At 41.1% G+C, this 107,824-nt stretch overlaps 3 protein-coding genes across 9 annotated transcripts; 1 reads left to right on the plus strand and 2 right to left on the minus strand.

Annotated features, from left to right (window-relative positions):
* Positions 1 to 26,541: 26,541 nt before the first annotated feature.
* Positions 26,542 to 42,311, minus strand: LOC121958229 (homeobox protein MOX-2-like). Its single transcript, XM_042507100.1, has 3 exons — positions 41,769 to 42,311; positions 32,527 to 32,699; positions 26,542 to 27,162 (listed from the first exon to the last, which is right to left on the minus strand). Exons 1-3 carry the CDS (start codon positions 42,256 to 42,258, stop codon positions 26,935 to 26,937), a joined length of 891 nt encoding a protein of 296 aa, XP_042363034.1. The 5' UTR covers positions 42,259 to 42,311; the 3' UTR covers positions 26,542 to 26,934.
* An 18,400-nt stretch (positions 42,312 to 60,711) lies between these two features.
* c18h6orf136 (chromosome 18 C6orf136 homolog) lies at positions 60,712 to 76,252 on the plus strand. Its single transcript, XM_042506615.1, has 7 exons — positions 60,712 to 60,879; positions 63,475 to 63,693; positions 70,726 to 71,403; positions 72,979 to 73,067; positions 73,205 to 73,405; positions 73,590 to 73,659; positions 75,167 to 76,252. Exons 2-7 carry the CDS (start codon positions 63,595 to 63,597, stop codon positions 75,308 to 75,310), a joined length of 1,281 nt encoding a protein of 426 aa, XP_042362549.1. The 5' UTR covers positions 60,712 to 60,879; positions 63,475 to 63,594; the 3' UTR covers positions 75,311 to 76,252.
* Positions 76,253 to 87,632: 11,380 nt separating this feature from the next.
* Positions 87,633 to 105,266, minus strand: LOC121957611 (NACHT, LRR and PYD domains-containing protein 12-like). 7 transcript variants are annotated; one of them, XM_042506282.1, is made up of 12 exons: positions 105,182 to 105,266; positions 103,728 to 103,860; positions 101,156 to 101,260; positions 100,461 to 100,669; positions 98,427 to 100,299; positions 95,940 to 96,113; positions 95,233 to 95,409; positions 92,687 to 92,860; positions 91,582 to 91,755; positions 91,074 to 91,247; positions 89,647 to 89,820; positions 87,633 to 88,785 (listed from the first exon to the last, which is right to left on the minus strand). In XM_042506282.1, exons 2-12 carry the CDS (start codon positions 103,853 to 103,855, stop codon positions 88,776 to 88,778), a joined length of 3,372 nt encoding a protein of 1,123 aa, XP_042362216.1. In that variant the 5' UTR covers positions 103,856 to 103,860; positions 105,182 to 105,266; the 3' UTR covers positions 87,633 to 88,775. The 7 variants fall into 7 exon arrangements, with proteins under 7 accessions (XP_042362216.1, XP_042362215.1, XP_042362219.1 ...); XM_042506281.1 differs by having other exon boundaries at positions 98,427 to 100,302; XM_042506285.1 differs by lacking the exon at positions 91,582 to 91,755.
* Positions 105,267 to 107,824: the final 2,558 nt, after the last annotated feature.

Genomic DNA, 107,824 nt, shown 5'->3' on the forward strand with positions numbered 1-107,824 from the left:
ATATTGCTGCGCTGGAGCGGGCTCTGATAGTCAGATAATGAACGCAGAGAGGTTTGACCCTGGAGTGAGCTATTTCACATGGTGTAGTACTTTCAGCGGCAATTAGGTGGCAGTGGAGGGGACAGAAATTCCATGTCATCTTGGTGTCCATAATTTGTAGACCAAACCAAATATCATGCAAATCCAATAATAATTTTCCCTCGAGGCTTACTTGCTCTTGCCAGTAGGTGCCGTTATTACAACTAGTGAATATTGTCATAGAGATGTGTTCAGGGCGGGACCCTTATCAAGCCTATGAAGTTTCAGGCTGATCGGACAGTGTACACCAAAGTTACAACAATGTCCTGTTTAATGGAAAAACATCCAAATGTGACACAGCACCACGGGAAAATGGTAAAAGTTTTATGCCGAGCTTTGATAACTTTCACTCATGAAGGGGTTAGGTTTGGACACACCCAATTTGAAGTCGATTGGATTATGAAACGGGCGTGTTGTGGACCCAAATGCAGTACTCGGATGCTCAATAACGGTTGGTAATAAACTTTATTTAAACCAACACAGTCAAAGTCAATTCTGCTCAAAGTCTGTGGTGTGAAAAGTCCGTTCTTCGGGCAGAAAGCCCAAACACAGTCTCTGGGGATCCCACGAGGAGAAGACACGAGCCTTGTAGCTACCGCAGCTGGTGAGCAGGAAGCCTCGAGGCCCGTCGAGCCGACAACACGTGGAGAGGGGATGTCGTCGGTAGAGCACAGGGAACGTCGAGGGCAGGCGGGAGGTCCGGAACCAGGAAAGCAGTCCGTGGTGGCAACAGTACCGATAAGGAGTGAGCAGAAGGATCGTCGAAGCCAGGCAGAGGAGACATTACCAGGAGAGCAGTCAGGATTCCAAAACGCCGAAACAGAGCACGTGGTCCGGGACGGAAGGCAGGTAGGTACACAAGGAGTCAGGCGAGGAGAGTTGGTCGGGGACAGGCAGAGTCGGCGTTGGAAGGTCTGGCAGAGGAACGCTCGCATGGGTGCTGAAGAACAATCTGGCAGAGAGTGAGTGTGCTGGAGTGGCTTATATGCAGGGTTGATTGGTGATCAGTTGCAGCTGTGAGGTGAGCAGGCTGTGGAGGTGGGCGTGGTTTGCAGGTGGAGTGAGCAGAGGGAGGGTGAGTGGAAAAGTACTGGCAGCAGGGGAGGAGGAGGAGGCAGGCAGGCAGGTATACACCATGACAGATTAACTCTGTAGGAGAAGCTTGCATAAGTACAAGGCCTGATATTGCCAAAACTCAGCACAAAATTCAAAATGGCCGACTTCCTGTTAGGTTTTGGGGGGTGGGTCAAAGAGGCTTTTTTGTGCATCTGGACACTTTACTGTACTGATTTAAGTAAATGCAGGTTAAAGTGGGCATTGGGGCTAGACGTTAGGGCTGGGTGTGGCTTCCTGGTTCTGGAGCTCTGCATGCACCCCTGCTGCTCATTCCACTCATCTTCTGCAGCTTAAAAACCCTGGACTCACTTCCATGCTGCCAGGTTGTTGCGCTCCTTACCGTGGTATTAAATTCTTTTGTGTCGTTTTTAGTGAACTGGACAGAAGAAGGCTTGGTAGAGGAACAGTTTCCACCCCGAGTCAGGCAAGCCTCACCGTGATACCGACTCTTCTTCCTCTTTTTGTCCAGCACTTTCAAGTTTTGTTTCTCCCCTCCAGTCTGACCGGCTTGTTGGTGTATGCCGTCGGTGGGGGCCCTTTCGCAGTTCTGCTGCATTCAGTCCAAGCCCCACACAGCTTTTCCCGATGCTGATAAGTGCCACTCTATCGTAAAAAAGTGGCGCTTCAGCAGAAGGGGCCATGGTGTTGAAAAAATATTGCTGAATGAGCCTTAATCACATCTCATCCACTTTTTTCTCCGGCGAGCGGACATTAGACAAAGGAAGGTTTGAAAGAGGAACAGCTCTTGGTCCAAGTCAGGTCAGCCTTGCCCTGATACGAGCGCTCCTCTTTCTCTTTGTGTAATGCCTTCGATTCTGTTTCTCCCCTTTGGTCTGAATCGCCATTCGGCACAGGCCACCGGTGGAGATCCTCTCATGGTCTGCTGCATTCAGTCCAAACCCCACACAACTTCTCCCGATGTTGATAAGTGCCACACTATTGTATACATTGTATATATTAGGACTGTCAACAGTGATGTGTTAATCTTGATGTTACTAAGGTCCTCAATTAACATGTTATTATTATAACATTAATGAACATGATTGATAAAATAATAATAATTATTTTTTAATTCATGTTAATTGCAGGCTGACATTCCTGTGTTTAAAAGGCTGTAACATACTGCGTTTTAAAGCTTCGGTGATGGACTTCGGTGAAATTAATTGTTTGACAGACCTAATATATACACATTTAAAGGTTGAAACACTGCTGGTAAAAACATAATATACAGAGCATGAAGGTGTAGGCAGGAGAGAGAAACCAGCTCATTTTCATTCTGATCTTGTAAAATAGCGCGCCTTTGTCAGTGCTTTTGGTGTAAGAGCACAATGATAAAATTACACAGTGTGTATGTGTTGACATCACGGTGTGGCATGCCAGAATATCAACAACAGACGCAGAAGGATACCTAGAGCATAATATGTAGATGCAGAAGTCTATTGCCAAGCGGCAACGTGATGACAGTGTTTTGTGGATGACGCAAAAAAAAAAAACAATGGACTTTCATGTTGGACTCTGATGTTTCGCTTCCCATCTGAATGTGATAGGAGTTTTTTCTACAACTTACCATGTCCCTCCTTCCTCTAATACTAACCATCAGTGCCAGCATGTTAGTTTATTGATGTCCTGCCATTGGTTGCCATGTCCTTTTGTTGCCTAAACATAGCCACATGCGGCATCATCCCACATGTGCTTGTGTTGACATCACGGTAGCAGCATCCCATCAACAGCAGACACAGAAGGGTACCTAGAGTGTGATATGTAGACACTGAAGTCCACTGCAAAGGGGCAACATGTGATGACTTTGGATGAGAACTTGCTGCAACCAGCCTCAGCCTCTAGTTTTATCTAGATTTTAGTTTTGTCTTTTTTAAATACCAGTGGTACAATTCTACCTATATCAGTAAAATATTTTAAATATGTATTGAAAATATGTAATAAGAAAATACACCCGTTACTTAACTTTATATTGTGTTTCAGTCTCAGCAACCTTCTCCATTTTACTTGTGATTGATGCAAATAGAATTTTAAACATCTGCCATCTCATCCCTTAGTGAACCAGTAATGTTTAATTGTGAACTGGAGGTTATTGGTAGTTGGTAATACCCACCTCCCAGTTGTACATATTTTCATCATCTTAGTTAGTCTTCTGTTTCATTCACCTATCTTGTATAGCCCCCCTGATCACCACCACCACCACACCACAAAGAGGGAATCCACGGCTTGTGCCTGACTGACAGCCACTTGAGCACGAACAATAAAGTTTAGTACTCCTACAGAGATATAATTTGTGGTGTCTGAATTTTATGCAGACAGCTTTGTGTGTGAATAGGAGGTGATTGACTCATCTTCTGAAAGGGGGCTTTGGGAGGCACAGAGTCATTGTGGGATTGTAAATGTTTGCTGTCCCAAACTCCCAATTCAGGCAGACAGTACTCTTCCCACACATTATCATTCATGGCAAGGTTTAAGATCATATTTCATTTAGCAGTTTAATTTCCCCTTTATCGAAAAAAAAAAACAGCTGGATCAGAGCTGACTGGGCCCTAGAGCCCCAGTAAAGACAGTGTGCTTGTGTCTCTCCTTTTCAAAAGATGTGGGACGCACAAAAATAAAAACTATCTCTGTGACTACTTGAGCTCTGTAACAATATGTATATTGCCTCCTCCTCAGAAGAATAGATAATAATTATCACCTTCTATTAAATAACTTGTCATTACCATTTACTGTAGCCCACAGTAATTTATCAGCCCCAACTGGATCTTCTTGTTTTTCTACAGTATGATCAGGCTAGGGGAGTGAAAAGACATGTAAGGACAATATGTTGTTAAGCAATTAGACAATTGACTCCATTCCCAGAGAATGAGAACAGGTAAACAGCAGACAGCATCAGGAATAGAGGTCTGTAAAAACTTGTCAGTGGTTTCTTCAATTTCTATATCTTTACTTATTCAGTCTCTTTCAAACTCAGTGCAGACTAACTTAGAGTAATGTTTTAGCTGCTTAGGAGGAGATGGACAGTAATTTGTGACAGTGCATCATAGCATCTTGCCGGTTAAGGAGCTGAAATTAGCGAGGTCACCCGCGTGTTGTGTTCCCATCAATGCAGATAGGAGCCAAAGGTGAAAAAAACCCATGTCTACTGCAAAGTCATTTGACCCGGGTGTGAATGCCGATTAAAGTCATTCATATTTAGATATTTATTTTGAAATATTCATTTTGAGTTTTTTTTTCATTTCCTTGATCTGTAGATATCCCACACTGCTTAGCAGAGTTACTATCCTTGAAAATGCAAGGTCCAAAAGGGGTTAAAACAACCCAGTCTAGAGCTTTTGAAGCAACTGCATTCGTGACAGAAATCTAAATATTCTGGAACTGGAGCCTGTCAGGCCTCTGATGTACGACTTGTAATGGGATGTTTCCAAAGCCCTCCGCCCATGTGGCTGCTGACACGTTCAGCAACACCCTGCCTTCAGAGAGGGACTCTCACTGCTGCACATCTGGTACACACACACACACACACACACACACACACACACACACACACACACACACACACACACACACACACACACACACTCTCTCTCTCTCTCTCTCTCTCTCTGTCTCTGCTCTCCATGCTGAAATGATGAGGATGGTTGTGTCTCCACTTACTGGAGACACAACCGTCCTCATCACTGACATTACAAAGAGAGCTTACCTGGATGTGAGAAGTGCGAGTGGCAGAAAGTTTTTCGTAAGGGGAGGTCACCCTGGAAAAGAGCAGGAAGCCCCAGTCATAACACGTCCAAATCTCTGCTGCTCCAGAGAGGCATAAATCAACACACGCAGCTATCCATGACCACATCCTCTCAGCTTAATGGGCCCTCACAACATGGGATGGCCCCCCACTACTGCTGTTACCACTCCTGGAGAGCCAGCAGGATCAGCGACTGAATATTATATCCCAGAGAGAGTGATGTGAGAGCAATGGTGCAGTCAAAATATTGCATTTATTGCATCAGTCCCTAAAATTCAAGCTGTTTCAAAGTTCTGTAATATCCAGGAGGAAGATGATGCTCACTGATGTGATGATTCCATAAACATCTAGAACTTTCCAAAATCCTACTCTCTTTCTCTCACTCAGACCTGCTTTCTTCAGTCTTTACACAACTGTTTGCTACTTCATGTTTGGAGTATATTTGAATGGTAATTGCCTCTCACCCCTCGCTATGACAGTAGGGTTTTTCACCTCCCACTCCAGCGTGGTTATTTATGACAGATATGAACACTTTTCCATAGGACGTGCCATACAAATGAGCTGGTTTTGAGCACACCCATGGCTTTACCCATCATAGATGCATTTTTTGCCAATTGGAGAATAATTTTGGACTGGTGATGATGTGATGACACACTGAGAAATCACGGAGGAGTTTGTTTGCAATGTATATCAATGAAAAGGGGATTAACCCTTTCACACCTAACACAATTGTGCTTGATTTCTTTCAAAAACATGGAAGGAAAGGAAATGAGCAACTTGAGAAGAAACTACCTAAAAGAAACTAATGTCACACTTGTAATAAGAGCACCTTGTTGTTGTTGGTATTTTGGTACCAGTGCACAGCCTAATGTCAGTGGCTGGTAGGTCACTTATGCAGAAATATATGATTTATTCCATCATGAATCAAAATGGGTGCAACTAAATAACCCCCAAAAAAGCTTCTCAGTTGCAGGTGGAGACCACGACATAATGTAGAAATTATTTAATTATTTAATAATCCTAACTTTACAACCAGACTTAGTTTGTTTCTGAACAGACAGCATACATTTTAACCTCTATACTTTCTCAACCTCACAGTTATAATTCGTATTATGAGGGTGGTTAGGATTAACCACACATGATAAAGCTCAGGTGGTACAGCCTAACCAGCCTTCCTGGGCCAAGTAACAAAGTGTAAAAACAGATACAGTAGAAACACCTCCATACAGGAAAGAGTATACTCCAACTCTCTGTGCAACAACAAAGGCCTTATTGTGCTCATGTTAGAGGCACTGGTCTCAGCACAGCCCAGTGGCCATCCAGACTCCCACCAGATCCACCCAGCGGTGTTCACCTACAGAACTCTGCTTCCCAACCATACACACAGGAAATGCCTGCAACTTCAGCTGTGGCCTTTATACATGCCTAATGATATCTGGACTATAGTTCTTAAATAAAAGCCGTAGTAGTTCACGTCACCTCTTTATTCTGTGAAGCCTACTTCCTGTTATGCCACACTGGTTTTGTGGCAGCGTGATTCATGATCTTAGAATTGATATAGAGCTGATATAGACTTCAGTATCTATTTGTCAGAATATGGAGATGATATTGGCCTTTCATTCTTGTTAGGCATGTAAAAGCTTGTGAATGGAGTGTATTTTTTGTAACATGCTTTTCACTTTACTCTGCGTATTTTTTGGAACTAATTTAACTTTTTGTTTGTTATTTTGTTTTTGTTTTATTTTCACACGTCTGAAATAAAATTTAATTTACTCATTCATTCATCAAAGATCACATGCATATATTATATATATATATATATATATATATATATATATATATATATATATATATATATATATATATTGTATTGTTGTTTGAATCAGAAGTTTGAGGGGTTTTTTTTGCACTGACAAGAATAAAGTAATATTTTAACCTAATTGCTTAACAGAAACAGAAGTCAAAGCCTGTAAACTGCCAAACTGTCACACTCATTTGTATGGTGATGATACTATTATCTACACTTCCAGCTCTGATATATTGCAAATACAAAATTATTTACAGTATAATGCATCCCCAATCCCCCCTGTAGTGAAGTTGATGTGTCCTTGCAATAAGGTACAAAGTAAAGCCATGCCACCAAATACCAACTCTGTATCCATTCTGCCTTCATAATATCCATGACTTGGTTGACTGAACTTTTATCATGTGATGTGAAACAAAGCTTGTAGCTTCTAGATAGCTACTAGCAGAGCTTCAGATTTTCTCTGTAGATTTTAGTAGTCAAATCATTCCTAAACTAGACATCTTAAAGTGATGTAGCATTGTTGCAATGCATGCTAGCAGGTTTGCTGCACCCTGAGGATGGCACAAGAACTGAAGAAAATGATGAATGCAGACCACCCAACCACCCCTCTGGCAGCTGCACATCCTGCAGCACTGAGGCTTTTTGCTAACACACAGAGCAACAACAACAGGCTGAACTGTGTTTAAAGTCATCTGCGATGCCAACTTGTGTTATAATCAAAATAAAGCAGAAAAAGGATAGAATTTAGACTATGTCATTACTGTTGTAATTGTTTTACTCGTATGACAGGCTGTTTCAGTTGGAGAAGGATGGAGGGTCGTGTGCCAAGTGAAACACACAGTGGAGCGCCTGCCAACCAAACGGAGCAGCAGAATGTGAATTTGAAATGTTTTCACTGAGTGTTGTGCTAGTCAGCTGCCTTAAGTGTTTTATGGGGCAGGGAACCCTGAAACCTGCAGGGAGAGCTTTGTTTTCAGCAGTTAGACTGATATTGCTCCTCTATCAGATGGGATCTTGAGCTTCCACTACATCTGTAACACTTTTTGTTTTACAATCATTCCACTATTTGGAAGTCCTCACCCAAGTTGAAGTGTAATAGCATTTTGTTAAGGCCAAATCCTGCATTGATTTCTGAATTCTTCTGAATCCTCACTGATGTTTAATCCTTTTATTTAGCAAGTGAATAGATAACTAAAGCTGAAATATGTACAATCACTCTAAAATGTAGCCCCTGTGTAGTCACCGGCAGCCTGAAATAAGTCTGGGCAATAACTGGATGCCCTGTCAGTCAAGTGATCAATGGGGTGTGAGAGGTTTTGTATTTGACACATGAGGTCATCTCACTGGATGCCAAGTCAAACAGCAGCTTCAGCCCCAGGACAGAGGGCAAGCCGCTCTCTGTCATCACAGTGCTTGGCACCTGCTCTCCATGGTTCCCAGCCAGCGTGGTGTGTATTCTGTAGAAGTCACAAGCTCTCATCACAAAAAGCCAGCAGGCTGCTCATCGATTCCAAATAGAAGGAGAATTTATGTTATAATCAGTGTGATGGATCACTCTAAACCAGGGGTCTCCAACCTTTTCACCTCTGAGAGCTACTTTTACAAAATGAAAATGGCCGAGAGCTACTCATTTTTGTAACATTTATTCTCATATCTTATTTCAGCCCAAACAAACTGAATAAGCTTATTTGCCTGGACTAAATGCTGATGTCCAGAACTCATATTTTGCATTAAAACATCACACAAAATATTTAGTTCACCTGCATTTTGTATTTATATGCCTTTCTTTGTCGTGTATCTCACATTATTAACTGAAAACTTGAATGCTGTTAAAAAAACAATGCAATTACAAAGACACACTGTATCACTTCACAAGAGTATTCACATGTCTAGTTGTGTGTGTGACATGTATTCAGTCCTTTTTAGTTAGTTAGATGACTGGCACTGCATGGAGTCAACAACAGAGGTGTATGGTGGAGTGTAGCCACTTAGGTTCACTCTTATGGAGTCATTTAAATGTTCATCTGTCAGTCTTGTTTCGAACTTTGATTTCATGACATTCATGACAGAAAAGGCTGACTCACAGAGGTATGTAGACCCAAACAAAGCAGACATTTTCAGAGCTGGTTGGTGAAGATTCTTATAGTTATCTGGCTCTACAAAGCTCCAGAAATGCTGAGAATACTGTTGAGACTTAAGTTGCACATTATTTTGAAGGTTTATAACCTCAATTTCCATTTCTACAGGATCAACACAGAAAAGTTCAGCCATCTGTCCTGAAATCTCACTTATGTCCACATCGATGAAGGGGTTGGCCAGAAATGTCACACAGGGCTCAAGTTTCTCAAAGTCACTGAATCTGTCTGCGAACTCCTGTCCAAGCCTTGACAAGAGGTCACAGTACTTGGAAACATTTAACATGCTGGCTGCAACTGTGTGACTTTCCAACATCTTTGAGACAGAGGGGAAGTGCTGAAACCTTTTGTTTTTCACTTGCTGAATGTACAATGACAGTTTTGCACTGAACGCCTTAACAGCACTGATCATGTCAGATATGTTTTTATCTTTGCCTTGTAACTGTAGGTTCATGTGGTTTATTTCCTCAGGTACATCTGTCAGAAAAGCAAAATCAAGTAGCCACTCTGCATCCGAAAATAGGCTGGTGTCCTCCTCCCTTGTTTCCATAAAAGCCTTGATTTCACCCAGCAAGGAAAGAAAGCGCTGTAGTTTCTTACCCGGACAGAGCCATCTGACTTCAGTGTGGAGGAGGAGATCCCCATACTCTGCAGAACATTCCTCCAGGAACAGCTTGAAGCTCCGGTGTTGCTTTGCCTTTGCTCGAATGGAGCTGATTATCTTAACAACAGGCGCCATGACATGGTCAAATCCCATAACTTTTGCGCATATAGCCAGTTGATGAATGATGCAATGATAGTTCAGAAACTAGTTCAGAAAGAAATTCTCCTCTGGTGGGAAACTCACCAAACACCATCCAAATGAACACAGCTAGCTGGGCTGTATCACTGGAGTCAACAGACTCATCACACTGACTTGAAAACCATTTGCGCCTGTTCATGTCCGAGTCCAGCTGTTTTACCGCATCCGCAGACAGCACAGATACTCTCCTTGCCACAGTATTTGCACCAAGTTGTACATCGGCAATAGCAGACAAAATCTCTGTCTTACTTTTATGGTCCCTGAATAATGTTTCAGCCACCGCAGTCATAGCCTCCTTTACAATCCCGCCATCGGTAAAAGTCTTTTTATGCTTCGTTAAGATGCACGCCACTTTAAACGAGGCCTCTGTTGCTGCATTTGCCTTCATCGTAGGTTTGGTGAAAAGAGACTGTTGTCTTTGAAGCGTTGCTTTCAGCTCCTTTATCTTCTCCTTTCGTAGACTGCTGCCCTCAGGAAAGTCCCGTGAAAAGTTACTGTGGACTTTGGCTCCACGTTACATCTTTTACTGACTGACACGCTTGCACCGCAGATCAGACATACACATTTGTCGTTTACATTTGTGAAACAAAACTCTTTTCCCCACTTTTCATGAAAATAATAAGTTTTCAGCCTCTTATTGGTATGACTACCTGCCGCGGTCATGGTTGCTGCTCATCTCACATCAACCCTGACTCATCAAGCTTGATAGCAGCGCAACTGTTTGACAACTAATGGGCAAACAATTATTTAGTGTAAGAAGGGGGTGGGACACTTATTTGATTGGATATAAATGCAAGTTGGTTCCAAGTGACTAATCAAATTTGACTGGTCAAGTGTTCAAATGTATGTAGATTTGTTAACCCCTTTCACAAGCTACTTGGAGCAGAGTTGCGAACTACTGGTAGCTTGCGAGCAACGTGTTGGAGACCCTAGCTCTAAACTAAAAATAAAACATAGGCTTTTGATTCCCTTGATGATTTATTCATACAAAATGAGAGCAAAATGTCAGGTCTCAGTGAAGATATACTGGGCTGAATCAGGTTTAACCCTTTGAGACCTGAACAAATTGGTTTAATGTAATTAAAAAAAACACCTTAAGAAGGCAAAGAGTAACCTGAGACGAAATAAGCCAAAATTTACAAAAAAAAAGTCTTCTGTTTTGATGATGCATTTACATGCATTTTTGGTGTGTGTGTGTGTGTGTGTGTGTGTGTGTGTGTGTGTGTGTGTGTGTGCCACATTTGTCTGCTAGACTCTGCTTTGATTCCCATCAGTTCCTTGTTATCTGGTGACAAGAGGAGACTTGTTTGCTGCCCGTCTGTTTTCAGCCAAAATCTCAGGACTAACAATCAATAAATTCACAGTTTTATCACTAATCATCTTGCTTCTGTCTCTGGGTCTCAGCTTTTGGGTACCATCTGTCCTGGTAAATTGCAACAGATGGATTAACTGTTGGTTATCAAGTAATATTTCTAAGAAGCAACAACCACTAAAACTAGAAATGATTACTTTTACATTTCTGCTTGTGTAAGATTTTATCAAAGGAGATTTGGGTTAATTTTGTGTGTTTTTGAACTTTGAAATGAGCCAGGCCAGCTGGGTTAATACTACGCTAGTAGCTTAGCATAAAGACGTAACACACTAATATAACTGATATGTTTCTGTGTTATATATCTGTTTATAGTGATCTTCTCATCTCAAAGTGAATCAGTGTATTTCCCAACAAGCTGATGTAAGATTGCTCAAACAGCAGTGCTGGTCTGAAATAACTACTGTAACTCTTTCCTGTTACTTTTCAGTGTAACATTACTTACAAAACTTCGCTATTCTTGTCGCCCGGGAATCAGATGAGTCTGCAAAATCATGTTTTATTTATTCTGGTGGATGCATCTGGTCCCCCTCAACTTCTGATACATTTTAGCAACTTGAGATCTATTGGCCAATCAAAGCCATTTGTCTGCCATGGTGTTTAGAATGACGAGCTCGGAGAGGAGTGCCATTGAGGTGGACATGGTAACTGATCACTTAGCAATACATTACATGTTTTGTTATCTTATTGATTGGAGGTCTGTCCAATAGCTTCTAGAGGTATTTTATAACATCATCCAACGCCATCATGTTGCCGCTTTGCAGTGGACTTCTGCATCCACACTCTACGCTCTAGGAATTCTTATGTGTCTGCTGTTTTGGCTCTGGGATGCTGCTACCGTGATGTAAACATAAGCACATGGTGGGATGTTGCTGCACTTAGTTATGTTTAGGCAACAAAAACAACCAACCAATAGTGGGATGTCAACAAACGTAAATGCTGGCACTGATGGTTAGTTTTTCATTAAAACACAGCGCTCTGTCACGATCCCTGCTCCTCTCCCCCTTCTCAGTACTTTTCCATTCACTCTCTCTCTGCTCCCTCTACCTGCTGACCACGCCCACTCTGCCTGCTCTGCTCACTCACCTCCAGCTGCAGCTCATCAGTAATCAACCCAGTATATAAGCCTCCCACACACACAGACACACTCGTTGCCAGATTGTTCCTTCGCATTATGCAAGACTCTCCAGCATTCTCCTGCCAGATCTTTGAAAGCCGACCCTGCCTGTTCCCGACCTGCTCTCTTCGCCTGATCCCCGGTAAACCTACCTGCCTTCTGTCCCCGACCACGAGTTCTGTTTTGGCGTTCCTGATCTGCTCTGCTGGTAAAGACTTCTCCGCCTGGCCCCGATCCTCCTGGTCCATCCCCATCGGTACCGCTGCATCATCGGACTGCTCACTCGGTTTCGGAACCTCCGCCTGTCCCCGACCACGCTTCCGCCTTCTCCTCGACGGTATCTCCACACGTGCTGCCGAGCTGTTGGGCTACGGGGTTTCCTCCGCATCCACGCCGAGTGACGTAAGCTTCGGTTCGTTGCTTCGATCTCCCTCCAGAGACTTTGTTGTGGGTTCCGACCCGAAGAACGAACTGTGTGCAGAATTACTTCATCTTGTTTCGTGTTTGATTTGTGCTGGGCTGAAAAAAAGTCATTACCAACTATTCCTGTTAATCAAAGTTGGTTAATTAAAAACCCCTTGTAAAATGGTAAAACAGATTTTAAAAAGAGTAAAATTTGATATTTGAAAGACAAAAAGATGTGAGATTTGAATGACAGAGGTGAGGCAGCAGGAGTTTCAGTTGTTATTAAAGTTCTAAAAGCTCAACGGTCTCTCACCTGGCTCTGGTGAGCATTAATATGACAATCTATGAAAAATAATTTAAGTAATAAATAATGAATAACAGTTAATAATACAAAGGATTTATATTTAAAGGGAAGAATCTTAGGATGAGTGAATTGAATTGAATAGGCCTGACAGAATGAAAAAAATACATACATAAATATAAAAAGTGCTAAATATATAATATGTGATAAGAGTTTTTAAAAAAGACACACAAGATACACGTGAGATCTAGAATGAAAGTACTATTAAGAGAATATATAAGTATTAAGAAAACACAATTATGAAATAAACATATATAAAAACACCATAAATAATATCAAATAAATAGAAAGGGTAAAATTAACTCCAGGGAAACTGTAAATAAATAATAAACTAATAAATAAATAAACAAATAAGTAAATTCATTTAAAAGGTATCATCTCTGCAGATGTATCCCTAAATTATGGGAATTATGTAGAGAATGTGTAGAAAAAAACTTCACATTTAGATGGGAAGCAAACACCGGACTCCCACGTGAAAGTCTGCCTCCCTCCTGCCCGCCTTAAAGGGACCTTTGTGTATCTTATATTATGTCATTACTGGTGCCATCCAGCTGTCTGGCGGCATATTACAACACAGCGAACGGTTCTGTACGGCCGTGTTATCAGTTGACACTGTCTAGTATTATGTGTACACAAAAGGTGATGTTTGGTGGAGGGATCTTAAGCTGAAAGCTCTGCAAATGTGTCAATATTTGATGCCGTTAAACAAGAAGGGGCTGGTATTTTAGTCTCTGGCTATTGGAAAACGACAAATGAACTGATAGGTTCCAGACTAATTTCCCCCGTGACTATTATCTCTGAGACCTGTTACTAGGCCTGAAGGTTCAGGCTGCTGTGTGCCAGCAGCACTCCCAGTGCACTCAATTCTTACACTGTCCCATCAATGTCATCGGCACATCATACCATTCCTCCTGACCCTGCAGCCCCTCTGGCTGGGGCCAGTGTTGAGCTTATTTTTCGGCTGCAATGCAGTTTCCTGAGTAATTTGATGCTTTTGTCCGCCATCCACAGCTAAGAACTTCCAGTCACAGTGAAGATTTATGAAACTCTCGCTGTCAGAGGCCAGCCTCCTCTGAAGCAGGAAAAGGGTTTGTTCTTTAAACAATAACATCCAGAGACAGAGCATTAGATGCACTGCTCTGCATTTCCTATAGAAACTATAATCACATTCACAAAGGCATATTCTTCTGCTGCAAAATTCAGAACGTATTTTGAATTTCTTTCAAATATTTCTTAGCTTTTATTCTGTGGGGCACATAGATTATTCGGGTTTGAATTCCTTCTAAAACATGGAAAAATTGGTAGACAGTGACAAGGAAATTATCTGGAAATTAGCTACATAGTAGGAGTAGTACTATTTTGCCAATATAAAGAGATTACTCAAATAAAATTGTCTCTGCAGTAGAAAAATGCAAAAACTTTTGAAACTGGTGCTACCTGAGGAGAGAAAACAGTGGAAAAGGTCACTTTTGCTCAAAGTTAGAAAATCTACAATTACCAGAATGCACTGCACTGCACCTCACCTACAAATGCTCCTGCTGATAGCTGACATAATGCAAACCCTCTAGTTTGACACAATGCAGGCTGGCTGGATGCAAATGATTTAGTATTACAGTTGAGCTAAAACAAAGGGACATCCCAGAATGTAAAGAGACCTAAAGAGACCCTAAAGACCTTAAGGGCTTAATTTGTAAACGTTGACTATTAAGCTATTATATGTGACGACCTGGGATGAGAAAATTTTGGTATTTAAGATAAATATGGGCTCATTAGTTAACAACAACATGGCTAATATTTGACTCATCTTGAATATTCCTCCAGCCTGAATGGATCTTTATTAAAGACCTAACAGATAACATGGCTTTACAGTAATGTCCTTGGCAAAGAGCTCTGATGAACATCCTCAGTGAACCAGCTGTGATCACAGCACACTGACGGAGCAGAGTGGCACCCTGCAACTACACCTCCGAGGCCCAAGCCCTGACACTCTTTGTACTTTATTATCCTCTGTTGACCATGGCTTTTGAATACAGGCTTCAAACTGAGTGCAATACTTCCACTAACACTGAGAAGATTTTGTTAACGCCATTAATCCTAAAGTGCTTTCTTTACCTCCTATTTCTTCTTTCCTATCCAGCCTCCCACCCACCTTGGCCCACACTCCCTCTCTCCTTCTCAAGTTTTGTCTCCCTCCTTTTTTCTCCCCGCCTTGTATTGTGGACAGCCTAACACATGCCAGACCTCTTCTGAAATGTGTATGGGAGGAAAAAGGAGAGTGATGAAAGACTGGTTTAAACATGTGCAAAAAACAGCTGTTGGCACATGTGGTTCTTGCATATATAAATTTTCTGTTTGGGTTTTTGATATTAAGATTTGAAAGGAATGGCCTCAGTTTATTTAACTGTCAGCTGCGGTGGTGGACCATTGTGGGGAAACAGGTTTGTTTTGGACTGCTTTAGAATTAATGTCTGGTCACAGTTTGTTTGGAAATGCTAAAAGGAACAATTGTTTTATATTTTCTAGGTTTATCTACGAAGAGAGCCTCAGCTCTGCAAGATTATGATATCAGATTAATATTACCATGCACATGGGCAAAGACTTCAACCAGAGCTGTATTTAAGACCACTTTAGTCCGAGACAAGTCTGCAAGGGTTTGAGATCAAGTGAAAAGGGTCCCAAATCAAGTTCAAATAGGCTTGAGAAAGTCAAGACAGAGACCAATAATGTCCATTTAATATTCTTCACACTGTTATCTGAAAAAAAAAAAAGCTGGACTCGGATGCGAAAGGCACAAGTCCAAGTTAAAACACTCACAGGACCAAGACAAGTCAAAACATCCAGGAGACTCAGACAGGCCCAAATTAAAATATGCACCAGACCGAGACAGGTACACAGAGTTTGGATCATGGAAACTACCCTCAAAACAACAACATTTGTAGTTTGTTGGAATACCTTATACAAGCTGTGTTTACATTTTACCAACCAACCTCTCCATTGATTGTGGTCTGTGTGAAACAAAGGCAGAGGTACCGTGACATTGGCAGCAATGCCATAATACCTCATTGGGAGGATGTCCTAGTGGATGGATGGATTAACAAAACATGGGAGACACAGGAGACAATGGTTTTTGTCCTATCTTTAACTAACAGTCAACGTAGTGCTCCTCTGGTGATCTTTTCCCTAAATTTACCAAGTTATTTGGGAAGTCTTTGTCAGTCCCTCCAGGATTTTGCTATGTTGCAACTGCATCAGTTAACACAAATTCAGCCAGCTCCTCTGAAATCTTTGCGCCCTTAGAATTTTGTCCAATCACTGTAACTTTACCACAAATTTTGACCTTTCAAAACAGTTAAAATCTTCTGTAATTGCAGAGGTGTGAGGAATGTGTTGATCGGCTAAGCTCTTCTCTTTGTTTGTCATGACACTACATGTGACTGGGACAGAGGCACACACAGTGACAGGGAGAACTGTACATCACATGACTACCAATGACTGAGTCAAACCATTTTGTTGTTGGTGTGAGCAGCATTGTAACATAAACACATGAGCACTCCCACAACTCACCTGGATTGGAGCTTTTTCCTGCAACACAGAGCAGGCCAATTTTAACATCTCTCATATTGAAGACATGTAGTATTTCAGAGGCACAACCAAAAACAGACCACTTTAGGACACTGGACACAGATTATTGTGTTGAGTAACTGTTGGAGCTTTTTTACTTTACAAACTATAAAGTGTCACAATTGCTGTCAAACAGTGGGAGGCTCACCGGGCTCTCTCTCACCTGACGCTGAAGCTTCAAGCCGCACAGTGGCTCTCTCTCACCTGACTCTGAAGCTTTAAGCCGCATAGTGTCTCTCTCCAACCTGACACTGAAGCTTCAAGCTGCACAAGGTCTCTCTATCACTTGACGCTGAAGCTATGTGGCACATGGTGGTTTCCCTCTCATCTGATGCTAACACTATGTGGTATATCTGTGATGTATTATTTTCTTTCTGTAGATCCTCATGCCTTCTAAATCGTCCTGACTGGCTCTGACTGGCTCTAACAATGCCTAAAGGCCTTGACACACTAAGCCAGCAGTCGGCCGTCTGCTCACACTAGACTGGCGCCAAGTGCCCACGGCCCTTGTTGCTATGGTGTGTCTCGCACTGTTGGCTCTGGTCAACCCTCGTCATTTTTTTCCCCCCACCGATTCACGCAGTTGTAGTACATACGTGCTAGGTGACTGTCAGTTTGGTGTGTTCATTTGCAACTTTTTGGCTGAGACATGGCAATGTGAGGTGTCGGCTTGGTGTGTCACAGCCTTAAGATATCACAACATGCATTGCAATTGTTTTTTTTAAAGTTGCCATGAAATCAGGCAATTCATGCCGCAATTATCAGAAAAACAACCTGGAGGAACTGCTTTGTGCTATCAGTTCCACTTTAAGCACGCTTCTCTCCTTGAAATCACAAACTGTCAAATATAAATGTTTGTTTGTTTAAGGATAAATAGGCTTTATTGTTGAATTTTAGACAAATCCAGGTTAGCTATTTCCCCTGCTTCTAGACTTCATTAGCATCAACACACAGACACAAGGTTGATCCATTTTCTCCTCTCGTTTTCTGAAAGAAAGCAAATAAGCCTTTTTCCTAGCATTTTATACAACTTCCTTGTAGAAAGTTATCTGTTTCTTTCTTTCTTTGGAGGAAATAGATACTGTGTCAGTACTCTGAATCCAAAAAATCTCCACACAACAGGCGGGCTCAGCCTGGTAGACTCCCCAAGATGGTTATGGCCAGAGTGGGGGCTCATCTGTCAACAACCGCTTCACCAAAAGCCTTTCGTTGAGCCTTTCTATAGTCCCTTCTGTCTGCAGCTCATGTTGCTTTTCCTTTTCTCTGCTGTTGCAGTCCATTTCCTGAACGTTCTGCTGAGATCAGTCTTATTAATTAGGTGCACCTTCATCATAAGAAGGGAAAGGGACAGGGGAAAAGGAGGAAATGTCCTCTTCCATGCAGTCTGGTTATTTGTGGTTGAGTGGAACGTAGACTGAAGCTCCAGAGCAGGAGATTTAATGAAGGACTGGTGCAATGTCAAGAGCCAGCGGTTGGAAAAAGCCAGCAGGGCAATGACAGCATGTGGCACTTTGGCAGTCGAGGAGACTGGATCAGGAGCAGTAAAACGTCCTGATGGGTGGAAAACAAAACCCTGGAAAATTGCAGAGTGACTGAGGAACACACTGAGCTGAATAAAGGATGGTGGAGCAATTAGATCTCTGGAAGAGGGAAGACCCTGGAAATCCCCAGGAAAACAAAAACAACAGAGACCAATCTGAAGGAAAATGTGGTTGACATAGTTGTCTGTAACTATTTCATAGTTCATTGAAATAACACTCAATTTAGACTCAGCTGCAACATATTTCATACTAAAGACAATAAAACTGCATTCTTTTTTATTTGAAAAATAAATGCTGGCTAATAACATCTCAATGCTTCAGCTCCTGTCTCTAAGGAGGAGCAGCAGAGCGACCTGGCCAGAGCAAACACCCACACCAACCCATCTGGAGCTTCTAAATGCTCTGCTTAAGAGCTGTAAATCTGTTTCCTTTAGTAAATTTACCAAAATGTTTAAGTGTGTTTTCCTCTTTACTCAATGAGGCTCTCTGCCAAAGCTCAGCTAGACATGCGCAGCTATCAGCCTGTGTTGATCAAGGTTAGCCTGCAGCGATGAAGGTCTAACAAACGTAAGTCAGTTTTCACTGCCTGTTCAAGGCAGGAATGTTGCCTCGCGATTCTGTATATAATGTTCATTCACAGAAAGAGGGAACACAGTGGTCTCAGAGCTGAGACTGGATGTTTTAACAGGCCTGAAACGAGGTCTGTGTAAAATGTAAAGCCGGACAGACATGACCAGGCAGCTGTCAGCAGTTAGCAGCTAAGTCAAAGAAGAACAGCAGCCATAAATGTCCACAAATTGAGGAAATAAGTGCAATTTGGAAGTGCCTGACCCTCCTAGCAGAGCATGAGATCAGCAGCCATATAACAGAGAAGGTTAATGATGGTTGTTGACATGGTCAACACATTTTCATCCCAACTTGTCACATGGTGCCGCTCTGTCAGTGACCTTCCCTGTCTACTCATGGTGTTTTAGGTATCCTTTTGTATCAGCTGTACGCTTCAGGATACCAAGATGGTGATGTCAACAAATGAACATGGTGGGATGAAGCAGCACAGTCCTTATGTTTACACAACAGTGTGGACTTGCAATAGTTGGTATAAGGCAAAAAATTCACGGATGATTAGGTTAAGAGAGTAAAAATGTAAAGGATGAATTTAGAAGGGACTTCTAAGAAGCTCTATAACGCCATCTTTGTGTAAAAAGGGTTATACTCAGATTGCAGGCGAAATATTTAAGAACCTGCTCCATCTGCCACATGCAGCTCATAAGATTATTGGTTTCCAGTGTACTGCACAGACACACTGCATCTTTGACAAGAAAAATCACTGTCTCATATCACAGTGCTATTGTGGTACGAATGTGATACACTGTTAAAGGACAAAGCAAACTGAACTCTTACTCTTACTTGTAGCTGATGAATAACCAATTAACCATTTTCAGGATGATCTGAGTGTTGGACTGAACTTACTTACTGAAACTTTGTTGTTAGTCCCTCAATTGGATCAAACTGTGTGATTGTAGTGAGCTTTGACACAAGCAGCCTTGTGTGTGATATTAATGAAGACTTGTGTGAATGCTCTGCCACACACATTAAGACATGCTAACTAAGGATTTATGACCCTTTTATATGATAAAAATGTGTCTTTCCTCACAGGAAGGATAAAAATTGTCTCTGTGGGTAAATGCAATATGTATCGTGATGAAACAAGTGATTTACACCCCTATTAATAGGTGACTTATGATCAGTGGGATTCATCATTGAACACATCTAGCCAGGGCAGATTTGGATAGAAAAGAACATTTTTTGCGTATGGAGTTGACTTCAGGGGTGGCTGTCGCTCAGAAGTAGAGTGCCTCTTCTGGGCAACATGTCGAAGTACCCTTCGGCAAGACCCTTACGCTTGTCCTCGTAAGGGTCGTGGGGGGGCTGTAGCCAATTCCAGCTGTCATCGGGCGGAAGGCGGGGTACACCCTGGATAGGTCACCAGACTATCGCAGGGCCGACACATATAGACAGACAACCATACACGCTCACAGTCACACCTAAGGGCAATTTAGAGTCACCAATTAACCTGAGCTGCATGTCTTTGGACTGTGGGAGGAAGCCGGAGACCCTGGAGAGAACCCACGCAGACACGGGGAGAACATGCAAACTCCGCACAGAAGGGCCCCCGCCCACAGACTGAACCCCGTTCCAACCGGGTTTTGAACCAGGAACCCTTTTGCTGTGAGGCAACAGTGCTAACCACGACGCCACCATGGGCAAGATACTGAACCCCAAATTACCCCATGCCGTGTCATTAGAGTGTGAGTTCGTGTGAATGATTACTGAGTAGCAGGTGGCACCTTGTACGGTAGCTTTGGACACCAGTGTGTGAATGTGTGTGAATGGGTGAATGTGACAATGTGAAAGCACTTTGAGTGGTCAATAAGACTAGAAAAGCGCTATACAAGTTCAGTCCTGGCAAACACCAAAGAAATTTAGGAAAATGTTGCCACATGAGGTCCGGTGTCTCAGTGCCTGAGTGTTCTGGTATGAAGTCACTTTGTGTTTGTGTGCCTTCATTTTTGGTCCATGCAGCCAACTCCATCGTAGTCAAAGTGGATCTCAATCCAACAACTGAAGCTCTAAATGGGTAAAACAGCTGTCAGTCAGGGTTCCCTGCCAGTTTATTGGAGGACTTGCGGTTTCCTGTTTCGTCATTCAGTCTCTTTCAGCCATGATCTGCAGAATCTGAACAACTTCCTGAGCACTATTCCTTGGCCCCTGATCCCACTTTCCACTGTCACGCTGTGGTATTAGACTTACAAAGGTTACCATCACATCATTACACACATTTAACCAGCACTGAACAAATAAAGCGCTGAATTACTTTCGACTGCTCTCTCTCAGTTTCTATGGTGAATTATATGTGGGTCCATTTCTCTCTCCCACAAAAAGACAATGTGATCCACAACCTGCCTCAAAAGATCTTAACATCACTGATCTTCCAGTTCTGATAATTATTTGAATAAACATGTAGCAGTTGTAGATTTTTCACAGATGGCTGGTTTTAATATTTCCCAGATGAAAAGCCTGGAAACGTCCCAAAGTGTCTGTAAGATGTGTGAGAAATCCATTGCAGGAACATCCATGGTCAGAGCTTTTCCCAAAAGTGACTGAGTCACTGAGGAAAAACTGAGACTCTGCTTCAAAACATCTTTTTCAATATCTCTTTTCAGCTTCTGCTCTCATGGAAGATCACATTCCTCTCTCCAGCAGCTCAGATTCACCAGATTTGTTGAAGCATTCACAAAAGTTAGAAGAATCCTGCCTCAGAGTGCAGCACCTATCAACACCGCTGCTGTGCTGTAAATCTCACTAAATGGTTTAGTTGGGAAAGCGCAGCAGGCCCTGCAGTCCAATGTGGAAAAGTCTTCAGCTGGCGGTGTTGATCTTGGCATGGCACGCTGTAATGACAACATGACCCTTCCTGCTGAGGGAAAGCTGCTCCCTCGGGGGTCAAGGTAGGAGGTTCATCCAAGATCAGGCGTGACACTGGCCAGATGCATTCCACAACAGCTCGCTTTTTATCCTCCTCTCAGTAAAAAACACAAACCTGGATCATCACTCAGAGATAGAAATATAACAGGATCAAAAGTAATTTGGAGGATCTAACCAGTGTTTCTCACCGTCTAGTTTCAGATAATATAGTGAAGTTCAGGATGTTGTGTGATGGCAAATGAAGGGAATCACCTTTTTGCAACACACTCAGACCCCATTTACACATTTGAAACACTTTGATTTATACTTAGCCTCATTAGTCCATGGGTACTTGGTGTAGAAACCAGAGGGTCCTGTGGACTGGAAGCTGCAAGGGTGCCAGAAACCACATTAGCTTTTTAGCTAATGTTTTGTCCTCTAAAATACTGCAGCTTCACTTACTGAATGATCTAGCATTTAGAAAAGAGGAAAAGGTGCTGCAGCAGGTACAACCAGTGTAAGTCTGTAGCTCCCTGACAAGCTTCAAACCTTGCCTTCAAATATTGCCATCAGTCAGTTTAAATAGTGAACGATTTGGTCCCTATTTTTTTAATACTCCTTGCACCAAAACATTGTCAGTAAGTTACAGTTACCAGGGCAGGTTCCCCAGCTGGCTCAGTTGTGCATGAACAGCTCTTGTTCATTTCCCTCTCATTCACACACAGAGAGGGTGTCATGTATTGCTTCTATCAGACAGTAATGAAACACATGCACACAGAGAAAACACTGATACAACACTTGACCACAAGTCACATCTGAGACGCGTCTGAGGGAAGTAAAAGCCACAGAGAAGCTGAAGGCCTGAGTCCAATCAACTGAGCCAATCACCAGCTGCTTTTACAAGTTAGAGGTTCCAGCTTTGATGGCAAAGACGCAGCAGCACCAATGAGAATGAACACTCACACACTGTATTCAGGGGCCGATGCAGTGATTTGGGGATTCAGGCACGGGGGCTCCACTGTACCTTATTTTCAACTAATATCTTGAACTATTCTAATCTATTACTTAAAACTCTCTGAGACTCCTGGCCTGGAACTTTAAAATCATACCTGCATACCTTGTCTGTCATTTATGTGCTTAAGTGCACTGCAATGCACATGTCTTGTTTTGCTGCTTTCTGTTTTGTGAGTTGTTGTTTCTTGACATTTCTGCTCATGTTTGTACGGTGAGATCATATCTTATGTTAATGTCTTGCCTGATAAACTGGAAAATCTCTAATATAAAGTGTTCATAAAAATATCTGAGACTGACGTTGATGTGCATAGTTTATAAATTATTTCATTGTTTTTGAACATAAATTATAGCTCCTTGTTTTTTTTCCTGCTGGAATCTAGTGACTGTGCCCTTCCAACGCCTCTCTTGTTCAGTAGTAGCCCTTACAGAAGCTTTTCCTATTCAGCTTGAAACTCATTCTTCATAAATCCATATTGTACATTTGAATATCAGATCACTCAAGAGCAAATCCTTTTTATGCACTGATTTTATCTCACAGAACCATGTAGATCTTGTTATTTAAACAGAAACCTGGCTGACCCCAGAAGATTGCACCCCTCTCATTGAAGCAACTCCCCCAGATTGTCACTGCCTCCATCAACCCCAGCTGTCAGGTCGGGGGGGGGGGGTTGCTGTAATCTACAGAAAAAAGTTTAAATGTACTCCTGTCACACACAATAGCTTTTCATCATTCGAACACCTTGTTTTTATAGTTAAATCTGACATTCCTGTATTAATTTTAGTTATCTACAGACCACCTAGACCGAATAATGTTTAACCCAGAGTTTTCAGAGTTTCTATACCATTTTATTTCTAAGTTTGACAGAATCCTGATTTTAGGTGACTTTAATGTACACATCTGTTGTCCCTCACAATCTCTCACTGTTGATTTTATAGAAACTCTGGAATCTCTTAACCTCACCCAGGCGATACGGGAACCCACACTCAAAGGGCCACACTCTGGACTGAGTTTTATATAGTGGCCACAGCCCTGATAACTTTGAGATGAAGGACATCTGTGTGTCAGATCACAAATTGTTTTTTTTTAATATGGTTTTATCCCTGCCCGTTTTTACTAACAATGCTTCAGTTTGCAGAAGGGTTTTTAATTCATTGTCTGCTAGCAAGCTTTCAGAGCTTTTTATCACTGCGTCATTAACTGCCTCTAATCAAAATTTTAACACAGAAGAGTCTGTCTCTCTTTTTAATTACACGTGTCAGACTGTCCTGGACTCTGTTGCACCTTACAAAAATAAGAATTCAAGCAGAACACCACAGCCATGGTTAAATGATTCTATAAATGACTTCAAAAGAGATTGCAGAAGAAAAGAACGTAAATGGAAGAAGACAGGCTTACAAGTATTCCATGACATTTGGAAAGATGCATTAAGAAAATTTCAAGAGGCAGTTTAAGACGCAAGGGCAGCATTTTATTCTAATCTGATTTTAGCTAATCACTAAAACCCCAGGATTTTATTTAAGATTTTAGATTCCCCCACCACCCCCTCCCCCTCTCCCCTCACTGACCCCTCCCAGGAACTATGCCAGAAGTTTCTAATTTCTTTCACCACTGAGGTTAGGGACATTAGGCAGAGTATCATATTTTAAACACAAGCAGGGAGATTCAAAGTTATTTTAGCAGTTTTGAGCCAGTGTCTTTAGTGCCTTTTTAGTAAAGCTTTTATCCCACATGAAACCAACTACGTGCAGCCTGAATTTTATTCCAGTTGAATTTTTCAAAGAGGTTTTTAACACGGTTGGGCCCAGCATTTTATCCATTGTTAATAGTTCTTTAGCAGAGGGTGTAGTACCCTCTGTTTTTAAACATGCTGTGGTCCAACCTCTTTTAAAGAAACCCAACTTTGATCACTCTGATTTTAATAATTTTAGATCAATTTCAAACCTTCCATTTTTATCCAAAGTTTTAGAGAAGGTGGCTTTTATGTCTGAGAATAAGCTCTTTGAGAAATTTCAGTCTGGTTTTAGAGCTGGTCAGAGCACTGAGACGGCCCTCCTCAAGATAACCAATGACCTACTTTTAGCAGCAGATTTTTTTTTTTTAGATTATTTTAATCAAACATCTTAAAAATAGATTCTTATCTTTTAGAGCGAACCTTTGCGGTCACCATGGGTAACTACTCATTTTCAACCTCTTCTATTACCTGTGGTATCCCACAAGGTTCGGTTTTAGGTCCAATTTTATTTTCTATTTATATGCTACCCCTTGGCCGAGTAATTTAGTGCCACAAAGTCTCCTTTCACGGCTGCTTACACAGTTAACACACAGTTATACCTTCCCCTGAGACCTGAGGACCCTAGAAGCCTAGCTGCTGTCAAAGACTGTCTATTCGATATTAGCTGCTGGATGGCAAAACATTTTCTTCAACTCACCAACTCAAAATCTGAAATAACACTGTTTAACCTTCAAGACAACTCCCATATCATTGAAATGACCTTGGTAAATTGTCAGTTAATGTCAAACCCACTGCCAGAAAATTAGTAGTAATTTTTGACTTAAATCTGTCATTTACAAAACACATAAATGAAGTCATACAGTCATGTTACATTCAAATACGCACAATAGCCAAAATAAAATCAGTACTTTCTCAGTCAGATCTGGAAAAAGACATACATGTCCTCGTTTTCTCCAGATTAGACTACAGAAACGGTCTGGCAGAAGGCCAGACCAGGCAAAGGGGCGAGGTTTTAATGATAGTGAGTAATCTCTGTGGTGCACACATGAAGATGGTGTATGTGGCCACATGGTGAATCACTTCACAGCCAGCTCGATCTTAGTCTGAACCTGTCAAATACGTCCGTTCTGTCAGTGCTTTCAGCGTACGAGTGTGGCACCAAAATCCACCTTCCACGTCCAACCAGAAGGCAGTAGGACATTATCAGATGAGAACATACTCAAACAGAACCGGTGGTGTTGTTATTATACCCCAGGGGACGGCCAGACGGCACCAGGTGTGTCCAAATGCAACGCACATGGGTGGCGTCACTCGAGAATGTGTCCGGACGGACGGCATGAAACACTGAAGGACGCTGCCAGTATCCACGTAATATAAGGAGCGCTGTGTGTATGTGTGTGTTTTTTATTTGCTACACCTTACCATGTGCCTCCTTTAGCTGAACCTAAGCATCCATGATTTTGTTGTTGTCTAATCCTATCCATTGTGACAGTCCACATTGGTTGCCATGTGCTGTTTTGTAAACATAGGGACCATGCTGCTTCATCCCACCATGTGCATTTGTTGACATTATGGTAATGGCATCCCAGAGCATAAACAGCTGACGCAAAAGGAAGCCTAAAACGTTGTACGTAGATGCAGAGGGGCACTGACAGAGAGGACAGAGTGGGATGAGAATGTGTTGCCACAGAACAGGCAGCACAGGCAGATGAACAGGCAAACAGATAGCAGGAATGGAGAAGCAGAGCTCAAGGTCGGCGACAGAAGGCCGAGGAGTTTACCAGGAGGTGAGGTGGACATAGACAGGGTCAGATACAGTCTGATTGAATAAGGCTGGAAAGTCTTGCATTGAAATGGCAAATAACAGTGTGGCAAAGAGTGACTGTGAGGCTGTGGTATATACTATACTGGTTGTGTGTAATTATGAACAGGTGATCTGAGTTGCCTTGATGAAGTGGGCATGACTGATGCTGAATAACAGCAAAGCAGGGTTAATGGAAAATTACTGAATGGGAGCTGGGTGACTGGGCATGCAGAGGAGAATAAGTGACCAGTAATGCTGAAGTGACAATACCATCATTTCATGTTCTTCATATCTAAAAATCAGAATAAATCTATAGCTTTGAGTGGCTCCAATTGCCTTAGCTTAATGGTAGTCTGCTCCTGAATGTATTCATATTAAGCAATCGTCACCAAGACATTATTTTGATTTTTCTGATTTATTTGCATTGGAAGTTTAGCAGAGCAAGAGGATAAAGACATGTTTACCAGCTACATTATTTTAGGATGAGAAAATAACTTGAGAAGTTTGTGGTAATGGTTGCTACAGTTTCTGACCTCTGTGATTTGGATAAATTATTGAAATTCAAAAGCATGAGCAAGAGTTCCTTCAGTTCCATTTGTTGTACACACAACATAAACCTATTGTATTGATTGCTAAAAGAAGTACAGTAGAATTTGACTGACACATGTTATTAACAGTGCAAAATAAAAGCCTTTCATCAATGCAAAGCATCTCTGGAATGTTCTCTGAATCTCATTAAATGTCTGTTGGCTTTGCTCACAGCAAGCTGCATACATTTATTCTTTTAATGTCTCACCAATTTTTCCTTATTTCTGTCCATGGAAAGGTCATAGGTGAGGATTCTCTGAGCTCTGGTCACTGTCGTGGCTGTCCTCCTCAGGCGTCGGTCTCGGTGAGCCAGCAGAGCACTTCAGTCCTACTATCTCTGAAAACTCAGACGGCAGTAACGTCCCTTTTTTCACATTCACCAGCTCCTTTTCTCGTGCTGCTGCCCCCTGCTGGCCTCCCTTCACACGCTTCCACTTCATCCTCCTGTTCTGGAACCATACCTTCACCTGAGAGGAAACACAGAGCAGGAGCACATGATTGTTATGGTTCTTCACCTTCTACAGTGCAAAGCAGGTTGAAAGGAGCTTTGAACATGTCAGTGCAGCTCAAGAATTTCAACCTGTCTAAGGAGCTGCTGATACAGTCCTACACTGCAATAATCCAGCCTGTTCTCTGAACATTCATCACTGTGTGATTTGGATCAGTCACCAGACAGGACAGGAAGAGACTACAAGAGACAGTAAGGACTGCAGAGAGAATAAGTGGTGCAAACCTGCCCTCTACGGAGAACTTTTACACCGTCCGAGTCAGGAAACAGGCAGGTAACGCTGCAAAGCGTCACACCCTGAACACAACCTGTTCCAACTTTTCCCCCTCAGTAGGCACTACAGAATACTGTACGCTAAAACAACCACACAAAAATCCAAAAGGATACTTTAAGATGCAGGCTGGAGGAGCCGGGGATCAAATCCTCGACCTTCCAATTAATTGATGACCTGCTCTACCTGCTCAGTACAGCCTCCTCCTAGACCAGCTCCTTTCCAGTTAACATCAGTTAAATAAATAAATATAAATAAATCTATTATATTTTATTGTTTAAATTCACACTTTTTTTGTTTAAAAACTAAAAAAATATTTGTCATTTATCAATTACCAATGAGTTGCTAACTTTATCTTTTAGCTGCTAGGTGTTCGCAAATAGTGTTCAGTGGGTTTATCCGAGCCTTTTGCTACAAACAGCTGTTTGTTGTTGCTGAAAACAGTTTAGTGGTGAGACTGGACCAAAACAGTAAAACTGTGAGCTGAAAGACACTAACATGTTTTTATTAAAATGCTTTTAATAAAGTTAGTATATTGAATTGATCATTGTTACTGATTTTCTCAGCTTTAATGTTTGGCTGTGGAGAGGCCATGTGTATTTTGATACTGCTATTAAAGAAAGAACCAAATCTGCCATGAGTTATAAATCTGTACAGTAGGTGGGAAGCAGGAGGTTTAACATAACAGTTAAGATGTTAAGGATCCAGAAATAACCCTCTCATGCACAGATTTATTGGAATACTACTGGGGACATTTGCAGCAGCAGCCAATGTGAGGGGGAGTGTTGAGGGACCTGGCTCCAGACAGGAAGACCTAAATCCTGGGTGAGTTGTCCTGGCTGTGGCGTGAGCCAAAACACTGATTGGTTTGAGCCAACAGACCTCCAAATGCTCTGTGCTCATGGGAGTGCTGAGACTGCAGGGTTGTTGTTGGAAAGAGGTGCTGGACTATCTTTAGACCCATACAAAGACATTCACAGGATAATGTAAAGCTAGAGTATAAAGATTTACACACAAAGCAAACATTTTTCAGGCATTTTATTCCTCCAAGACAGTAGAAGCCAATTGTTCCCACTCATAGGAAGTGACTGATCTTAGGTTTAAGCTTCTCTTAAAAAGATTCTTCTGTACAAATCCAGCCGGCTGAATACTAAAGTGACTAAAACTTCAGATAATCTGTCACTGAGAACTAAAGTTTGACTTCATTTCTGCATTTCATTTAAACAATCATTGCAGCATGAGATCCTAACACCAAAAGCCACCTTTTGGGTCTGCATGATACGCCACTGGACAGAGTCAGCTGAGAGCACAGTTGGACACAACAATTCGCGGCAGCATGATACGCGGACTATGGCATCAGTTAAGAAGGCAGCTGGACAGAACCTGTTGCATCCATGTGACGTTGCTGGACGGCAGAAGTCCACTGACAAATATGTGACAATTTGGGATGAAAACTGTTGGTGCTGCCAGTTCCTTTATGTTTTAAAATAAGAGCCAAAAATGACATAGATAGACCACACTTTAATTTTAGTATCGCACATAAATGAATGGAAACCATGGTTTCCTTTCAGATAAAAAATATTAAACTACCTGGCTTTGAAAAATGTTTAGTGTTGTTTTGTGTGTTTAGTCGACAAGTTACCTCCTGTTAACCACCTTGTTAATGAGTAAAGTAGCATCAGGACCGTCTCAGCACAATGACTGACCAAAAGACTGGTATGGCCCTTTCAGTTCTATTGTTTTAAATACAGTGAACAGATGGTCTATTTACAGAAAACCAGAAATACCAACACATTCTCATCCCAACTCATCACATGGCTCTTCGCTTTGTCATCCGTGTCTGCTTATGACATTTTAAGTATCATTCTGCATCAGCTGTTTATGCTCCAAGATGATGCTACCATGATGTCAGCAAATGCACATGGTGGGATGAAGCTGCATGTGGTTATGTTTAGACAACAACAGCACATGACAACCAGCAATGGAACGTCAATAAATGCACACACTGGGACGGATGGTTGTGATTGGGCAACAAAGTCACGGATGGGTATGTTTAGGCATAAGAGGCACATGGTAAGGTGTAGAAACCCCCCCCCCCCCCCCCCCATCAAATTCAAATGTGAAGCGAAGACCAAACTCACACATGAAAGTCTGTTGTTTGTTGGACCCATGCTGCCCCTCCTTCCTGCTCTATAGGCACACTCAGGCTCCTTATATTATGTTGTAATATAAGTGACGCCGCCTGTGCAGGCATCACGTAGATCACCTTGTGCTGTCCGACCATCCCTTAATGGATATCAGCAATGCCATTGGTTCTGTCTGGCCGCGTTCTTAGCTGATGCCATCCAGCAGCATTCCATGTCGTCAGCGTTCCAAGGTGCCTTTTTAACCCTAACCCTAACCTGCAAGCACTGACAAAGTGAAGGTATTTAAGGCTGAAAATAGTCCAAAGCAGACTTTTTTCACAATGACTGCTCATATAGCTGCTTCCAAACACTTTTAACCCTCAAAATGAACCAGCAGCAGGCTGTGTCGGTGTCCACATTAGTTAGTACTGCTAATTTCATACAAATTGTCTTTGTGAGCATTAAGAAAACCATTTGGACTGTGACACATAGAATCAGAGCATTAGGATGACAAACCTTAGTATAAATGTTTATAAGGTTTTATTTATGCTTGTCACATCTGCAAGGGTCGCAAGTGTCCAAGGGCCCAAATGGCATCACGCCCAGTGTGGGTCATGTATGATGGCTTTTTGCCTGTCTGTACAAATCCACCATGTCTAAAGATGCTGATGTGGATGGGCCATAAGGAGAACCCTGCATGAATCCTGTGTTAAAGATCCAAACATTTCCTCATTACCATTCTGCAGTTCAGGTCTGTGCAACCATCCCTGCAGAGAGCACAGCTGAGGCATAAACAGTCTCACACCCAAAACAGTCGTACACCTGGGTAAGCATTTGAACTCTGCTAAACTGAATGCACAAGCACAATTTACCACTGCTATGCATTAATGGTTTAAACACTGAAGTTTTAGCGGGGTCCCACCTTAAAACCTAGTATAGGACTGGACCATTTATGAAATGCTAGTAAACTTTTACTTTGTAACAAGGACTTGTAATTTGAAACAGAGGTGACCAACCATTCACAGACTTACAGTGCTGCACTACCCTGTTGTTGCAGCCCAGCCCAAAAATTATGTAGGCCTAAATACATGTTAAAGAACATGTTGCAAAACAGTACGCCAAGACATGGTCACACAGCAGAAAGGACCATCTTTCTCTGAAGCTTTACTCACTGATCAGCTCCTTTTGGATCTATTCAGCACAACCTTCCTCTCCCCTCCTCAGCTCCAGTCGGGATGTACGTCTAAACAGGACTGTTGAAGACTGCGCTGCAGTCAAGGACAATTTTGTCATTGTGGCAGCGCGCAGTCTGACACTGTAACACGTAATATTCAATTCGGTTTCAATCAGTGTGCCATTTCCTTATTCTTTTAGTGGCAACACCCGTTCTGACACTGTCCTTTGACTTTGTGCTAAGCTAAATACATCCCAGACCATGTCTATACTGAACACACACAGATGAAATGATTATTTGTTATTTCATCTGACCTTGGATAACACAGCAATTTTCCAAAATGTAGGACTTCTCTTTGACACAACTGATGCATTTAAGTCATTGAGTGCCACTGACGTATATATACCTCAAAGTGTGTTTTTGGCGGCTGGCACAAGGGGGCGCTCTCAAGCTCCCTGTGTGTAATTTTGGGGCAGCTGGGATTCGTAGTTGTAGTACAAAAGATGGTAGATCAAAAAATGAACTGGAGTAGTTGGGATTGGAGAGCAGAGTGATCTGTACGGAGGTGATTCGAAACCACAGCAATGAAGCTACATCAATTCAATATTGGCCCCCCAAAAAACGGAGAGGGTCAAGTGGCCAGTTGAATGAAACTGGCCTGTATTCAACTTCAGATAAATCAAGAATGGAACAAGGTGCAAACAAACATTTTTTTTTCCATGATGAAAAAGGGAGTTTCTTCTTTCATTTGAGCTGTTTGGTGTTTTCAGAGTCTTTGTACAAAATATTATGGGTCATGACTCAAACTGGCCACACAAGCCACTTTCCATTATATAATAGGGCTGACACTCAATGAGTTAACAGCACTCAAATTAAAAAAAAAAAAAAGTTTACGACTTTACCTTGTATCAGAGTCAAAGTACTGCTCCCTTTTTCACCACTAAGGAGCATCATAACACATTTTCTTAGACTAAAAGTCCCAAACCCTTTCCAGCTAGCAAGTTGTGGTTCTAAAAAAAATCTGAGAATGGTACAATGCAAGCAATGAAATGTTTTAGTAACGTTTTAAATGGCACTTAAAGTTAAGGTAACTTACTTGATGAACATTAAAAAATGTTAAATGTGTTTTCTTTTTGTTGTTGTTGTTGTTAACATATTACATTCCATTACATTTTCATAAAAAAAAGTTCTGTAATCTCAATCCTTAATAACATGTTTTGAATGTTGCTTTGAAAATGTTCCTCCTTTGTTCTCATATAACATTGTGGGAACGTTTTATAAAAAGAACATTCTATGATCTGTTACCTCTCAACACCATCAAAACATCCTCAGAATGTTGAAGATTAGATTAAAATGTTTTTTTAAACATTATTGTAACTTGTAGGTAACGTTAGCCAATGTTGTGGGAACATTCTCTGCTAGCTGGGATGTCTTTAAAGACAAAACATGACGACAGCATTACAGTGATGATTAATGACCTTCCTGGATGTTTCTGTTGGATCTCTACTCAAATAAGTAGGGTCAAACTATGACTCAAGTGACTATCAGTGAAACCTGCTGATTTTGTTGCAATAGCTAATGGCTGCCGCAGGATGTTAATAAAAGTCATGGCCCATTTAATCCCTCTTTAATTGTATTCCATGACTTGGAGCACAATAGCTGGGAAAGCTTTGATGACAATTTATCACTCTGCTCCTGTTCCCTCGTTCTCTGCCCTCACAATGAATCACCGTCAGTCAGCAGGTACCGTACTTGTCGTTCCGTGAGGTCGAGGTTGACAGCTATTTCGTAGCGTCTCAGTCTGGTCAAATAGTTGTGGTGTGCAAACTCGGACTCCAGTTCCCGGATCTGTTCTTTGGTGAAGGCTGTGCGCTCCTTCCTGGGCTTGCTGTTCATGTCTGACTTACAGCTCCCGTCTTGGGACTCTGAAATGAAAAACAGAACATTTTCCAACCACAGCTGAGTCTCCAAAAGAGAGAGGAGGAAGAACAAAAAGGGGGTTGAAAAAAAATTAGAGGGGTTTGACAAACTGCAGGGGCCTGTCTGAAACAAAAATAAAATGAAAGCGAGATGATTAGGAGTGCCAATCAGCTTTTATTGTGGAGATCTTTGTGTTGCATCATGTTATATTCCACCCAAGCAGGAAGTTTGTGTTGTATCGTCAGTGAAAACTAAAACTCTTTCGTCACACTATTGTTTTGGATTAATGTTCTCATTTTAGCACAGTTCAAATGATACAAAAATCAGGAGATGCAAAGCTTTTTCAGAGAAAATAAATATACAGCAAAATCCAAGTTTATCATAACTAGGCTCTATTTTTGTACTTTTGAGCATTATTTTGATTGGCTACAATAACTGAAGTCACTGCTTCAGCCAACATTTGGATGAGGGGCCCATGTGGGTAATAAATGGGCTGAAAAATGGGCCCTACATGTGATTGTCCATGGGTTCCATAATGGCCCCATGACAATTATTCACATGGTTGGGTTTATCCAATTAGGCCCCAGATAAGATGCCCATTTTGGATCCTTACCCACACAGGTACACAGGTAGCATGAGCATAACCCATGTGAGGCCCACATGGGTAAACCCAGCCGTGTGGGCATGTGGGCAATTGGCATGGGGCCAGTATGGAACCCAAGGACTCTCTCCCCCAGGATGTGTGCCAGGCTCTGATGCAAATTTTACACAGTGGCAGAAAGTGGAATTGCATTGTCCAGGTCAGTCATGTGATGCCCACAGGCCCAGAGAGGCTTTCCCCCACTGACTTATATTGGGAAAGGGATGTCTGTAAATCAGTGGAATTTTTTTGTGAGCATCAAAAGTCCCACAAAACGATTCATTTCAACATCTAGATTTAAGCCACCCAGGTTCTATAACATTTGGAAAATCTAAAAGAGCCACAAGAGAAAATTTTTCAGACCACCATTCAAGCTAGTGAAGCGCTAAACTGGAAATCAGTCGCTCTGCTGGCAGAAGTTACCCTGTGAGGTACACTTGACCACACTCGGCTAATGTAAGTCTCTAGTAGGCATACCTCACTGGCCAATAGATACAGGTATTGTGTAGGCTACTGTTATGCATCCATGAGCAGCTCTCATAGTAATGCATGAGGCTCCACCTTCATGGATATCTTTAATGCATTCATGTATAGGGCCCATTTTCCAGCCCAATTAATACCCATATGGGCCCCACATTCAAATGCTAAACCACTATGTGCAGGGCTTGACATTTTTTTGAAGTTTTTTGCTCAGCAGCCACTATGGCTTGTGGTTTTACAACATTATTAGCCATTCAGCATTTTCACCAGCCACAATTTGTTGTTAGGAAAATATTCTTTATATGATCAAAGTTGATTATGGTATGCTACAATGTACTTGCAGACCTACATTTAAAACCATTTTTAGTGTAAATGACCTCTGTAAATACCCAAATCAAGACTACAGAAAATATAGAACAATATCATCTCTTAACCTACAACAACAATGCGTGCAAAGCTTCTTTTGTATGAAATGCATTTTTCTAGGTAAGTGTCAAAATCTGTGCATCTGTATCCTATGGGATAGACTGATTATCATCATCCTGGCCAACAATCAGCTAGGCCAATTATCAGCTGCTGGCATTTTACCATTATTGGAATCTTTTTATTTTTTTATTTTTAATCTGACAGCCTCTAAAATAATGTAATTGAACAGTGTGTTACTTTGGCTTGATGCTGCCAACTGTCCAATCTGTAGCTTCATGCAGTGTCCTGCCCACAGCACCACTTGATTAGCTACACATCACAGGTAACAGCCTATCAGCACTGAAGGCTGCTGTCCACTGAAGGGCAAAGATGAACATAAACTGGACGCAGAGCTGTTTGTCAAATGTAAAGCAGAAGATATTACCAACGATGTAGCAAACATTAAATCCTCTATGGTGAAGTTGCAAAAACACAAATTGTTTGCTGGTAATGTTTTGATGTTCCTTTTAGTATATTAACTGAAAGGAGAAGAAGAAGAAGTGAGATGCTTCCTGGATGGGACCAAGAGATGTTTGTGTATATTCAGCCTTACTTCTCACTCGGAACTCGTCAAATAGTAATGCTCTCTCAGTGCTTTCAGCATACCAACATGATGCCTTAAGCCAACAGATGAGAACGTGCTCAGACAGAACAGGTGGTGTTATTATCATATGCTGATGGAAAACCGGAGGGCACTGGGTGAAACACTGAAGGACAGCATCATGTAATAATGCTGCTGGTTGCTACATAATATAAGGAGTGCAAGTGCTCTTATAGGGCGGATGGGGAGGAGGATGATCCCACAAATGGGAGTCAGGAGCCTGCTTCCTGTGAGGATGTGTGTTTGTTTTTATTTCTACACCTTACCATGTGCCTCTTTTGCCTAAAACTTACCATCTGTGACTTTGTTGCCCACACCTAACCATCGTGACAGTCCGCGTTGTTGTGTAAACAGAAGGATCGTGCTGCTTCATCCCACCATGTGCAGTTGTTAACATCACGGTAACGGCATCCTGAAGTGTAAAAATCTGATGCAGAAGGATACCTAAAATATCAGAAGTAGATACAACAGGTCCTGACAGAGCGGCACAATGTGAGGAGTTGGGATGAGAATGTGTTGGTATATCCAGCATACAGATACCACCTACCAAAGCAACACATTCTCACTTTCATCTAGTCACATATCGCCACATACGCAGTGGACATATACTGTCTACATATGAGGCGCTAGGTATCCTCCTGCATCTGTTGTTGAAGTTTTTGGACAACGTGTCAATTAACACCAGTCAAATCCAATGTGTCTTTTCAAAATACACTTACACAGGAAATGTACAGTTTCTGCTGGTTAGATGCATACAGTCATTTTCAAAATAAACCAAAAAAGTCACTAAAACACCTCATATTTACATTTATTTCCTTGTGCAACAAAAGTAGATGGTTAGGTTTGGAAAAAAAAAAACCCCAAAAAAACATGTTTTTTCTCCACATTCATACAGGAAACAAACAGCTACCTACAGGCTGAAAGTCTAGTGTTTGTGGGACCCATCCACTATCCTTCCCTCCCACGCTATTAGGACTTTCCAGCTCCTTAAGTCGTGTTGTGTCTTATGTTGTTGTTCAGCAGCGTTAGACAATGATGGTGCCTGTATGACATGAAAATCACTGACCAAGTGGTGGAATTTGACGACTTCAGAATGAGACCGGGCTGACCAAAGTGATTAGTAAGCGCCACTGTGTTACTTGCCGCTATCATATTCTACCCACATTTGGCAATTTGGCTTGCGCTGATGTCAAGCCCTGCCCACGTGTATGCATCAAAAATCAATTACTGAACATGAAAACTGAGCCTCCAGCTACATGAAGTGTGCTAAATAAAATCGAAACAGGTCTGCAAGTGGGTCTGTAAACTGTAACTTGTGTCTCCAACAGACACCGATAACTCAGTAATTTTACTGTTGCACTTTATAAGTTAACTTCAAATTTGTTAAACTTGCAGTTATTTAACCATTTGTCTGATTATTGTACTGCTTTTTTGCCTTGTCTAACAACTTTGTAGAAATGTCCCAAGATCCAGCCCAATATCTATAAGATTTAGCCATCCACAACCTCGCACCTCCATATCTTTCAGATCTCCTCCACATTGCCACTCCTGCCCGCCACTCAGATCCTCCTCTTCCATCCACATCACAGTCCCTTCTGCCCGTCTTTTCACAATGGGGAGCAGAGCATTCAGCAGCTCCGCTCCCCGACTCTGGAACTCACTCCCTCCTGACCTCCACAACACTGACTCCCTCCCACACTTCAAATCCAAACTAAAAACTCAACCTGTTCACACTCACATATTCCCACTGACCACATTGCACTGTTTAATTTTATTGTTTTAACATCAATTTTATTGCTGTGTTTGTTTTGTCATTGAATAAGAGGTGACCTTGAGTGTCGAGAAAGGTGCCTATAAATAAAATGTATTATTATTATTATATTATTATTTACACCGACGCCGGACACATATGCAACACAGATTTACATCCAGTGCCACAATTTATTGTCAGTGTAGGTCAGGTTTACGCAGGAGGCATTTACATTCACGTCACAGTCTGATAGTCAACCCTCTGAAACCAGGAATTACGTCAGTTTTTTTGTGCTGCGTTCAGACTGCTTTCACATGCATTTAAACCTTTTTATACCTGAGCAAATAGTTGTGATTTCTTTCGAAAACATGGCTAAAAATGACCAACTTGGCATGAGATGTCTCACACATTGCAAGGAATTAGGAAAATAAAACAACCTGAAAATTACTTTTTCAAAAGGGGGAGAGAGAGGGAAAAAATTGTAGAAAATAATAACTAAGTAAGGGGAAATCTGCAGAAAGCTAAACTTATAATTACCATTATTTATTATTATTAACTATTTTATCTATATTTATTTATTATTTTGTTTTGGGTTATTTGTTTGCTTGTTGATGTTTTTACTTTTTTAAAAAAAAAGATTTTTCTTTTCTTTTTTATTCTTTTTCTTTTTTTTTCAGGACGTTTTGTTTGCATTCAGTGTTTCTGACCAAAAAGCATTGTGTTTATCCTCAAACAAACCTGCTGTGAATGTATTTACTTCCCAGGAAAAAATTGCAATTTTAAAATTTAAACCTGCATTGCTTAGATCTGTGATTTCACCTCTTCCTGCCTTTTGTTGATGCATACTTTTCTTAGTGTGTTACCACCATGTATTAACAGTGGAAACCATTTACAGGAATATGCATGTGTTTCTTTGTGCATATGCACAAGATACAAACAAATGGCTCATCAACATCAAAACATGGCTCCATGGCCCTTTTAGTGGTCAAAATTCCACAGGCTACCTTAAATATTTGCTTTTCTTTTAACTGTAATCACAATTTTTTCCAGTGCTTAAGTGTTTAACCACACCTTAGCCATCTGTATTTGCCTCAGCCACAATCTTTCCTTAAATCTAATCCATGCTGTAGGAATTTCATTTCATTACATTTCACTTATTAGGATCCCCATTAGCAACAGCTATTCCTCCTGCAGTCAACACCAAGCACATTACTGTACATACTCACAAAAAAAAAACATCCCGTGACCCCACCTCCAGTTGCATTCCTGGTATGATAATTATGCACATTTGAGCTCAGACATAGTTATCTATATAGTACTCTTGACAATATGAAACAGAAATGTTTCTTATAAAGTTCAGCAAAGAGGCAATAAATTGCTATTTTACCTTCAGCCAGGGTAACCAGTCTTTCTGTTAACATTAGTTCTGTATGTGCATCGAAGGGCACAATGTGCTGCTTTAATCTGTGCGATCTGCAATTTCTTAATCTGGTTTACAGAAGCACTGGACAAAATCACTGAGTAATAGTCCAGATGAGCTAAAACAAGTGCTCTGATGATTTGTAGACAAGATATGATTTTCTGGGGTAAAAATTTAAAATATTTCCTACTAACTGAGAGGCCTCTTTTCATCTTATTCATACTTTAAGACCTGAGCAAATTGGCTTGGTTTCTTTCAACAACATGAGAAGAGAGCAATGAGCAACTTAACAAGAAATGGTCCACAAATTAGTGATATGTTACTAAAAAGGTGGAAAAATAATTGTAAAAAAACAGAAACAGGAATTAAATAAAATGTAAAATAAAAAGATAGACAAATAGACTTTTTAAAATATTTTATCCTAGTTATTTCATATGTTCTAATGATTCTCTGTTCCCTCTTTAAAGCTATTTTTTCAGGCCATTTTCTTATCATCTTTTACTCTTTTTTTTTATATTTTAATTATATTTCTACCCAAGTTGCTGATTGCCTTTTTACCATGTTTTTGAAAGATATCAAACGAATACATTTGCCCATGTTTCAAAGGTTTTATTGCTAATAAAGGGCATCTGAACACAGCACATGAAAATTGTTATCTTGGTATCCATGTTTCAAAGGGTTTACCAATTTATTAATATGCATAGACCAAGATAATTTACTATCTAATGTTATACCTATTAGTTTGGTCTCATGAATTTATAGGAAAGACAAAAATGTCATTCATGTTTGGCTGAATCATCCAATACTACTTCTAATAGAGCTGTAAAATTTTTGCAATTAAGTTGATGAGTACAGTCTAATAATATTTACTGATTGAAGTGATAGCCAATAGCTGTTGGAATAAAACTATATTATATCTGAACATAAATGTGGAATATGGTCCTAGTTATTGGGATCTTTCAGAATAAAGGGAAAAGCCACATGTTAATATGAGTTTTAAGAGGCACTTTTTACTCCTCCTCGACAATACTCATGCATATAAACACTAAGCTTTCCCCCAATTGTTCGTGCTTTAATGGTGAAATCATATTTTCCCTGCTCATATTGTCTGTCACTAAAGGCATATTTCAAGTAGCCCTTTTATGTATTTGTGGTCAGTGAATGGTGAAAATGAATGGAGCGTTTTGAAAGTAATCCTTCATCGAGAAAAAACACTGAATAATAATTTCTACTGTGTTCTCCAGTCCTCAGTGCATAAATCCAGCTGACATTTCATTAGCTGTGTAAATGTGGGATGTGCTGACAAACCACAATGTGCCAGGAAAGAGACGCTGTCTGAGCAGTAATGTGACACTACAGACACCCAATGAATTCAACAAAGACACTGGCCACTGGCATGTTTCTAGCCTTTTGTCATATTATTTTTGATTCAGTGTCATTAATGACTTAAGATCACATTCTACTAAGTTTCTTTTTTTTTCATTTAAAAGGATGTGTGTTTTTAGTCATTCCGACAGTTGAACTCAGCGCAGTTGATAAATATGAAAAGTATTTTTCCAGCTTCACCAGCCACACAGCCTGATCTCTGCAGGTCAATAACTATGTATATTTCATCATCACTAGTTCCTTTTTTAAACATCAAGTCCAGAAAAAACTAATAAAAGTGCTGTGGCTTCTCTGAGTGCCAATGAAGTTAGAGCTAGGAAATTGGATTTGGGTTAGGCCGCTGGCAGCTTCACTGTATCCTTTCGAAGTGTTCAATCTGTCAGTCAAAGCTCCTTTTCTCCTGGCCGGGACGTTAACTCGGGGGAATCGGAAAGTTCTCAACTTGGCAACAGTTCAGCGCTGCTCGTCAGCAGGGCTAAATGATACACATACAGTGCCTGCTAAATCTTCTGGATATATCCTGGACATGATGTGCTCTTTTGTGTCCTTTAACCATTCATGGGAAGCACATGTGTGCAGATCTTTAAATTTGATGTCAGGAGGTTAGGTTTTATGCTGCTGATGCATCACCTACACTTTCACACACTAACTATTTCACCAGGGAATCCCACCAACAACATGGATGAATTTGTTCAGGGCCGCAGTTGAAGACAGTCAGGTCATGACCTCTGTGTTTTGTCTGGGATTTTGGGGATTTTAACAATCTGGAGGAAGTTTACATTAAGCCTTTGACTCTTAGGCCAGCATTGCTTTTCTTGTGCTGCATTCAGACGCCTTTTATTAGCGAGCAAACCGCTAAATCCTCAGAAAATTGGTTAGATTTCTCTCAAACCACAGGAAAAAAACATAATAAGCAACTTGTCCTGTTAAAAAAAGGTGACAAAGAAAATAATCTGGGGGGATGATTAGACATCATCAAAAAGTCAAAAAATGTCCAGAGAACTGTATTTATAATTGTCTTAATTATATATTTAAAATTATGTCAAAGGGAAAAGAAAAATACATATTTTTAGTACTTTCTTGGGGTCATTTTCTCTGTTTTTGTTTTGTCCTTCTCTTTCTTTTTTTCAGTTTTTTACTAATTTTGGCTCATTTTTGGGCCATTTCTTGTTCAGTTACTCTTTGCCTATTTGCTCAGCTTTTAAAGTGAAAACTACTCAGAATTCTAGCTCATACTGACTAATAAGCAGTATATTAACATGTATTATATGCTACATAAATTCCACTGTTGCCTATTATACATTAGATCCAAAATAACATATTTGCTATTCACTTAAACATGGAGAAAAAATATATGGAAAATGAGCATTGGCTCTCACTGTTTATTAATGTTGAAAAATTCTTCAGCATATATAGTTTAGCTGATGTTAACGTTGGGATGTAAATAAAGGTTTAAGTGCTCAGTAACATTTATAGTTTCAAGTGAATTGAGAATTATAACCAAAAGTGGCACTACATTTTCATACATTTTTGTTTGTTTATTATTTTCCAATGACATTTAAATTGACTAAAAACAATTTTCAGTCTTCATCATCACTTTTACAATTAATAACTCTAATGTCATCAGACAAGACACTTGTCTATTTAATCTTAATATTTAATCCTATACTTGAAAAGATTTACAATAGATTTATACTTTATACTTTAAAAGAACCCAACAACAAATTCAGCAACAATATAAAGTACAACAACAAGAACAGGACTGAGATCATTTAGTTGCTTCTGTCTCAGGAATATTTAAAAATGAAGAATGACTAACGGGATATCAGTTCTTGAAAAATATTTATGCAATTTTTTGGCTGTCTTTTTGTCTTGTTATTGGTACATAATTATTTAGGACTCAATAATAAGCTGGATAACTTGTTAAGATGAATATTTGTTCCTCTTAAGACCATTAAGCATAAAGTTGTGGTGCTTGTACTTTACTTGAATGTGTTCCTTTAATGCTACTCTACACTTTACTTCACCATGTTTCTTTTAATTTCACTACATTTTTCTGAAAGCTTTGCTTACTAGTAAACCAAGAACTTTGCATAAAAAACAGGAAGTGTTTATATATACTCAATAATAAGCTGGATAACTTGTTAAGATGATATATATATATATACATATATATAAGGATGTAAAATTGGAAATCTTACTTCATTCAGGAAGCAGGTTATGTAAGGAGACTCATATTTTTGCACAGTAGTGAAAATTGATCTGTATATAAAAATACATTTTTTGGGGTAACTGTTCAAAGTTAAATACATAATGGACTTCCTGATCTTACCTGAGCTATCATTCTTGCCTTTACTCCTTCTGTGCGAGTCATCTGAAGACAGACTCTGCCGGCCATATTCCTCAGACACGCACGACGCCCCCATGGGGTCACCGCTGCCGCAGCCGGGGCTGGTACCACACAGGTTGGGGCCCCCCGAGTACAGTTCTGGGGCTGTGGCCTCGAGCGGTGGTAGGCAGACTCCATGCCGAGTGTTAGGTGAGAGCATCTGCGTTGGTGCAGGCCAGCCAGGCGGGTGCTGAGGGTGGAGGGGGTGCTGCTGCTGTGGCAGGTGGTCTTGGTGGGCTGTACTGCTGAACACTCCGTTGTCCTCTCCTCCAGAGTAGCCGCAGGGGGGCGAGGAGCTGGGTACATCCAGGTAGGAGACGTGGTCGTGGTCGCTGCGGCCGTGCAGGGTCAGCGGTGACTGGGTGATGACAGGGTGCAGGCCCTGGGCTGGGGCGTGAGGGCTGCGCAGACAACCAAACAAAGAGTGATCCATGGTGGGAGTCCTCTGAACCCCAACTCCTGCCTCACAGACTCAAGCAAAACTCCCAAAACAGCTAAAAGAAGAAAGGAGAAAGGAGTCAGGGATGTCGGCCGTCTAAATCCCAGCTCCTCTCTGCAGCCTCTCTCAGTTTAGACCTCCAGACCCCCAAACTTCCCAAAGAAAGCCTGTTGTAGGAAGGCAGAGATGGTGGCATTGAAAAAAAGGTCTCTGGTAATCCTGAGCATGCAGACGGCTGACAGGCGGATGGTGGGTAAACAGTGAGAGGCGGAGGAGGATCTCAGATGACAGCAGAGAACGCCAGGACCAGTGTAGAAGGACAGGGAGCTTCCAGGGAAGTTGTGCTGGAGAGGGAGGAGGGAGGGCTGGGGGTGTTATATATAGTCTGTAACCTGAGAGGTGGGCTGGGTCACTGGCTCACTGCTACTGACCACATGCATGTGATCATCCTCCAAAATGCAACGCACAATAAATCTGAACCATTCCTATAGCACTGCCTCAGAAAAGTGGGCAATTTATTTTGGAGCTGAGCTATTTGACCCTGCTGGAACTTTTCTAGGGACTGCGTTTTATCAGCTTTTGTTTTTTAGGCTGTGGAGCTGCAGAACTTAGAAACTGTGCTTTCACAGTCTGTTGATCGTTAGATGGAAATCCAATGAGCTTTACTCTGAAATTATTTGGTAAATTTGCTGAAATATTGCAAGTGATTAAATACTAATAGATGGTTTTCTGAAGTTCTACTCAAATATCTTAGATCAGTGCTGTGGATGGATTTTCCACTGAATAGCAACATTAGGAATTCATGGTAACATTTCACGGCAGATCCACTGAAGACATAACTTTGCCTCATCAGACTTAAGTCTCAGACTTAAAGTATTAATACTTGACTTGAACTTGACTGCTGTGGACCTGACCTCCAAAAGACTTTAACTGTGACTTCTTCTCAAAAGGACCAAGGTCTGCAAATCAGATCGAACAGCAAATCCAACATGTTCTCATCCCAGGTCATCACATGTTGCCACTTTGCAGTGGACTTCTAAGTCTACATATTATACTCTAAGTATCCTTCTGCGTCTGTATTTACGTTCTGCGATGCTGCTACCATGATGTCAACAAATGCACATGGTGGGATTACGCTGAATATGGTTATGTTTAGGCAATAAATGCACATGGCAACAAACGCCAGGACATCAATAAATGCACATGTTAGGACAGATTAACCATCTGTCTGGATTAAAGAAGGAGGTGCATGATAAACCAAAGATAGAGGATTCATTTTGATAGAAACTGCTGTTACAAATCACCATAAAGCCAGAATTGAACCCAATGCTGGTCATAATAATAGAAAACAACCAACACTGTGTCTTGTATGCTTTGTGATGTCCTGAGAGAAGGTCTCATATGGGGCTGTGTTAGCACCCATAGCATCATGGGTAACTTTTGAAACAACACCATTAATACTGAAAGGTACATACAGGTTTTGGAGCAACATACAAAGCCATTCAGAGGTCTCTGTCAGGGACCTCACTGCTTATTCCAGTAGGATGATGCCAGGTCATGTTTTGCATGTGTTACAACAGCATGGCTTTGGTCATCAGTTTAAACATTAATATAAATATAAACATAAATATATATATTATCTTTGGTTTGTAAACATAGATCCAAAAGCATTTGCCAATTATTCAGGTAGTAAATGGTTACTTAATAAATACAAATTTATTGCAGCCTGTGACACACGCTTTTCTTTGTCCTTTAAGTGGAAGCTGTTAATGTGTTAGTATGACTATGTACGTAACTTGTATGTACTGGTGGTTGGCTAGTTTTTTGTCATCCTATAGCCAGAAACACTTACACTTACTATAGTTAGAAATTTTAACCCTTTGTGACCCGGATCAACGTCACTTTTCTTTTTTTCAGATCTCAGATGAAGTACCTTTGAACCTTTGAAATCTGAGCATATTGGTTTTGGTTGTGTAGAAAACACAGGGAAAAGGACAATGAGCAACTTGGCAAGAACATATCTGCAAATTGGTATATTTGGAAAATAATTTTTAGAAAAGATCAGGGAAAATGCAAAAATTAAAAAAAAAGACTAGATTTATCATTATCATAATTATATATTTTACAGAATTATCATTATTTCTAATTACTTTTTCAGGTCATTTTCTTTATTGCTATTGTTGTTGTTGTTGTTTTTTTACTTTTTACAATCATTTTTCTTTGTTTCCCCCCTATTTTTTTGGGACAAATTTCTTGTATTTTTTACTCTTTCTTTTTAGTTAGTATTTTGGTCAAATCCTCTTAACCTGCATTTGAATATTTTTTCCAGTGTTTTTAAAAGAAATCAGTTGAAATTCCTCAGGTTTCAAAGGGTTAAATATAAAAGCAGTTGTACTTATGTACACAATATGGTCTAAATGTGACTGAATGTTCACATTTAGACCATATTTGACAGGATTTGGATTTGCAATACAGGCTTTCAACCAAGAAATTTAGACGTGGTTTCTCAATTAGGCTCTAAAATGATCGGCTATAATTAGCACATTGTAAAGGATGAAAGATCTCACCAGTAAATCCCAGTTAAATTATTATGGGATACAATCAATATCAGCTGGTGAAAAGTGCTCACTTCTGATCCCATTTGAGTGTCTTTTATTGGTGACCACACAGTCATTCTTTAAACATCTTTTCAGCAGAAAAATGCTTGCAGGGATAGTCCAAGCACATGCACCACATCCGGTGGTCACGTTAAAAGTTCTGCAGCAAAAATACTGTGTTTACCTAACAAATTAGGATAATTAGTAGCTCTGTAAAGTAATCCTTCAGCGTGGGCCCACAGTGCATATTAATACTGCTCATATGGTTTTATTTGTGCCTTAGCCACAACTGGACTGGCCCTTCAGAGGTGTGTGTTTCTCCTCGCTGTGTGTCAGCTGCCCGAGGCGCGACTAATACCCAGCCTCTAATTTGACAACTCCCAAAGGGGAGGAAGTTTTTCACAGTTGAGTTCACTTCATACTCTACTACTCAGTAATCATTAGGGTGTGTGTGTGTGTGTGTGTGTGTGTGTGTGTGTGTGTGTGCTGAAACATTAGATGGTGTACCTTTCAGATTTTTTTTTTTTTTAACTGCAGACGACATCCCTTCACCTGGCTGTGTCAGCTTTACAGTGTAGTTTGATTTAATCCATATGGAGTGATGATGAAAGTTAATACCACACCAGTATTTTTTGATTAAAACAGAAAATAACCAGCAGTGTTTCATTTTATTTTTCATGCCAAACAATTCCACATATTTATTGTTTGTTCAGACTCTACTGATTAATGCTGACACAGTACCATGTAGGCAGTTAACAGGCACATCGCTACACCTGGGCTGGGGGAGCTACAGCCATGTCACAAATCTGTGAAGCCCCAGTTAACCCTTTAACACTGATCAAAATCAGTTTTCTAGTGTCGAATTCAGATGCCTTTCATCAGCTTTTAAACCTCTGAAACCTGAGAAAAATGGTTTGATTTCTGTCAAATAAAAAGCAAAAAAGATAATGAGCAACTTGTGAAGCAATGTCCTGAATTGCAAATAATTCATAAAAGGTGACAATAGAATGATCTGAAAATGAGTTTGAGGGAATTATTTGATATTATGAAAAAAATAACAACAAAAAAACAGGGGGAAATGACCAAAAGAATATAGATATTATTAATTATATATTTACAATTGTGTTGCAGAAAAAAATTATACATACATACATACATATATATATATATATATATATATATATATATATATATATATATATATATATATATATATATCTTAGGGCTGTGTCAAACGATTACAAATTTTAATCAGATTAATCACAGTTTAAAAATGAATTAATCATGATTAATCACCATTCGAACTATGTCCAAAATATGCCATGTTACACAATATATTGTTGTGGGAATGTAAAAATAAATGACAGAAAGCAGATATATACATTTAACATACGTATGTTTATTTATTTATAACTAATCCAATGTGGTAGGATGGTGTTATTATTATTAACACATAAGTAAAACCACAGGAGGAACAGAACAGAGCTTGAACTGTTTGCAATAGTTTGAAAGGGTTTAAAACAGTACTCAACTGAACAGTCACTTAATGTAGTTTTTAATCATCTGAATCTAGCCTACACTAGGCACTATGGTTCATCCATATACATTTTTCAGTTCACAGAACACACTTTAGATTCATCAATCAGCTTAAAGAAACTATATGCTCTCAGGCAAAGACAAATAAGAGCTCCATTAATTTTTGACGCAGAGCATCAATGTAAATAAGATTAAGACAAACATTCTTTCTGTAACAGACAATACAGTTTTCTTTTTTATCAGACCAAAAGAACATGGCTAACACAACATGGCCTACACATACATGTGGTCCTCTTTTGTATTCATACTTCAGCCAGTTGCTGAGGCAAACCAACTTGTCCACATTTTCTGAGAGCAAGGCTGACCTCTTCTTGTTCACAATGTGACCTGCAACAGAGAACAGCCTCTCACATGGGACTGAGGATGCAGGAGTGGTCAGATATTTGCGAGCCAGCAGGGCCAGCTTGCCATGGGCTCCTGCATGAGATGCCCACCACTGCAAGGGACAGTCCTCCATGCTAGTGGTGGGCTCTGCCCTGTACCTTTGTATGGCTCTGTCAGGCTGTACCACTTCCTCTGATTCAGAATCTGAGTCCATCTGCAGGAGAAGGCTCATTTTCTTCTTGGGTGGCCCATCTTCAGAAGTGTGTGGAGGTCTTCTGGGTGATTCTTCACGCAGCATGCCAGCAATCTTGCACTCCAACCATTCTTGTATATAACTTTAATTCCATGGTTCTGTTTCTTGCACTGTTACACTGTTACTTGTGTTACTTGTTTTGTTTTGCACTGCTAGACTCGTACTTTTTATATTTTATATTTTATATTTGTATCTTCTATTTTATCTGTTTTTTTTCTATATTTATGTTGCACCAACCCACCAGAACAAATTCCTCGTATTGTGTTAACTATACCTGGCAATAAATCTTTTTCTGATTCTGATTCTGATTCTGATTCTCTCTCTTGGGCACACTCTTTAAGTCTTTAAAATGTGGATCCAGGGCTGTTGCAATCTTGAGCAATGCATTGTTGGTGTGTTCCTGGCGAGAGGCTAGGTCTAAATCTCTAAATCTCACCACATATGCAGGGTCCTCATCAGAGACTTCCATACACAACGCAAGTGGCAGAGGGCAGGTAGTACCACAGAGCAGGAGACATAGGCCTCCCCACCCAGAATCCCTGTTAAATATCTGCAGTGGAATAAACACACACACACACACACACACACACACACACACACACAAGGAGGGACAGAGAGAGAGAGAGAGAGAGAGAGAGAGAGAGAGAGAGAGAGAAAAAAGGAAAGACAAGTAAATTACTTGAACACAAGTTGTTACATTTAATAATAGATTAACCATTAATAGTCATTTGATAAATTTAATTTCAGCCTACAATGAATGGTCACACTATGATGACGGGCTTACCGGCAGGGCTCTAGAAGGGTCTCCAGTCACTGGAGTTTGTCCCATTCAGGTGGCGTCAGCATAACAAGTTTCTGCTTTTGTTTATCCAGGGTGGCTGTTATTGCTGCTTGATTGCGGATCAAGCACTTGACCATTTCCAACGTGGAATTCCACCGCGTTGGAACGTCCTGTGTAAGTGGCTCCTGCTTCGGTCCAAGTGACAGTTGCTCTGCATTCAGCTCCGCTACGTTTGCTGGGCTTTGCTTGAAATGGCCCACAATTTTGCAACACTTGGCCAACGGACTGACAAATCCGCTGTCAGCGAGACTCTCACAGTGATGCTTCTCTGTAAGATGTGAGCGATACAGGGCATGTGATCGAATGGTAGAATACGAGCCGCAGCGATCATAATGCGTGCACTGTCAGTCCCTACTGTTGTAACCTTTTCTTCAATTCCCCACGTACGTGCTACAGTTTGGAACTGTTCTGCACATGCCTCCGCAAAGTGACGTTCTTCTGTTTTCATTATAGTTAGTGCAAAGGACGTCAGTTCCCATGCTTCAGTGATTTGATGTGCAGTTACTCCCAGGTAATTGTCATTATTCACTGACGTCCAGTGGTCTCCGGTCAGGGCGACATATTCCGCTTGAGCTAAAACCGCTTCTTTTTTCTTTTTTTCAGTTTCATACAGTTTGTGGATTCTAGTCATTATCGTGCCTCTTGTTGGTGGCTTGGAGGACGTGTCAAGGGACAAAACTTTCAAAACAATGGCGAAGCCCTTGTCTTCAACGATGCTAAATGGTCGACAGTCCTTTGCAACCCATTTGGCAATTGTGTTGGTTAATCTGTCCGAGGAGGACTTGCTTAATGGCCTGCGTTCATTCAGGGTGGTCTGACGCAAGCCAGGCGTTGCACTGGAAGCCCCAACAAATGCATACTTAGCACTGAGATGATACTTTAAGCTTGAACAGCTTCGGTGAAACTGATACTCCTTATTGCAGTGTGTGCAAATTACTATTTGTTTATTTATAGTTCCATCTTTGTTCTTTTGAAAATTTAAAATTCCCCATTCAGACGGCCAGCCTGTTCTTGCTCCATTGTAGAAGGATGCGGTGAGTTGAGTGAGTGGAAGTATGGGATTCATGGAGCGGGTCATCTGCGCATGCGTTAAATGCGTCAAATATTTTATGCCACTCCTGTCTCTCGTTCAGGAGTGGCTTGACATTAAGAATGTGACTGTTGTAGCCCCTTTCCCAAAGACGTCTTTGTGTGGTGGCTCTTTATGCACCGACACCAGCCTCAGTCCACTCATTGTGAAGCTCTCCTAAGTTCTTGAATCAACTTTCTTGATAATCCTCTCAAGCCTCATCTCTGTTGCTTGTACACCTTTTCCTGCCGCACTTTTCCCTTCCAGTAACTTTCCATTAATATGCTTTGATACTGCACTCTGCGAACAGCCAGCCTTTTCAGCAATGACCTTCTGTGGCTTATGTGGTCATTTTGGATTTAGTTTTATGTTTGTTGTTTACTTTTTACACTTATTTTCTGGTAATTTTTGGTATTTTTTAAACTTATTTCTTGTTCATTGTCTGAAATTATATTCTAAGAAAACTGCATAACTTTCCCAGAGAATTGGGGAATGTTATCTAAGATCAGTTCATTTGGGCAGTTTCATCTGGCAAAGATGTTTTTCAATTTAGCTCTTGTGGTCTCATCTGACATATTTTTGAGGAAGACTATCTCGATATAACGTGAAAAATAGTCCACAACTACCAACCAGTTCTGTTTGTTCAGTTTGCATACGTCAGCCGCTACTCTTTCCCACGTGCAACTGGGTAATGGAGTACTGATCAGGGGTTCTCCTTTCTGAGTGGGTTTGGACTTGGCAGTGTTTACAGGTGTTTCCTATTTCCTGAATGTCGCTGCTTATTCTGGGCCATCGCACTCTACACTCAGCTCTTTCTCTGCACTTCATAATACCTCGGTGTCCATCATAAATGAGTAACAAAATCTCAGGCGTTATCTGTTGTGGCACCACTATTCAATCACTGTACACCAGGGGTCTGGTAATGTGAGAGAATGTCTGGAGGTGTAGGAGGCTTTTACCTTGTCTGGTACCCTCACTGCATATTTGGGCCATCCTGTCTGCACAAACTGCTGGACCATCTGCAGTTCCGCATCCTATAGAGTCTGTCACTTGTAAGTTCTGCAGTTTCTATTATCACACCCTTGTTATGTCCAGAAAGGGTATCTGCTCAGCACTTTTCCTGCCACATGCACAGCTGTGGGGTTGGAACGCATCACATGTAGAAATACTGTCTGACACCTCACAGGAACTGTGTGCAGATCTTTATAGTTTATCAGGGGGATCAGGGGTTTATGATTAAATGAAGTTGCATGAAATTTAAATTAGCAGAAAATGCAAATACTCAATTAAGTGCCAGTGCCTCACATTGCACTAAAGACTGTACTTGACTAAATGTACTTTGTTAGACTCCATCACTGGATGTTGCTCATTCATCAGTCTGAGCCTGCGTTGTCCAGTGTTGTGGCTCCTCAGAAGAGAGAACTGTTTTTTCAAAGAGCTGATTAGAGCTCTGTGTGTGTGTGTGTGTGTGTGTGTGTGTGTGTGTGTATATGTATATACATACATATATCCATGGAATACTACAAAATCAGTGGCACATTTGCGAGTGATGTGCGTAGATTAGATGATACTTCTGCATCATAATCTTTAAAGCCTCTAGAAACCCAAATCACCAACAACTTTCTTAATATGTAATTTAGGGTCTTACATGCATAATAAAAAGCATAACATTAGCCTCAATCCAAGTTTTTCACAGTTTCTTGAAGCTGGGTTGATTTGGATTTTGGTTTGAATTTGATTAAATTGATTAAAGTCAATCAAAAATTCAGCTGTCAGTTGATAGTAATTTAACATGCCAAACTGAAATCCCTCAACTCTCCTTTCAACAGGGTGCGTTCAGAAACACTCACTCACTTATAGCGTTAGAGCGCACTCTGGCACAAACTGGTCGGAGCGCTGTTGGAACGTACCATTCAGTTATCCAAAGCAGTGCACTCTGGGAGTGTCAGAGCGACTCTGAAATGTGATTAATTCATGGAGAAACAGAATGCTCCCTGGCTTCTAACAGCAGCTCTCTCATTTTAGTGCAGAGCGTCAGATTGGATTTAGGAATGCAGCCAGAGTCAGATGGCTGGAACAGATAGAGCTGTACCACGCAGACTCTGCTCTGCCCCATGGCTGTCGTCATGGAGACAACAGACAGTTGACAAAGGTGGGATCTGAGGAGGTGTCAATCAAAACCTGATCTGTGTCAGCCACATATTCTGTAGAAATGCTCTTATCCTCAAAATGAGCTGTTTTCAACTTGCTTTTCTAATAGTTTGGGGACATTCTAATTCAAAATTTTGTTGATATTTACTGAGACACTCAGTTTTAATATAATATGTGCATTCTTACTATTTCAAGAGAACATTTCTATAGGCTTTTTTAAAATCTCATTACTTTCTCATTATTCTGGGGAGGGGAATTTTAAGTGAAGCTTATAGCAGAGTTTCAGGAATAGGACCACACCTCTACCGCACCTCAACCGCACCTCTTCCGGCTTAAATACCCTCCTAACCCGATCTCCCCCTTTCGTTCTCGTTATTCTGCACGAGCGCGTACCGACACACCACGTAGCGTTTCGCTCTCAGTCGGCTGCGGTTCGCTCACTCGCCCCTATTATGGATTCTGTCTCTCTGTCCCCATCGGATGATAACCTTCGGTCGAAGCCGTGACGATGGCCCTCGCCGTCTCCATCTGGCCGTGCAGGCGTCCTCAGGGTCCGACGCCGACAACTTCTCTGCCGCATCCGTGCCGGAGACGCCGACTTCGGCAGCGCAACCGGCCGCCGGCCCCTCGGTTGCCTCCATGGTCCATGTTCCACCCGGCCTCTCTCTGCTCACCATCCAGATGTACGGCTCGGCCGATGGTTCCTCTGCATCTCCTGGTCCGCCACCTCAGCGGAAAGACGAGGACGCGGTCGCCCCCGTGCAGCCCTGCGCCGCTGCGGTTCTCCTACTCCATCGCAGCGGAGGATGGTGGCGGCTTCCCGCCGTTGTCTCGACTCTGCCGGCTCGGCGGCCCGATGTCGAGCGACGAGCGCTGGAGCGCCGTGTGGAGCGCGGCGTCACCACGCTCCAGCGAGGTCTCCCGATTGCCAGCCGCCTTTGCAGACCGGGGAATACCGTTTCGCAGAACTGACAACAAGCTTATTGACATCCTGACATCCGAGCGCTGCTCTGTCAACATCGGCGCTCTTCCGGGTGACGTCATCGCGGCGGCTCCCGTCGTGCGCCATGACGTCAGCACCTCTGTTAAAGGGCCGGTTCGTCTTCAACCACTTCCGGCGGCCGTGCTGAATAGGAAGCGGGGACATGCTGCCACGGGCGTCTCGAGTCAAGTCTAGTCAAGTCAATTTTATTCGTTGAGCCCATTATCACAAAACATGGTTCGCCTCAGTGGGCTGTACAGTTTACAACATCCCTCGGCCCTTAGACCCTCACATCACCCAAGGAAAAACTCCCAAAAAAAAAAAAAAAAAGTTGTTTTGCCTCGGTCCCACTGGCCGCGGAGGTCAGGTTTGCCTGAGGCGTCTGATGTGTCGTGGCGCCCTCCCACTCCCGCCAGCTCACCTGACCTGGGATTCTCGACGCTGTGTTGCCTTGACTGTTCTCCCTCCTCAATTTGAGCAGCCCACTCATGTTGGACCGCCTGGCACCGGGATGCCAGCGCCACTTCCTGGCCATCCACAGCAGATCTGTCCCCTTAGGGCACCTGGCACCGGGCTGCCGGTGCCCTCTACTGCTCAACCTCAGCAATTGCGGCATTTGTTTCTTGATGGAATTTCTGGCACCAGGGTATCGGTGCCCTCGGCCGCGTATGCTCGACAATCGCACCACTTCGCTCTCGCTGGGGCACCCTGCACCGGGATGCTGTTGTCGCCAGTCGTACACCCACAGCTTCCTGGTCTGTTGGGTTGTCGGCGCCCCCAGCCGTGCAATCCCAGCCACTGCACCAGTTCGCTCTCGCTGGGGCATCTGGCACCGGGTTGTCAGTGCCCCTCACCGTGCATCCGCACGACCCGCAGCAGCCGGCCTTGGTTGAGACTCCCGCCTACGCCTCCCAACCCGTGTGGGCCGGGGTTGTTGGCACCGGGGCTGCCACCGAATTTTCCCTCTCATCCTGTGCACCATGTCGTTTCGTCCACGGTTCTGGTCTCCTTTCCGATCATTTTTCGTCGCGGCGGCCTTTGCCTACTTTCACCCTGGCCACGGCCGATCCTCTTTTCCGCCCTCCTGGCGCTTTCGTCTCTTGCCCTCGACCGCTCTCTCACCTCCATTTGAGTGGCCCACTCGTGTTTGGCTCATCTGGCACCGTGATGCTGGCCCTGTAGTAGAGGGCACTGGCACCGGGCCGCCAGTGCCCTCTACTGCTTAACATCGATGCCTGCAGCGGTTCGCTTTGTTGGGGATTCCGGCATTGGGATGCCATTGCCCCCAGCCGTACATGCTCAGCAGCCGCACCACTTTCACTCTCGCTGGGGCATCTGGCACCGGGGTGCCGCTACCCCCAGTTGTACGTTCACAGTGACTTCGACAGTTCGCTCTCGTTGGAGCTTCTGGCACCAGATGCCATGCCCCCGGCCGTACGACCTCACCTGCTGCGCCGTTTCTCTCTTCTTGAGGCATCTGGTACCGGGCTACCAGTGCCCTTTACTGCTTGACATCGACGCCTGCAGCAGTTCGCTTTTGCTGGGATGTCTGGCTTTGGGATGCCATGGCCCCCGGCTGTGCACGCTCGGCAACCACACCACTTCGCTCTCGCTGGGGCATCTGGCACCGGGGTGCCGCTGCCCCCAGTCGTACATCCACAGTGACTTCGACGGTTCGCTCTTGTTGGAGCTCTGGCACCGAGGGGCTGTGTGCCCCTGGCCGTCCGACCTCGCCTACTGCACCTTTTCTCTCTTCTTGAGGCATCTGGCACCGGGCTGCCGGTGCAGCGGTTCGCTTTTGCTGGGGAGTCTGGCATTGGGATACCATTGCCCCCAGCTGTGCACGCTCGGCAACCAAACCACTTCGCTCTCGCTGGGGCATCTGGCACCGGGGTGCCGCTGCCCCCAGTTGACATTCACAGTGACTTCGACAGTTCGCTCTCGTTGGAGCTCTGGCACCGAGAGGCCGTGCCCCCGGCCATGTGACCTCGCCTTCTGCGCCGTTTGTTTCTTCTTGAGGCATCTGGCACCAGGCTGCCAGTGCCCTCTACTGCTTAACATGGACGCCTGCAGCGGTTCGCTTTTGCTTGGGAGTCTGGCTTTGGGATGCCATTGCCCCCAGCTGTGCACGCCCGGCAACCAATCCACTTCGCTCTCGCTGGGGCTTCTGGCACCGGGTGCCGCTGCCCCCAGTTGTACGTTCACAGTGACTTTGACAGTTCGCTCTCGTTGGAGCTTCTGGCACCGAGATGCCGCGTCCCTGGCCGTACGACCTCGCTCACTGCACCGTTTCCCTCTTCTTGAGGCATCTGGCACCAGGCTGCCAGTGCCCTCCATTGCTTAACATTGATGCCTGCAGCGGTTCGCTTTTGCTGGGGAGTCTGGCATTGGGACTATTGCCCCCGCTGTGCACACGCTCGGCAACCAAACCACTTCGCTCTCGCTGGGGCATCTGGCACCGGGGTGCCGCTGCCCCCAGTCGTACGTTCACAGTGACTTCGACAGTTCGCTCTCGTTGGAGCTTCTGGCACCGAGATGCTGTGCCCCCGGCCGTATGACCTCTCCTACTGCGCCGTTTCACTCTTCTTGAGGCATCTGGCACCTGGCTGCCGGTGCCCTCTACTGCTTAACATCGACGCCTGCAGCGGTTCGCTTTTGCTGGGGAGTCTGGCATTGGGATGCCATCGCCCCTGGCCGTGCACGCCCGGCAACCGTACCACTTAACTCTCGCTGGGGCATTTGGCACCAGGGTGCTGCTGCCCCCAGTTCTATGTCCAGTGACTTCGACAGTTCGCTCTCCTTGGGGCATCTGGCGCCGAGATGTCGGGGGGCCCCAGACGTACGACATCAGCTACTGCAACGGTTCACTCTCCTTGGGGCTTTTGGCACTGGGCTGCCAGTGCCCTCTACTGCTTACCCTCGAAGCCTGCATCCGCATTGTTCCCCGGGGGGCGCTTCCTTTCTCATCCGTTGCCTGTCGCTTCTTCCGTCCCGTCGCTCATGGCCTCCGTCTCTCTCGTTGCGCCCAGCCGCGCCGAGCTCTGGTTCTGGCTCCGTCTGCTCGGCGATTGGAACGATTCTCCTTCTTTATGACGATCACCTGTCTCATCCTCAGGACGTCAACTTTTTCGATGACGCGGCTCCGTCTGCCGGTTTTGGGGTTTTTTTACGATGAAAGTTGGTTCGTAGGCAAATGGCCCCAAGAGTTGGAAGGAGACTGCCAGGTCACTTTATCTGCTCTCCCAAGCTTATCACCGTTACGTCCGTTCCGACCTAAGAGATCTCAAATCGGCTTTTTCCTCTCTCATATAATGCACGCTTTTGGGGATCTGTCGTGCCCGGGAGCCACGGCGGATTCCCACCGAAGCTTCCCCACACCGCACTCAACCATCCATTCCAATAATCCAACATCAATGTTTATACCAAATCTACATTCACGTCAATAAATTGTTAAAATTAATTCCGATTGATGTGTGGTCCTTGCTAGTGAAAGCATCTTTATAATATGGATTACTGAGTGGACACACTGCCCTCTCTGCTGTGCTCCACACATGGCAGCAGTCTTAATATGACCCACAGTGCAGTAACATAAACAGCATATTTCCATATAATACAATAACTGATCATCGTTATCAAAGGCTAAAGGTTTGATTCCCACGACTTCGTTTTCCTCTCACAGTCAACTGTACTGAGACTGTCAGATAATAGCCTGTAGATGTTAAGGGGATGTTATCCCTGTGGCTGGCCAGTCCTGACTGGCTGTATGCTGGCAAAGCTCAGAGAACGCAGCACACCAGTAAAGATAATGATGATAACACACCATCAGATTAACTACTACAGCCGGACATTTTTATTAATAGTTTTCTGACCTTCACGTGGTAAAAGTGATCAGGAGAAGGGCCTTGTTGCAACCATTGTGTTCACCATCACCCCACAGTATTCACACAGTGGGCGTGTGTGCAATCCATTGTAAGATCTTTTTTGCAATGATTAAGTTTGAATCACACATAAAATTATACATAGACTATAACATAGGCAATACACAGGGAACAGAAAAATGGGTTTGTCCATTTTGGGCTACTGTGGACCATGGCAGAAACATGATACATTCCCAGTCCAGAATTTTTACGAATTGGTAAGACCAGAGGTATCAAATTTTGTATATTGAAAAGTCTGTAGCTCTAGATAATCAAAGCTTAGTCACAGTCATCAGCCTTTAGAGACACCAATCGTTGATCCACAGAATAACATAAAAAAAAATCTACCTCTTTCATTTAAAGTATTAAAACTGATCATCATCATAACAAATATTAAACTGTCATATCACTATCCATTCTCAAGTATTTATTTATTTATTTATTTATTTTATAATTATTTTATTTTGATTTTCAAACAACAAAAAACGATTGATACACGATACATAATTATAATAAAAATATCCAAAACAAGAAGACAAACAAAAGAAAGAACAAACAAAAACCCAGACACACAAACAAAACCAAACAAAAACAATTACACAAAAACAATAAATAAATAAATACACAACACAAAATTATAACAGACTCACCGTGAAAACTAACAAGCTCAACCTCCTAATTTCATGTCCTTTATCATTACATTAATCTCTATCTTTCAGCGAATTAAATTAACTCCTATTGAACAGTTTAATAAATGTCCCTTATTTTAAGCCATGCTATTTATTTATCCTACTGGATAAATTAAATATAACAACAGCACAAATAATTCATATCCAAACCGTGGGAGGAGCAAAATTACTATGTTAGATCAACACCTTTGTTAAACATATAACTTTATGAACTCAACACTTGTAATACATTTCCCCATATGTTTTCGAATTGAATTGTTTTTTTCAGTGGCTATAAGCTTTTCCATGTTCAAATAAGAGAGGGAGGACATATAAATTTCCAATGTTGTAGAATAAGTTTCTTTAATATCAAAGATGAGAAAAGAATGATCCATTTTTGTGGAAAATGCATATTATTATTAGAAACATCTTGCAAAATACACAGTGATGGGTTGAAATGAAGCTTCGTACTAAGAGCCTCAGATAGCCAATTCTCTATTTCCAACCAAATCTTCTGAATTTTATAACATTCCCAGAACGCATGAACCAGAGAATCTGGGGTTCCACATTTTAAGCAGTTATTTGAGACTTTTCCATCATACTTATGCATTTTATCCCTGGTACAATATATTCTATGCATTATTTTATACTGAATCAGGCGTAAATTTTCATTGACTGTAATATCTCTTGTTATATTCCAACATTGTTCCCACTTGGAATTTATATCCTCCCTTCCTAAATCCTGGTTCCATAAACAAGTTCTAGATTTCAACAAATTATCAACCAAATATGACTTCTGCAAAATTTTATAGACTTTGCCTGTTAAGCTGTGACATGTTTCAGAATTGAATATAAGTTTTTCTAGTTCACTATATGTTGTCCTGAAAATTCTAAGTCAAAACTATGGAATAGGCTCCTCAACTGCATGTACCTGAAAAATTCCCCATTAGAATGATCATATCTGCTTTTAAAGTCAGTCCAGGAAATGAATTTGTTACCATTCATTAAATTTTCAACTGTTTCAATACCTCTTTCTCGCCATGTAGACCAATTTAACACTTTATTCTGGTGAGTTATCCAAGGGTTATTCCACAATAAAGTTTGCTTCGGCAGTGTTATAGATTCACTTAAAAGACTCTTCATTTTTCTCCATGATGCTGCTAGATTTCTAACCATAAAATTGGCAGAGCTATTTTTTTTAATTTTGGAAAACAAATATGAAAACAGGTTTTGAGGGCTGACCTGAGCATTTTCAACCTGAATCCATTGTTCTTCATCCGTATGTTTAACAATATGGTGTAGGTATAGTGCCTGATTTGCAAAGTAATACAATTCTAAATCTGGGAGGTTAAATCCTCCCATACTTTTTGATATATGTAAAACTTTTCTCTTTATTCTTGGAGTTTTCTTTTCCCAGATGAATTCTGAAATAAAAGAATATGCTTTTTTAAAGAAAATTTTTGGTGGGGTTACAGGGACTGTAGAAAAAAGAAAAAGAAATTTTGGAAGCCACATCATTTTAAATAAATTAATTTTCCAGTGATATTTAACGGTAGATTTGACCATTTATTCATTTCAGATTGCATGCTGTTAAGTAGTGGAATATAATTATCGTTGTAAATCTGTTTCTTACTAGTATTAATATTACATCCCAAGTACTTAATTTAAATGCCTCTCTTAGCGTATTTACTGTATTTTTGGATTTTCCTATTACTATTACTTCTGTTTTTCCTAAATTAATTTTATACCCTGAAACCATTGAATATTCATTAAATATTGTAAGCAAAGGTTGAATAGATTCATCGAAATTATTTAAGTACATCAAAAGATCATCAGCAAATAAATTCAGTTTGTATTGTTCTTCTCCTATAGTGATACCGTGATTTGCTGATCTTGTCTAATTCTCTCTGCCAGAGGTTCCATTGCTAAAGCAAAGAGAAGTGGGGACAGAGGACAACCTTGTCTTGCACCTCTCTCCAAAGTAAATTCCTCTGAAAGAACACTGTTGGTAAAAATTCTAGCTTTAGGGAATTTATACACAAGTCTCACAAAATTAAGGAATTCCCCTGGGAAATTAAATTTTTTCCAAAACTCTAAAAAGAAAAGGCCACTCGAGGCGGTCAAACGCTTTTTCAGCGTCCACTGCCATAACAGTCAAATTTAAATTGTGTTTTTTAGCATGCTGAATGATACCAAAACAAGTTCTTGTATTTGTCTGCAGACGCCTGTTTTTAATGAAACCTGTTTGGTTTTTATGTATCAAGTCTGGTAGAATCTTTGAAAGTCTATTGCTCATGAGTTTAGTTAATATCTTATTATCACAGTTGATTAAACTAATGGGTCTGTAGTCAGCAGGTGATTCCCCAGATTTTCCTGGTTTCAGTATAACAGAGATAATTGCTTGATACATAGATTTAGGCAGTGCCTGATTTTCTAACATATGTCTGGTCATTTGAATAAATATTGGAGCCAGTTTACTCCAGAATGTCGAATAAAATTCAATTGGAAAACCATCCATGCCTGGTGCTTTTTTTTAGTAAAAATGTTTTTTAATTGTTTGTAATATTTCAGCTTCGGTAATCTCTGAACTTAAAATTTCCCTTTTATCCTCTGAGAGTTGTTTTAAATGGATTCTATCTAAGAAGGAATTTGGATCGCTTAAATTGCCTTGTTCAGATTTGTGCAGCATTTCATAGAACGATTTAAAAGTACTATTGATAAGTTTATTGTTTCTAATAAGTGCATCTGACTCGTTGTCTCTGAGAATTATTGTTGGTCTAGACTGTATTGTCTTTACAAGTGATGCTAAATGTTTACCCGATTTATTTGCCATTAAATAAAATGCTTTATTTGAATTAAATCTATAGTTATTGGCTCTTTTTGAAAGTAAAAGTTCATACTCTTGTTTTGCTTTGGTCAATTTGTCCCCCAGTCCTAAAGACTTTTTATGACATGATTCCAGTGTCTTAATTTCTCTTTCTTTGTCTTTAATTTGGGAGTCTAAATCATTTTTCTTCTTTGACGAAAATGAAATTATCATTCCTCTCATGTAGGCTTTAAACGTGTCCCAGATTATATCAGGGGATGGTGTATCCTGTTGTCCATTATTTACATTTGTGTTGATAAAGCTATCAATGTTTTCATTAACATATTTCACAAACTCTGCATCGAGTAAATGTGCTCTGTTCATTCTCCATATGTGATTACTCTTTTTATTTTCCATCGGCACAATTAGACAGGATACAGGGGAATGGTCTGAGATAACAATTTCATGAATCTTTGAACTCAATACATTTTCTAAAGCCGTTTTTGAAATAAAAATATAATTAATCCTTGAATAACTGTTTTTACACTTGGAATAGTATGTGTAATCCTTTGTTGTTGGAAATAATATTCTCCATGTATCTTCCAATCTATTTGTCAATAAAAAATCTTTCAATTTTTTTGGAGGGTCTCTGAAGCCCCCTTTTTTATTCTCAAGTATTTATAATCTGTTTACTTGTCATCACGTCATTACAGTCACAACAGCTTCTACATCCTCCTTGTTTGCTCCAAGTTATTTCTACATACACAAAGACATTGATTTGATTTCAATTTCACAGGAACTTTGATGGATAAACCAGGTAGAGTGACCATAACAAGCTGGTATGACCAGATAAATCATCAAAAATTAAACAAAAACACAACTTAAGCCACCCAAACAAGCTGCTCAATCAGTTTAACCATCGTCAACAGGTAAAGCTGGACTTTTTCAGAGGGGTGATGTATTTGGTCCGAGTCTGATTTTGAATGGCTGAAACTATGTTTAGTAAGGAATTGTTCATAAACGTATACACTTACACTATCATCCATTAAGGTAGCTGTAGACCATGTTTATTTCTCATGCAAACTGTCCAAAAATAAGGATTTATTTTGTTGAAGTGTAAGTGTTGTGCTATTCCTGAGGGTTAGTTCGTGTGGTACACAGAGGCAGCGCTTGGATTTCCAACAGCAGTGCCTGGATTTCCAACATTAGTGAAGGCATCATTACGCCAGGCTGCGTGAGGCGTGTGTGGCCGGGCAAGGACACATAGGACTAGAATGACATTTGTGTAAGTTAGCTATGTAATGTCTACTAGCTTGTTACGAGCGTTAACTCACCGGTGACTACTGTGCAGAACCTCACCTGCAAAACCTCTGCATCTCCACTGACTCCAGCGGGGTTTTTCGTGTAAAAGGTAACATTAAAGGGACGTTTGCTAAGCCGGTAGCTAGCTCGCTGCTAGCTGCTAGCTAGTTAGCCTAGCAAGTTAGCGGCTATCGTTGGCTGTCAAGTTAGGCAGTGAGCGCTAGCTAACAGCATGGAAATGTCAACGTTCAAGGGAGAGGAGGAAGGGGAGATATCTTCAGTCTCATGTTATTTGTAGAGAAAACAGTCTGCCACAAATGTGACTAATTAAAGTCATCAGTAGCTGATGCTGTTTCCAGTATGACATAGATGGTGATTGGCATTAACGTTACAAAACTGATCATGCTAATGTAATAAATAGTGGTGTCAGTCTATCCATATTTGTGCAATATATTCAAACAATATAGTAGCCTGATGGTAATGATTTAGCCTTGTTCTTGCCTCAAATAATTATTTTTCACGCTGTTACCATTTGTAATTGTTGCCATGTCTAGAAATCACCAGCACTGTGTCATTGTCAGGGAGGACTCAGTAATGTCACATGTTACATGTTAGGACTGCGACTTTATTTTATTATATGAATTATTGCTTAAATGGGTTATGTCTGATCAATCCTCTTGTTGTCAAATGTCAAAAAACACGACATGTCCTTCTCAATTTTCAAAGTTATGTCTTCAAACTACTCTGCAGAAGTAGCTGTTATTGGTAACGTTACAGCCTGTTCACTGAAAACACTTAGACTTGTGTACATTAGATGCATTGTAAGGATAGAGGCCTGTGAGACATGTCATGTGTGGCATGTTGATGTCCGATTCCTTCAGCCTCAGCTGTCACTGTGGAGTCTCTGATTGTTAACTTGAGGTCTGCTGCAGGTCATGTGCTCCTGGCATAGTCTGTGAAAACCTTAGTAGAAAGACCAGATCAGGGGAAATCCATCAACTACAACTGGCTTGACTTTTCATTTCCCATATTCACACCATAATAATAAAATGAAACATATATATCCATAAACAGTAAATAAAATAGATGTCAGTTGGCACACCCCAGGTTGAAGAAGCAGCCTGAAGTTCAGTATGTAAGCTAAGCAATGTACTGATGTAGAGGGGTCAGCAACTAAACATATTTTAGCCCACTAAAAAAAATCCCACCCAAAAAACAATTAATATCAGATTAATTATACGTAGGGCTGGACAATATAAAGATATTATATTGTATCTAGAGTATATTTTCTCTTAGATTTTGGATATTGTTATATTGTGATATGAAATAAATGGTGTTTTTTTTCTTGATTTTAAAGGTTGCATTACAGTAAACTGATGTACTTTTTTTCAACTTAGCACACAGTTATACTTTCAAAAAATGGAATTGCGTTAGTATCTTGTGTAAGTACCACAGTCATTTCTACAATATTGTGTTATCGAAGAGGGAATTTGGTAAAAAAAATAATAAATAATAAATAATATAATATATATATATATATATATATATATATATATATATATATATATTATTATTGCTCTCTTCAAAGCCAGACTCCACTGAGAAAAACAGCAATTTAACATTAAGCTGCTGGTCTACCGCTGCCTCAAGCAGTTGTTTTATTTCTGTTATTCTGTGAATGTGGCATTTAAAAGAGTTAGTTTGGACTTGTAAAAGTCACACAATAACAAAAATAAAATAACTGCTTGAAGCAGCAGCAGATCAGAAGTTCCTGTGTTCAGTGTGCTAAAATTATGATTTTTGACAATGGAGTCAAGTAGTTTTAATGAGAGCATAGCTGGGAAACTGGAGAGGTTAAGGGCTTGCATGTCAGAGGGGAATGTCTGATTGGAAGGTAAACCAGTGAAAACACTCTCTATATAGTGTACACTTAAACTAATATTGATTTTTTTGTTGTTGTTGTTGTTATTGCTAAAATACCTTCTGTTGCTGATTCCTATCTAAATCAAAACATTGCTTAACTTCAGTGTCAGACTTCAGCCTGCTTCTCCTAACTGGGCATGTGCTAACTGACATTTACTGTAGGTAATACACTGAATATGCTTAAGTCCCCAGTACAACCTCACTTCAAATAATCCAAACTGTCCAAGTATCTGCTAATGTGATACCAATCCGGTATTAACTGTCAATCTTTGAAAGCTGACACAATTATTTTCATGGATCGAATGACCGTGTATAATGTGAGAGGTGTTCAATGTCGAGAGAAACCCACAGAGAATTCACACCAACCCTGCAGCTCCCCTCAGCTTTACAGAGCAGCTGTGGGTGTGTGTATCCTATCCTGTATCCTATGAAATACGATCCAGGAAAAGCTGGTCAAAAATAGCTGAATAAAAGCACAGACCTCAGAGTGATTGATAATTAATTATCCAATTGTTGCAGCGCAATGATTGCCCTGTAAACAAATCCTCTCATCTCATAAATTGGTAACAGCAATTATTTTGCCTTTTAGCTTGATAAATGACTCAGTATGCGTTCAAAATCAACTCATTAGTTGAGCAATACAATTTCAGTTAACCCATGAATTTGATAACTAATGATTATATACAGCAGATATCAATATCTTTTTAGGCTGCACCACTTGAGCACCCCTGAGTTAGAAACTCAGTTACCAACACCGCCCTCTCTTTTTTTGTTATCTCAGGTTGGAGGTGGAGAGCCTGCTCCTGTAGTTGGGAATCGTCCAGAGTCAGGGTCTGTGTGTCTTTGCGCTGTCCTCCGTGCTGTGGGAGTAAGCTGGTACCTGGGTTTGCCCCTGTGGTGGATGGCTGTGAGCAGAGGGGGCGTCGCCTTCTGGGTGGGTTGTGTCCGCAGCCATGGCAGAAGGCAAGCCATCAGAAAACAGAGCTGGAGTCTAAGTCAGGTAAGCTGCTTTATTCTGATATCATCTCTTCCATTTTCCATTTGAGTCGTGTTTAAAGGGATGATTTTGATTTTGTGAAGTGGGGTTGTATGGGATACTTCTCCGTAGTTAGTGTATTACCCACAGTAGATGTCAGTCAGCACACCCCCACTTTGGAGAAGTAGGCTGGAGTACCACTATAGAAGCTAACAGTGTACTGCTGTGGGCTGCGCAATATGACGAAATATATCATCTGACGACAGAAAGACTTCTACCATTTCATATTATGCTATATCGTCTATTTTGTTTACCCCATCTGGTAACGCTTTATGTCCATCCGTGTGGCCGAGGGGGCGTAACCACAATTAAATGCAAATCTACCAGCATGGATACTAGGCAAAATACTACTGTGGACGGGGCAGCGGCAAAACATATTTAATTAATTTTAATTTACAACCACTTAAGGCCATTAAGGACAAAATTGTCCACTTCCAAAACCTTTCAGAAAAATAATATATATAAATATGTTTTTCCCAAATATTTTGGCTTGAATCTTTTAATCAACTTCAGTCCTAATCAAAGCTATCAAATGATTAAACATTTTTGGGATTTTAACCCTTTAAATGCCGGTTTGAATACATGATGTCACTGCTGTTTTTGATGAAAAAAAACCAAAAAAATGAATTATTTTCAATATAATAAATGAGGAGGGGCTTTTTTTTTTAAATCACAGTCTTGAATATGTCAAAGATTAGCAACAATATTGATTTTGATGCATTCATAGTTTTTGTGCAGAGTCAGATTTAAAATTTAGGACCCGATAAAGCCACTAAGGACAAAAATGTCCACTCTCAGAAACTGCTATAAAAATACTACAAATTATTATTTTTTTCACTTTTTGGCATTAAGTCTTTTGATCAACTTCAGGCCTGATCAAAATTACCAAACATTTATCTATTTTCAGGATTTTATTCTTTTAAATACCAGTCTGATTACCTGATGTCACTGCTTTTCATGAAAAATACACACAAAAAATGAGTTATTTTTTCAATATAATAAATGAGGGGAGGCTGTGGGATTTTTTTTATCACAGTCTTGGATATGTCAAAGATTAGCAACGATCAGCAGAGTCAGATTTATAGTTTAGGATGCGTTAAAGCCATTAAGGACAAACATTTCCACTTCCAAAAACTGCTATAAAAATATTACAGATTAATATTTTTTCCCAATTTTGGGGTTAAATCTTTCAATCAACTTCAGTCCTGATCAAAATTACCATTTATTTTCAGGATTTTAAACCTTTAAATGCCAGTTTGAATATATGATGTCACTGTTTTTCATGAAGAAAAACATCACGAGTTAATCTCACAGCCATTCCAGAATATTACAATGCATCCTGTAATGTCAGTGTTTTTATCTTGGAGGAAAGTAGTAAAATTTGTCATTTTTACCGTATACTAGCAGATGGCAATGTTTTCCCATCATAACCCTAAAGCATGACATGCTTGTTATTTCGTAGTTTCTGTGCCTGTTGAAATTTGGAGCCCTGCCAGGCACTGAAATAAATCTACTCAAATAATATGATGTAGGTGTGTTGGTACAGAAGGTCCCAACAGAGTGGCACCATGTGACGAGTTAGGAGTTAGAACATGTTGGGTATATTGAATAATACCTTATGAATGTATGAATGTGTGTATAAGGGGGTGAATGAGTGAAAGAGTGTGTGTGTGTGCGCGCAAGAGAGAGAGAGAGATGAGGTGAAAATTGGGAGGAGGTGAAAATTATGAAAATATTTCTGTCTCTTTACATGTACACTAGACACACACACATACACACACACACACACACACACACACACACACACACACATTTCTCAGCTGAAACCACTCTTACCATCTGTAGCAACACACCTACATCATATTAGTTGCTATATATTAGTTGTTTATTGTAGTGCCTGGCAGGGCTCCAAAATGCAACTGAAACGGAGATTAAAAGCATTTCATGCATAGGGTTATGATGGGAAAATGTTTCCATTTGGTAGTGTACAGTAAAAATTACCAATTTTACTACTTTCCTCCAAAATAAAACCCTGACATTACAGAATGAATCATTATATAAAGGACATTTTTGTCCATAATGGATTTAACATGTTTTTAATTATAAATCTGACTCTGCACAAAAAAACATGAATGCATCAAAGTCAATGTTGTTGCTAATCTTAGACGTAACCAAGAGTGTGATTTAAAAAAAAAAAAAAAACAGCTTCCTCTCATTTATTATATTGAAAATAACTCATTTTTTGTGTGTTTTTTTCGTGAAAAGCAGTGACATCATGTAATCAGACTGGCATTTAAAGGGTTAAAATCCCTAAAATGTATAATTATTTAGTATTTGTGATTAGGACTGAAGTTGATTAAGAGATTTAACCCTAAAAAGTGGGGGGAAATATTTATATATAATATCTTTATGAACATTTTTGGAAGTGGAAATGTTTGTCCTTAATGGCCTTAAAGGGTAGTACATTTGTACACAGTGTATTGTAGACCCATTACAAAAGTTGAAATTGGAATTTTAAAATTTATCAAGGAAAACACCTTCTTACAAAAAATCATGTCATATGCACCAACACAGCCAAAATGATTGCAAAAAAATCAATATCAGTGTAAGTGAACACTATATTTGAATATTTGTTCTGCTTTACCTTACACCAGGCAGGTCCAAAGTCTGGCCCGGGGGCTTCACTATAGCAGGGTTATAGACATGCATAAGGTAGGAACAACACAGGCAGATCTAAGGTGTTTTCATAAGCAGATAGTAAACAAGCAAAGAAATGGTCAGCAACAGATATTTCTTGCTGGTAGCAGTGGCAGGGCTAGGTAGCACTCTCTGGAGCAGATAATATTTTTCCCTGAAAGAGGAAACAGTTGTGTTTGTTTCATTTGTATGTGATTTTTAATTTTTAAAATAACCCATATGATACGAGAAACAGTTGGAGCCCAGGAGGAGTGTAGTGGCTGAGGTAATGGTTTCAACTCAGCAAGGTAAATCAGTAAACATATTCTAAATCTAGCATTCACTTAGACTGATATTGATTTTCTTATAATCATTTTAGATGGCTAAAAATTTATTGACACAACCTCTGCTCAGCACCATCTGACTATATGTAGGTAATGCAAGGATTTCCCCCCAATAACTTTAATTAAAGCCCTTCAAAGTCTTCACTACATATTTTAGATGCATCTCAATAGACATGATTGTTAACTGCGACTTGACTGGTTGGCCGAGGCTTTAGGCGGTAACTCTGGTTACTGAATGTAATAAAATACAACATATTGGGCATAGGCGGTATGTAATGTATGTACCTGCATACTAGGGATTACACGGTTTCTGGTTATCATGATAACCGCGGTGAAATTCCCTGACGGTTAGTAATATTTAATTATCATGATGACTGTGCGTGATCACCTTGCTTTGAAATCAAGGTAAAAACTGATGGGCGGAGTCCCAAATGAACATCCGCCAAGCACCAAATGTAATAAAATCTCTGGAGGTTATTCACCACACTGGTGGGTAAACTTTTGTGCCAAAATAGGCACGTATTAAACTCTGATGAGAGTCTCCGGTGCGTTTTTAGGGGTGTGTGGCTCTGTTTCTCTGTGCAGCTGTTCCTGTGCTCCCTGTGTCACTCACACACCTGCGTGCTGCTGCGAACTCATCTCGAGCGCTAGTAGTTCCGCGGCTCTATATACAGCAGGAGACATCAGCTGATCACTAAACTATCACCAGCAGCTGGTCTGCTGGGAGCTAACGCTGCGTGCATACTGATGAAGGTTATGACATATTAAGACGGAAGCCCCGTAGTTTGAACCAACACAGCAAACTCTTTCTGCATCTCACATTGACAGCATCCATGCAGTAGCTGCATTTCTTCCGTTCTTACCTTTCACAATAAAAGTCCTAGATGGACACACAGCATCACAGCTTGCCAGAGGGAACTCATTTACACACCAAGGCTGTGGTGATGAGATGTTAAATATATGCATTACTTTTACTTCAGATTTTGCTGTGGCCTATTCTTTACGTTTGCATATTATCTCAATTAAATTTACTGTGTTTTTATGAGAAAAAAAGGCAAGTTATTATTTTGGCTGGTAAAAAATATGCTTGGCTGCTAGATTTTTTTCTAACAGCCAAATTGGCTGATGAATCAAAAAGCTAATTATGGCCACTGTCAGATTGTAATGCCTCCAGCGAAGTTGGCAGAAACAATCCACTACAGACGCAGAAACTTTGAAGAGTTAACACCCCCCCACCCCATTAGCTTTTCAGACTTATGGGGTGGCTGTGGCTCAGGGGTAGAGCGGCTCGTCTTCTAATCAGAAGGTCAGTGTGTTGATCCCCGGCTCCTCCAGGCAACATGTCGAAGAATCCTTGGGCAAGATACTGAACCCCAAAATCACGACGCTGCGTTATTAGAGTGTGCTTGCGTATGAATGGTTGCTGTACCTTGTACGGTAGCTTTGGCCGCCAGTGTGTGTATGTGTGTGTGAATGGGTGAATGTTGACATGTAGTGTGAAAGCACTTTGACTGGTCAATAGACTTGAAAAGTGCTATACAAGTACAGTCCATTTACCATTTACTAATCAATTTAGAAAAGTGATTTTATCTTCCTATTTTCCTTATTAAACAGAGAAATACCTTTTGAATTAACTTTATCTCGGTTACTGAAGACTGACGAGACTTGATTAAGCTGTTTTTGGTCTGAAATGTTGACTCCATATAGGTTGGGAGGGGCTCTTCTGACTGTTCCAAAGTCCAGGCTTGAAACTAAAGATGGCCGTGCCTTTGCCATCAGGGCCCCTCAGTTTTGGAATGAGGTGCCTGAGGAGATAAGGCTGACAAAGTGACTTATTTTAAATCAGTTCTTCAAAACACATTTATATAGCCTTGCTTTTGTGTGTTGTCATCTAGTTTAGTTTGTCTTTTAGTTTATCTTTTAATTTATTCTTTTATTCTGTGTTGATTGTGGTAATTGTATTATAAGTGGCCTTAGTTCAGCATTATGTTTGGCTGTTATGTTGATATTGCCACTGTAAGAAATCCTCCTTGATTCTGCTGTGTTTGTCAAAGCACTTTGAAAACTCTGTTTTTATAGGTGCTATAATAATAAAGTTATTATTAATTAGGGCTGGAGCAATGCATCGACGTAATCGACGTAACTTGCGAGAAAAATTTTTTTGTTTTGGCGCTCATGTTATCAAGTTAGAGCTGCACACTGCTCACCTGAGCAGCACCTGTCAGGCGCGTCTGAGCTGCGTGTCAGCTGCAGCACATCTAGAGAAACAGTGCCTCGCCGTTTTTTTATGCGACGCTCTCGTTTGTTGACTCTATAAGATTTTATACTGCAGTTTAAAGTCTCTCTCTGTCACAGAGATGAGGAAATACAAAGATGTTTGTTTTACCTCAACTTCCTTGTTTCCCTTTCAAAACAAAAGCTATCTGATTGTGTCTCTGTGGACTGAATGCCATCAGTTGCTGATGCAATGCAGGACGGGGTTGTAAGCTGTGCTGGAGCTTGTATAACTTCATAAATGAGTGGAATATGTGCTTATTAATATGAAACTACAGCACTCATATCAGCAGGCAGCGGTGTGCCTTAAGGCCCAGTTAAGGCTGGACTATTCTGATGCAGAAAGAATGTACTAGTTATAATTATTTCTGTCAGAGAAAAGTTAAAGTGTTATTTAAATAGCACTAATTTTATTGTAAGATGTTTTGTTGGACTGCTAGATTTGAGGTTTGTTACTGTAACAAAGAGTAACTGTTTTTTTACTCCTCTGAAAAGTAACTTGAATTTTACATTGTTTTATTCATTTTGATTTTTGTTTGCTTAATGTAGATTGCACTACATTCCTTTTACTTGAGTGGAACAAGCTCTTGCATTGATGTTATTTTGGAGGGACTTTGTATCAGACTGTAAAACACAGATTACCAGTTAAGACTGGGCTATTTTTTGTTGGGGAATAACACCCTGCAGTGTATGACAAGTTTTAAAATGTTATTTTTGGTAAATTTGGTGTTATATTAATCGAGTAATAAAAGAATAATAGTTAGATCAAAAGAAAAATAATCAATAGATAGATAGATAGATAGATAGATAGATAGATAGAATCGATAGAATAGAATCGATAAAAAAATAATCGTTAGGTGCAGCCCTATTATTAATTGCTCCATTCACTCATCAGAAAACACACAGAGTAAGTCATCTTGGTTACTCTTGTTAGTAATCTAGTTAGTAGGTCTACTGTTCCAGCAATCACCAGCTCTGGTTTGGTCCAAATAAATCCTTAATTTACCAAGTTGGATGTAAGACACATGCCGTTCTTCCCCATGCTCTCTCTGCCTGCTGCCTGCTGGCTGTTTTCAGTCCTGTAACTTCTCCCTCTAGCACTAGGTGTTGCTGTGTCTTTCAGCTCAGCTGCCTGTTCACCAGTAGAGACCGAAGACTGAGCTCTGGTGGTGCGTGCTGTGCGCAACATACAATGAGTTCAACAGAAAGAGGAGGGCCTGTATTTATGACAGTATTACAAAAAATACATTCAGAATTTCTAAATGCCCTGGTACACTGTAATACTATGATACTGCCCAAGCCTATAACACATCAGTCAATTTATAGCTGCATATAGGTGTATTTTCCTGTATTTGACAGAGATTGGGTCGCTGTTTCCTGCCAGTTTCCTCCAAGTCTTTGTGCTGAGATAGCCTAATCATTATCCTTGACCTCTCTCTGTGCTGGATGCACAGGGATGAAACAAACAAATCAAAAATAAATCCCTTATTTTCTAATTTGACTATATAATAGCCAAGAATAATTGCTGATAACTTTTTTTTATTTATTCTTTCAGAATAAATCTTTTGATATTTTGAAAATATGTTCACCCTGAGTCTGCTGTGATTCTTGGGTGCAACAAACACAGTATGTATTAACAAGTGTTGTTCTTTTAGCATTGTATGTAGAGGATATTCTTATCATGTCCTTTTCCCTCTTTCAGGCAGTCGACTGGCAGTGGATCCGTCAGACACGCCCCCTGAGCAGTGCATCATGGGCCCTGGTGCCCCCCAACAGCCTGAGATATCAGAACATTAAGCAGCCGCTGCTGTCCCACCCGTTCCACCATGCTAGCCAGCCTCACGCAGGAGGTTACAGCGAGGAAGACTGGGAGGAGTCTCTCAGTGTGTGTGTGCTGGTGCGGCAGGGCGAGTCAGACGCCCTTCATACCCTGCTGGAGATCCCTCTCTTCAATCACAGAAAACTGGGAGATCTCCTTGCTCCTGGGGCTCACAAGTCCTCTGAGTTCTCCTTCCCGCTGACCACGGTGGATGGTAGCAGAGAGGATGACATCAGCGTTGACAGCCTAAAAGGGAACAGTGTTGATGCTGTAAAGAGAGAACATGGCTGCTTTAGAAGCCTGTTTGAAGCAGAGAGGTGTCCGGCACCCTTCATGTATGGCTCTCAGTTTTATTGTTTTCATTGCCCCGGCACGGAGCCGCTATCAGGCAGCGGGCTGAAATCTAGGCAGGATATTGGACATGACGACAAGCTTGTAGAGCTGCCTCTGCTGCCTTTCACCTCTCTATGTAGCCCTGTAGAGAGAGCAGAGGGGGAGACTCAAGGAGACAGTGAAGGAGAGGAGAAAGTGGCCCACATGTATGAAAGACTGCGGATAGAGGTAAGAATACACACTGTGTGCACACACATGAATTAGAGTTGCACATGGCACTGTGACTTCGAAACCCAAACATCCTGTGACATAAAATGAATGACGTGCATACAGAAAAGCTATGGTTATTTAAATTTTAGTGTAGCTTCACAGGTGTCATTAATTAAAGGACTTTATCATTGCTAATCAATGTTAGTCTGATATTCGCAGTGTTACAGTTTTTTTCCCCTGTATGTGTTTTTCAGATTTATAACTGTCAGTGCCTTACATTGTATGTAACAGTAAGGGAAAAATCTGAAAATTGAGGATAAACATTGAAATATTTGGAGAATTAGTGACTTTAGAAAAAATATTTGCAAAAATAATAGTTATTGCAAAGATGTATTGTCTTGCCTCCACGCTGGCAATAGCATAAAGTCATTATGCTTTTGGGTTGTTTGTCCTTCCGGCCCATTTTTGTGAATGCAGTATCTCGAAAATGTCTTGAGCGATTTTTTTTTTTTTTTTTAAATAAGCAAATATGTCCACTTGGAGGTAAGGATGAACTCATTAGATTTTGGGGTTCATAGGTCATTATGACCTCATCTGTCTCATTCTCCTTGAGGGATTTGTTTTCAAATTTGGCACAGATGTTCAAGTGAATTCAAGGATAAACTAAATAGAGTTTGGTGTTTAAAGGTCAAAGTCACTGTGACCTTGCATTTATTTCGTTTTTTGTGAACACAATACCTGAAGATGGTAATTTCCTCAAATTTAGCACAAACGTCCACTTGGACTCGAGGATGATTGATAACAATCCCATAGTCAAAGGTCAAGGTCACAGTAACCTCATAAAACATGTTTTTAGCCATAACTTTTACCCTCAAAGTTCACACAAATGTCTCCCAGGATATAAAGATGAAGTTCTGGCATTGTATATCCAAGACGTCAAAGGTCAACTGTGACATCATAATGTTCTGCAAAATCACTTTTCTGCTCATGACTCAGCATCATAACTCAGGAACAGACAGGGAGACAGCGTCTGAGGCATTCAGCATCTGAGGGATTCGGACACTGAATGCTGACACTAATCTTGGGTGCCCACCTTGAAACTGTGCTGATTGTAGAGATCTTCTGTGCTGTTTGGGGAAACATTTGTGTGAAGCATCCATGTTTTCACAGACATGGATGTAAACTGTAAGTGTGACTTGACTGGTGTATGGAGGCATACGACTGCATGGTGGTAATTCTAGTTTTAATGCACATTGTCTGTTTCTGATTTTCTTTTTATTAAGATGATAAAAAGTTGTCTTCTGCAGCATTTAACAACTAATGCTTAAATGCATTCTAAGACAGGTATGTGAGGGTGTTTTTGTTATTCTAAATTTCGACACTAGGATTTTCTCTTTACTGCAAATGATCTGTATCTGTAATTACTCTACTTGAATACTAATAATTGGTATAGGTATAAGCCCTGACAAAAACATATTGTTGGACCCCAAGTAGAATTCATAGGCAAGCTCTTGTGTTGAATTACTTTAAATGCAGTTGTGCTAAAAGCACTAACCACTTACAGTAAAACTGTACCTCAATATTGTTTTGCAGCTTCCAAATTTCTTTTTGAAGAACCATGATTACAGCATGTACTCAAACGATATGGAATTCATCAACGGCCTCATAAATACCAAGACCAGGTAATGCTGCTTGTTCAGTTTGGGCTGATAATGATACATCACAGAAACACTCTGACCAAATACTGTATATAAGTTTTCACTGTGATGTTTTAATCACTTCCTGTGTGGCCTGACCTTTGCGGTGTGTGTTATTGCAGGGGCCGTAAGGTGTACCAGCTGACCCTCACCCTGTGGCGCATCCTGTGTCTATGTTACTACGCCAAAGCTCAGCTGGAGGTGCTGAAGCTCACCAAGCACATGGAGGACGGGACCATTAAGGCTCGCTGGAGGATCAGGGGCCTTCCCTTCCACACTCTGATGCTACGCTTCTATCGCAAAGACAAATCTCGTCTGTACAGGTAACACACAGCAGACTGGAACTGGTGCTGTTACACAACGGGGGGACTTTAAATTCACTGTTTTTGTCTTTTCTGTATTAAATATGCAGTATACATAATGATTGATTTCAGGTATTAATGTTATTTTTTTACTTTTGTCACAATGGTATATAATCTAACCTAGTTCAATTGTCATCTGTTATAGGTCATATGATGCATTCTCTACTTTTTACATTGGACAAGATGGACTCATACACTGTCATAAAGTTGAAAAGGTAAGTAGCAAACTTAAGTACTCGCAAACATACAAACCCAATTCCAAAAAAGTTGTAACACTGTGCAAAAGCTAAATAAAAACAGAATGCAGTAATTTTAAATCCTGTATGGTGTATATTCAATTGAACGCAGTAGAAAAAAAAAATTTAATACTAAAACTGGTAAAACTTTACTGGAATAAACTCCAGGCCGACAATAGCTGTGGCCAGAGGCAACATGTTTTCATGTTCATCCATCTGTCCCATTTTCATGAAAACAATCTCAAGAACCCCTTGATGGAATTTCTTCAAATTTGGCATTAACGTCCACTTATACTGAAGGATGAACCGATCAGCTTTTGGCGGTCAAAGGTCAAGGTCATTGTGTCCTGGTCCGTCCCATTCTCATGAATAGAAAACCCCAAGAACACATTGAGGGAATTTCTTCAAATTAGACAAAAACCTTTACTTGGATTTCAAAATGAACTGGGGCTGGGACAATTCATCAGCGCAATTGACATCCCCCTTTATGGAAATTCAACAATTTGCAAATGTGCATTGACGCATTGCAATGTAGTAGGCTGCACCAGGATTTCACCGGAGAGCCAGCAGCAGCCCCCGGCTGCAGCTGAAATGACTTCTCACAGGAGTACACCACCTCTGCACAGACACATGAAGTCAGAGCAGCCGGAGTGCTTTGACAAGACGGCAGCAGACAGCACCGTCCTGTTTACTTTTTGTCCCCAATCAGGCATGATATATTAGGATTATCAACACATGGAACATGTTTCTGTGTCACTTTCTGCACTGCCACTAATGTTATACCATGCGTTACTAAAGGTTATTTAAAATAATAAGAACAGGACATAATGACACAAATGACAGTTTGCGTAAATCATCTGGTTTAAGCTAGTACACCGGACCGGACCAGCAAAGCAGGATGCCCAAGTATAATTCAACATTTTGACTGTAGGAGCCGAGGATTAAGCTGCTGCGACAGGCTGTACCTTTGAGCCGCAGCTGCAAATTAAAAAATCTCATTGTCATCCTGTCAGCATCTCTTGTTTTATTGACCCCTTGAAACCTGGAGCGAGATAACTTTTCTTGTGCAGCTTTCAAATGCCTTTCACAAGTCTTTAAACCTTTGAACCCTGAGAAAAGTGATGTGAGTTTTTTAAAAGGACCCTATTATGTTCATATTCAGGATCATATTTTTATTTTAGGGGTCTACTAGAATAGGTATACATGCTTTAATGTTTCAAAAACAAATCATGTGTCTCATACTCTACTTATTGTACTTACACTTTTTACTAATTTCTTGCTAATTTTTGTGCTATTTTTCCTCCCATGGCTTGGTGCCTTCATCCCATGTTTTTGAAATGAATTAAGCCAATTTGCTCAGGTTTCAAGGGGATAACCTGTAATATCCCAGTTATAGATGAAACTTCAGTGTTTGTTCAGTGAAGATGTCTTAGCTGTACAGCTGTTTATGCTTCCTGTGTGACTGTCGTCTGTCTGTGTTTTGCAGGTGATGCCGGTTCAGCCCCCTGTCCTGCCCAGAGTAACATCTCTGTTGGCGGGGGCTCTGGTGGCGCTGGGAGTGCAGGAGCACCGACCTGCTCTCAACCTGCTGCCCCTCCTCCTGTCTTCGCTGCGACAGAGCAGAGACTGAGCTCAAGATGATGATTAGAGGAACAATTGCCAGTGGAATCCGCACTGTGTCCAAGGTCCATGTGACTCTGAAAAGTTTCATTCATTCTCAACATAGGAACACATTAAAATGGAGGGTTAGGCTCTCTATCCTAAAGTCCCATAATGTTTCCCCCGAATTAAATGCTAAGTCAAGACGTCACATTGCTTTTCCCTGGTCTCATTTTCATATAGCCTCTGTTTGAAATAATGACAGCGGTTAAAAAAAACCCAGAATTGGGTTTGCAGGTATGAGTCACATGACAGTCATCCTGCCACTGCTTTTCAAAGTTTCAAACTGAAAGTACCAAACAAAAACCAGACCTTTTTCAAAGACTGTTTTTTGTCAGATCTGCCACTTTGAAATTTGAGGATGAAACTCACCCTTTCCATTCTTAGTTGTGAATACGATGTTAAACTCAACATTGCAGATGTTGACAAACATCAGAACATGATGACAGAAATCTCAGATGTAGGTCTGAGGGGGAACATGTGCAAAAATTTAAAAAATGTTTAGGTGTGGTCCAAATAAATCCTTAATTTACCAAGTTAGATGTTAAAAACTTGCTTGTTGCTGGCTGTCAGTTGTTTACAGTCCTGTAACTTCTCCCTGCACCACTAGGTGTCATTGAGTTTTTCAGCTCAGCTGCCTGTTCCATCAGTAGAGACCAGAGAGTGAGCTCTGGTGGTGCATGCTGTGCCCTACATACAGTGACTTTAAAAGTAACAGGAGCACCTGTATTTATGACAGTATTGCAAAAACATACCTTTGGGATTTCCAAGTTCCCTGGTATACCATAATACTGCCCAAGCCTCCTGACGACCTGTATGTTGGTTATTTGCACATGCTGATTGTTGATTTTTGTGACAAATTGCCACTGGCACTTAAATTGGCAAACCAACACTCTAAATTGTGCTCACTATTTAACACGCTGTGTCTTGTTTGTTTGAACTTTATACAAACAGAACTGTTACAAGAAGATTTGTGGTTTTAGTTAAAGTTACATTCTTGGACTTTTTTTTGACAAACAATTACTGTTAAAGTATTGGACAAATTGATAAATTACTTATCAATTTGTCCAATACTCTAATGTTTGTGTGTTGGTGAGTAAAGTTTCTGGTGTTGATCTCTGATGTTACCATACTTGGCAATCTCAATATGATAACAAGACTTGAGGATGCTTCACCCTACTGTTGTTGGTCAGGAAATAGTTCCAGCTCGTAACTTCTCCTAAAACTACACTTTGTAAATTGAAATTTCTGTTTGTGTATAGTATAAACTACAGCGTGTTAATCAGTGAGATTTTGAGGTGTTGGTTGTTCTACCAATGACCTGCGGACAGGGCTAGGGTGGCTGCTTTTTTCCTGATTCCAGTCTTTATACTAAGCTAGGCTAACCATGTCCTGACTCCATCTCTCTGGTTAACACACAGACATGAGATATCAGTTTTTTAAACCAACTCTGGATGAGTGAATTTTCCAAAATGTCGAGTTATTTCTTTAAAAACTCTGTTTCATTGTGACAGTTGCTGCATGCAGATGGCTGATTCCCAACCTGAGGCTGGGCCTGAACCAGCAACTCAAGAGGGAATGAGCTGTTTCTGTCACACTAACTAGCCTGTTGTTTGGTGGAGTGAGAAAGAAATTTGCCAAAGTAAGGTTTGCAGTCATTTGCAGTGCAGCAGTGGATTCTGCCTGTTCCCTCCCTCCATGTAGCAGTCCTAGAACATGTAGAATACACTTAAATAAAAGAACATCACCTCTTCATAGACTGAAATTATGACAGAGTCTATTAACTCTTCTTAGTATCATTAGGGAAACTACCACAAACATGTCTCAGTGCAATAATGGGAGGTTTATGTTTTGGAAGGGTGTTGTGGATATAGTTCGGTTGATTAAAGATGTTATAATGGTTGAATCCACAAGGCCTATTAATGTGAACCCGTGCAGCTTTCATGGATGATGCACATAATGACTGAAATGTGTTTGTGCTTTTCCTCGAATGCTGGGTTCACACTGGATGCAGAAGCGGTACGATATGTTAATTACTGGGCAATCGCCTGGCCGTTCACACCAGGAGCGCTGGTCAGCAGTGACTTGCCTTCTCCTCTCCTTTCTAATCACACAGAGAGCTCTGTCACTGTCTCTCTGTTCCTGCTGGCTTGTGTGTCTGTAAATGTGTGTGCGTCGCTGTGTGCCTATCTGTCTCTGTGTCTGCACGTCTCCCTCTCTGTTTAGACACTACTGATAAGCATTGTGGATGCACTGGATGCATATTTTATCATTTATTATGATCAGATCATGTCTATCATATCTTAAATATCCTTTATATAGTTTAAATAAAATGTAATAGACTATTCTTTGTGCTTTCCTGCTTAATTTGTGGCACGCAGAGAAAATAGACCAGACAACAAAATTTTAGCTGTGTCCAGTGTGACCTTTCTGACCTCTCAACACAGGCGCGGAAAGAAAGCAGCCAGCATTTGTGGAAAATGGGCACACTTTACGGACGTTCAGCGTCCAGTGTGAACATAGCATAAATGCTGTCACACACTTTAACACTGATTTGACTGCTGCAGAGCTTTCTGTAGATTCTCTGTTGGAGCTCTTTTGGCTCAGCTGAGATTACAGTGTGTCAAAAAGCCTTTCTCGCCCTCCCCCCAGTTGATTTGTCTCGTTCTTTTCCAAAGCAGCAACGTTCACGATTCTCACAAATATCAAAGAGGTTTAAATTCCTGAGGTGTCCATGATCCTGTGTGTTTGTGAAAATATAATCTATACAGGTCCCCAGAAATGCAATGATTCTCTGGAAGGGCATATTAGCACTAACAGAAGGAACATCTTCTTATCAAAGTCTGTCTTAAAGTCACAGACTTGTTGAATGGAAGCCATGGAGAGTGTGTGACTGTGTATGAGTGCGGAGTTTGATCTGTCATGTTTGGAGAGGTGAAAGCAACTTAGTTGCTATTTGAAGGCATTAGTGGTGTATGTTGTGGCTGTTGAGAAGTATTTTTCAAATCATATTTTTTTAGGACACGTTAAAGCACCTTTGCCACGTTCAGGCCCACCGCAGGCCTCCCCTGCAGCCTGCAAGTAACAGCCAACAAAGCACTGGACATCTGTTCATTTCCAACACAGCTCAACAACCAGAACTCTAGTGGTCAGATTAACCCTTCAAAACCTGGATCAGTATTAATTTTCTTGAGCTGCATTCAGATGCCTTTCACAAGCGATGTAACCCTTTAAAACTGAGCAAATTGGCTTGATTTCTTTCAAAAACATGGGGGAAAAAAAGATTAATTTAGAAATGTCCCACAAATTGCAAGAAATTAATGAACGTTGACAAGAAAATGTCCTGAAAATTAGTTTAAAAAGTCGGGGACACTAATTAGAAAAAACGAGAAAAAAAAACTGCATCTATGAACATTATATATTTAAAATTACGTCAAAAAGTCACTACTATACTTGAAACAAAAAGTTTATTTATTTTCTTTTGCTTATTTTCAGGTAAATTTTTTGTATCTTTTCATAAACTGCCTGTTTTGTGCTATATGAGCTGCTCATATGATTTTGAAAGAAATCAAACCAATAACAGACTGATAACAGTTTAGTAGTTCAAATGCCTGTAGAAGAGCTACATCCACAGTTTGGTTCTCAGAGAGTCAGAAAGTAGCAGTTAATAGTTAATGATAAAAACAGCAGCAGCACAGCGTGGCAGTCTGTTTGTAGCTCAGTCACTGTAAGTGACTCAATTGCCAGTTAATGCATCTGCCCTCCTTTGGTGTTAGGTTTAGTCAAATATATTTGACCAAACTTGACTATAGTTTTTGTGTTTTTGTGTAAATTTAAGTAGCAGAATGACTGGCTGACGCAGTTCTACACAGATCAACAAATCCCATGTGCAGAACAAACCTACGATATGTTAGTCCATCTCTCAGTCCCATGCTCACTGGTTGCTGCTGAGGATGTAAATCTTTAAAAACACCTTTCCATTAATCTACAGTGAGTCAAAATAAAATACACTGATCAATGACCATCGGCTTGGTGTGTCAGGGCCTTAAAAATCTAGGAGTCTTCGAGGATGCTGCACTCCGAAATACCTCTGTCATGCTAATCTGAAGGTGTGTTTAGAAAAACTCATTTTGAGTGCTGGAGGTTACTCTTGCACAAACTGGACCATTCGTAAATTTGGAGCGCTGTTGAAATACACCATTCGGTTATTCTGGGAGTGTCAGAGCGCACTAGACACTGTCTGGGGAGACAGAGCAGCAGAATGCCAAACAGAGTGAGCATGTGATTAACTACACAGTTTGTATAGATAGAATGCTCCATTCCTTCAAAAATCAGCTCTCTCATTTTAGTGTAGAGTGTCAGATTAAATTAACAAGCATACCTTGAATAAGACTGAGAATCTGGCTCAGCATGTTAGCACAGCCATTATGGAGCCTTGCTTGTTTGACATCCTATCGTCCCCACCTCATCCTGACGAAATTTTGTTCTTCTTGTGTGACTTCGTAAAAAGTCGTATTAGCCAGCTGTGACCATGACGGTTTCCATTAACCTTCAAATTGTGAAAATCGAAATTGTGAATATAAAATAATGTAAACTCGTCAATTTTGAAAAAACTCCCATTCATCGCAAAAAAAAGTTTTTACACTTGTATGAGATGGTATTTCAGGTAATTCAAAAAAGACATATTGGAGAAAACTGCAATGAAAACACTTTTTTGGCTTTTCTAGGTCACAAGATGCTATGGCTACGTGCTTGTTGGTAGGAACTGGCTCCCTCATGATGCAGCAGGAGCGACAAGAGGTGTTATTGCACCACATAACAGTTAAGCATATTATCCACAATTCCTCTGTGAAATCATGGACTATCAGCTCTCAGAAATCCCTCATATGTGGCTGCTCCCACGTATAAGGGGCTTACCTTTCTATAATGGCTTCATAACACGCCTGTGTCGCCTTCGATTGGAAATAATGACGGCTAGTGCAGTGGCTGCAATAGAAATAAAGCTGCTGATGTTTTAAACATCCATCACCATGCTTCTTGGAATGTTATCACCAGAGGAGAAGTTCAGCAGAACATCACTCAGTGTAAACGCAGTCATCTCACAATTGTGTTTTGTCGATATTTCAAAAATATCACTTAAGGTTTGCGCAGATCTGTAATTGAAACCTAATTTTCAGTTTCACATTAATACTCCTGACAGTTTTGTGCCATTTCACAATTCAATAAAGGAATATCTATATTAAGGCCTGGCTTTCTTGTACCTTGTGGACACTAGAAATTCATCGGTCAGCTCTCCTTCAGATTAACAGCCATTCAGACCAATAGCTCAGTAGCTGGAAACCACAGAGACAATGCTTTGTAAAATGCTAAAAAAATGCATTATTGTCTTTCCAAGAAAAACTTTACAGATGACACACTTGCTGCTCGGCCCAATGGAACATGAACAGACAGACTTGCAGATGGACTTGCTCAGTATGAGAAGACTATACAGTGTGATAAATGCTGCCAGCTGTCCCGTAGAAAAGACATGGCCTGTAATCAATGTGACGGTTAGAGAAATACATCCGTTTGTCATTAATTCTTAAGTGAAAGGAACCTCTCTGTACATGAGCAGTTTGTATTGACCTCATGAAGTTGTACCTGAATGTGTAGCTGTACATACTCTGAGTGGGTACTTAACTATTTGTTGTGACTCCACTGTAACTCTCACACAACTTAATAATATTTAGTGCTTCTGGAAAGCGAGCAATAAAGCATGCTGTCAGAGTAGCTGTGGTCCATCAGGGGATAAACATTCTCCGCTGCGTGTTTATGACTCATATCTGTATCTAAACATGACTCGTCAGGCTCTATGTTGCTTATATTCCACATGTTCTGCTGCAATAACTCCTGTGTGAATCCCGGTTGTGTGAATAAAGTAAACTTATGAATAACAAAAGACATTGGTAGTGTTATTTATTATTTTTGGGTGGTGATGATGATGTCAATATTTGTCCAAATATCATAAGAAACATCATAGTGCTATTACTAAACAAAAATCACGAAAGACATCATGTTAGAGTACGTCGTCCAAAACTCATGACAAAAGTCTTAGTGAAGTACGTTGTCAAACTCATGAAAAACATCATAGTATAGTACAATGAAGAAAAATATAAATGCAACATTTTTGTTTTTGCTCCCATTTAACATGAGCTGAACTAAAAAAATCTAAAACATTTCTCTCAAATATTTTTCACAAATCTGTCTAAATCTGTGTTAGTGAGCTCTTCTCCTTTGCCGAGATAATCCATCCCACCTCACAGGTGTGGCATATCTAGATGCTGATTAGTCAGCATAATTATTGCACAGGTGTGCCTTAGGCCATCTCAGGGAAGCTCATCTGCATGCTCATCGTCCTCATCGGGGTCTCAACCTGACTGCAGTTCGTCGTCATAAATAAAAGGCCATTCTAAAATGCTCAGTTTTATCACACAGCACAATGCCACAGATGTTGCAAGTTTTGAGGGAGCGTGCAATTGGCATGCTGACTGCAGGAATGTCCACCAGAGCTGTTGCCCGTGAATTGAATGTTCATTTCTCTACCATAAGCCGTCTCCAAAGGCGTTTCAGACAATTTCGCAGTACATCAAACCGGCCTCACAACCGCCAACCACGTATAACCACACCAGCCCAGGACCTCCACATCCAGCAGGTTCACCTCCAAGATCGTCTGAGACCAGCCACCGGGACAACTGCTACAACAATTGGTTTGCATAACCAAACAATTTCTGCACAAACTGTCAGAAACCGTCTCAGGGAAGCTCATCTGCATGCTCGTTGTCGGGGTCTAAACCTGACTGCAGTTCGTCGTCTTAACCGACTTGAGTGGGCAAATGCTCACATTCAATGGTGTCTGGCACGTAAGAGAGGTGTTCTCTTCACAGATGAATCCCGGTTTTCACTGTTCAGGGCAGATGGCGCCCAGTGTGTGTGGCATCGTGTGGGTGAGCGGTTTGCCGATGTCAAAGTTGTGAATCGAGTAGATGGAGTGGCCCATGGTGGCGGTGGGGTTATGGTATGGGCAGGCGTATGTTATGGACAACAAACACAGGTGCATTTTATTGATGGCATTTTGAATGCACAGAGATACTGTGACCAGATCCTGAGGCCCATTGTTGTGTCATTCATCCACGACCATCACCTCATGGTTCAGCATGATAATGCACGGCCCCCTGTTGCAAAGATCTGTACACAATTCCTGGAAGCTGAACATCCCAGTTCTTGCATGGCCAGCATACTCACCAGACATGTCACCCATTGAGCATGTTTGGGATGCTCTGGATTGGCGTATAGTTCATCTTGATAACAAACAAAATAGTATACTATGTCGTCCAAATTATAGAACAACATAGAATAGTAAGTCAGAAACACCATAGTATAGTAAGTCGCCCAAAAATCATAAAAAACTATCATTTTACACTCGGTCGAGTGTACCCGAGCATTGACTCTGACTCACTGGCTTGCTCACATAAGTTGCCCGAATTGAGTGCTCGAGGCAAACAGTGCTCGTTTCAAGGAGCAGCCCGTGGCCTTACTGGGCGACACCATATTTTGTTCCGGTGCTCAACCCACTCACGGAGATTGGTGAGCATAATTAATGCCTTTCTATGAGGGATTCCTTCTACTCAGCACTTTATTGAATGATTTATTGTACTATCTGAATTATTCAGTATACTGTAGTTGCTGGATATAAGGTTTATTTACAAGGTCTATTCAGTGAATTGAAGCATTCTATTTTGCACTTGTGAAAAAAAAATTAAACAAAATGTTGTTTAATTTTATGAGCTAAATTGTTACATTTATAATTTGCACTGTTAAATGGCATGTACACAAAAAATAAGTTAAGATGCAGATAAAAGGAATTTGCAGTATTTCATATTATTTTAATTTAAAAAGTTGATGTTAATATAGATTCCATAATGTTAAAAACAGGTAAAACAGACTGTTTAAATTTGTATCTCCTGATATTTTTCTGACCCTGTCTGTTGACAGGTCAGGTTTTTTGTGTTAGTTTGTTTCTTCGTGTGGACCCGTCCAGTGAGATAGATGGTGAGCCTTCCCACCTGGATCTAGAGAGAGACCAAGATATCCTGTGGTCACTGGACAGGTTTTTCTGGACTCTGACTCTGCGGTGTGGCAGGACCAGTATCTGCAGACACCCTCACACTCAGCCCCACATACAACCCGTCCCTTTCTTCAATCATATCATCCACATATACACTTAACCATCTTCCATGGAACTCTGAATCCCCCATACTTACCCTGTTTTGGACATCCCAAGAACCTTGGACTTATTCTTACTTTTTTGACTTTTTCTTTGGACTCGATCCGACATACTACCTCTTTATTCCCTGGAACTGTACATTGGTGGCTAATGTATAGGATATTCTCCTTAAGTGAATGGTTTTTGTAATATAAACTGATATTAAGTTTATTTTGGTTATTGTGAACTGTGAATTGGATCAGAAACACTTGAATTTGAAGTAACACAAAATTCAGGTGAAATGGGTGTACCCGAGAAAGAATTGATATGGCCATCGGATACCTGATAATTGCCTTTGTGATATAATACCACCCTGTTGCACTGTGAAGCATGTTTCCATTTTTCTACTAAAGCCTTTATATTTCTACATTTACGTTCTTGCCTCTTGAGTCTCATTTAAACACTCCACTGTACTCCAGCAGCCGAACCTACTGGTCCATCTAAATCTTAATTGAAGTAATACTCTCCATACCCTCAAAATGTTACGTATAGTATGTCGTCCATTATCATAAAAAACGATGTAGTATAGTATGTCATCCAAAAATCATAAAAACAACATTAATATGTTGCGCAAAAATCTATCCATGTCTCTATCTAATCTTGCTATATTATAATGTATAAAACTAGTAATGAAAGTTTAGAAATAAATAATAATAATAATAATAGATAAATAAATACATTTTATTTCTATAGCGCATTTCTAAACCAGAATTACAAAGTGCTCCACAATACCAAACTACAATGTAAGAAAACAAAGTACAACATCATTCACATAAAATACAACGTGAGTCATATGTTATATTTATTGTATTTTAGATACATTTTAAAAAATAAATTCGCTTCTTCGTGGCAATAATTGGAACTAAGAGGAAAGTGCATTTATTCTTTTTTTTTTACAGCCTAATTGATATGATTGATAACAAAATATAGGCTGTTATTCAGTTAGTATACAAACATAACACACACAAACAAACAACCAAAATACCATACACTTGAATATTAAAACATGTCAGTGCTCTTTAATGGACAAAGTATGTTACTACATCACACTTATTAAATTAGCTCAGATTTTACTCTGTCATTTCTTTTTCAACAGACGCATCTGCTGATACTGGTTTAACCTGTTTCGGGACAACTTCACCTGATTTAACGGCCAAAACGATATATCACTCAATTTTACGTGCCTTAATTTGTTCTGCAATATCGCAATCAGTGTCTAAACTGTATGACTCTACAGCTCAGTGATATTTTCTGGAATATCCATCCATCCATTTTCTTCCGCTTATCCAGGGTCGGGTCGCGGGGGCAGCAGCCTAAGTGGCCTCCTCAGCCACTTCATCCAGCTCTTCCCGGGGGATCCTGAGGCGTTCCCAGGCCAGCTGTGAGACATAGTCTCTCCAGCGTGTCCTGGGTCTTCCCCAGGGCCTCCTACCGGTGGGACATGCCCTGAACACCTCACCAGGGAGGCGTCCTGGAGGCATCCTAATTAGATGCCCGAGCCACCTCATCTGGCTCTTCTCAACCCGGAGGAGCAGCGGCTCTACTCTGAGCTCTTCCCAGATGACCAAGCTTCTCACCCTATCTCTAAGGGAGAGCCCAGCCACCCTACGGAGGAAGCTCATTTCGGCAGCTTGTACCCGCAATCTTTTTCTTTCAGTCACTACCCAAAGCTCGTGACCATAGGTGAGGGTAGGAACGAAGATCGACAAGTAAATCAAGAGCTTTGCCTTTCGGCTCAGCTCTCTCTTCACCACAACCACGAGATCGGAGCAGAGTCCGCATTACTGCAGATGCTGATCCGATCCGCCTGTCGATCTCCCGCTCCATCCTTCCCTCACTCGTGAACAAGACCCCGAGGTACTTAAACTCCTCCACTTGGGGAGAATCTCGTCCCCAATCCGGAGGGGGCACTCCACCCCCTCCAAGAACCATGGCCTTGGATTTGGAGGTGCTGATTCTCATCCTGGCTGCTCCACACTTGGCTGCGAACCGATCCAGTGAGAGCTGAAGGTCACGGCCTGATGTAGCCAACAGGACCACATCGTCTGCAAAGAGCAGAGACCCAATTCTGAGGTCACCAAACCGGACCCCCTAAACACCCTGGCTGCGCCTAGAAATTCTGTCCATAAAAGTTTTGCACAGAATCGGTGACAAAGGGCAGGACTATCCAGTGGACCCTCCTCTCTAGTACCCCCGAAGTGACCTTACCAGGGAGGCTGAGGAGTGTGATCATCCTGTAGTTGGAACACACCCTCCGGTCCCCCTTCTTAACAAGAGGGACCACCACCCCAGTCTGCCAGTCCAAGGGCACTGCCCCCGATGTCCACGCAATGATGCAGAGTCGTGTCAGCCACAACAGCCCCACAACATCCAGGGCCTTGAGGAACTCCGGGCGGACCTCATCCACCCCCGGGGCCCTGCCACCGAGGACCTTTTTGACCACCTCGGCAACCTCAGCCCCAGAGATAGAGAAGCCCACCCCCGGGTCCCCAGGTACTGCTTCCTCACCAAGGTGTGTCGGTGGGATTGAGGAGGTCTTCGAAGTATTCCTTCCACCGATCCACAACGTCCCGAATCGAGGTCAGCAGCATCCCATCCCCACCATACACAGTGTTGACAGAGCACTGCTTCCCCTTCCTGAGATGCCGGATGGTGGTCCAGAACCTCTTCGAAGCCGTCCGGAAGTCATTCTCCATGGCCTCACCGAACTCCTCCCACACCCAGGTTTTCGCCTTGGCGACCACCGCAGCTGCATTACGCTTGGCCTGTCGGTACCTGTCTGCTGCCTCCGGAGTCCCACAGGCCAAGAAGGCCCGATAGGACTCCTTCTTCAGCTTGACGGCACCCCTTACCGCCGGTGTCCACCACCAGTGGCAGCTCCAGAGTGGAAGAGAGTCCATCCCCTCTTGAGAAGACTGGTTCCGGAGCCCACACTGTGTGTCAAGGTGAGGCCGACTATATCTAGTTGGAACTTCTCAACCTCGCGCACCAGCTCAGGCTCCTCCCCCACCAGAGAGGTGACATTCCACGTCCCCAGAGCTAGCTTCTGCAGCCGAGGATCGGACCACCAAGGTCCCCGCCTTTGGCTGCCACCCAACTCACATGGCACCCGACCCCTATGGCCCCTCCTACGGGTGGTGAGCCCATGGGCAGGAGGTCCCATGTCACCTCTTCAGGCTGTGCCCAGCCGGGCCCCATGGGTAAAGGCCCGGCCACCAGGCGCTCACCATCGAGCCCCACCCCCAGGCCTGGCTCCGGGGGGGCCCAGTGACCCGTGTCCGGGCGAGGGAAACACTGGACCATTTGTCTTGTTCATCATAAGGGTCTTGTGAGCTACACTTTTTTTGTCATAAAATACAATATGTGAGTCATATGTTATATTTATTGTATTTTAGATACATTTTAAAAATAAATGTATGCTTCTGTACTTCGTGGCAATAATTGGAACTGAGAGGAAAGTGCATTTATTCTTTTTTTACAGCCTAATTGATATGACTGAATATAGGCTGTTATTCAGTTAGTATACAAACACAACACACACAAACAAACAACCAATATCGGCTGATATATCTGTCTGCTCTGCTGACATAAGGGTCATATGGTGATGCAACGGAAAATTCAGTATTGGCAGAGATGTCTGTCAAAAAGCACGACTGATATTTGGGTCAGGCCAATAAATGAGCCTATATTTTCTTGGAACAAATAAATCAATATCAGTAGAGACATCTGGCAGTTTTCTAGAAAAGTTTCTTGCTTCTTATTGACAAAGTTATATATATTTTAAGATGATTTTTTTCTCAGTTTATTTAACAGTGAGAGCCACAAATTTCACCCTCACAGTGGCATCATTACGATCCATACTGTGGGGATTGTGTACTGTATGTATATTAAAAATGTCCCCACAGTCTGTATAGAGGAAGCTCATATGTTTCAGTTGCGATCATGTCGTGATGTTCTGCATGTGTGAAACAAAGAGATCCAGTCTGTTGTCTGACATTCAGTGAAATGACTTCCATGTGTTTATTTCAGAATCCTCATTTAAGGCGTTTATGAGACACTGCATAAAGATGAAAACGGACAATTGGGGGATGTCAGTACAAATCAATGCTCCATTGTGTCATGGCAAGTCTGCAACCTGAAAAAAACGACATAATATAGTATGTCGTCCGAAAATTGTCAAAAATCAAACCATCAAAGTATAGTATGTCATCCAAAAATCATAAAAACAACATACTAAAAAAAATGTTATAGTTGGGGTAGTCAGACCCTCAGGAAAGCTGCCCAGCCTAGCAGATTTTTTTTCCTAGTGGCCACTTGCAATATTGCAGCAAAAAAATCCCCTGCAGCCCAAAACCATTTGCCCATAGACGACCCCTGCAAGGGAGATGTCTGTTAAATTGTTGACAGGACGCCTCCAACTGCAAACAAGGTCAATTATGACTCATTCTGAATGAATTCATTCTGAATGTTGGAGCGATGGTGTTTTTATATTTCTAAAACTCCTCTCTAGCTGGGAAGAGCAATTTAAGAATCTATGACATCATCACAATGTTGGGAACCGGTGGGCGGGTCCAGGGGGAGAAACACTATTGTGCATATTCAGTGACCCAGAAGTTAGAAAAGTTCTTTGTTGTATGCACCAGACGAGCAACTCCATAGGAATGGATAGGCACCATCTTTGGTCTGCTGTCTGGGTTTTATTGAAGGCCTCGGCCCGTCTTTGTACACAGTCTGTGGTCTCTTCAGGTACAGATTGTGGCGTTTCAAAGCATAACGACAGAAAATCTCGCTTTGCAACAAAAGTAAAACTTGAATACAAAGAGTAGATTTTTGAAGCCTTTCCAAAACCCCTACTTAAGATGATCCAAAACACTTTCAAACACCAAAACCTAAACAAAAAGCAGCATCTAAACCCAGGTGGAGGTGTAGACAAGAGGAGGTGGCTGAGTGTGGTGCAGGAGGAGTGAAGGAGTCTCCGTGTGTCTGCAGAGACTGTGTCAGATCCAGATGAACACACAGGGGTGATAGTGGACTGGACATCAGTGAAGATGATCTCACAGCAGCTCAGACTGCAGCTCTGAGACTCATCTGCCCTTGTTGTGATTCCTCCGTCATTCACTGCTGGATGAAGCTTTCACTTCCACCTGATGAGAGAAGATTAATATTAATAGATTAGAAGAGGTCATAGAAGATTAATAATATTATTTTTATAAACAGACAAATGTAACCACTAGTACAGTTATAACCAACTTATGGTCCGTGGGCAAAATCTGGCCCCCGATTAGTGCAAAGAAACACCCTAAAAACCCTAAGAGTGCTTAAAATCCTTAGAACATCCTAAAATCCTAGTAATGTCCTAAAATTCTTGAAACATCATAAAATCCTAAAAATCATAGAAATGTCCTAAAATGGAAGAACGATTTCAAAGCAACATTTAGAACATGTTATTGAGGTCTGAGATTACAGAACATATTTTTTTTTATGAAAATGTAATTTGATGTGACCTCACATTTTAACATGTTTTGATGTTTATAAGAGATGTTACCTTAACTGTAAGAACATTCTGGGAACTAAAAGAAAACTTGCCATTACTAAATCATTGCACTGGTTGCATTGTACCATTCTCAGAACCTTTTTAGAACCAAAAATTGTTAGCTGGGAATGGATGAGGAATGGCTGATTGATGAAGTTGAACTGAATATGAATCTTATTGCATAATGGAAACCTAAATAAGGAGTCAGCTGGCTGGAGGGAGATCACAGGCAGCTGATCAACAACCATATATAATCAATATAGCTAACAAGCAACTTGCTGTTAGCTATATTGATTATCATCTCCAGTAAATATGACAAAAAAAAGTACAAACATATAAAGATAGTAAGCACTCATTGGTCTTTCAGGTGTCAGTTGGATCTCGAGCACACAGCTGTTGGTTTGTTTACATGATGCAAGAGACGTTCATATTAAATGGATTCACTGTGGACTAATTCCAACCTTCTACTTACTCCAGAGTCTCCAGTCTGCAGTGAAGACTGTCCACAAGATCACACAGAGGCTTCACTCCTGAATCCTGCAGCTTGTTTCCTCTCAGCTGCAGCTCTGTCAGATGACAGGGGTTTGACTCCAGAGCTGAGGCCAGATAAGCACAGCTGATCTCTGACAAACTGCACAGACTCAGTCTGTGAAAGAATAAAAAACATGAAAACATTAGATGACAAGTTTGAAAAAAGTCATAAAAGCAAAGTGTGTTTAGTTTAAAATTCTAGTATTCAGTCACTAAAGGTTTCATATAGCTTCATAAAAATGTTGGAAAAAGCAAATACTGAATATATTTGTTATTGTGTGATATTTCAAAACAGAGATGATTATTTTTTAAATTGTACTTATGTATTTTCTATTATGATTTATTTAATATGTGGAATAAAAGATAAAAGTCAAGTGTTCAAGAGGTTCAGAGGGAATTATACAGTGATGGATTTTTCTTGTTACAGTTACAGTTTTAACCCTTTGAAACCTGGACCAACATCACTTGTATAGTGCTGCATTAAGACACCTTTCACAAGTATTTAAACCTTACAACTCTGTGCAAATTGGTTTGATTGCTTTCAAAAACACTGTCAAAAGGTCATGCGCAACTTGGTATGAAATGTCACGGAAACTGCAAGAAATTAGTAGATTTAGTTTCCAGGTACTTTTTACCAATGCCTTGTTAATTTTTGCATAATTTCCTCTTTAGTTACTCAGTGTCTTCTTATTGATTTTGATAGTAATCAAGCCAATTTGCTCAGGTTTCAAAGGGTTAAATATGTTGTAGCTATACATTGCTCTGTCACAGTCAATTGACTAAACCACTGAAGAAGAAAACAGACTTTAGCATTAAAATACTCTGTGTAAATCAGTGTAATATCAGCCTCATGTCTGAAGTATGGCATAATATTAACCTCAGCACAGAAAAAAGAAAAATTACCTTTGGAATATCCTGTTAGACTTTTGTCTGACATTTTGCATAAGTGGCGTTTTTGGAGTTCTGCCCGAAAACATGATTTGTGAGGTCAGTGAGACTACTGACCACAAAATTCTAATCAGTCCATTCTTGAGTCCAGGTTGACATTTGCACCAAATTTGAGGAAACTCCCTCACGGCCTTCTTGTGATATTGTGTGTTTAAGAGAATTAGATGAATGCAAGGTCACAGTGTCCTTGACCTTTGACCAACAAATTCTAATCAGGGTATTGTTGAGTTCAGGTGAAAGTTTTTGCCAAATTTGAAGATATTTCCTAAGGGTGTTCTTGAGATGTTGCATATTCTGACAGCATAATGCCTTCAGTCAAGGCTATCACTGGTGCAGAGTTATATGTCTGCAGTTATGTGTTACCACAACTTTCACATCATATTAATCTCAGCACTGACGTTACAAAAAAAAGCATCTGACCTCAGAGTCTCCAGTCTGCAGTGTGGACTCTCCAGAAAACCACACAGCAGCTTCACTCCGGAATCCTGCAGGTCGTTGTTGCTCAGCTCCAGAGTTGTCAGATGGCAGGGGTTGGACCCCAGAGCTGAGGCCAGAGACGCACAGCTGATCTCTGACAAACTGCACTCACTGAGTCTGAAGACAGAGTACATGACATGATAAAAATCCACTTATAATCCAATCAGATGTGTTCAGGCTTAGAATATGTAGTTCAACATTACCACATCCTTATCAATACACTTTTTCCTAAAATGAGCAGAATGACTTCATCAATATTCAGGTTAGTTAGATGGACGGAAAGACAGACGGATGGACAGATTGATAGACAGATAGATAGTTTCTTTCAAAAACACAATTCTTTGGTGATCACAGTATAAATTTATACAAGAAACATGTATTCGTACATAAATTCAATTAAATTGTTAATGAAACATATTAGATCTGTAGCAGTAACAGCCAGTGAACTGACCCCAGAGTCTCCAGTCTGCAATGTGGACTCTGGAGTGCTGCAGACAGCAGCTTCACTCCTGAATCCTGCAGCTTGTTTCCGGTCAGGTCCAGCTCCGTCAGGTGGGAGCAGCTCAACCTCAGAGCTGAGGCCAGAGAAGCACAGCTGACCTCTGACAAACTGCAGTCCCTCAATCTGAATAAAGATAATATATATTTGTTCAAAAACCTAAAGCAACGTGACAGAAATGTGCTGTTGATAACAACTTTCTGCCCCTCCACATTTCACTAAGAGCTTGCTATTGTTACTAGCCATTCAAGTCAAATCTACTCTGTAAGAATTACAAGAACTGTGGTCCAGTGTTTAAATACTATGTCTTCAAGTCAGGTTGTCCAAGTTCACTGTGACTTTAAGTGTTCCTTTTTAATTAACGACAACATGTAATCAGTTCTGACCCAAAAGGTAAGGGAAGGGAAGGGAAGGGAAGGGAAGAGATGGGATGGGATGGGATGGGATGGGATGGGATGGGAAGGGATGGGATGGGTTATGACATACACGCAGATTTGTGTGTTTATTTTTGCCTTTGCTATATTGTGATTAATTCACTAGAAATAAAAGCATGCTGTCCGTTTAATGACTGAAGAAGGATAGACTCTAGCATGAAGATGCTCAGGTATGTTAAGATGAGAGCACCCTAATAAAAATGAAAAACTCTTTCGTTTTTGTGTTTAAAAAATGCTGCATTCATATGATAACATTGTGAAAATGTTCCTTGTGTACACACATCCACAAAAACAACTGAAAACATTGTAGTATGTATGTGTAACTTTGTAATGACACACCATAGAAGAACACTACGCACCTGTGCAAAGTACAGCTGTTACATCACCGTTCTCACAGGATAAGTGCATTGCCACTTAACAAAGCAACAGAAGATTGCACTCTAGGTTTCAAAAGTTTGCGTTTTCAGGCTCCCAGGTGTTGTGTGAATTAAAGGCCAAACCACAACAAAAGTTCACTGTTTCATGCAAGAACTGTTGCCTTGTTGCCACAGCTTTCACATCATATGAGTCTCAACACAGAACAAAAAAAATTAAAGAAAAAACAAAAACAAAAGGTGCCTTACCTAAGAGTCTTCAGTCTGCAGTGTGGATTCTCCAGAAAACCACAAAGCTGCTTCACTCCTGAATCCTGCAGCTTGTTGTCACTCAGCTGAAGCTTTCTCAGATGGCAGGGGTTAGACTTTAGAGCTGAGGCCAGAGAAACACAGCTGATCTCTGACAAACTGCAGCTCCACAGTCTGAATAAAGAATGAAACATGTAACTTTAGAAGACAACGTTCCTGCTCCAAAGCATTTAGTGTTTAATAATGTGTTCAGAGCTGAAGAAGGTTTAGAATGTATAAGTTTAGAATGGAAAGTCTTAATCCAACAGAATGCAGCTTTAAAAAAGTAATGCTCTCCATTATAAATCACAACATGCTGCTACTTCAATAAAGACAGAGTGACTTCACCTCTTAAATTCTGTCACCTCCATTGGCTCCATCTACACAAACTCAAACTCGTGTCATGTCTACACACACTCAAAAACCCACAGAAAATGAATTTAGACTCCACTCAAGAGTCAGAAATTGTCAAAGATGTCAAAATGGTTCAGGATGAAGTTTGGGAATACGTGATCAAAGTCTACATTTTTCTTCTTGGAATAGTGGAGTCATAAAATGAACGCATCTCCTGTTAAAATCATTCAATTATACAGCTTCCTAGAAATATCGGACAAAGCAAATATGCAAAAATATTTGATATTGTCTGTTAATTTATTCATTACCTGTACCCATCCATCCATCCATCCATCCATCCATCCATCCATCCATCCATCCATCCATCCATTGTTATCTGTTTATCCAGGGCCAGGTCTCAGGGACAGCAGGCTGAGCTAAGCCATCCCTCCCTAACAACGCTTCCCAGCCCCTCCTGGGGGAGCCCTGAAGCATTCTTAGGCCATACGAGATATGTAATCCCTCCAGCGCATTCTTGGTCTGCCCTGGGCCCTCCTGCCAGTTGGCCATGCCCAGAACACTTCTAACGGAAGGCGCCCAGGAGGATCCTGATCAGCTACCTGAACCACCTCAACTGGACCCTTTTGATGTAAAGGAGCAGCGGCTCTACTCCGAGCCCCTTCTGGATGTCCAAGCTCCTCACCCTATCTCGAAGGCTGAGCCCAGCCACCCTGCAGAGAAAACTCATTTCGGCTGCTTTTATCCGCAATCTCATCCTTTCAGTCACTACCCAGAGCCCATGATCATAGGTGTGGGTTGGAACATACTGTAGATAGACTGGTAAATCAAGACCCTTTTTTTTTTTTAATACTTCATTTTTATGGAAATGCCCAAATATACAAGAGAACATGTTGAAGCAGTCAGTTGGTCACTTATACATTCATTCCGATATCATGCAATAATGGCTCAGACATCAGCTTGTGAAGTCAAAAACACAATCCATTTTCCCAGTATTGCAAAAATGTATCCACCCCGAGATTTAGCGAGAAAGTCATTCTCTCCATATTCTGTATAGTATTCACAATATCTATCCAGTCAGTCACTGCTGGAGGAACTGCCTGCAGTCACTTTGGTGTTACAGCTTTCTTGCTGGCCACTAGTAGTATCTTTAACAGATACCTGTCTTGCATTAATGGATAAGCTGCGACATTTCCCAGATAGATTGCAGGAAAGGAGAACTCAATTCCAACACCAAAAAATTGAGAGCTTTGCCTTCTGGCTCAGCTCCTTCTATACCATGACAGTCCGACGCAACTCCTACATCACTGCGGACCCTGCACTAAATCGCCCATCCATCTAATGCTCCATTCTACCCTCAACAAGACCCCGAGATGCTTGAACTCCTTTGCTTAAGGCAGCAACTCTCTCCCAACCCAGAGGAGACAATCTACCGTTTTCCTGCAACCATGAACCATGGCCTCAGATTTGGAGGTGCTGACTCTCATCCTGACCGCTTCACACTCGGCTGCAAGAGGAGATGTGTTTGGTTTTATGCCAAGTATGCAGACACATCTCTCACTTTGGTCATACAAGGACCAGATCCCATTCAGGTCTTACAGATAGAGACAGACACACATTCACACCTATTTAACAAAACAAACAAATTAGCCTGCATGTCTTTGGACTCAGGGCATATTCTTGGAGCATATCCTCAGGGCGTATCCTTGGGACATATCCTCAGGGCGGGAAGTATCCTTGGGCAAGATACTGAACCCCAAATTGCTCCAGATGCTGCGTCATCAGCGTGTGCGTGAGTATGAATGATTACTGAGTAGCAGGTGGCCTCTGTCACCAGCTTGTGTGAATGGGTAAATGTGACATGTAGTGTGAAAGTGCTTTGAGTGGTCAGAAGACTAAATGGTAAATGCATAGCGCTTTTCTACTTTGGGAGGTAGCAGGAGAACCAGGAGAAAACCCACACTGACACAGGGTTTTGTTGTGAGGGGACACTGCTAACCACTGCCCAAACATGTCCCCCTGACAGTTAGTATAGAGGGCATTTGTATGTTTTATCAATGTGTTTTCATTACCATTTATTTGAATAAACATGATGGGAAATAAAGCATGAAGACCCTCAGTGTGGAGCAGCATAGAGGTTAAAAAAAGTGTCTGACCTCAGAGTCTCCAGTCTGCAGTGTGGACTCTCTAGAAAATTACACAGCAGCTTCACCTCTGAATCCTGCAGCTTGCTGTTGTTGCTCAGCTCCAGCTCTGTCAGATGGGAAGGGTTGAGCCTCAGAGCTGAAGCCAAACATGCACAGCTGATCGCTGACAAACTGCAGTGACTCAAACTGAAAATGGTACAATTTTTAAATTAAAATCATGCAAAACTTTTTTAAAAAATCCCCAAACACTATAGCCTAACTTCCCTTGGAAAATTTCTGACCTTTTGAAAGCCTACCCTTAGCTCTGGTTTAATTCACACAACACCACTTCAGGTGTGTGAGTTTTCTCTGCAGCAACCATATCAGCTTCTGGTGATCCGGACAGTTCATAACGTTACCTTTATTGAGCTTTGCATTCTTATATTTCTTTTCTATATCTTACCTCTCTCTCTCTGTTTACACAGAAGCTCACACTGTCTGCAGCATGTTTTTATCTGCTACCATCGATCTGCAACAACTTTATTCACATCCCTCATCAGTGCTGACATCATCTTCATCGATCACCCCTGACAAACATTTTATTTCTGTACTTTTATTTCTCTAACTAATATTCAGCCATGTGAAAAGACAGAACATTTCTGAAATCTTAAAAAGTATTTTCATGTCTGCTCAGACAAATCATGTTAAAGTGTGAACATTTCAGTCAGTGAACTAACCTGAGAGTCTCCAGTCTACAGTTTGAACTCTCCAGTCCAGCAGACAAAAGTTTCACTCCTGAATTCTGCAACTTGTTGTGACTCAGGTCCAGCTCTCTCAGATGGGAGGGGTTGGACTTCAGAGCTGAGGCCACGACTTCACAGTGAGTGTCTGAGATTCCACAGCGAGAAAGTCTGTCAAGACACATAAATGACAAAATATCTTAGCTTTTTTTTTTCAAAGGTTGACTGCTTTGGGGCTGCTGATGGGTCACAGTTGCGATGACCTTAACTTGAGCTGAGGTTTTTTTTAAGAAGAGCATGTAATATTGTGTAACATCCTGCATGCAAACTATGAAATGACTCCTCAACCATTACAAAAAAATAGCAATATTTGCATAAAAGCAGTTCTTTAGGTCTTTAGAAATCTCCTAAAAGATTATAGATGATACAGATCTTATTTAAAACTCTTAAGTACTGCAGTAAAAAATAGGGTATTACTTGCATGTCTGATTGTATAAGAAGCCTTGTGTTACTCATATAACAAAAGGTGAGTTTCCATTGCAGATTTGAATAAACTTAAGTGATATTTTCAAATGTCATTAAAACACAATTACAAGATGACTGTGTTTCCACTGAGTGGTGTTCTGTGACTTCTCCTCTGGTGATAACATTCCAAGAGGCATGATGATGGATGTTCAAAACATTAGCAGCTTTATTTCTATTGCAGCCACCACACTAGCCGTCATTATTTCCAATCCAAGGTCACGTAGGCATGTGCGGGATGATTCGCTCAACTTTTGAAGAGTTGTGCGATGCAATAACACCTCTTGTAGCGCCTGCTGCACCATGCCGGAGGGAGCCAGTTCTTACCAACAAGCACATAGCCATAGCATAATGTGACCTAGAAAAGACAAATAACTGTTTCCATTGCAGCTTTGTAGAATATAGCTTTTTCCAATTGCCTGAAGTACAACCTCATGCGAGCGTAAAAAGCGTAAAAAAATTTTTTTAATTGACTTCTTTCCATTAGGCATATTTTATAATACTGCATATCATTTTAGTATTTTAATTTGCTTAATTTGAGGATTGATGGAAATCTGCTTAAAGACTTTACTACATGCACTTATAACTGCAGTGAGACAGGGACACACTCGTCTTACACCAGCCACAGCCTGAGAGACATCACCATACACTCATACATACACTCATACACCCATACATTCTGATACGGGATTCGAGGTGACTGAGATCATAGCAGTGAGTGGACACACCCTAAAACGACGTACTGTCTGATCAAACCAACTCACACAGGCCGCCAAAGAGACTGTTATCAGACTTTCATTTCACTGGAAACACAGAGTTCATGATGCTAAGCAGCTGGTCTGCGCAAAACATGAATACCAGGTCTCCAGAGTAGCAAACTGGTATTGAGGTAAATGTTGAAGTGTTGCTAGGCAACAGCGGTCAATTCCAGGGATTGCAAAATTTAATCTGTTGTCACCCATTACTGCTAGCTTATAAACAGTATTTGTAGGACTGTTATATGATAGCAATATCACACTCAAGGTGGTGCTGTTGTACCGTATATCATCATGGCTGTGACTATCTTCAGCACTTCAGGACTAGTCCTGACAATGGCGGCACATGTAGATGCAGCTGCCAGTAGCTCCTCAAGTCCTTGCTACTTTTTTGCTATATTTTTCTATATTTGCAACTCCATGGACCCTTCTGCTGAAGCATGACTTTTCAACAATAGAGAAGCACTTATTAACATCGGGAAAATGTTGATAAGTGCAGACTGCAACAGGATCCCCACCAACAGCATATGCTGAGCGGCCAGAGAGACCAGAAGGGAGAAATGAGACCGAAAGCCCTGGAGGAAGAGAAAGGAGGAGAGCTGACATCAGAGTGAGGGTGACCCGACTTGAACCAAGAACTTCTCCTCTACCAAGCCTTCTTCTTGCTGATGCTCGCAGAAGAATAAAGTGGATGAGCTGAGATTGGCTCCTCAGCAACAGGAAATCAGAGACTGCTCTGAGCGTTAACCCCTAACATCATGGAGCAAGCTGTTGCACTGGATGGGCAGATCTTGTTCAGAGCAGACAGGTGACAAGACTCTGATGCAAATTCAAACTATACACTGCAGGAATTGAATGATGCCACCAGCAGCAACATGCCAAGCAATTGGATGGAATTTTCATAGTAGCTGGTGATGAGCTGAAGGTATTAAGATGTTGCAGGATCAAGGACAAATTTTAAAATCATTTTTGACTGATAAGTCTATTTTTTACTTTATACCTTGCACTTGTCCTGTGGCCTCGTGCCTATGATTGAATCTCAGCAGTGATGATATACAGTACAACATCACTCCCTCTAGTGTGATATTGCTTAACCAACAAGTAGAACAGTATTTTAAGAATAATTAGAATTTTATAGTGTGCATATAATTCAACTCCTAATAAACAAATCTACACTGACTTAAAATGTTAATCACATCAGACTTACAGGGCCTTTCTGCAGTTTCTCACAGCTGGAATCAGTCTGAGTCGTCCCTCCGCTGATGCGGTGTACTTCTTCAGGTCCAATTCATCCAGAACCTCCTCTGACATCTGCAGCATGTAGGCCAGAGCTGAGCACTGAATTTCAGAGAGTTTCTTCTCTGATCTGTTGTCTGACTTGAGGAACTCTTGGATCTCCTGATGCACTGAGTGGTCGTTCATCTCCGTCAGACAATGGAAGATGTTGATGCTTCTGTCAGGAGAGATCTCCTCTCTGTTCATCTCCTTCAGGTTTTTGATGGCTCTCTGAATGTTTTTTGGATTGCTCTTTGTCCAACCCAACAGGCCTCCTAACAGTCTCTGGCTGGACTCCAGAGAGAGGCCATGAAGGAAGCGCACAAATAAGTCCAGGTGACCATTTTTACTTTCAAGTGATTTCATCATTACTCTCCTCAGGAAGACATCCAGGGATGAGTCAGTGTAATTGATATAATTGCAGTATTCATCTCCGTTTTTTTCAAAATACTTAGAAAACTTGAGAAAATACTTTGAGTTTGGGTCTCTGTGTTTGTAGTTCCAGTCTTTTCCCAGGAAATTCTCCAGTACCTCTGTGTTTCTCTTGGTATAACAGTGAAACATGTAGAGCGCAGCCAGAAACTCCTGAACACTAAGATGGACGAAGCAGTAGACTGTTTTCTGAAAGATCACACTCTCTCTTCTGAAGATCTCTGTACAAACTCCTGAGTACACCGAGGCCTCTTTGACATCCAGACCACAATGCTCCAGGTCTTCTTGGTAGAACATGATGTTTCCTTTTTCCAGATGTTCAAACGCCAGCCTCCCTAGCTTCAGAAGAACTTCCCTGTCAGCCTCTGTCAGCTCCTGTGGACTTGTCTCGTCATACTTGTGTTTCTTCCTCTTTGTGTGAACCAGCAGGAAGTGTGAGTACAGGTCAGTCAGGGTCGTTGGCAGCTCTCCTCTCTGCTCTGTAGTCAACATGTGCTGCAAAACTGACGCAGTGATCCAGCAAAAGACTGGGATCAGACACATGATGTGGAGGCTCCTGGATGTCTTGATGTGTGAGATGACTCTGCTGGACAGCTCTTCATCACTGACTCTCCTCCTGAAGTACTCCTCCTTCTGGGCATCACTGAAGCCTCTTACTTCTGTTATCCTGTCAACACATGCAGGAGGGATCTGATTGGCTGCTGCAGGTCTGGAAGTTATCCAGATGAGAGCAGAGGGAAGCAGATTCCCCTTTATGAGGTTTGTCAGCAGCACATTCAGTGACAACTTTTGTGTGACATCAACCAAGACCTCATAGTTGTGGAAATCTAGTGTAAGTCTGCTTTCGTCCAGGCCGTCAAAGATGAACAAAACTTTACAGACAGCGAGCTCCTCTGCTGTGACCTTCTGTAATGTTGGATGGAAAACATGGATCAGTGTGAGAAGACTGCACTGCTCATCTCTGATCAAGTTCAGCTCCCTGAACGAAAGCAGAACCACTAGACTGACATCTTGGTTTTCCAAACCTTCGGCCCAGTCCAGAGTGAACTTCTGCACTGTGAAGGTTTTTCCAACGCCAGCAACACCGTTTGTCAGAACAACTCTGATGTGTCCCTGTTGGTCAGGTAAGGCTTTAAAGATGTCGTGGCACTTGACTGGAGTGTCATGGAGGGTCTCCATCTTAGAAGCTGTCTCAAGCTGCCAAACCTCATGTTGGGTATTAACCTCTTCAGTCTGTCCCTCTGTGATGTAGAGCTCAGTGTAGACCCTGTTTAGGAGGGTTCCACTTCCTGTTTCAAGATGTCCTTCAGTCACACGTTCATATCTTCTCTTCAGACTGATCTTATGCTCATCTACAACCTCCTGCAGATCAACTGCTGAAAAAGAAGAAAACAAATGTAAGACTTAAGACAATTTTGGGAATCTGGTAATTATTTCCACGAAACCAACACACAAAAATAAAGAAATGTTTTTAAATTCTAGGATTTTTATAAAAACATTTTTATGACATCAGCAGAAATATGTAAAGTCTTACTTTGTACAATGCTGGTCTGACTGCTGGTCTGCAGTCCAGGTCTTCTTCTGGATCTTTGTCCACACTGAGGACAGGGGGAATCTCCTGTTGAAGCAGACTGGTCCCAGTATGACGTGTTGCTGGTGGAGACTGGATCCTTCAGGATGTCCTGACACAAAGCACAGCAGGACAGCTGATGCTCCACAGAGTCGTGGCTCCTCTTCTTCTCTCTGTGGAGAATACTTTTCTTTAATACTGTGGCTCAGAGGTAGAGTGGGTCATCCTCTAATTGGAAGGCTAGTGTTCGATTCCCAGCTCTTCCACTCAACATGTTAAAGTATTCTTGGTCAAGATACTGAACCCCAAATTGCTCTTGATGCTGCACCATCAGAGTGTGAGTATGTATACATACTTACAGAGTAGAAAGTGACTTGAATGGTAGATTTTTATTTGCTCAGACTCAATAAATTTTTTTGCTTGTGTATAATTTCTCTTCAAAATATAGCATGGTCCTGCAAAAATATTTTTTTCTGTGTTAAAAACCCTTGTTGCTCACTCAGGAATAACACACAAATATCATTTCATATTGCACAGGAAAATATTTAACTACTTGTACACAGTGTCCTTACTTTTTTGTAACTAGGGTTGTACACTGAATTTGAATATTGAACACAGGATCAGCTGCAGGTCAGCTTACAGCAGTAACTGTCTCTTACTTTGTGCCTGAGGGTCCAGGTTCATTACTGAAGGTTGGAGGAGTGATTCTGGACCAGTCACTGCTCACAGACAGACAGCTGGGTACTGGAGACTCTGCTTTCTGCCTGTGGAAACAATTGTTTTACTCATGATTATGATGTGATAATAACAATAAATATATGCTACATATACATGTCTTATGTTGATTAACCGAACCAAACACCAAGTCCTACACGTGGGGTGTGAAAATCATCTCAGTATAGTAGTACTAGTGTAGTTTATTCAGCTATCAGGCTCCTCTTCTGTGGAACCATCTTCCACTTTCAGTCCTGAAGACAGACACTGTCTCCACATTTAGCAGCAGACTGAGGACTTTCCTTTACGATAACGGGTATAGTAAGGGCTGGCTAGGGTTTGTCTTGGATCGGCCCCTACTGTGATACACTGAGCTGAGGTGTTGCATTCTTGCTTGTGTGTCCTTGTCAAGCAGTCAGTGCACCCTCTCTAAATTCAGAGGGTCTGTTAATGCAGCAAAAGTGGAACTTTTCATTTTTTCCTCTGCAGTAGTGTCTGGAGCTTTGAAACTTGTTGGCAGGCCAAAATAAAACAAACGGTTGTCTGGTTAGGCAGACCAGCGGCCTCATGTACAAAGGGTGCATACGCACAAACACGCGGCGTACGCCCCTTTCCATGATCAGTGGAAATGTGCCGTGCTCCACGCCAACTTCATGGCTGGCGTCAGATGTTTCTACTGCTTCTTATCCGTTGGCGAACTTAGAGGTGATATACTGTTAGGAAACTGTTAGTAATGTCAAAACAATTACTCCTCTGATTGATGTGCACATCAGAGACACACTGATGACCTTTTAACACATCCACCTGTCGGCAATTAGATGAGTGGATATAAAAACATGCGCAAAATGGTCCAGAAAATAATGTTAACAACAATGGCAGCTTTAGCATTATTACAGATATTGCGAATGGTGCAGTGTGAAGAGAACGCATATTTAGAGACTGAGAAGAATTTATGGGCACACGATGATGACTGGCTCATCAGCTGCTTCAGGTTTCTGAGGGCAATCCTCTTGGAACTGTACGCAGAACTCTGGCCAGTCTTGGAGCGCGACGCAGCGAGGAGCCACGTGTTGCCCATACAGGTGTTGAGCCGAGCCATGACAGCTGTGTGGGATGGAATTGTCCTCATGTCAGCAGGTATATCAAATTCCCGTACAATGCAGTTGAACAGGCCAACATTAAAGCGCATTTTGCAGCGAGAGCCGATTTTCACACACATTGCTATAAAAGCACCATCACAGGGTGAATATATTTATGTTAACAGGAAACATTTTTCAATGCACAGATCATATGTGATGCACAAATGCATTTAACAAACATTGTTGCAAGGTGGCCTGGATCAATGCACGATTCATTCATTCTAACGACTCTATTGCACGTCTGTCCGTCCTGGAAGAGGGATTCCTTATCATCCTCTGCCACTCTTCCTGAGGTTTCTTCCTTTTTTTTCCCCATTACAGGGGTTCTTTTTTGGGAGTTTTTCTTTGGGTGATGTGAGGGTCTAAGGGCAGAGGGATGTCGTACACTGTAAAGCCCTCTGAGGCAAACCATGTTTTGAGATAATGGGCTCTATAAATAAAATTGACTTGACTTGACTTAACGAGCAGTATGGTTGAGAACAGGCTACAAGCTGGCTGTGCACGATGGGTGGCTTCTTGATGACTAAATAATTAATTAATAATTAATTTGTTTAATTGTCCTTTTATCAATCCCCCTGAGCATGTGCCCCCCGAATATCATCCTGTCTTCACAGCATAATTACTTGTCAGTGGTTCAAGTTAGTGATTGTTTTTTGCTGGTTAAACTACAGATTACGAGCTCTCCAACAAGCCCCTGTTTGTTTCTGGGTGTAAAGTAATTATGTCAATAAACACGTGCACAAAGTTTAAAATTATTATATATTATATTGATCAGCCTCACCGTTTGCCCGGCGCACTGCTGCGTTCATTTACAACAATAGCAGTCTATGTGATCCATGTAAGTGGTGCGTAAAATCAACAAATGGAAACTGTAAATACATTTTGCACATAAAATACACATTGAGAATCCTAATTGCAGGGCCTGTTTAAATTAATCTGCGTATTTAAATGGAAGCGTGGAGAGGGAGGAGTCTGGTACTCCTACACGTGTGCTCAATTCCACAGTAATTGGGATGTACAAAGGAAATGTGCTTGCATTCACGAGTTCGCACAGTTTCATACATCTGACGTTCCCTGGATTTAAGTGTATGCCATATTTCAGTAGGAAATCCATCCAATTTTTTTTTACATGAGCCCCCTGGTGTCTGCACTCAGCCAAAGATCATCTGTGATGGAAGATGCTCCCCTCTGTAACACCACTGTACAATCAGAATGGAATGAGAGTTTCCAAAAACTCAGAGAGACTTGAACCTCTTTTCTCTAGCTTAATGACATTCTTCCAGTAGAACTTTAAATTATATGAGATCAATGATTTAATCACATTATGATTAAAGAACGGAACATTTCAGGCCAGTTCACAGTGGAAACAGTCTCTTACTTTATGTCTGATGGTCGGGGTTCCTTACTGAAGAATAAAGGAATATCTTTGGACCAGTCACTCCTCATGGACAGACAGCCAGATGCGAGAGACTCTGCTCTGTCCTCTTTATCCTCCAAACCATTCATCTTCTCTAGGAGATAAACAGACAGTTGACACACTTGTATAATCTCTGAGAACAGATCAAAGTTTTGACCATTTCTCATACTTAATACTAATTAGCTCTTGAGAAACAGTCCTCCACTTGTTTCAGTCTGATCCAGAGTCAACATCTTAAGATGTTCTTTTTTACTCTCCTACTGCAGTTATCTTTATTTGTTTGACATAATCTAGCCTTGAGATTACAGTAAGACCCAAAAGTAAACTTGGGAAAGTCTCACTTCTGTGTATTTTATCTGTTCTCAGAGTTGAGAAACCTCTGAGAAACCTTTGAGCACAGCAAAAGAACTCCTGTTGATTTTTTGTCTTTGCTCCTTATATGTCCTAAGGGGAAGGGGTGAAATAGATCAGAATTTGTATTCTCCCAGTAAGAAACTGATTTATTTGTCTTAGACAAAAAAGAGACGTATCCATACTGTATTCATATTCTTACTTGAACTACTTCCAAGATTGCTTTAGTGTAATTCTCAAAGGTCTTATTACAAAAATAAAAATAGATAAATGAAAGCAGCTGAATTTCATCACTATGGATCAATAAAGTCAAGAAAATTCAGATGAAATTGATGGCAAGTTTGTTCTCTTGTTACTGCTGGCTGAAATTTACTGGAAATCTGGCAGTGAGAATTTACTGTAAAAATTCTGATTTTGCAAAACAAAAGTGTGTCTCTGTGTGTATGTATGTGTTATTCTTATTCTGGTATTATATATTCTCTACTACTATATTCTCATCAAGCTCCTTAATCCAAAAGGAACAGCCTTAACTGAGCTCCCTTTTGTTGTGTAATTATGTTGATCTCTGAACTGTGAACCATAACAGTTTAAGTAATCAGAACTTCATTCTGTAATATTTTTAAATCTAACTTTATTTGGGTAAGGGTTTTCACTGTGAGAAAAGTTGTTTCGTCCAAATGTTTACAGTTTTGTTTTTTTTTTTAGATGAAACACAATAACTTACAGTATCTTGATCATTAAAAGCTGTTTTGTGTAGAGAACTGTTATACCAGCAGGTGGCAGTCTAACTGACAATGTACTAAAACCAAAACAAAAAAAAACCTAAAACCAAGTCATGAATTTATTCTTCTGACAAATTTTACAAAGTAAAAAAACAAAAACTTCTCCCAACAGCTGTTAATCGAACACACTGCAGAAATAATAATCAGTGGATATTGTTCAACTTTGTAACTGCAGATGAATCAAACTGTTGAGCTCATTCCAACTTTTTTTCCTTCTACATTTCACAGCAAGACAACTGATGAAGAGACAGTAACATGATAATGTATAGTATTAATACTCACCGTGTTCCCAGCCTGCTGCTCTGTTGACTTAAGACTGAGTCTGAACTACCTGCACAAAATACTTTCACTTTCAGCTGTGTCCCTCCCCTCTCCGTTTACCAGAAATCATAAAGACATCTGTCCAAGTGTGTGTGTGTGTGCGCATACTTAGGCAACCTTCAGAGACACTGTGTTCCTATTTCAGGAAAAGCTTTTTTGGGTCGGGTAAGGGTTAGGATTAGGGCGCAACAAGGGGCATGGGCACCGTAATTGACTGAAAAAAAAAACAAAAACGTGAAATCAATACCCAAGTCGGTTAATTAAAAGCCCCTTGTAAAAGGATTTAAAAAAAAAAAAAAAACAACTTAAAATGAGTAAATTTAGTTAAGAAATGGAGGTTTAAAAGGACAGATGACAAAAGCAAGGAAGCAGGAATTTTGGTTCTTATTACAGTTGTAAAAGCTCCACGGTCTTAAAAAAGATATTTATCGATGAAAAATCAATTTGAAATTTACCATAAGCCTGACTTAATTGCTGACATGTTAGACATGTTTTTATATAAACTTGTTTTAAATGATATTTTTATATTGTATATTAAAATTTTCAATATGTACAATATATTAAGCATAATTATCATCTTTGATAATTCTAAATACACACAGATTGTGGGCTTGATTGTGATGACAGCTCATGGTCTCTGACTGATATTTTGAAATGTTTGTTGTTCATTTACATTACCTGATCAAGGTCTGAGGACAGAAACATTATGTGTTTACCAAAGTGTATTGCTTAAAGTAAAAAGACAGTGTGCATGAATTCTCTTTTCTTCTTTTATGAAAAGCAGATGTAAAACAGCTCCTGTTTAGGCATGTCATAAATCTACCCGTGAGTGCTTATTATCTGCACAGACATTATCTGTTACACAGTCACCTTTGTACAGGAGCAGATTCCAGAGTGTACCAGAGCTTCCAGGTCACTGGTTTATGATAACGACAAAGAAAATCCAGCAGAGCTGAGATAATGTCTGCATCTACCCCAGGTGAACTGAAAACCTTCTATGCACAACTGTCCTGCTGAGGAGGTGCAAAGGTCCTGGATATGGATGTTTTTAGAATGAGACTGACAAGGTCACAGTGACCTTGACCTTTGACCTTTGACCGCCAAAACAGATTGGTTTATCCTTGAATCCATGTGAATGTTTGATAACATTCTCTGAAGACATTCTTGAGATAATACATTCAGAAGAATGAGAAGGAAGCAAGTTAACAGTGACCTTGACCTTTGACCTATTACCAAAAATCTAATGAATTCATCCTTGAGTCCAAGTGAATGTTTGTGCCAAATGTTCACAAATTTCCTCATGGTTTTCTTTAGATATTGTGTTCATGAGAATGGGACGGATGTACAGCCCAAAAACTTGATGCCTCTGGCCACAGCTATTACCAGGGCTGAGACATAAAAACCCATTGACTTTAAGACGAGGGAACCAGACGTGATGGATTGCTTACTCATTTCCACGTTTTTGGACTCATTACTAGGGTACTCCATTACACGATACAATAACAACATACACCATACAATAATATGTGTCGCCCCCTCCCAAAAAAAACAAAAACAAAAAACAAACATACCTCTGTAATATTTTACTTTACTAAGTGTCACAACTGCTATCAAGCTGTCAAAGGCATACTAGACTCTCCCACCTGACACTGAAGCTGTAGGGCTCACTGTGCCTCTCTTTTACCTGACACTGAAGCTGTACAGCTCACTGTGTCTTTCTCTCACCTGACACTGAATCTGCAGGCCACACCGCATCTCTCTCTCACCTGACACTGAAGTATTAGGGCTCACCATGTCTCCCTCTCACTTGTCACTGGAGATGCAGGCCAAACTGCATCTCTCTCTCAATTGACAATGAAGCTGTACGGCTCACTGTGTCTTTCTCTCACCTGACACTGAAGCTGCAGGCCATAACGTGTTTCTCTCTCAAGATATTAACACTATTGCAGTGGCTGCCTCATCTGTAATGTATTCTTCCTGTCAATCTCTGTATTTACAGTCAGGTAGACCTGTTTCACCCTCACTGACCTCATTGTTGCCTTCACTCCTTGACTGGCTCTGATGTATATAACAAAGAAACCTTTGGACCAGCAAAGATATTTTTTGAAACATTGTTTTATTTTATGACAATAGTGCCTCTGGAGATGCATCATATGTCTGTTATTTTTGAAAAATAATAACATTTACAAAATAAAATTCTATGTAATAGTTATTGACCTTGTATATGTAACGGGCCAGGCCACAGCTGGACTTTGTGTTTAGTGCTAATTAGCAAATATTAGCATGCTCAAACACTAAACTATAATAAACACAGGACATTACCTCCACTGGCACATAACAAATTTTTAACATCAGAATGTTAATATTTTCACTGTGAGCTTGTTTGCATATTGAAATGAGCATTTAGGTCAAAGTACAGTCACACAGCTGCTGTATGGCGATAGAATTTTGCCTTGTTTTCTTGTTTTCCATCTTGTTACCATACACATTTCCCTTTGCAACCCTCATGGGCAAACGACCTTGCTGGAACCACTGTCTGAAGCAGGGATACTCAACCTGCTTTGCTTGGGGGCCACTTTTGCAAAACAACAGGAGGCTAGGGGT

This window comes from Plectropomus leopardus, chromosome 18 (genome assembly GCF_008729295.1).
Source record: "Plectropomus leopardus isolate mb chromosome 18, YSFRI_Pleo_2.0, whole genome shotgun sequence".
NCBI classification, from domain to species: Eukaryota; Metazoa; Chordata; class Actinopteri; order Perciformes; family Serranidae; genus Plectropomus; species Plectropomus leopardus.

Bases quoted from the DNA above. Each gene is read 5' to 3' on its own strand.
- LOC121958229 (XM_042507100.1), bottom strand. From the start codon at position 42,258: ATGGATCACTCTTTGTTTGGTTGTCTGCGCAGCCCTCACGCCCCAGCC. The intron at 32,700-41,768 runs GTAAGATCAGGA...TTTTCATTTCAG, and splicing joins AGGCAAGAATGATAGCTCAG to AGTCCCAAGACGGGAGCTGT. The intron at 27,163-32,526 runs GTACGGTACCTG...GTTTCCTCTCAG, and splicing joins TCGACCTCACGGAACGACAA to GTGAAGGTATGGTTCCAGAA.
- c18h6orf136 (XM_042506615.1), top strand. From the start codon at position 63,595: ATGGCTGTGAGCAGAGGGGGCGTCGCCTTCTGGGTGGGTTGTGTCCGC. The intron at 63,694-70,725 runs GTAAGCTGCTTT...TCCCTCTTTCAG, and splicing joins AGAGCTGGAGTCTAAGTCAG to GCAGTCGACTGGCAGTGGAT. The intron at 73,660-75,166 runs GTAAGTAGCAAA...TGTGTTTTGCAG, and splicing joins ACTGTCATAAAGTTGAAAAG to GTGATGCCGGTTCAGCCCCC.
- LOC121957611 (XM_042506281.1), bottom strand. From the start codon at position 103,855: ATGAATGGTTTGGAGGATAAAGAGGACAGAGCAGAGTCTCTCGCATCT. The intron at 96,114-98,426 runs GTAAGTCTGATG...GTGTCTTGACAG, and splicing joins AGAAACTGCAGAAAGGCCCT to ACTTTCTCGCTGTGGAATCT. The intron at 92,861-95,232 runs GTCAGACACTTT...TTCTTTATTCAG, and splicing joins TGCAGACTGGAGACTCTGAG to ACTGTGGAGCTGCAGTTTGT.